The sequence below is a fragment of the Monodon monoceros genome, unplaced genomic scaffold (genome assembly GCF_005190385.1).
Source record: "Monodon monoceros isolate NGI ecotype Baffin Bay Population unplaced genomic scaffold, NGI_Narwhal_1 Super_Scaffold_6, whole genome shotgun sequence".
Taxonomy (NCBI): domain Eukaryota; kingdom Metazoa; phylum Chordata; class Mammalia; order Artiodactyla; family Monodontidae; genus Monodon; species Monodon monoceros.
In genome coordinates, this window is record NW_021703783.1 from 25,185,587 (window position 1) to 25,312,049 (window position 126,463).

General features: G+C 40.0%; 1 protein-coding gene and 2 pseudogenes across 1 annotated transcript; 1 reads left to right on the top strand and 2 right to left on the bottom strand.

The window, feature by feature from the left end:
- Positions 1-14,427: 14,427 nt before the first annotated feature.
- LOC114885723 lies at positions 14,428-14,788 on the top strand (annotated as a pseudogene).
- A 6,714-nt stretch (positions 14,789-21,502) lies between these two features.
- DENND5B (DENN domain containing 5B) lies at positions 21,503-120,752 on the bottom strand. The gene is made up of 19 exons (XM_029206557.1): positions 120,005-120,752; positions 93,306-93,493; positions 86,790-87,326; positions 83,883-84,114; positions 79,337-79,487; positions 69,272-69,365; positions 64,687-64,818; positions 63,253-63,405; positions 62,299-62,377; positions 55,427-55,508; positions 39,902-40,030; positions 37,987-38,108; positions 35,152-35,297; positions 33,175-33,293; positions 32,147-32,334; positions 28,326-28,408; positions 27,986-28,112; positions 25,579-25,753; positions 21,503-24,020 (listed from the first exon to the last, which is right to left on the bottom strand). The coding sequence occupies exons 1-19, from the start codon at positions 120,663-120,665 to the stop codon at positions 23,837-23,839; spliced, it is 3,582 nt and encodes a 1,193-aa protein (XP_029062390.1). The 5' UTR covers positions 120,666-120,752; the 3' UTR covers positions 21,503-23,836.
- Positions 41,406-42,945, bottom strand: LOC114885393 (annotated as a pseudogene).
- Positions 120,753-126,463: the final 5,711 nt, after the last annotated feature.

Consider the following 126,463-nt stretch of genomic DNA (forward strand, 5'->3'; position numbering starts at 1 on the left):
AACTGGGTGATACAAAGAATGACACAGAACTCCAAAAGTCGAGGTCTCGTTGAGAAGGGAGTTCAGAGGAGCCTGACTAGAGTTTGGTCAAGGAGAGAATCTTTATCAAGGAGAACCCCTTGCGGAGATGGAGGCAGAGATTGGAGTGATGTGTCCACAAGCCAAGGAACGCCAAGGATTGCCAGCTGTCACCAGATGCTAGGAAAGAGGCAGGGAACAGATTCTCCCACAGTGCCTCAGAAGGAACCAACGCTGCTGATGCCTTGATTTCAAAATTCTAGCCTCCAGAGTTGTGAGAGAATACACTCCTGTTGTTTTAAGTTTGTGGTACTTTGTTACAGAAGCCCTAGAAAACTGATATACAGCCCCTTTCCCGACTCTGTATGGCTTTTTGTCTACTGGGCTCAGAATCACATACAGAGAAACTGATGCCATTCCCACTGTATCTGCTCCACTCTGCCCGTTTCTCTCCATCCACCTTGCAACCATGGTCCCCCTATGCACTCACCCAGTGTGCCCTTTTCGGTTAACACAGGAACACACTGCTACAGGCCTCTCTTACCGACCAGGAGAGAGGCCTTTGATTAGGCTGACTTAGTAACTGTTAAGTTGTGCCATTGTATTTCTCATTGGAAATGAATAATTTGGCATTCTATTTTTATACATTCCTGTCTTTGAGCTTTGTTAGTGAATTAGTTATCTGCATCCTTTTAACTTGGGGCTGCTAATTAAAGATTCCTAATTAGCAAAAGTGAAAGACAAACCTCTTGGGCCTGTCTGGAGGGGCTGTCAGAAGGCCAGGTGATACCTGTCTCCATGACACTACCTTGTTCCTTTCCATTGAAATGTCTTCGTGGATAAAATGGACTCTGCTCCTAGCACTCTTTCCTGCCCATGGACACCACCCTCAATCCTAATTGAGGATTAGAACTAAATGTGGTTGTTTTTCCACTTTATCTCCAAAAGCTGCTCTGATTTTATCTCTAATTTATTCTTGTCCTATAAAAAGTAAAACGCTCCCAACAGATTAACTCTACTGTCATTTAGTGGTTGCATCAAATTCCCAAGAGTATTTGTCCTTGGGCATAATTTTTATACGACTAAGTAGTTATGAGTGTCTGTGTGCGTGCATCGTTGCTTGTCTTCCAATGAGATGCTTTTACAGTGTGATAACCTTGTGCCATATGTTGGGCAAATATCTTGGCTGTAATTCACAGGCAACTGACACATTAATAGATCCTCTGCCATTCTCATTGTGGAGACTCTGTGCTAGTGGCCTTTGTCTACCGTGGATATGACAGAGGGGCAGGATTTGCTCACTGATGCTCAGAACACAGTTGACAAGCGATTTCATGAAAACAAAGCCAAACAAACAAGGCAGCTTCCACAGGCACCTGGCTGAAAAAATTACAGTTGATTGAATCCTCTATTACAGTGATAGAAAAGGAGGTAAAATATGCCTTTCCTAATGAGTTTCTTTACAATCATTAACTGTTTAAGACTTGCTCTTCCAGGAAAGCAGCAACTTTGCAAGACACCTTCTACTGGATCTGGGCCCCAGAGGTATTGTTCACACTTCTGGCAAGCAGAGTCACTGGACAACATTGCTTCCAAGCCAGTGCTGGCAAAGAACCCAACACTCTCTTCCCCTTGGCCTGCCCTGGTTACTGAGTGGCCACAGGGGGATGGACTCAGTGCGGGAGAAATTAAATGTGCCCAGAAGGAAAAAAACTGAATTAAAGTAACAGTCTAAAAAGGACCATGAAAATAGACGAAATAAGTACAGATTCTATGTGAAAGAAGAAAAAAAAATAGCACCAAGGTTTACTAATAAACTTGGCATAAATAAATACTGTACCATTGGATTTAACATTATTTATGGATCTTTCATTTGCTATGAGTTGGCATTACCAGCAAGCATGAGGTGCTCAAATGCAAATGTACACAGGAAAAGCCATTTTCACTTTGTAAAAGTGAGCACATACAAGATTACACAAGTGCCCGGTGAAATGGTGAAAAGTCTACATAGTGTGATTTCAGAAATCCCCATCAACCTGCCATTGTGCTCACCTCCACTGAGAATGTCCACCAACAGTGTCCCTCAACAAAGACAGCAATGTCAGTTCCAGACGAATAGGGTTAAAATACACTGGGATTTAAATATTACCTGGGCTGAAAGGAGTAACTAAGGTTAGCTTTTACCCATTAGTACACTGTGGTTGGCCAGAGAATTAGCTACTCCTCTTGGTAGTTATGGGATTGATGTTTGATTTCTCTGTGGTATCAGGGTGCCCACCCCAAACAGGAAGTGACCAAGGGTCAGAGAGAATAGAATAAACAAAGCATGTGAAATAGCAAAAGAGGTTCAGAGAGGCAGCGTGCATGGTAAGAATACTCACTTAACAAAGCTCCAGAAAACTGTTATTACTGCCACTTCCTAAACTGTACAAATTTTCAGCAAACTACCTACATTTTTTGGGCCTCAGTTTCCTCATCTGTAAAACTGGGGTCATAATACCACTGTCATAGGATCATTGTCAAAATTAAACTAGATATATGTGTAAACACAAACATATGAGACACAGTATGCCCTTGAAAATACAAACTTCCCAACTACTTCGCTACAGGATAAGCTGAAATTGTGAAGGGGAGCAGGGTAGGGCGACCAATGGAGCATGGAAGGAGCTTCTGAAGTGCGGCCAAAGTCGGAGGCCACTGCTTTAACTGATTAATACTAGACTTCTTTCATGTAACTATTATAATCAGTGCTAGACCTCAACAGGGGCTTTTGGCAAACTTTTTCTGTAAAGGGTCAGATAGTAAACATTTTAAGCTTTGCAGCTCATGCTCTGTCTCAACTACTCATCCCAGCAGAGCAGAAAGGCATCCACAGACAATACAAAAAAGAATGAGTTTAACAGTGTTCCAATGAAATTTTATTTTTGGACACTTATATTTGAATTTCATGTAATTTTCACGTGTCATGAAATACTATTTTCCTTTTTTAAAAATAAATTTGTTTATTTTATTTATTTTTGGCTGCGTTGGGTTTTCATTGCTGCACGTGGGCTTTCTCTAGTTGCAGCGAGCGGGGGGGCTACTCTCCATTGCGGTGCATGGGCTTCTCATTGTGGTGACTTGTCTTGTTGCAGAGCACGGGCTCTAGGCGTGCAGGCTTCAGTAGTTGTGGCACACGGGCTCAGTAGTTGTGGCGCACAGACTTAGTTGCTCCGCGGCATGTGGGATCCTCCCAGACCAGGGTTCGAACCTGGTCCCTTGCATTGGCAGGTGGATTCTTAACCACTGCGCCACCCGGGAAGTCCCACTATTCTCCTTTCGATTTGATTTTTTCCAACTATTTAAAACTATGAAAACAATTCTTAGCTCATGGGTCATACAAATCCAGGTGACAGGGCTGGATTTGGCCTGTGGGCTGAAGTTTGCTAACCCCCATTCTGGACACTGGATTATTTTCTTTATATTCGTTATCTCCTTTAATTCACATATCAATCTGATGAGCTAATGTTAGGAAGGGAACTTATTTTATGGAAAAGAAAATTGACCTTGGGATCAGCTGGGTGACCTTGGCAATTTTCTTAACGTTTCTCTACCTCAGCTTCCTCATCTACCTTGTAAGCTTGGTACAGAATTAAATGAGTTCTGACACATAAAGCACTCAGAACGGTGCCTAACACATGGTAAGCGCCTCATAAATATTAACTGTTACTTCCTCAAGCACTAAAAACTCTTCTCCAACATGGTATTTAATGACGGCATAACATCCCATGTAGATTTTCATGATTTACTTACCAAAGTCTCTAATGTTGGACTTTTAATTTGTCCTTTATTTTGTTTCCTCAAAAGGAACTCATAATTACTTTGTAGAAAAAATTTGAAGTGGAGATAAGGGGACTTCCCTGGCGGTCAAGTGGCTAAGACTCTGTGCTCCCAATGCAGGGGGCCCGGGCTCGATCCCTAGTTGGGGAACTAAGATCCCACAAACTGCAACTAAGCCTGCGCGCTGAAACTACTGAGCCCACATGTTCTAGAGTCCTCGCGCTGCAACTAGAGAAGCCGGTGTGCCGCAACAAAGACCCAGCGCAGCCAAAATACATACATAAATAAAGTGGAGATAAGAAAAATAAAAATTGCTCGTAATTCCATTATGCAGAGATTATAACTGCTATTATAATGTTATGATGTATGTTTTTCCAGGTTTATTTTTTATCTTCAAACAAAGCTGGAGGAATTCCCTGGTGGTCCAGTGGTTAGGACTCCGTGCTTTCACTGCCAAGGGCCCGGGTTAGATCCCTGGTTGGGGAACTAAGATCTCACAAGCCTCGCAGCCAATAAATAAATAAACAAACAAACAAAGCTGGGGTTACACTGTACATACTGTTTTATAACATGAATTTTCACTTATCATGATAGTGAAGGGCTTCATGACCTCCAAGATCCTGATCTTGAACTCCTGGACTCTGGTTTCTATTATCCTAGTTTAACATGTGCCTTCCCACTTCTCACACCTATTCCCATAAGGGAGACTGGGCTGACCATCTGGTCTTCTTGGCGTTATACTTCTTACTGTGAAACTACAAATTGGCAGCTGGTTTTACACACCAGTCTCTTAGGAGTTTAGTTACTGTTAGCTCCCACTGTGAGCCTGAGTGATTACCTCCAAAATAGCAAAATAGGGAGTTTGGGGATCTTCAAAGCCGAGAACCTTGGGCATTATGACCTAAATAAAGTCACGCAGTCCTGTCTGAGCAGACAGTCAAACCCTGTCAGCCTCCTTCCCTGACATCTTTATTTTGCTTTCTTTAAGTGCCTTACCAATGATTATACATGATGACTAGTATTTATCATTTTAAATGGCAAACAACTCTAAGTGGCTCTGGTGGAGAGCAAGTTCAGACATAGTTGCTAGAGACTAGCTGAAAGTAGATGCCCCTTTGGAGTATTATTTGAAATGCTCATTTTATACAAAAATGCCAAATTACCTCTCCCACTGTTAAAATATCTTGTTATACTTCTCCTTCCTGTTTATGTTATCAAGGAAGTAAGTATGTAGACTTCAGAACTCAAATTTTGATCTGTTTTTGACTAAACCTAGGTTTACCACACTATGGTAATTTTTCACGTTGTTGAGAGAAAGTTGAATTGTTACAGTGAATTTTCTGTGGATATAGAAGCTTCTACAGTTGATTTAAATATCTAAAACTCTCAACACAGTGTGTCTTCTGATCACGCATGAAGTCAGGCACTGGCACACACTAGACCATGAAGTGGACTGACTTGAAAAGACTACTGACTTGCTATCTTACCCCCTGTGTCTACTCTGGGCAATAAAAAGAAAGTTGGATGCATTTAATTTTTGAAGTCATGTGTTTATTGATCTGGCAAGTGAGTCTATATACCTGCTGCTGATGGCAGAGTGTAGGCAGCGTGCGAGCCACTGTGTTTTGTGTGCTCTGAGTGATGTGGGCACTTCCCTTTCACCTGTGATGGGGCCAAAGCAGAGGCACAGAGGCCTGAATACAAACACGAAAAACACCTTACCACCTGGGAGTCTGCGGCAAGTTCAGGCACATCCTTTCCTCAGGCATTTGAGCAGCTGTTTCTACAGCATTGCCCCGAACGGCAGATGGAAGAGTCAGATTAAAAACCAGTGAAACAGTGGTCCCCTAAGCTCTTAACCTTCTCCGACTCCATCTCCTGACAAAAAACCAAACAAAAAACCTAAAGAGACACTTTGTCGGCTAGACATCAACCATCTTCTTTAGCTTTATATATTTCCAAGGAAAAATTACAAGGATTGTTAAAGTCATTTTAAAACACACAAGAAGCAACTGTTGAACACTTACTACTACAATGCCATGCATTGTCATATTCGTGGTTTTTTAAAATTAATCTCAGAACGGGGGAAACAGCTTATTAGTCGGCCACCCCCGCCAGAGGATGAGGCCTATAGGTGGCCGGTAACACGAGCAGGGTAAATATCATGAATGGCAGAACTCAGATTTGAAAGCAGATCTGCGCCTTCAAACCCATGTCCTTCCCATGATCACACTACCACACACCTAGAGCAGAATCTTCTTAGCCACAGACAGCAGCTAGCAGAAAGCCACTGCAGGAGGAAGGGCCCAGGGGAGAACTGCTGGGAGTGTCCAGTGGGGCAGGGGACAGAAGCACACGCCACGCGTGCAGTGTTATTTAGAAGCTTTCGTTCTTAAGTAGACAGAGGTGTGTTCATACCCAGGCATGTCTCTCAAACATTCATTCATCCACCTTGGGCTCAGTAGGGATGCTGGCAGATTGGCAGCGGGGGTTCGTGGTACAGCCAGCACAGGGTAACAGGGGGGCCCCCCCGGGAAGACAATCTAGCCAAGGGCGGGAGCCCAAAGGACAGTGTGATACCTGCGCCGAGGCGGGTGCTGGGCTCCAGGAACCGTATTGAGAGCTCAGGGTTAGGTCTGAGATAGTGAGTGACCCGTGGGTTGGATCACCAGAAAATGAAAGCAGCAGGAGTACCTTGGGCTAGTGGGTTTTTTGTTTCGTTTTGTTTTGTTTCGCTTTTTGCAGGGACTCCCCACGACGTGCTGGAACAAACAGTGTGACAGTTGGGTTGGCTGGAGGAACTGGGCGGCTCTCCCCGCCCCCACCTGCCATTCAGAAACCCCAAGTGTAGCCTGAGGGTGTGTGTGAAGAAGCAAGGAATGACTACACTCTCCCCGCAAGGAGAGGGCAGTGCACCCACAGCGGCCGGGTGTGTGCGCCCGGGTCAGCGCGGGGGGTGGCGGGGGCGGCAGGCTTGGCTCTGGCTGCCTGAGCTTCTTGGAGCTGCAGCTCTGCTTGGGGGCGACTGCTGCCATACTGTAGGTATTCAAAGGTGTGGCCAGAGCAGGGCGGGATTCAGTCTTGAGAAGGTGAAAGGGACTTTTTCTTTCTTTTTTTTTTTTAAATAAATTTATTTATTTTGGGCTGCGTTGGGTCTTCATTACTGTGCGCGGACTTTCTCTAGTTGCGGTGAGCAGGGGCTACTCTTCGTTGTGGTGCGCTGGCTTCTCATTGCAGTGGCTTCTCTTGTTGCGGAGCACGGGCTCCAGACCCGCAGGCTCAGTAGTTGTGGCGCACGGGCTTAGTTGCTCTGCGGCATGTGGGATCTTCCTGCGCTGGCAGGTGGATTCTTAACCACTGCGCCACCAGGGAAGTCCCTGGGTTTTTTCTTTCTTTTCCCCAAAGAGCCTGCAGTCTGGAGGCAGAGATCTGGACAAATCCCTAATTCTACTACTAAGGGCTAAGCACTGAGCATGACTGGTGGAAATCGGAAGTCAGGAGGACCCTGAAGTTGGTGTGGAGGAGGGGCAGGGCTCCAGAGGTGGTGCTGGTTATCTATTTCTGCGTAACAAATTAACAAAAAGGTGGAGCTGCTTAAACCAACAGACGGTGATTATCTCAGTTTCTTTGCGTCAGAAATCAAGGTGTGGCTTAGCTGGGCGCCTCCAGGCTGAAGGGCTTTTATGGGATGGCAGATTTGCCACTAGCCGAGGCTGCGCTCCCATCTGAACGCTCAACTCTGGTGGAGGACCTGGTTCCGAGCTCGCTCCTGCGGTTGCTGACAGGAGTCAGTTCCTCACAGGCTGCTGGCTGGAGGCCTCCCCTCTGTTCCTGGTCACGTGGCACCATCCCCGGGCGTTCACAACAGGGGAGCTGGCTTCCTGCAGGGCAGGTGAGTGGGGGGAGGGCCCCCAGAAAGGAGCCACAGTCTTTGCGGAGCTGATGTCACTCCTGCCGTACTCTTTCTGTTCTCCAGAATCACATCAGGAAACACACTCAAGGGCATGATCCCCAGGAGGCGGGGATCAGCGGGGCCATCTTAAAGGGGAGGGGGGGGAGGGAGTGTCTGGCGGGTTGGGCTGCGGCTGTAACTCTGTGGCTGTGCAGAGAGCGGCTCCCGTGGGTGGAGACGCGTGCTAGAGAGACCAGTAGGGCCCAGAGGGCGTAAGACCTTTTTAACCCAGATTTGTGAAGGTGGACTTTACCCTGGAGGGATGGAGAGCTTCAAGCTGGAGGCTAAAAGTTAAGATCTGACCTTAGAAAGATGACTGTGCTGTGGGGAGAACGGATTGGAGGGAGTAAGAGAGAAAGAGGAAGGCCATTGGGGGATTTTGAACTAAGGTAATGATGGAAGGAGTCTAGAGATACGAAGGAGTTGGACTGACGGTCGCCACCTTCTAGAACACAAGTTCAGCAGAGTCTCTGGTATCCCCAAACTTCTGGCTTGAATAACTTGGGAGAGCCTTTCTCTGAGATATGAAACACAGAGGACAAACATGGCTAGGAACTCAATATTTGAGAAATAGTGGGTCTGAGGTGCTTCGTGGGACATCCGAGAGTAGATGCTCTGCAGGCAGTTGAAATGAGGGCATCTGCAGAGATTCCCACAGAAATAGTGAGAGATGCAGATTAGAGAACAGTAAGCACCCAGGCGCCGATCATGAGAGTGGATAGTAGGGCCACCAGAGCTTCCAGGACACCCTGAGCAGCAACAGTGCTTTGAAAGACAGTACAAGAAGAGAGGCCAATTGTCATGCACGAAAGAAAGCCCAAAATATGCTGCCAGGGAGGAAAACCAGGAGTCACGGGAACCAGAGAGAACACGGGGTAGTAAGAGTGTCAAGTAAGGACTGCAGAGCCCAGTGAGCTGAAGCCTGGAGCAGGTGGGGAGAGAGGTGAAAAGGAATGTTTTCCAGAAATGCAAAGTATTATTAATATTTTAGAAGTTAAAGCTGCCATTTCCAAATTCCATTAAAAGACAAACAAAATAGATAAGCATTTAGACATCAGTTCCCCAAAGTTGCTCTTTGTAGCGACAACTTGAAAAAAATCACCCAGGAGGCTTTTCAAAAATACCAGTTCCAGGGTATGTCCCAACCCTATAAAATTAGTCTCCCAAAAGGGAGGCAGGGGCAACTGAAATTTTTTAAAAAGCAGCTAAGTGATTTTTGAAGTGTGACAGGCTTTGAAATCACTTACTTAAACCTCTAAGAACTACTGGTTCATATTTGGCTTAAGCCCTTTCAGAAGAATTAAAGTGACAGAAAAACTTGGTTTGCTGAGCTGTGAGAGGCTGATTGTTAAATTTAAGGCTTTAATAGGAAACGTAAAGCAATCAAGAAAATAAACTCCCCCACAAAGTTAAAAAACAACAACTAAAAAACACATCTTGTATGTTTATTATCAAGAAAATGCTAATGACGGCAATTAGGACTATAAATTTAGTTGAGAGTAAATGAGAGCTAGGTTAGTAAATAAAGCTGTCTGTAAACATTTCTAAAATAGTTATCCTCCTTGGTGTGCTTTGTAAAAGAACCCAGGGGATACCTGAAGAGTTGGGGACCAGTTCCTGGCTCTGACTGAGTGGGAAGTCCTCATTGTTTCATAAACCAAGAAAAGCCCCCGAGCTCACCGTTGCCTCTTCTCTGGGAAAAGCCCGAAGCTCTCTTCTCAGCACTCCTGGAGCAGCCTGGGCTGCACCGCGGCCTCCACTTCCTTACTGCCTTCCTTTGCCCCTTGGCAGTTTACCTGGGAGCCCCAAAAGTCCTTTAAAAGTCCTTTCCGGGTCCTCGGGGACCCCTGGCCTTGTAAGCTCCACAACCAAACAGCAGTCTGTCACATACAAAGTCTCCAGAGTCCCCCTCGGGCCCCTCCAGGCTGGCAGCGGACCCCCAGGGACTTACCTCCCTTCCTCTGGAAATATGTTTCAAAGTTCACCGCTCGCCCCTCCCCTTTCTCCAGGACTTTAAGTTGAGATAGTTTTCCCATTTCTACTTTCTCTTGCTGTCCTTAATGAAAAACCTTATACTGGTTTTTCATTTGTTTTATACCATTAACTCCTCATCAGGAAATGAAAGTAACAAACAGAGGGAGGCTAGTAAATCACAGCTCTCCCTCCCTGGTTCACGGGAAGCCTCTCTATAAAGGCTCAGATGTTTACATCTTCAGGACAAATTGCTCCAAACAATAGGTGCCCTTAGGTTTCCCCTCACTGGGCAGAATGTGCCTAATTTCACTGGTCTCCTACCCCACACAGGATTTCTCTGGGCTCCTTAGAATGTTTCTTTAAAATTAGTTGAATCTCAAACTTATCAGTCCACAAAGAAATGCAAATAAAATATTATTTTTGTTCTATCAAGATGGCAAAAAAATGAAGTTTGATAATACCCAGTTTGAGCCAGCGTGCTGGGAAGCTGACTCATTCTTGCACCGCTGGAGGGGTTCAGAATCGAGAGCCTTAAATGTGGGCGTACCCTTCACAGTAATCCCACTTTTAGGAAAATATCCTAAGGAAATAATCAAGAGATGCAGTCAAGGATTTAGGAACAAAGAATATGCATGGCAAAGCCATAATTGAGAAAAACCGGAAAGGACTTACGTGCCTCCCGGGTGGGGCTATTTCCACAAATCCTCCTGCATCTCTATGGTGGATGGGGCGCATCCAGCCATGCGGTCGTCCAGGTGGCAAACGTTTATTCGGTACCTACTTTGCATTAGGCACTTGCCTGGGTACACAAAACAGGAAAGTTCCTAGCCGCTCCCGCCGGAAGATGCACTCACTAAAATTCATAATCTCGTAAAACAAGTCTAAGATCGTTCACATTATGCTTTTTGAGGGGAAGCAGGTTACACACTCTATCACCCCCCACTCTCTCATCCCCTGCCATAAGCGGTTACCAAATCCGAATATTTTTTCCTTCAGTGGCTCTCCCTAGACGACCTCTTCATTCCTTTTCAAAAGCAGATCCTAAGGCTCGGAGGTAACCTGATAATAGCGGAAAGAACACCCACATGGAAGTCTTCCGATTGGTTTCTAATTCCAGGAAGTTGCCGACTTTGGGCAAATCACATCACCTCTGGACTGTTTCTAATCAGAATAAAGAAAGAAAGGGCTGGACCCATCTTTCAGGTTCTCTGAGTCCAATAATTTCTGACTCTGTGACAGAAACATCCATAGATGAGGGAGTCTTACACCGCGGCTAGAGGGAGGGGAAGGTGGTGAACCCCTTGAGGATCTGCGCATCTCTGTCTGGGGAGTTCCAGGACAGAGAAAAGGCAAGGGGCCATGTAGCTAGAAGGAGGGCAACAGTACAGAAGCTGATGGGCCTGTGGCTGGTGGGGAGGCCGGGCAGTGGCACAGGCTCAGCCCCAGGCCAGCTCCCTACACGCTGCCCTCCTTCCCCTGGGCCGACTCCAGGCCCACCGCGTTGGTAAGCAGGCAACGCCCTTCTTTCGAGTTGCTATTTCATAGTAATAAATAACAGCTAATAATTATTGGGTGCTTCCAGGTGCAAAACAGTGTGTAGTCGATTTAGTTACCTCACAACAAAAGTATGAGGTTCATGCTGCTGTTCCTGTTCTTAGCGCAAAACACAGGCTTAGGAAGGTTACAGAACTTAACAGGAAGTCGCTCGGCTAGTCGCCAGGTCCAGGGCTCTTCACCTGCATACAGGCCAGTCTTCCTCTTTTCCTGAAAAGGCAGTGGGACAGTTTCCCATTTTACCCCCTCTATCCTGCTGCAGAAGACAGGAGCTCGGGTCATTATGGTGGTAAGGGTTTATTAATTACCAACTGGGAGACTGAAATAAATAAACGGGGTTGCCGAAGTTTACGGATGGTCTTAGAATCTACTGGGGCCTCCTGTTTCCATTTAGAGCCCCCTTCCTCCAGCCCTCGTCCTCCACAGTGCCCTTCCCTGTCAGATCAGGGTGAAGGGTCAGCTCTGAAGGGGCAGTCAGGAAGGAACAATCGTCGTCCTTTCCTCCATGGGAGAGAGAAATTTGCTACTCGGAGCTCAGATCTTGACACCCAGTTTGGACTTTGATCCTTGCAGCTAAGATCTGCTCTGAGAAATTTCCTGGGGCCTGTTGAGGTTTACTGCTACAAAGCAATAAGGAGTTTCGACATTAAGGTCTACTTAATTCAGGAATCTAAAAAGGCGGTTTAGTGTCAGGGTCCAATGAGCTCCTTGAAATTGTACAGGTGTGTATGTGCACAGGTGCGTTTTTCTGGGGAGAGTGTTCACAGCTCTCCTTGGATTCTCAGAAGGGCTTACAGCTGCCCATAGGTTAAGAATTCCAAGTGACAAGCGGGTGTTGCTAAGGTGGGGGGACAGTGGGCAAATCTGGTGGGAGTGGAAAAGGGAGAAGGCAAGGTGGGGGAGGGGTGTTCAGGTAAGACTTCACAAAGAGGCAGGATTCTGGGATTGGGGGCTGGGGGAGCTAACATTTCTTGTGCTCTTACTGTGTGCCAGGCATTGTTCTAGACTAAAATTTACAAGGATTAGTTCATTCTTATAACAACCTTATGAGGTAAATAAGATTATTGTTCTGGCTTTGTAGATTCATTCATTTAATAAATATTTACTGAGCAGTATGTATCAGGCACTGTTCCCAGAGCTGGGGCTACAGCAGTTAACAAAACAGTCAAAAATGCCTCCTTTGTGGAGCTTACATTCCTGTGGGGAGACAGATGAGGAAACCAGGTTCCCAGAGACTTAAGTGACAAAACAAGGGTCTTCAGATAGTTAAGCAGTAGAGATTTGAACCCAGGCAGTATGGCAACAGAAGCTGTTTTTTGTTTTTTTTTAAAGGAATGTATAATAACCTTAAACAATTGAAAACTTAAGTTTTCTGTGCAACAAAAAATACCAAAAATTAAAAGGAAAGAGAAAATATTGATATCGTATAGAGCAAAGAATAGCTCAAAATGATTTTTTTTTTTTTGGTTTCTGCTTTATAACAAAGTGAATCAGTTATACATATACGTATGTTCCCATATCCCCTCCCTCTTGCGTCTCCCTCCCTCCCACCCTCCCTATCCCACCCATCCAGGTGGTCACAAAGCACCGAGCTGATCTCCCTGTGCTATGCGGCTGGTTCCCACTATCAAAAATGTTTTTAAACTATAAATCAAAGCCAAAACAGACATTAAAAATGAATGGGCAAAGATTACTAAACTAACTCAGAAGAGGAAATATACACGATCAGTAATGTTAAATACTGGCTTCCTGAATTAACATGGAAACATTCTGTTTATTGCTTGCACAGTAAGGAAGAGCTTTCCCTTGACAGTCTTAGTAACCTGTCAGAGGGCAAAGGGCGGAGCCTGGATATTTACTAAGGTTTTGGAGACTGGTCTAAGGCAGACCTTTGCATGGGGAAAGGGGGCTTGGTTAGGTTTGGGTAGGACCATGATATAATAGTTTGGGATTAACTGACACAGCCATGCAAGGGTTTTAAGGAAAGGAGTTTAAAGAATCACAACAGCATGCCAGGTAGAAACCTAGAAGCAAAAATGCAAGTTGGCTTTCTTTGAAGGAGTGTATAACTGTGACTGCAGTCGTGTGCCTGCAGTTCTTCATGCTAGGCACTTGTTGGGTTTATCTAGATTTACCTGACCTGCTTCCGATCTTTAGCATAGATGTCTTTAATGCTTGTGGATAAACAGGTGATGGTACACCTGTTTAGAAGCCCATAGAATGAGGTAGAAGGGAATGATTGGTAAATCAAGTTATTGGGTTTTCCCTTTTTTTAAACCCCATTTTAATTACAGTGTGTGTATTCTCAACTTTTCAGTTAGATTTTTAAAAATCCTTGAGGTGTTATTGACATTCAACACATTTCACTTGCTTAAACTATGCAATTTTAAGTTTTGACATGAGTATGTACTCGTGAAATTATCACCACAATTAAAATTATGAATATACCTGTTACTTCCGAAGCTTCCTTGGGCCTCTGTCAAACTCCCCTCAGCCCCCATTTCCAAGCAGCAACTGATCTGTCATCTGTCACTATAGATTATTTGCATTTTTGGTTTGATTTTATACAAATGGAACCCTATAGTATGCATTCATTTTTTGCCTGGCTTTCTTTACTCAGAATAATTGTTTTTAGATGCATTTATGTTGCTTCATATATTAATAGCTTACTCTTTTTTATTGCTGAATAGTATTCCATTGTATGGATATATTACAAATTATTATCCACTCATCTGTCTGTCAATGCCAATTGGGTTGATTCCAGTTTTTGGCTATTACAAATAAAACTGTGATTAACATTCATGTGTAAGTATTTGTGTAGACATATACATATGCTTTTATTTCCCTTCAGTATTTAATTACCTAAAGAATGGCTGGATCATGTGGTAGGTATATGTCAAAGTTATTATTATTTTTTGGCCACAGCTTGCAGGATCTTACTTCCCCAACCAGGGATCGAACCTGTACCCCCTGCAGTGGAAGTGCGGACTCAACCACTGGACCGCCAGAGAAGTCCCACAAAGAGTGTACATTTGGGCAGAGACTACTTAGTCTGGGGCCTGGCAGATTTGTTCTCGTCTCCTTTCAGGCCAAAGGCCTTTGCCACAAATATGTTCCACTAGATCCTTGGTTAGGCCAAGAAGCATACAAGCTTGATTTCTTTCTTTGTATTTATTGGAGCCGGAGGTACTGGAGCAGCACTGTATGTCTTGTATCTGGCATTGCTCAGTCATTTGGAACAGAAGGAATATCCCAGAACCCAGAAGAAATTGAATCCCAGTGATCAATATATGTTCTACTCAGTGAATGTGGATTACAGCAAACTGAAGAAAGAAGGTCCAGACTTCTAAATGAAATGTTTGACTATAAAGCTGCTTAGAATGAAGGTGTTCCAGAAGTTATCTGTAAAATTTTCTAATTAACCAGGAAATATTTCCCCTCTACATACATGAAATCACGTTGGTGTATTGTGTTGGCATTTACACTGATTAATAAATGTCTGAAACTTGAAAAAACAAAAGCATACATACATTCTTTTTTTTTTTTTTTTTTTTTTTTGCGGTACGCGGGCCTCTCACTGTTGTGGCCTCTCCCGTTGCGGAGCGCAGGCTCCGGACGCGCAGGCTCAGCGGCCATGGCTCACGGGCCCAGCCGCTCCGCAGCATGTGGGATATTCCTGGACCGGGACACGAACCCGTGTCCCCTGCATCGGCAGGCGGACTCTCAACCACTGCGCCACCAGAGAAGCCCCTTAATTTTTGTTAAGTCTAATTTATCAATTTTTTAAATATTTATTTATTATTATTTTTTAATTTTTGGCTGCATTGGGTCTTATTTGCAGCACACGGGATCTTCATTGTGGCATGCTGGATCTTTCCTTGTGGCGCTTGGGCTTCTCTGTATTTGTGGTGCACAGACTTTTCTCTAGTTGTGGCCTATAGGTTTTCTCTCTCTAGTTGTGATGCGCGGGCTCCAGAGCGTGTGGGCTCTGTAGTTTGTGGCACGTGGGCTCTCTAGCTGAGGCACACGGGCTCAGTAGTTGTGGCGGGTGGGCTTAGTTGCCCTGCAGCATGTGGGAATCTTAGTTCCCCGACCAGGGATTGAACCGGCGTCCCCTGCATTGAAAGGCAGATTCTTTACCACTGGACCGCCAGGGAAGTCTCGATCAATGTTTTTTAAGGACTGTATCTTTTTTCATATCTAAGAAATCTTTGCCTAACCCAAGGTCATTCACCATGTGTTTTCTTTCGAAGTTTTTAAATTTTAGGATTTTCATTTATATCTATGATCCATTTTGAGTTGATTTTTGTATATGGTGGGAGGTGTGGATCAAACTTCATTTCTTTTACATGTAGCTATTCAATTGTTCCAGGACCATTCACTGAAAAGACTATCCTCTTTGTCACTTAATAACCCTTTAACTTTGTTGAGCAATTGACCATATATGTTTGGGTCTATTACCATACTCTTTGTTCTGTTCAATTGACCTATTTGTCTGACTTTACCTCAATTTCCCCACACTGTATTTATTAATCACTGTAGCTTTAGTGTAAGTATTGAAATCAGGTAATATAAGTCCTCCAAGTTTGTTTATCTTTTTCCAAGTTATTTAGGCTCTTCTAGGGCTTTTGCATTTCTACATTAATTTTAGGATCAATTTGTTAAGTTCTACGAAAAAGGCTGCTGGGAGTTTGAATGGGATTGCATTGACTCTATAGATCAATTTGGGGAGAACTGACATCTTAATAATATTGAATCTTCTGACCTAGGACCACACTATATTTCTCCATGTATTTAGGACTTCTTTAGTTTCCCTCAGTAGTTTTCAGTGAGCAAGTCTTACACATTTTTTGTCAAACTTATCCCCAAGTATTTCAGATTTGCACTGCAATGCTATTGCATATAGAAATACACCTGATTTTTGTAGATTGACTCTATATCCTGCAACCTTGATAAGCTCACTTATTAGCATCAGTAACTTTTTAGTAAATTCCATAGGATTTTCTACATGGACCATCATGTCATCTGTGAATACAGTTTTACTTTCTTTTCAAACTTTACGCCTTTTTTTTCTTGTCTTATTGCACTGACTAGAAACTATAGTACAATGTTGAACAGAAGTATTAAGAGTGGATATCCATGCCTTGTTCTTGATCTTATGGGGGAAGCACTCAGCATTTCCCCATAAAGGATGATGTTAGCTGTAGGTGTTTTGCAGATGACTTTCAGTATTTTCTGATCCATGAACACAGTATATCTGAGGTGAGGAAGTCCACTGAGTTTTTGGGTTTTTTTTTCTAAACCATGAATGAACATTAGAATTTGTCAAAAATTTTTTGTGTTTATTGGGATGAGCATATAAATTTTTATTTTTTAATCTGTAACTGTGGTGAATTATATTCCTTGACTGAATGCTAAACCAACCTTGCTCTCCTTGATAGACCCCAATTAGTCATGACATATCATTTTTATCACTGGATTTGAATTACTAACACTTTGTTAAGAATTTTTACATCTACATTCATGAGAGTTCTTGGTCTGTATTTTTCTTTTCTTGTAATTTCTTTGTCTGATATAGGTATCAGGGTAATGCTGGCTCATGGGATGAGTTGGGAAGTATTACCTTGTTGTGGGCTGAATTGTGTCCTCTCAGAATTCATATGTTGAAGTCCTAACCCCCAGTACCTCAGAATGTGACTGTATTTGGAGGTAGGGTATTTAAAGAGCTAAGTTAAAAAGAAGTCATTAGGGTTGGCCCTCATCCAATATGACTGGTGTCCTTGTAAGAAGAAGAAATTAGGACCCAGACATGCACTGAGAGAAGACCATATAAAGACAGAGGTAAGACGACCATCTATAAGCCAAGGGAAAGGCCTCAGAAGAAACAAATCCAGCTGACACCTTCATCTCAGACTTCTAGCCTTCAGAATAGTGAGAAAATAGCTTTCTGTGGTTTAAGCCAACCAGTCTTTGTTACAGCAGCTCTAGCAAACTAACACATACCTCATCCATTTTCTGGAAGACTTTGGTTAGAATTTTCATTATTTCTTCCTTAAATTTTTGATAGAATTCACCAGTGGATGGCTTCCCTGGCACCCTCTCCAGTGGTTTCCCAGCAAGTTCTGGGCTATGCCACCTCTCCATGGATGTCTCCCTGGTGCCTGACAGCAGATTCCAAACAAGTGGCACTGGTGCAGCATCTCAGTAAACTTCTTTACCATCCAGTGGGCTATGGCTGTGCCCTCTTAATATTAAAAGTCTGACTCTCAGCCTAAGGGGGAGGGGGCTTTCTTAGGTTTGCCTTGCCTCAGCCCTACGGTTAGCGGCTGCTTCCTATATATGCTATTCTTGTATTCTTTAGAGTTCTTTTCATTGCTTAATAGCAAATAGTCCATAATTCCAATTTCTTATTACAGTAGTCTGTGATGGTTAATTTTATGTGTCAGCTTGGCTGGGCCATGGAGCCCAGATATTTATCAAACATTATTCTGGATGTTTCTGTGAAGGTGTTTTTTGGATAAGACTAACATTTACATTGGTGGACTTTGAGTAAACCAGATTACCCTCCATAATGTATCCTATCAGTTGAAGGCCTTAATAGAGCAAGAAGGCATTCTGCCAGTCAAACCTCTTTGAACTCGAAATACAACTCTTTCCCTGGGTCTCCAGCCCACCAGCCTACCCTGCAGATTTTGGATTCACCAAGGCTCTACAATTGTGTGAGCCAATTCCTTAAAATAAATCTCTCTATATATACATATACATATACATACACACACACATCCTGTTGGTTCTGTTTCTCTGGAGAATTCTAACATAGTTCTATACATTAAACTACCCCTCTTCAAATTGCTGTGTGATTTCTGTTTCTTGATTTGGACCCTGACAAACACACCATTACTTTCCCCTGAACTCCGAATCCGTATGTGCAACTGTCTATCAGCATCTTTACTTGGATGTCTATCAGGCATGCCAAACTTACTGCCAAAAGTAAGCTCTTGATGTTCCTCCTGTAAACTTGTTTCTCTTATGCTTTTTCCAATTTCTGCTAAAGACAACTCCATTTTCAGTGAGGCTTTCCCTGGCTAACCCATTTACAATTGCAGTCCATCTCTAAGCAGTCCCAACTATACTTTCGATTCTTCTTCTTTGCTTGTTGTTATTATCTAACTACTATATGTATTACCTATTTGTCATGTTTATTGTGTAACTCCTCCATTAGAATATAAATTCCATGATAGCAGGAATTTGATGTATGTGTATGTTTAAACTGCTCTATGTCCTTAACCTAAAGTAATGCTTAACATATAGTGGGTAATCAATGAATCTCTGCCTTTCATTTTTGCTATGGACTAAAAATCTAGTTATTTTTGAGTGTTTTGTTTAAATACTACCCTTTCCCAAGTTCATAAATACATTCTACATTTTCTTCAAAAATTTTTGTTTTGCCTTTTACATTTAGGTTGTTAAGCCAAGAATTAATTGATCTTTCTGTATGGTGTGAGGTAGAGTTCTTTTTTTTTTTTAACCCCTTTTAGATAACCAGTTGCCCAGCAGGCTATATTTCTACTACATAATGGTTTTATGTAGTTTTTTCTCTCATAATGGTTTTATCCCTCTACTTTCTGGAGTCACTTGCCCTGTGAACTGCTCAGTATTAAGGTTCTATAAAAATGAAGCAAAACAAAGTATCAACCCCACAGTTTTATTTGTAAAGAATGAAGCATGAAAAGTCATATTTAAATGTACTCCAAAACCTGAAAAACCCACATCAGTTTCTCTGATACATATGTTAAAGTGCTTGATATCACAATACTCTTTAAATTTTAAGTACGCTCAGATGAGAAAAAAAATCCAGTTCTGATGCATTTTGTTAACAATACAAAGAAAACAATATAATTTAAATGCAGAAATGCTCATTTAAAAAAAAGATACACAGGGTACATTTATACATGGTTCAAGTGTAACATAGAGAATTCTTTTTATAAGTTTAACACCCTCATTTGATTGACAACAGGAACTCTTACCATACCTCTCTACTTTTAATAAGATCTGTCTGGTGTTTGGAATAAAGGCTGGGCCACATGTAAATACATTTAGGTAACTGGGTCAAGCGTGATTCCCTCCCACATAACCCAAGGATACCCTGGATTCCTTCAAATGAGGAGACTGTTTTTGACGATTTTTTTTCACTCTGGTATTAACTGCTCAATGTGATAACTTTCTGGAGCCAATCTTTATTTTGTCCTTGAGAGGACAATCATGTCTAGTAAGATCTGATAGGATGAGGTTATCCTTGGATTACTCTGATCTCACTCCATCGGTACCCTCTTCAAAAAGCTTGGAAATCAGTTTGATTCAAGAGATTTATAAATGTATTTTAACAGGAATAAGAGACCTAGTAGCTTATTATTTGTTTCTGCCTCCTTTTACACTAAAAGGTAATGTAACAAATACTTATATAAGAAACATGGACTTCAAATGACACGGATGACTTGGAAATAGGATTGATTCACTTTACAAAAGTAGAGATGATCTCAAGACTCCATTCTCAATCAGTGAAGGTGTGTTAATACTGAAATGTAAATAGCTACGGTTCAGATTGTCCTTTCGAATGGTGAAAAAGATAGACTAGTTTCTGTAAACCTCACAGAGAAAATACTCACAGTTCTCAAAATGAAAAACTACTGAAAAAATAATAATTCTTAGAAGAAAGAAGCTATTTCATCATTAAGAGTTACACTTCCAATGCTGTCAAATAAATATTTCCCTGGGGAATCTGAGGTCCTTGTCTGTTGCCTCACGTTTCAAAATATCTCAGAGGTGTCAACATTTACTACACATGAACTGTTATGTATAGCCTCTATCCCTCTTTTACTTACATTTACATACTACAGTGCTTTATTGCCAAAAAAAGGAAATATGAGCAATTCAGTATTTCCCCTGTATCATTCATATAGTGACAGAAGTTCATTAAAATGATTTCTTAAAAAACCATGTTAAAGTAAATACCATAGTGTTATAAAAGGTACAAAATGTGTGAAATATTTAAAATAAATTTTAGAGGGAAATCATAAACTTTTGCAAGCTTTAGGTTCTTCTATCAAATTCTTGCCCCCAGTGGGAAAGAGGATGGATAAGGTTGGGAGGCCTTCCTTTTGTTCTCAGCAGCCCATTTTTCTCCACTGAGAACCCTACTTTATACTACTCCACACTGAGCCTCAGTCATTTTTAAGGCGCTGGTAAGCCCCCAGACAGGGCACAGCTTCAGGGTCTCACACGTAATACCAATGTCGGTGTAATGCTACTATGTCACCAAGGTTGATATTAGGAGTTTCAGGACATTTGAAAAACACTTGGAAGATAAATGTTTCAAGAGATAATATTTTTGGCAAGTTAATTTTAAAACAATTTCTTCTTAACCTATTATTATGTGAAAATACTAATTATGATTCCAGGCATTACTTTTAATTTATTTTGAGAAAAAAAAAAGTCAATTACAAAATTGATTTTTATGTACTTTAACTTTGAAGTGTGATGACAAAGCAATATACTAATTTAAAGTATTAACAGGAAAAAAAAATAAAGTGTTAACAGAGCAGAAAGTATACCTCTGAATGACCTTCAGAAGTTATCTTAGAAGGCTATGTACATTTATTCTAAGGATTCTGCTACTGTCCCGCTCAAAATATTTTGATATTGGCTCAAAGATAGTTATAAGCCATGTAAGAACTAAGTCTTATTTCTTTAGAATTGTGTTTCTTATGTGACCCCAAACTTTGCTTAAGTATCCTTTTCATTCATCAACTTGTAACCTAAGGACTTTTTGTTGTTTCAAATTTTAAATTTCTTTTGAAAGGCCACCATTTCCCATCACTGGCAGTATTCAAAAGAATGGGCTGTAGGTCATTCAGGCAGCTCATAAGGAGGTCCCCCAGGTGTCTGGAGCACTGGCTTTATCACTGGCATACATATATGGACTCCCAAGGTGACCACTCTAAAGGGCCTAGCATTCTAGAGGATGTGTCAGTTCTGGTGTGACTCCTTCTTTTGAAATTGGTCATCTCACTACTATAGTCAGACAATAGAAAGTGGGATGAAATTTTAGGTATAACTCTTTTGGGAGGTATTAATTTTTAAAGTATTGGTATTATTCACAGGCCCAAAATCCAATTTTGCTCCTAGTTTTTTTTTTTTTTTGGCTGCGCTGTGAGGCTTGTGAGATCTTAGTTCCCTGACCAGGGATCAAACCCGGGCCCTTGGCAGTGAGAGTCCTAACCACTGGACCGCCAGAGAATTCCTGCTCCTACTTTTTAAAATAGGTGTAATTCTCTATAACTTAAGGACAATTTGTTAAAATGAATATTAATCCCTGTGCTACCTGTATAGGTGGATGAATAAACAACCAAGGGTAGAAAGACTATTAATATGAATGCCTTGGAGGCCAGTCTCATGCAGCCTGGTGTAATAAAAAACATGAATTCTAGACCCTGTGTTGTCACAGGTGTGCGGGTAAGTATTTAATCTCTCTGACCCTTAAGTGTTCCCATCTGTAAAATGAGAAGGCTAGACTAGATGACTCAATTCTAGCCTGCTAACCTAAGCCATCTCTCTGTTTGCCCAGAATGTGTCAGAAGCACGGCCTTTGGAAAAGGTAACAATGACAAAATCCGGAATTGGATCACGCTATGGTTTCTCATCACTGAAACAGTAAGTGCCTAGTGTGAAACAGGTTCTGGATGTCTCCCATAACAGACTTTCCATGTCCCTGCAACAGCCACACCACTGTGGACAAACTTCAGCTGTAGGCAAACAAATTTCTGGTCTACCCAGGTCACCCAGAACCATCTTCTTAAACCCTTTCCATGGGTTTCTAAATGCTGCCTTCCACTCTCCCTACCCTCCTCAAGTACTCAGTCACGTATTAAAAGGGCGTGTGCCTTGGCTGAATACAGTGTTTGATAAAGGGAGTGAGGCACTTGTTTCATTAGTTTCTTCTTCCAGGAAAAAAAAGGTAAACAACGCTATTGGCTAAAGCCTGGACCCTCAGATTACACAAGGGTCCTGAGAGGCCATGGCTTTGCTTCTCAGCCACAACTGGGAACAAAATCTGGAGCTCTGCTGAGGCAATTTCCCTGCTAACAACATGCAAATGCCTAATTAGACTTAAAGGACTGACCGTAAGATGAAGACTTAAGGTAACGAGCTAATACCAAATTTATTTAACTTCCTTAAAAAATACCAAACTGGAAAGTTACAATGTTTGGTCTCCTAAAATTGTTGCCTCTTGTTTCGCTTCCATTTTGTCAGTACTGGCCTGTACCTTCTCTGGGCCAGTTGTTTTACATTTTCACCCCTGCTTACAAAAGAACATAAAGCTTGCCCGGAAACACCCAGAAAGGGTTCATTCTTTCTCTCTTCTTCTGTTATTTGCATTATCATGGTCAACAAATACTTTCACAAAAACAGTCCAAGCCACACAGGGCCCTCCTCCTTCTTAAACATTCTTTCCATTTCCTGAGGGGGGATGTGCACCGGGAGAGGGGAGGGGGGTGATTGGAACCAAACAAAGACCGTGTTTGTGTTTATCTTTAAGAGGTAAGGACCACTGCAGGGTTGAGATGGCCAAATTAAAAGTACAGAATCAAACTGCTGTTTGCAGTTCTTAAGACCATGAGGCCAACACTGAAATTCACATCTCCCCAAAGTACCTCAAATAACAAGAATAAAAATGCCAAGAATGAAGTTAGTCTAGGCTAATCTTTCCAAAGTGTAAAGAAGTTATAATCCCACAAGTTAACACACTTCTCAGGGCTTTGTGTGTTCTCTTTCCAGTTTAGCCAAGCTCCTGGGGTACAGTATTTAAAATATTTGAATCATATCTTGTGCTGACGGAAAAAATTTTTCCAAAAGACTGGAAAAGTGGCTCAATTCAAACGTATGAAACATGTGAAACTTAAAAGCTGTAAGTGAGGGCTACTATCCCCTACAGTAGGTAAAGCTGTTTACATTCACAATACAAAGGATCAGACACCAGGATGACTGGTTACGACATAACAATGCATTCTGAGTTCCTTTGTGATACCGGGAGGAAAAAAAAAGTCCCACTGGGTTGCACTGTATTTACATGTTTACTGGCTTCTTCCTGACTAGCACCACTCTTTCTCCTCCCCCCACCCCCCACCTCCCAATACTTTTAAACTACTTATTTTAAGTCACAGGAATATTCAATCTAAGAAAAGTTATCTTATTAGAGTAATATAATTTCTCAAAGAAGAGAGCATATTTACACACATCTAACACATGAAAATACTCTATTTTATACTAAATTCCAGGTTCAAATGAACTACAATACAGCACTTTACCTTGTCTGTAGTGTCAGCATTGTTCAAATTGGGGGATACGGTGTGTTGCCCCCTGCAGTGACTCACTACCTCATCAGACAAGTCCAAATCAGTCCCGTCATTGGGGAAGGTTCAGGAACAAGGGGTCTGGACTGAGAGTTTCTAGCTAATTGGGTTACACATCCACTCCTTTGATGAGTGAGCCTTCTAAGACTATAGTGAAGTCCTGGATGGTCTGCAGAATGCGGATGAGGGAGTTGACGGTCATGCGATCTCGCAGGAGGGCACTCTCCTCATACATTCGGGTGATGGCAGGACACTCAGCTAACAGCGGAATCCACTGTGGGAGCAGGCGATCCCTACAGACCCAAACAGAAACAAGTCCTGAGCACTGCTGCCCTCGCTGGAGAACAAGGCACACACTGGAGCTTTTGACGACGGGAAGGTATGGGTGTGGGACTGGATGGGGAAAAATCTAGCCAAGCTCTGAGGTCACCAAAGACAAAACCAAAGTCAACTAGCTGGATAATGACTGGTTAAAAAGATAAGGTAATGAGACAGTGTAAGCTAACGAGGAAACCCATCAGGTTCTAAAAGTGGGTCTGCACAAGTTGGCCATAAGGACTTAGATGTATTAAAGAAATTCTCTATTCTGATTCTACCACTTTAAAAAAAGGCAGAATGCCATTTTGTATTCTTTTTTTACAGGGATGTTAATCAGACATCTGTGGCAAGGCATGCCAAAGTATATTGACCTTTTGTGAAGAAAGTTTCCATTTAATTGTAGGGACTAGCGCTTTTTTTTTTAATTTACACAACATTACAAGGTAAGGAACAAAATCAAAGCAGAAAAACATGAAGTAGATTTTATAAACCAAAAGAGGGGTTGCGCTGGTCTAATAAATCAGAACAGTAAAGAGATAAAAGGAGATAAGGATCATACTCAAAAGGAACTTTAAAAAACACAGCTGAAATTGGGCAGCTTTTATCAAGAAGAAATACAGAACTTAGCTCAGTAAACCAGTTGTTTCAGGAGGACAGAATCTCAATCTTCAGTGTCTCCTGATTAAACTGACATGAGCTATCTGTCACTAAGTAGCTAAGACATCCTCACTGAGCACCTCTCGCTAAGCCTTCATGACAAGGCAGCTAGGCCATCCTGCACCTCTTGCTGGGGCTTCTAGGGGTTTAGAAGAAAACAAACATTGCACAGATAAAAAATCTTCTAAAGAGCTATGTGGTTCATTTCTTACAATTCTGAGAGCCGTTTTAAAATTAATGGAGTGTACAGCTCCTATGCGTCATTTAAAAAAAAGAAAGGGGTAGGAAATTGTCTTAAGGAGAAGACTTTCCATAGTAAGAATTACTTAGATAGTAAGAATTCCACAATGTATTAAAATTAAAGCAACATGGTAGCATATACACACTATACAAGCTCTATACAGGAAATATATATGTGTGAATGTGCTGGTGTGTCTAATTATCTACCAATCTACCTATTATCCACCCACCTCTGGTGCAGTACTGTGTAACGGTTCAGAGCTTTGGGCTCTGGAGTGCGACTAGGTGTAAATCTTGGCTCTGCCTCTTTCTAGCTGTGTGATCTTGGGAAAGTTTGTTAACTTACCCGTGCCTCTTCTACTTTCTATTTTCTCATCTGTACCGTGGGGATATCGCTTGCTACTTCATGCAGTGGTGGTGGTAAAGTGACAGGAGGGTTAAATAAGATAATGTACGTGAAGTACTGAACATACTGCCCAACACATAGCAAGCACCCAATAAACAGGAGTCTCATAAAATTTGGTACGAAAGAAACCCACGGGAGAGCTTTGGAAGGGGCATGATCTGGTATAATCTTTTCTAAATTCTTGCTCAGCATGTGACAAAGACAGGGAAAGTCAAGAACTGGCTTAATACCGTGTTCCAAGGCAAACTAAAATCTGGAATTTGCCGTCCTTCCCAATGTTCCTGGGTGCAGTATTAATAGCATTTACATAGTGGCAGAAGGTTTTGCAGGATGATTTCTGAATGAGGACATCATCTTCATTGTCTAGAATCTGGTCAGTTGTTTCAAAATAGGCAACTGCTCTCTCTGGAGAAGGAAGTCAGAGTCATATCACAATACACATAATACTTCAAATAAAAAAAGATGAATCACTTGGTTTATTCTGGAAATACTAATGACACTTTGCATTATAGCCAGTCTTAAAACCCAAACCATTACTTTATCCTGGTTTCACAATAAATTCTAGAGGCCCATGTTTCATGGTAGAACAATATGCTCCCAGGAGTTTATTTTCTAATCTAGACTGCATTCCAGACGGTTGGAAAGTTTACTCTCTTTAGAATACCTTCAAGAAATGGCAGTTGACAGCAAAGAAAAAAAACCCCATGAACTTGTCTGTTAAGACTGGAGCCTTCTAAGAGTAAGTAGCAAAGACATGGTAGCCATTGAGGTGGCGCCCTTTGTTCTAGTTATAGAATGGCTGGCTAACACTGTGCAACAAAATCCTTGAAATGGAACTGCTTCAGTAAATCTGAGGAAGAGGGACTTCCCTGGTGGTGCAGTGGTTAAGAATCCGCCTGCCAATGCAGGGGACACGGGTTCAAGCCCTGGTCCGGGAAGATCCCACATGCCATGGAGCAACTAAGCCCGGGCACCGCAACTACTGGGCCTGCGCTCTAGAACCCGTGAGCCACAACTACTGAGCCCGCGTGCTACAACTACTGAAGCCCGTGCGCCTAGAGCCCGTGCTCCACAACAAAGAGAAGCCACGGCAATGAGAAGCCCGCGAACCGCAACCAAGAGTAGCCCCCGTGTGCCACAACTAGAGAAAGTCTGTGTGCAGCAACAAAGACCCAACACAGCCAAAAATAAATAAATTTATTAAAAAAAAAAATCTGAGGAAGAGTTATGTATATACATATCAGAAGCAGGAGCAGTAAGAGTCTATGCATTCCAAAAGAAAAAAAAACAGGGCTTCCCTGGTGGCCCAGTGGCTGAGAGTCTGCCTGCCGATGCAGGGGACGCGGGTTCATGCCTCGGTCTGGGAGGATCCCGCATGCCGCGGAGCGGCTGGGCTGTGAGCCGTGGCCGTTGAGCCTGCTCGTCCGGAGCCTGTACTCCACAACAGGAGAGGCCACAACAGTAAGAGGCCCACATACCGCAAAAAAAAAAAAAAAAAAAAAGAAAAGAAAAAAAACTAACCCACTCTAGGGGGCCTAGCTCTGTCAACTTTCCTTTCTTTGTCTAAAAGTTATTGGATAAAATCAACTACTTCATCCAGGCCTTATTTACAAACATGAAATGATTAATTTCCCTGTGAAAGAAACTGGGAATTGTAGAAGAAGCTGCATAGCAAAATAAAGAATACAAAGTTTAGCGAGCTAGAGCAGTACATTCCAGTAGAACTTTCCATGATGATGAAAATATTCTACATCTGCAAGGTCCAATTCTACAGCCACTAGTAGGGCTGGTGTGACTGAGGGAGTGAATTTTAAACTTAATTTAAATTAAGCCAATTTAAATAGCCACATGTGACTACTGGTTACCATACTGGACAGCACAGAACTAGAGTGATCCTTTTAAAACATAGATTATATCATGTCACTCCTTAGCTCCAGGCCTTCCAAGGACTTCCCATACCATTCAGTATAAAGAACAAAGTGCTTCCAGAGGCCTAGAAGGCCCTTCACAACCGGCTCTGGCAGTAAACACCCTCTCCTCCAAATCCCAGCCCCTCTCCCTCACTCCGCTCCGGTCCCACCGACATGCCTGCTGCTCCATGCAAGGCCAAGCACAGCCCCACCCTGCTCTGCTGGGGTGCTTCTTTCAGCCTCCAGTGCCCTCTTCCCCGTATTCACAAGGCTCACTTCCTTGAAGTCTTTGCTTAATGTTACCTTGTCAACAAAGTCTATAAGCACCCCGATTAAAAGAGTGCCCCCACTCCATTTCCTTTCACCTTGCTCTATTTTTTTCCGGATCAACGATGACCTTCCAATATATCAGATGAATTGCATATCTGTTATGTTTTTGTGTATTGTTTGCCCCTACCAGATTATAAATTTGTCAACCATAGGAATTTCTGTGTTTTGTTTACTTTTATCTTTATGTATATCTTGAGCATCTAGAATACTGTTTAGAATATTGTGGACATTTATATATATTTGTTGACTGAATGAAAAGCACAGATACTGCTTATTTGATATTTACTTTTAAAAACATACACCCTTATCACTAACTTATTCACTCCAATCCCTGAGTTTGAGTTTTCTAAGAAACATTTTGATGACCTTATAACAACACACACCAGCTTTAATTTACCTATGAAGTCCCAGATGAAGACGTTCTTGTGAAAGATGCGAGCAGATTTGAAGCCATGGTGGAAAACTTGCTCAAGTGCTGCAACTAAGCCACTCTCTCCACACAGCAACACAGTGAGGCTTCCTCTCTGTGGAGCACAACACACAGTGCCGGACAATAAGCTCTTGCTCGATGTTTAGGAAAAACACTAGAGGAACAAGTGCTGAGAGTAGCAATGAAGCATTTTTTGCAGCTATTAGAAAGCTTACAAATTAAAATTAAAGCACCTTTTATTGCCTTATGTATCATGTATAAAGCAGCTTTAAAATCCTACCATATTAAGTTTTATAGCCCATCATACCTCTTTTTCAGGTTTGTGAAAATGTTTCACAATATTGTTCACAGCTTCTCCAATTCCTTCTTGGATCTGTCCAGCATTGGGTTCTAAAAAATAATCAATAATGGCTGAATTCTCATGCAAGGGAAATAAACCAAAGTACTACAGGACATCAACTGTGCCTGCCTGTGGTGGAAACACTTCACCAGAGCAGGCTGGCTTGTCAGGGTTCCGTGAAACTTGCCTTGGCCAGTTTGGCCAAGGGAGAGGCATATTGGCACAATGGAGTAGAAACCAAGAGACCCCCAAGATTCAAATCCCAGCCTTACCACTTGCAATCCATAACCTTGGTCAAATTATCTAACTTCCTCTGAGTTTGAGTTTCTTCAATCTATAACAGGGAAAACACACACCTCTAGGGTCACAGGGAAAAGTGAATGAGATATTATGTGTAAGTCATCTGGCATGGTGCCTGTCACAAAGTGCTACTAGTCCTCAGATCTAAGGAGAGAGGTGGGAAAGACCCACAGCGTCATTCCTCAGGTACCTCTTATCCCACCTACCTCCGAGTCCTTAGTAGGCACAGACTAAGGCTTCTGGAGCTCTGAATGTCTAATTTGGATCATGTGCTTTGCTGTTGTCTTAAAAGTAAAGGGTATATGTTTAAAGATGCCAGGTACATGGGGACACCCTGCCTCGAAGCCCAGAACTGTTTCTTTCTGGCCACTTAGTCCATCTGGGCACTGCTTCATTCTCTCAGCCAGTACTTGCTTACCTAGGCCCCCTTCCTGAGGGAGAGCTTGGTGGGTTTCTTGAATGGAATCTAAAGCACCTTTGCCTCCCAAACCCCAAGAATGATTAAAAAAAAAAAAAAGGAGAAAAAGACGGAAAAGAAAGAAAGGTGGTAAACAGGTTTCATCCATGGATAGAAGTAAGTAACAAGAGAAAAATTAAATAATTGGTCTTTTCTTGTAGTGATTAACTCTTAAATCAAACTCACATATCACACTATAAATGACATGCTATACAGTCTAGAATTTAAGAATCTTTAAATTCATATTGCTGGAGGATTTCTTGCATAAGACATTTTCCAGGTAAGACTCAAGTAAGTTTTCTCTACACCAATGCAAAAAAGTTGTTAAAATGGAAACCTCTTATAATTGAAGGACTGATACTGTGTCATCTCCAGCTCCTAGTAATCTTTTTACTTGTACCTTTCTCTTTTAAACATGAAGATCTATGTTGAAAGCTTTTATTCATTTCGAATGAACCCTGTGCTGATCAGCATTACTTTGAAACCAATTTAAAATGTTTAGTTCTCTAAATATCACCTTGCACACACTGTGAAAAAAACACCACGGTACCCACCTCTGAGTTTCACATTATTTAAAATTTTCTGCTTAATGAGAAAGAAAATATGACTGGAAGCGGGGGATAAGGCCTCTCAAGACATTAATACCCCATAAAATTGGACTGATTCACAAGTTGTAATAATTTGGAAGGACTGAACTGAAATCCACTTTTTAATTTTAAATCAGCATAGCTGAGGTATTACATACAATAAATTCACCAATTTTAAGTGTGTAATTTGATGAGTTTTGACAGATGTATAGACATATAACCATCACCACAAACATAATATAGAAAATTTCCATCAACCCAAAAAGTTCCCCCATTCCCCTTTTCAGTCAATCCCCTTCCCCAGCTCATAACCCCTGTCAACTGCTGATCTGTTTTTCATCGTTATTATATTGGCTTTTCCAGAATTTAATACAAATGGAATCATATAGTGTCTGGTCCTTTGTGTCTGGTTTCTCTCACCTGGCATAATAGTTTTGATTCATCCGTGATGCTAGATATATCCACAGTATTGCTGAATAGTATCCCATTGACTAGATCTACCACTATTTGCTTCTCCACTCACCAGCTGGTGGACACTGGGGTTGCTTCCATTTTGGCTATTATGAATAAAGCTGCTAGCAGCATTTGAGTACAAGTCTTGGTGTAGATATATGTATTTATTTCTTTGGGGTATATATCTAGAGTGGGACTGCTGGGTCAAGTGTATGGTTAGTATGTGTATATCTTTAAAAGAAATTGCCAAATGGTTTTTCCTTTTGCATTCCCACTGGCAATATATGAGTATTCCACTGTTCTCTACCCTTATTTTAGCTATTCTAGTGTGTGTGTGTGTTAAGTTTACTTCTGAAGGCAGAGAAGAATTATGAATACAGGGAATCATTTGAGAAAGAATAATTTTACATTTTAGACTGTATCATTCTAATAGCTAATACATTACTACGTACTAAGAAATGGATATGGAATAATAATAGCTAAGGAAACTGCTCTGTTAGTTAACTAAGGACCTCTTAGGTACCTCTTATTCTACTCATGGTTACTGTCTATAAACTGAAATAAAACCACTTCACTGATAAACTTCTGTGATTTTTCACTAAATCATACTGCCTCTTTATTAGTTTTCTGTGGTTCTGGTACTAGGTTACCACAAATTTGGTAACGTAAAAAAGCAGAAATTTATTCTCCCACAATTCCAAAGGCAAAAGTCAGAAATCAGTATCACCAGGCAGAAGCCAAGGTGTGGACAGGGCTGCACTTCCTCTGGAGGCTCAGTGGAAGAAGCTGCTCCTTGCCTCTTCAAGCTCTGGTGGCTCTGGCATTCCTTGGCTTGTGGCCGCATCACTTCAATTTCTGCCTCCATCTTTCTATTGTCTTCTCCTCTGTGTGTGTCTAATTTCCTTTTGCCTCCCTCTTATAAGAACACATGTGATTGCATTTAGGGCCTACCTGGATAATCCAGGATAATCTCCCCATCTCAAGTTCCTTAACTTAATTATATTTGCCAAGACCCTTTTTCTAAATAAAGTAACATTTACAGATCCCAGGGATTAAAATCTGATACCCCTGGGAGACATTATTCAGCCTATTAAAGACCACATTAGTATATATTAGAAGTTTATTGTACTATTCAAAATGGCATATGAACATAGTATCCTATCCACAGAATTCACTTTTTTATAGTATTTTGTTTTATCACTTCTACAGGAAGTTGGGGGTGGGGTAGGGAGAGGAATTTTTAGAATTCCTCTTAGAAAAAGGGGCTTTGGATAACTAGATGTAGGAGTACTGTAACATGTAACTGTCCTTATTCCTCCTTTAAGTTTCAGGCAAGATATTATTTCTTCATACTTCCAAAGCTTAATTAAAACATAAGCAGGCAGTTTTTGTTGGATTTTAGCATCTAAATTCTTCAGGGGCTTTTAACTATTTGTTAATGTCCTGCTTTATTTTTCCTTTTTTCTCTCCCCATTCTTTTTTTTTTTTTAAATTATTTTATTTTATTGGCCACGTTGGGTCTTTGTTGCTGTGCGTGGGCTTTCTCTACTTGTGGTGAGTGGGGGCTACTCTTCGTTGCAGTGCGCAGGTTTCTCATTGTGGTGGCTTCTCTTGTTGCAGAGCACGGGCTTCAGCAGTTGTGGTGCATGGGCTTCAGTAGTTGTGGCACGCGGGCTCAGTAGTTGTGGTTGCAGGCTCTAGAGCGTAGGCTAGGTAGCTGTGGCGCACGGTCTTAGTTGCTCTGCGGCATGTGGGATCTTCCCTAGCCAGGGCTCAAACCCGTGTCCCCTGCATTGGCAGGTGGATTCTTAACCACTGCGCCCCCAGGGAAGCCCTCTCTCCCCACTCTGAAAGCCTTTCTCTCAAATTAATTTTCCTCAGCTTTTTTCTTTTCAATCTCCTTACCGTAATTCATTAATACAACAGTTTTCTATGAAATGGCTACATGATGCCTGCAACATGACACACTGGAAAATAAAAAAACTATTTACTGGTAGTTTTTCCTGTCAGTGAAGTGATGCTTAGTCTCCTGGCCATGGTGGGTGATTTCTGCTGGGGTGGAGTCCGACACTGCTTCACTAGATCCTCATCTGCTGCTGATGTCATCAATTCTCCAATGAGAATTCTCTCCAGGCTTCCATCATCAATGCCTTTCCCCAGCCACCGCCCGCATGGGAACCTGGTAGGACAGAAACAAACTTCAGGATCACCAATATCTTACTAGCTTTAATTAGAATTTTTAAATGGCACCATGGGTGAAGCCCATCATTTTAGTGCCTGTGGGTTGCTTTTTTCATTATGAAAAATTTCAAACACATAAAAAAGTAGAAAAGATAAGAGACACCCATATTCTTATGACTTAAACATAACATTTTGCCATATGCTTCATTTTTATTTTTTGTTAAAAGTATTTTAAAGTAAATTACAAACAAAAGGACATTTTACTCCCAAGCACTTTAGTATGAGTCTCTGAAAACTAAAGATATTCTTTCTTATATAAAGAGAATAAATTGTTATCATCAAATTAAAATAATTCTTTAATATTTTCTCATACCTCGTCTGTATTAAAATTCTGGGGTTAGTTTCAACAACAATATCTTCAAACTAGATGCTAATGTGGGAGTTAAGTCACAGGAGAAAAGAGGAGAATGTTCTCAAAGAAGAGCGCTGGCTTTGCCCAGGAGCATCCGAAAGAGCCCTTTCCTCTTACTGACATTATTTTAAGCTTCTTTTTTGTTTCCTTTTTTTTTATCAGACTTCCACCAATCATTTTCAACATTTGTGGACTAAGCATTAGCAGCAAACACAATCAGTTTCTTAAAAGTATTTTGGGGACAATTTTGTATTTGGAACAAAATAACACAATTTTGTTATGACATAAACAGAAACAAAACAACCCAAAAAACTAAACTAAAATTCAGAAGGCAGCGGGAAAGCTTTGGAATGAAAATAATTCTCAAACCTTTTCTTGTCTAAAGAGTCTTAAAAGAAGTGTGAGCTCCCAAGGACATTTACTTACCTGTATGTATGTCCTGTGATTTCGTTTCTGACCATGACACAATCCACTAGCCATTTGGCTAACAGTCCTGAGTTATCGTGACCAATCTGAACAGTAGTCAGCTTCCCCAGGTTCTGGCACTGCAGGGACAGGACCACAGGTTACTCAGTACCTGATCCCTTCCTGCTACCTCTCAGCTTTAGCAGTGGTGCCATGGTTCCATCCAATTTAACGACTGCGGAGGACCCACTCTGCACAATGTGTTCTGCTGTGCACTAGAGAAAAATATTCACACCTAGTAGATCCCTTCTAATGAGACAGGAGACATAGGAACATTAACTATCGAATGAGAGGGACTGCGCAATGCCCTAGAGTAGAGATGTAAACAGGTACTTGAAGAACACTGGGGAAAGAACGATGATTTCTAATTGGAGAACCCAGAAACATTGCAGAGTCAGTGATTTGTGCCTATGAAGGATGAGAAGAATCTCAAGAAGTGGGAAAAGGATGCTGTTTAGATTTAGTTGCAGACAGGTCAGAGAAACAATTATAGATACAAAAAATCACCAACATGACTAGTTTTCTGCTTCTAATAAAATACTAAGGCAGAACTGACTTCAAACCTCACCTAGAAGTCTTTGAAGCTGTTGTTAAAAAAAGAAAAAAAAAACCCAAAAAAAAACATAGTTATCAGTGTCCTTCCTGACCCATCGTGGACAAGTACAAAAGAAAGCGATGATAATAGGAGTGGTGAAAATAAATGTCAACTAAATTCTGACTTTTAAATTCTGATAAAAGATCATAGACCCCAGACATAGACCCGAGATCTGGGGTCTACCCCAGACATAGACCCCAGATCATAGACATCAGAACTATGAGTTCTCAAAGCCCTTGACGTCTTTGAATCACAGCGATCTAGGTGAGGGAGGATGGCATCTTGAATTAGTTGTGGCAGCAGAGATGGAAAGAAGTAGGCAGATGTGAGAGTCTAGAAACAGCAATGATGGGACTTACAATGCAGTTTATGTTCCGTACTTGGTAGTCGAAGAAGAGCCAAGGATTTTAATCTTTTATATACAGATGGCTGTGACCCCACTAGATAGATAGTGTCAAAATTAGCTCTTGGGCAGTGTTATGACTCTGAGTGGAAGCTGCTATACCTAGACTCCAAGGAACATGAGAACAGGACATTTCAGTTAGCACCATTTCCCTCCTGAAGCAAGAACAGCTGTTTGTCTTCTTCCTGCATGTCAGGATCAACCAGCATGTGGGCTCAAAAGTATGGGAATACGTCACCAGGTAAGACCTGAAAACTGACTACCATAGTGAAAGGTATATTTTTGCAAAATCACTTTATAAATATCACCACGTGGTCTAAAAACCAAAAGCATGGATAGCAGTTCCCCTGTCCCTTTGACTAGGTTCAGGCAGGGTGAATTTACAGTTTGGAAGAGAACCACTGTGAGGAAAGCATTACTTGAATGTTCTCTACTTGCCAGGGTTCCGTGCTAGGCACTGGGAATTATGGAATAGGACCTGGCAAAGCCCCAAAGTGCACCATTATGAGTGGAAAAATAGAGCTTAACAATTAAAATAACAATAAAAATACAAAAATTCACGTGTTCAAGACAACTTTAGGTATATAGTCCCCAAAATGATCCTGCATACTTAATTACTCCTTTATATTATTTGACTCAAGGAAAAATGAAAAAGTGAAACTGGCATCGTTGTGTAGAACTATGTATGACACTTTGTGCTAAGAAAGGTATTAGCTGGGCTTCCCTGGTGGCGCAGTGGTTGAGAGTCCGCCTGCCAATGCAGGGGACACGGGTTCGTGCCCCAGTCCGGGAAGATCCCACATGCCGCGGAGCGGCTGGGCCCGTGAGCCATGGCTGCTGAGCCTGCGCGTCCGGAGCCTGTGCTCCGTAACGGGAGAGGCCACAACAGTGAGAGGCCTGCATACCACAAAAAAAAAAGAAAGGTATTAGCTGAACTTACTTCAAAGGTCATTTCGAGGAGATTTTTGGGAATCTGCATTACTCCCGTGTCTCCTAGTTCTCCTGATACACAGATCCAAGGGTTCGATGTGATGATCGCATTGCTCAGCTTTTTGATGGGAATGATCACTGACCTATACGGAATCACTGAAAGAAAAATGCTGAAATTAATACAGAATTACAATAAAATTCTCCTGATAACAAAACAAATATACATTAAGAACTCGGCTGGCTTTCACAGATACTTTGCTTTTTAATGATCTATCAAGATGTACTTAAACAAAAAGATAGATCATAACCTCCCCCAGTCTAGAAAGATGAGGTCTGGTTTATAAGCCAAAAGTCCCAATATTTGTGGTTTCCACACATATACATCACCATGTGTACATGACATGCTTATCATCACCACTACATTTATAAACAATGTCAGGCATTATTAGCACCAGAATCTCTGAGGACATAAACAGTGACTGTGCTATATAGTGTTTTCATTGTTTTAATGTTTTTTATTAATTTTGTCCCAGAATCGAGTATAAATGAGCACGGTTACTGGTATGGTTTCATATAAAAAAAGGTGGTAGATGACTTCTTGGATAGCATCCTCTTGTTGCTGATTTTCTTGGCCAACCCTTAAAAGCAGTGCACTTCAGAACTTTCCCATCCCAGTTTTACAGTCCAATATGCAAAGCCAAGAATAATAAACAACAGCACCTCCATTCTGGACATAATATGAAGTCTATAAACTACAACTTGGAAAGGTGACTCATGTACAAGAGGTGCCCCAGGGAAAGAATCAGGATATGGAAAGGGATCTGTAAGAAATCTTTCGCCTCTGAAGGCTCTTCAAAAGGCACACCACTAGATGTCACTGTCCTATCACCATCCTTTGCTCAAATGTGGAAACCACCCAGGCATTACACATACCTCCATTTCCTTTAAAAAATGGGGATGGCTCAAACACATTAGCATATTTTTATCCCTCAGAGCCATACTTTTTTTTTTGTTTTTAAAGCAGCGTAGAATCAATATTTTGGTTGGTATTCTCAGGATTTCTGTTCATTCAGCCACAAGAGAGCTAATAGAAAGCCCTCCTTGAAAGAACTACACGTAGAATTAAAAACATTTACTGGACAAGAGGCTCAGATACAGCCTCACAACAGGAGCTCATGCTTCAATGTGCTCTTAGATGAGCAAAATGAATGGGATAAATGGTTCATTTCCCTAACTTTACATAGACGACTTTCTGTTGGGTGAATAACCTCCCTTTCTGTCCTTTTATTTTGGCTGAAGGAAAGGAAAATGTCAGAGGGAAGGCCATACTTTCATGGTTTAGTAATCATGAGACTCAAATGATTTTTGAAACCGAAAGCAGAAGAGGTTAGTGCAAGATGTTATTTTAGGCCCCAGAGGCTACTTTCATTTCTTTCACTGACAGGATTAGAAAAGCTACCGAAAAAGGCCTGTTTAAGGTCAGCAGTTCTGTGGCTGCAAAGGGCTCACAGATGCACAACAATGATTTCATAAAGTAGAAAAAGAGCAATATTATTAAACTCAGAATATTTATTTCATGAAGTATTTCGATTCCTCTAACTGAAAGAGTTCCTCAGATGAAGAGAAATCTGCATATATGGGGAGGAACCTAGGATCCTAACTCTTCTCTTTCAAAACTGTACATAACACCTTAGTTTCTAGTAAACTAATAGTAGCTTAAAAGATAATACAGGTTGTCCCAATAACCATTCCAACTCCATTTTCCCCTTGTCTGCCTCTACCAGAGACTTCGAAGGCCAAAACCTACACAACTGTGCCCAGTGAAATATTGGTGATATTTATTGAGATTTCTTAGAAAACTATGTTTTTCTAGCACAGATTCTAACCCCTCTTCCTTGGCACTCCTTCCCTCTTTGGGCTGGAGGGTAGACTGAGAACAGCCATCGCTGGAGGCGATTAGCACGCACTGATAACTGTCAAAGAGCCTGGGTCCGTGATAGCACTGTGGACTGCCTACCCCAAGACTTATCACTGTGTAAGAAAATTAAAACAACCGATTTCTTTAAACCACTATTTTCCAAGTTTCTGATACTTGCAGCTGAATAAAACTGCTGATACAAGTAAAAATTCTCCAAAGTAGGGAAGGGGACGCACTGCAACAGAATAAATGCTGTAATTCAATTTATCAAAAACACATCTCCAATCATCATTTCCTCCCTCTATAGACCTACAACACCCAGCAAGATCCTGAAGTCTTTCTGAATCTTCAAAGTTTAATGATGTTCAGTTATATAAGTTTATTATCATATACTGATTCTTTGAATTTATGTGTTTCAGGTAAGATATTGGAATATTTGTTTAATAAAACATTTTTCTTTACATCCATCCCAGTTCCTACTGCAGACTGGGTTTCCTGGGAAGCAGACTCTGAGTCAGAAATTAGCATGCAGAATGTGAGGAAGAAAGCAGGATGGACTGAGGCAGAAACTGAGCTCTGATGCTGTGAGTGCTCAGCTGGTCCCACAGTGAGTTCTGGGACAGCCCATGGATCAGGCAGGGATGCTGGCCAGCTCTGGTAGGAGGGGTAGCTTCAGGTAAGGTAGTTTTCTTTGGTGAGACACTCCCCACAGGAGCTGACAGCTGAGGGTGGTCTTCCAGCAGCATCTCCGGCTGCTGGGGCACAACCTTCATTCATAAATGGAGATGGGGTAGGGCGGGGGTGGTGGTGGATGTCACAGTGTGTGACTCACTGTACTGTGATATGTCTCGTTTTAAAAACTATAAACCCTTATTCCATTAGTCATCTGAGCAACTCTTCACTTAACAGTCAATTCTCCAGACTTACTGATAGTGGTGAACACACTGGTGAAGCAGAAATAGTCCACAGCATTGAGGGAAAGAAGATGGTAAAGAAACTGCTCTCTTTCTTCTTCACAACGTAGAAAAGCATAACGTTTATAAAGCTTCCTAGGAAAGGGTAAGACAAGCACAAAATAATAGTATAGTATATTTTTCATTCTGTCTTCCACTAAAAATAAACATTTCCACTTAGACAAACTATGGGTAGAAACTTTAATCTAGAAAGAACAGACAATTCACAAAAATGAACACATATACAGTTAATAACAAATTTAAATCTATTTAGTAATTAAAGAAATAAGCTGCCATGAATCCATTTTGTGTCTCAAAGTAATAAAGATTTAAAAGTGATGACCTCTGCTGATGGGGGGTGGGGGGTGGCAGTGAATAATAAAAAGTGGAACTGAAAATTTCAGAAAAGCAATTTGTTGGTAATAATTATTTTGAACCAGTCATATTCTTTGACTCATTAATTTTACTTTAAGGGCTCAGTCCTAGGGATATAATATGAAATGTGGGCAAAGATTTACTCACAAATGTCCACTTGAATATTATTTGTAAAAGTAAAAATATATCATTGTATACCCATTAAAAATAAAGTTTAGGAAGAATTTTAACAAAAACAAAACTACTACTCCCAAAAATAATAAATAACTTTTTATTAAGCACTTACATTTAAGCATTTTCCAAGTATTTTAAAATTATTAATATATTTAATTCTCGTGACCACGAGAGGTAAGTCTATTAGCATTCTCCTTTTATAGATGAGGAAAACAGAGATACAGTGAAGTTAAGTATCTTGTCTAAGGCTATTCAAATAGTGCATAGTAAAGGTAGTATTTGAACACAGGCATTCAGATTTCAGAGGCTAAATCCTTACGATATAGAAAATGTTATGGTATAATATTAAGCCAAAAAAAGATGATGCTGAATTGCAAATAGAGTATAATCTTAACTAAGAGAACATGTACAGAAGTACAGAAGAAAACATGTGAAATACTTAGTAGTCACCTTTATGTAGTAAGATTTTAAATGATTATCATTTTCTTCTTTGTACTTTGGCCACAAAGGGCAAGTGACTTATGGGTGGGGATAAGGTGTGGGGAGAGTAATCAGTTTTAAGAGAACAAGGTCAGGTTCACAGACTGTACTTCACATCACGCACTCTTTATCAAACCTATTCTTTGGACATTAAGACTCATCCTAAAATGCTCCAGAGAGTAACTTAACCCAACAGTGATATGTACAAATGCAAAATCACAAAAAGAATTGGGTTTTGGTGGCATTCCAACACTGTCACGTTTGAGGTCTCTGTTGAATTCTTTGCATACCTTTGGTCTAGAGAGCTCAAAGTCCTCAACCTTCAAACTAGTTCTACTATACATATTAGCTGGATGACGCATTTCATCCAAGGTTTCTTGATGGGGTAAAGGGAAACTATCAAAACAGTTAACAATTAACTAATATGCACTTGACTGGTTTCCTGGCTCTAAACTACTAAATGTAAGTATTAGCAAGACTCTCAGAGAAGCCCTTTCCTGTGGACCTTTTTATTTTTTTACCACTCCTGGTTTTGTTGTGACCTTTACAATATGATATATGGTTTACATAAATTCCACCCATCTTTTGGATGTTACTCTCAGCTGTGGGACTATTAGCTTTTGTTCTGAACAGAGTAGCACAATCTGCCCCTTGGCTCTGAAATCTGTACCCTCCCAGATATAATCAAATAGGAGGTCATGACACAGAGTTTCTGAAGCATGTGCCTGTTAGAAAGGAAGAGTTCATGTGCAGAGGAGTCAGCAACTCAGGCTGAAGAAACCAGCGTGTCAGCCTATGCAATGTATGTTGTAAGCACACAGGTCACAGAAACAGAAATGCCTCAAGAGGCCATCTCTTACTTTGTGAGCAGTTGGTTAGAGAGCAACTGCTTGAGATGCTGGGACAAGAGCTTCTTTTCTAGAGACAATCTTATCCATGCTCGAGCTCGTCCGACATCAGTCTTGATCTCACTCATGTTTTGAATATGCCTAAAGAATAGTAAAACAGCAAAGATGTAAATCCTAAGGCTAACCTTGAACTGGAAAAGAAATGAAGAGTTACAGCACCTTGCACAGAAAAGTTATTTTGTACTTAGAGGAAGCAACAGGCAACACACAATTTATGTTGATTAAACTTCAAGTGTTCCACCTGAATCACGAAATTAGTCCAACATCAGAATTACCATTACAACACGAGCACACAGGCAATATCCTAAGATAAAGCATTTAACACTCATTCACACTTTCAGGTTTTATTTATTCTTGTTTCAGGCTCATAGATACCTATAAACGGGCACTTGCTTATTCCTGACACTCAGAAAAATAAAAGCAATAAAACAGGCTGAATATTCAAGTTCTTATTCAGAATAATTGTTCTACAGTTGAAGTATCTGCTACAACTTTAATCCACTGAATCGTTTTTCAAATTGCCCTGACAACATATGGAAAATATGAAATCGCATTTTCTATGGCATTAGAATACAAGCTGTACTATACTAATAAATTCAAAATTCTTAAAAATTTGAGAGACTTAGGAAATTGTGTGGCCACAAACAAACTGTGTGGTCAACCCCCAAATGAATGTTACATATATGTATATATTAGTATTCTGTGTAGAAGTTGATGCCATACCCAGCAGGACTGAATTTATCTAATGATTCTCCTCCTAAGGAGAAAGAAGGATTGAGCAGGAAGGACAAGCCTAAGGGACAGGATAATTATAGAACCACTACAATGACTCACTGAAAAGTCTTTGTGATTGTGACCCACCAACCCTTCCTTTGATTTTTTTTTTTTTAATGTACAGAATGACTCATCTCAGCTGTAATAAATATTGCAACAAACCCTTTTCTCTGATGATTCCAAGCATTCAGAGTAAGGAATATCCTCCCAGTAAAACACGCACATTCTCTTTTCCCCCCCCGTTTTATTGAGGTATAATTGATACACGGCACTGTATAAGTTTAAGGTGTACAACATAATGATTTGACTTATACAGATCATGAGGCCTATCACTTCCCCTCCCTGTGGCTCCTAACTCCAGGCCTCTGGAAGAAGCCAGGATAGATGAAGAGCCACTCTCCTTCCTTCCACTGGGGCTCAGTCTTGTGGACAGAAGCTGGCTCAGTGGTGGCTGGGGATGGTCACAGCACGACTCTCCAAGGCTTGGTGGTTGAGGAATGTAGCTGGGCCCAAGGCAGCAGTGGCACAGGGTGGCCTAGGCCCGGGGCTGGTAATGTGAGGCTGACGTTTATGGTCCCGAAGTCCTCCTGAAGTGGGGTCAGACAGTGGGAAGGACAGAGAGACAGGGCCAAGGTGGGTGGGAGTGGGGACCAGGTGCTCAGGGCTCAGAGCTTGTGGGAGTTCACCCCTTGCAGGTCCCCTTGTATGGGAAGCCCACTCTCTTCATCAGCTCATTTGCCTCTGTGGGGCCTCAGCTGCTGTAGATGTAGGGGATGGGCTGGGGCTACTCCCATTCGATCTGGCGCAGCAGTGGTGTGAAGATGCACCAGGCCTGCTGGAGCTCATCACTGCACATAAAGTGCGTCTGGCTCCCAAAGAAGATGTCCAGGATGAGGCGCTCATATGCATCTGGGAGCTTCACGTTCTTGTATCTGCTGCCATAGGTCAGGTTCAGCATCGACTCCTCATGGTTGAAGAACATGCTGGGCTTCTTGGTCATCATCTTGGTGTACATGGCCTCGTTGGGCTGCACGCGGATCGCCAGCTTGCTGTGCTTGCACTGCTGCTGGAAGATGTCACCGGCCACGTCTCGGAACTGCAGAGGCACCTCAGCTTTGTGCTCATTCAGGGCTTTGCTGTAGCGCAAGATGAAGGGCACCTGTCCCACCTCTCGTTCCCCACGTAGAGGATGACAGCTGCAAAGGTGGCAGTGGTGGAGCCGCAGGGCACCATGGGGTCGTCCAGGTACGCTTTGGTGGCCTCACCTTCTCCGTTGGGGTTCCCCACGTACTGGCCCAGGACCACATTGCTCGCCTGCACCTCTGAGATACATTTCAACATCCTGACCTCTCATCACGGACGTCATCTGAGTCGGTGGAGACGGGCTTCTCCATGGTCACCAGACACACCATCTGCAGGATCTGACTTTCCATCACATCTCAGAGGATCCCAAAGTCATTGAAGTAGCCCCAGCAGCCCTCAGTGCCAAAGGACTCCTTGAAGGTGAGAATGACGTAGGACATGTTGTCACAGTTCCAGATGGGGCCGAAGATCCTGTTGGCAAACCTCAGAACCATGAGGTTCTGGGCCATCTCCTTGCCCATGTAGTGGTCGATGCGGCAGATTTGGTCCTCGTGAAACAGGGAGGAAATGTGGTTGGAACTCTGCAGGTTCCTCCCAAAGGGCTTCTCCATAATGATACAGTTCCAGCCTATCTGGCTCATGCAGGTCTTGTGGATGTTCTTGGTGACAGCCTCATAGGCTTTGCGGGGAAAGGCCAGGCAGAAGAGGCGGTTGGCTTACGTACCCTGGTGGAGGGTGTTCATGTGGCTGTTGAGGCGCTCATAGGAGGCTGCATCATCATAATGGCCAGTCACATAAGAGTTGCGGGCAAAGAACTCCTCCAGCTTGGGCTTCTCCTCTGGGGTAGCTTTGATGAATAGCTCGCTCCACTTGCGTGTATTGGCCACTGTGAGGTGGGAGAGGGCGTAGCCCGTGATGAAGGTATCTTCTGGCAGAAGGCCACCCCAGAACAGCCACCAGATGGTGGCGTAGATCTTCCTCTTGGCCAGGTTGCTGGATGCGCCCATGATGATGAAAATATGTGTATCAAACTGGTGGAAGGAATCACTGTGGTACAGCTCTTCCCGTAGTATCCCACACACCTGGGTCTGGTTCAGAGCCACCTGCTCTGCCATGATGCTCTCTGTGCTGGTTGCCGGGCTGCGGGTCACCTGTGGTCCCCAGCACTGCTGTTCCATGTCCTGGATGCCTCGTGAGTGCCCGTACATCTCCATAATGTTCACGCAGGTCCACATCCCCGACCCACCCTGCCCCCGCAATTTGGCTTTCTCGCCAGCCCTGGGCAGAAGGGCTCCACTTCTGCAGTGTGGTCATGCCCCTCGACCCCATTTGTAGGCAGGCCTTCTGCAGCCCCACCCCCACACCTCCTCACCCCCTGGCCATTGGTCACCTGCTCAGGTCAAACCAGCCCCATTAGGCAGCCTCGTTGTGGCTCCTCCCCCAGCAGGGGCAGGGTGGCTCGTCTGGCTGCTCGGGCTTCCCGTCTGGGGCAGCCTCCCTTGCGTCTGATCAAACACTCTCAATAAAATGTAAAGCATTATCACATCACACAAGTGAGGCTTAAAGAGATGGCTTAAAAACAAGTCAGAATGAGGAAATAAAAGAAAATTCTGTTGCCGTTTTGTTAACCAACCTCACCTCTAAGAATTTTTTTCAGAAATTATGACAGACAATTTATCTTTAAAGGGCTAATACCATTACACACGGTCGTGAACGGAGAAAGCTGGTGTCAGGCAAGTTCCGCTTAGACCCTGGTTCTGGTGGTGGCGGCAGTGGTGGGATGACCCACACGGGCACCTCCAAAATGAGCCTAGGAAACAGCACTGGCTGTTCCTCAACTACTGACATTGCCCAAATGATGACACAGTTGACTAAAAGCAACAAGGGGGAAATGCTCAGGTATTTACCACTTAAAGTTCCACAGTATGTACAAGGTCCCCCCATGAGTGCAGTGCCAGGTTAGAGCTCACATGATCCAGGAATACCAAGTTGATCAAAGTGTATCCACCAGAAATGAATCTATATGAGGTTTGGTAAGTACGTATGTTGTATAATCTTTCCCTAAGTGTTCTTCCTACTCTAAAACAGTAAAGTCTACTGAAATTAGTTTCATGCTGGTCGTAAGTATCTGGAGACATGACAGGTGAAGAATGTCAAAATGGGAAATAAGTATTTGAAAAACAATGTTATGTTAAAGGAAAATGGGAAGGATTGGAATACATAAAGTGAAACCTCTTTTATTTAGGTGGCTATCAGCACTCCCATCATAAAAATGTTTGCACTAATTTTTGTTTGTTTGTTTTTTTGTGTTCTTTTTGGCAGGAAGCATGGGAATCAGAAGATGAGGCCACCAGATTCTTCTCCTCAAGCCCCTTGTTCACTGGCACCAGGGAAATTACTCTGCCTAAAATATTGCCTCCTAATGTAATTCCTTTGTCCCAGAATATTCAAAAGCTCACGGGATATAGCCTGAACTGCTCAGGCCTGCATTCAAGGCCCATTACCCCTTGGCCTCAACATATTTTCCTATTAAAAAATTCTATTCCAAGCAGTTAACTTATAAGACTCTGTATTTTATTACCTGAAGTACTTATTCTCTTCTAGCTTCCTTATTTGATTCTATTCATGTTTGAAATCCCAGCTCCTAGAAAGTTTTCCTTGACCATGACAGCCTTCAATGACCTCTCTAATTTACGGAATTCTATAGTCTGATTTGCATTTATTGTGCATTACTACTTTTATCATTTTTTCTTCGTATACATTTTTCTCAGCTTGACAAAAGCTCCCTGAGAATGAGGAGCCCAATACTTCTTACTAGCCTTGAATCCTTCTTTGCTCCCTCTAGGGCCTAGTGTATATAAAATGCTAAAAAAATTCTGTTGCTTTGTAAATCTATATCTAATTTTATCCTTTAAAACAATTTTATGTGTTGTGTTATTCAACTTTAAATCTATTAAAATTTTTTCTGTGTAGTTATACGATTTGAATCTTTTTTTTTTTTTTTTTTGCAGTACGCGGGCCTCTCACTGTTGTGGCCTCTCCCATTGCGGAGCACAGGCTCCGGACGCACAGGCTCAGCGGCCATGGCTCACGGGCCCAGCTGCTCCGCGGCATGTGGGATCCTCCTGGACCAGGGCACGAACCCACGTCCCCTGTATCGGCAGGTGGACTCTCAACCACTGCACCACCAGGGAAGCCCCCATTTGAATCTTTTTAATTGGAATAATTTATTATAGGTAATTACAATGATACTCAGCATAGTATTATACAAGTATTACTTCTAAAATAGATCCTGGGGACTTCCCTGGTGGCACAGTGGTTGGGAGTCCACCTGCCGATGCAGGGGACACGGGTTTGATCCCTGGTCCGGGAGGATCCCACATGCCGCGGAGCAGCTGGGCCCGTGTGCCACAACTACTGAGCCTGTACTCTACAGCCCACAAGCCACAACTACTGAGGCCACGTGCCACAACTACTGAGCCCATGCGCCTCAACTATTGAGGCGCACGTACTCTAGGGCCCGCATGCTGCAACTACTGAGCCCGCATGCTGCAACTACTGAAGCCCGTGTGCTTAGAGCCCATGCTCCGCAATAAGAGAAGCCACTGCAATGAGAAGTCCACGCACTGCAATGAAGAGTACACCCTACTCGGTGCAACTAGAGGAAGCCCGTGCACAGCAACGAAGACCCAATGCAGCCAAAAATAAAAATTAAAATAAAATAGATCCTGTTAATTCACAGAAAAGCAAACATGGTGTGGTTTAAATAGCTTATTTATTTGATTTGTTTCCAACTCTGGTACAAAGCTTTCTAGTTTTTATGTATTCTGCCTTATCTGATTGTCACAATAACTAGTGAGAGGGAGACCATCATTATTTCACTTCAAAAATGAGTAAACTGAGATTCATCAAGACTAAGTGACCCACCCAAGGTCACAGAAATAGTACATATTCTAGAGATGCCACCCATTTTTTACCAATCATTTCTTCCTGGTACTCACATTCTTGGAGTAGCTCTCCTTCTACAGACCCAGAAGAACCAGAAGCAACAACTTCAGGTACCACCATGACGATGCTCCTTATCCTTCAGCTAGAACTGAATGGATAAGCAGCATCTGCCTGATCTAAGCTGAGCCAATCAGATTTTCTCTCAGAAACTGGAAATTAGTACACTGAAAAACCAAGTTCGTTTTTGTTGAATGCTTAAATAAGGGATGTTAAGGCCAGGGCTTGGGAGAGCATGTTCACAGTAAAGCAGAAAAGGAGGGAAAGGGACAGAGGGGAGAAGAAGCAGCAGAAGTGGAGGGAAAAGCAGGGACAATTTGCTTCTTCTGAGATGGAGAGTAACCTTGGACAAAACTGTTTCCAATCCAGCCACAGTTCTTGTGCTTGGATTCTGGAAAATACCCTCATGTATCTCCCATAAATCCTCCTTTCTGCTGAAGCTAGTTTGAACGGGCTTCTGTTCCCTAAAACTGAATGATTCCTGAGAGTGGCAGCAACTAAATTTGAATCCACATTTCCTGAGTCCAAAACTGGTGCTTATTTCACTGTATCACCAATGAAACACAATAATATTTATTAGAGAGATTAAGGAATTAGCCAATTTTAGTGTGAGCCCACATTCTGTATAGTCATAAAAATTCCTCAAACATTCCTTCTGAGGGTAACAAAATCAATCGTGACTATTTAACTTTAGTGTAGAATAAAGCCAGATGCTCACAGCTCATATGCAGACATTAGTTATAAAAAGATAAAGTGAGTAGCCAATTTACCCTCAAGTAATTTATTCCCATCGTAAACCAGATATTTCTAGGGTTTACTCAGATATCCTGTTCATTTGTTTACATATTCAGAATATCTATACTTGGATTATAGTACTCACAATCTCCTCAATCATGTAATGTTCTACTATGCCCCTCATTATTAATTGCATTTTGTCATTAAGAATAAAAGTTGGGGAACTTCTCTGGTGGCGCAGTGGTTAGCAATCCGCCTGCCAATTCTGGGGACACGGGTTCGAACCCTGGTCTGGGAAGATCCCACATGCCGCGGAGCAACTAAGCCTGTGTGCCACAACTACTGAGCCTGCACTCTAGAGCCCGAGAGCCACAACTACTGAGCCCGTGTGCCTAGAACCTGTGCTCCGCAACAAGAGAAGCCACTGCAATGAGAAGCCCGCATACCGCAATGAAGAGTAGCCCCTGCTCACAGCAACTAGAGAAAGCCCGTGCTAGTTTGAATGGCTAGATGATATATGCACAGCTACTCTGGAAAGAAATTGGTAATAATGGTAACGGCATGGTAATACTCCTCTTTTATAAGTAGACAACGACTTGTACAATTATTAATATTTACTGTCCCAAGCCTTTCTCTTTGGAAGAAAAGAATCATTCTATAACTGACAGTATGGTGATACTTGGCATCTATGAAGGTCCTGGGGAGTTGTCAGAGATAACAGGGGATAGCCTGTAGACATGTCTGGACTCATGCCAGCTGCTAAGCAATCTGGTACCAAGACACTTGACAACTATGAGGACTCAAAGTCTCTACACTGCCAGTGGCTTTGCTTCAAGAGAGAAATGTGGGAAACAGGAGGTACTGTCAGGGAATGTGCCCCACAGAATGTGTGAACTCAGATATCTTTGCTACCTAATCTTTAAAAAACAAGTTTTTAAGTGCCCATAGTGAAAGAAACAGAAGTTTAGAAATATTACTTGGGTGTTTCTCTTTAAGGAAAAGCATCTACATCAACTATCACGCTAGCAACTAGGGATTACAATGAAGTACTTGCCAAGAACTTGGAAACAGAAATAAGCCCGTGCACTGAGAGTTAAAGTAAACGTATCAAGAATAAGAACAACAATACATATAAAGTTATCTTAAAGAGGCAGAATGAAGCAGAGAAAAGGGAGAGAGAACCACAGGCAGTGTTTCTGCAGGGCCTTTCTGAGATGACATCAGTCCCCTTAGTATGAGGATCAATGGCATGGAGCTGGGTGATCAGGCATCCATATCTCTGCTCCTGAGGACAGCAAGTAGACTTCTGATTTTGATCTAGCTTCCAGGCAGAGCCTATCTTTATCAATGAAAGAATATCCAGTCCTGGGGCTTCCCTGGTGGTGCAGTGGTTGAGAGTCCGCCTGCTGATGCAGGGGACACGGGTTCATGCCCCGGTCCGGGAAGATCCCACATGCTGCGGAGCGGCTGGGCCCGTGAGCCATGGCCGCTGAGCCTGCACGTCCGGAGCCTATGCTCCACAATGGGAGAGGCCACAACAGTGAGAGGCCCGCGTACCGCAAAAAAAAAAAAAAAAAAAAAAGAATATCAAGTCCTCTGGTTAAGGAAATAATAAATTGGTTTAACTGGCTTCCTGTGACCATGCCCTTACCTGGTCATAGATGACTAGACAAGAGTGGACAGATGACCCAAGTTCAGCCTATTATTATTATTTTTTGTATGATCAAGCAATTCCATTTTTGGGTACACACCCAAAAGAACTAAAAGCAGGAACTCAAACACGTATTTGTACACTCACATTCATAGCAGCACTATTCAAAACAGCCAAAAGGTGGAAACAACCCAAATGCCCATCGATGAATGAGTGGAATAACAAAATGTGGTATATACATACACTGGAATACTATTCAGCCTAAAAAAGTAAGGAAGTTCTGATACATGCTGTAACACGGATGAACCACAAAAATACTATGCTAAGTGAAACGAACTAGACACAAAAAGCATGATTCCACTTATATGAGGTACCTAGAATAGTCAAATTCACAGTGACAGGAAATAGAACAGTGGTTACCAGGGGCTTGAGGAGCTATTGTTTAATGGGTACAGAGTTTCAGTTTACAATGACAATAAGTTCTGGAGATGGACAGAGGTAACGGTTGTACTACTGCAAATGTACTTAATGCCACTGACTATACACATAAAAATGGTTAAAATGGTAAATTTTATGAGATATATATTTTACCCCATTTTTTTAAAAAGCCATAGAAAAATGTTAGTGGTAGAATCTAGGTTGTGGGTATATGGATGCATTCATTATAAAATCTTTTGACTTGGCTGTATATTTAAAATTTTTAATAATAAAATCTTAGGGAAAAACCCTAGGAAGTCAGCTTGTCTTTTCTCGGCAATGCCTTTCTACCATACTAGACACCTTTTGAAAGCAATCAACCAGTTAAGTTTTATTAAAAGTATCTATCATTTGGCTAAAACATCACTTTAGGGTACCCAGGGGTCTTTTTCAGGCAAAGTCTGAAAATTAAAAGCCAAAGTAACCCTTAAGCGAGAAGTCATAGGAAATCAACTTTTTGTTGAGTATCCTGAACAAATATAGACTATTCAAGGTTATACTAAATTATATTTAGGGTGATGTGCACCCATACACTACTGCCAACTTGTTTGTGCCTAGTCACACCTGGCATTTTTTCTGATGACAAGGCAAAGGCTGAGAACTTGAATCTAGTTAGAAAGAGACATGAACTGTGTCAGGAAACCTTAATTCTAGTTCCATTTCTGCTGTTAGTTGGCTATATATATGGTCTTAGACTTTATCTGCCTGCGCCTGAGTTTCCACATATATAAAAGGAAGAAGCTAAGCAATATGACTTCTCAAGTTTCTTCTATATTCTAAATTTTAAATTGATTAGTAAAAAGTACCTCAGCAATCACCACCTTTCTAAATCTTCAAAACTGTAACCAATGTAATTCAGTAACAGTTTGGCTATAAGGAGATATATATATATATATATATATATATATGTGTGTGTGTATATATATACACATGTATATATGTTAAACACACACACACACACATACACATGGACACACACACACATTCTCTTACCCACACTCAAAGAGATTAAAATATGGCAAATCCTTCATCTAACAAATATTAATTGAGCACCAATTATGTGCCACTCTGTTAACACTAACTTGCAATTCAACAGTTTCACATGTCAGATAGATTCTCTTCTCTCATGAAGTTCATAAGTAGCATTAGAAAAACAAACAAGCAAATAAGTGCTATTATGCAAAGAATTAAAATAAGGGAATTTGAGAGCCTGCATGCGGCAACTAAGGAGACTATGAGCTACAACTAAGGAGCCTGACTGCCACAACTAAGGAGCCCGGCTGCTGCAACTAAGACCCAGCGCAACCAAATAAATAAATAAATATTTTTTAAAAAAATAGGGGAATTTGAAAGAGAGTGACTGGATTGCTGCTGTAGACCAGGTGGTCAGGGATGGCTAGTGGGAGGAAGTGACATTTGAACCAAGAGGCAAATGACAAGAAGGGCCTTAGCTGTGGAGATTCTATGGGGGTAGGACTCAGGGAAAAGCTATCAGGTGAAGGGAACGGGTAAAGAAGGCCCCAGGGCAGGAAACAAGTTTGGCATGCTGGAGGAAATAAAGAAGAGAGAGTGATAGGAAATAATACTGCAGTCAGACAGGCGTCAGATCAAGTAGGGCCCTGCCAGTCAGGGTAAGTGATTTGCACTTTATTCTAGGATCACCATATTAGCAGTGAGGAGGATGAATTACAGTAGGGCAAGCACTGAAATATGCGGACCATGATGTAATCCAGGAGAGAAATTTTAGGGGCTTAGACTAGAGAGGTGACAGCTCACTGATCTAACATTCAAAGGAAGAGGTGAGCAGCAGTTGTACCAAGAATTATACCCCTGGATAATAAGCTATCTACTCCTGGGACTTCCCTGGTGGTCCAGTGGCTAAGACTCTGTGCTCCCAATGCAGGGGGCCCGGGTTCAATCCTTGGTCAGGGAACTAGATCCCACATGCCAGAACTAAGCCTTTGCATGCCACAACTAAAAATCCCATGTGCTGCAACTAAAGATCCCACATGACACAACGAAGATCACTGGTGCCTCAACTAAGACCTGACACAGCCAAAAAAATTTTAAAAACAACAGGGACTTCCCTGGTGGCGCAGTGGTTAAGAATCTGCCTGCCAACGCAGGGGACATGGGTTTGAGCCCTGGTCCAGGAAGATCCCACATGCTGCGGAGCAACTAAGCCCGTGTGCCACAACTACTGAGCCTGCGCTCTAGACCCTGCAAGCCACAACTACTGAGCTGAGCCCGCATGCCACAACTACTGAAGCCCACATGCCTAGAGCCTGTGCTCCACAACAAGAGAAGCCACCGCAACGAGAAGCTCGCGCATTGCAACGAAGAGGAGCCCCCGCTCGCCGCAACTAGAGAAAGCCCGTGCGCAGCAACGAAGACCCAACGCAGCCCAAAACAAATAAATTAATTAAAATAAATAAATTAAAAAAAAAAAAAAAAACAACCGCCAGAAAACAGTATTAAAAAAAAATAAGCTATCTACTCCATAGCTATAATAATAACAGCCCTTAGACATTTACTTTGTACCAGGCCTGGTTTAAAAAAAAAAATACGCAGGCTTCCCTGGTGGCGCAGTGGTTGAGAATCTGCCTGCCAATGCAGGGGACACGGGTTCGAGTCCTGGTTTGGGAAGATCCCACATGCCGCGGAGCAACTAGGCCCATGAGCCACAACTACTGAGCCTGCGCGTCTGGAGCCTGTGCTCTGCAACAAGAGAGGCCACGACGGTAAGAGGCCCGCGCACCATGATGAAGAGCGGCCCCCGCTCGCTGCAACTAGTGAAAGCCCTCGCACAGAAACGAAGACCCAACACACCCAAAAGTAAATAAATAAATAAATAAATTTACTAACAAACAAACCAAAAAAAAACGCAAACACACACACATTTTTTGGAAATAATTTGATTTACAAAAATGTTCTAAAAGTAGTACACCGTATGCTAACACATATATATGGAATCTAAGAAAAAAAACCAAAAGGTCATAAAGAACCTAGGGGTAAGACAGGAATAAAGACACAGACCTGCTGAGAGAACGGACTTGAGGATATGGGGAGGGGGAAGGGTAAGCTGTGACAAAGTGAGAGAGTGGCATGGACATATATACACTACCAAACGTAAAATAGATAGCTAGTGGGAAGCAGCTGCATAGCACAGGGAGATCAGCTCGGTGCTTTGTGACCACCTAGAGGGGTGGGATAGGGAGGGTGGGAGGGAGGGAGACGCAAGAGGGAAGAGATATGGGAACATATGTATATGTGTAACTGATTCACTTTGTTATAAAGCAGAAACTAACACACCACTGTAAAGCAATTATACTCCAATAAAGATGTTAAAAATAATAATAAAAAAAATTAAAATAAAAGTAGTACAGAGTTCCTGTATACACAGCTTCCCTTAATGTTGACATCTTACATAACCAAACTAAGACATTCACATTGGTACAACACTATTAATTGAACTACAGACTGATTTCACCAGTTTTTCCACTTATGTTCTTTTTCTGTTCTAGGATCTAATCCAGCAACCCTATTGCACTTGGTTGTCACCTCCTTAGTCTCCTCCAATCCATGATATTTCCTCAGCCTTTTCATGTCTTTATGACTTTGATACTTTTGAAAAGTACTAGTCAACTATTTGTAGAATGACCCCCAATTTGGATTTTTCTCATGTTTTCTCATAGTTATATTGAGTTTATGCATTTATGGTAGGAACACTGCAGAAGTGATGTTCTCTTCTTGGTGTATCATATCGGGGGTACATTACTAGTTTTGTCTTATTACTAGTGATGTTAACCTTGATCACTTGCTTAAAGAGATGTCTGCTGGGTTTCTCCACTGTGAACTTACTATTTTTTCCTCTGCAATTAATAAATTCCTGGGGGAGGATACTTTGAGACTATGCAGATATTCTGGTTTCACCTTAGACCCTTCAACCAGTAATTTTTTTACTTCATTCTTCTACGTTTATTAATTGGAATGCTTCTGTAAAAAAGAGCTGTCCCATTGCTTTCATCTATTTATTCAATTAGAATAGGCTCTTGGATATTTATTTTATGGGTTATGCTCTATTACTACTGTTATCTATTTTGTTGCTCAAATTGTTTCAGCTTTGGCCATTTGGAGCTCTTTCAGCCTGGCTCCTATGTCTTTTTTTTTTTTTTCTATTTTTTGGCCATGCCATGTGGCATGCGGGACCTTAGTTTCCAGACCAGGCATCGAACCCACTCCCCCTGCAATGGAAGCTCAGTGTCTTAACCACTAGACTGCCAGGGATGTCCCTCCTATGTCTTTATTACCTGATCCTATACTTTCTGAGCACTTCCTTACTTTCTGGCCTTACCAAAGATGCACTAAGTTCATCCTATATTTTCCCTTCTTTAGTCCTGGAATCAACCACTTCTCTAGAAAGCCATGGTTCCTTTCATTGGAGAATGGTATCTGGAAACCAATATGTGGGCACTAGTTGTGCTCATTGTTACTAGGGTATTACTACTTTGAGGCCCTCTCAGTGGAAAGAGCTTGGAATTATACCAGCTGATTGCCAACGGTAGGAAACTGGGAGAGGTGTTGATGTGAAAGGAGTGATGGAACTGTTCTGTATCATGATTGTGTGTTTATGAAAACATATAGAACTATACACCAAAAGAGGATGAATTTTACTGTATATAAATTTAACCAAAACCCAAAACAAAAACCACTAGGATGTGGAGGGAACCTCAAACGGAATACAGGCTAACAAATAACCCTAACACTATTACAAATGAATACTACAACCACACTGAAGGGACTGGAGAAAAAAAGAACTAAACTAAGTTTTGGAAAACAGTATTTTGACTGGATACTGAAAGGCTAATGACAAAGAAAACTGGAGCTGTGCACAGCACTGAGCTTAGCTAGTAACCTTGCTCCTTACAGGGGCTGGGGTAGCAATTCCGAAAATACAGGTTGCACAAATAAGTGAATATGTTGCAGATAACGAGAGCCAGGTGTCTCATAGTTGGAGAAAAAAATTACGAATAAGGGAGAAGGCTAGAATGGTCCCTGTGGTACTGAACTGGAATCAGAGATATCATTATGAATTTATGGTCTTAAAAAAATTAACTGTGTGTATACACACTTATAAATAAATATAGAAACAGAAATAAATATAGATGTATGTGTATGCGTGAGTTCATAAACATAGATTTATTTCCAGGCCTATTTTGAGTGCTTTACACTTATTAACTCACTGAATATTTACACCAAAATTTTAAGAGAAACACTATTATTTTACAGGTGAGATAACTGGGAATATAAGGAACTACCCTTGGCTACGGAGCCTAGTGAGTGGCAGAGCTAAAATAGCAACCTTTATAGGCTGGTTCCATAGCCTGAGGTCTTAACCAGCACGCTAGACTGCCTCTTATAAAGTGAAGGGAGTTTACTGAAGCCGGACATCCCTCCCCACAAAAAACCAACAACATGAAGCAGATAAAAGTAAATAAGCAGGAAACTGGAAGGAGCGGGGCAGCCTTATGTGACGTCACCATCTCCTAATTAGGTTTCAGAAGTTTGGCCCTGAGGTCACCACTGCAAAGCTTTTGACAATCATCCCCTTAAAGTGATGGCTACTGTGAAATCACTGCAGAACAGATGTGGTTTTATGCTTCCATTAAGAGAGCTGGAGTGCATTTTCCCCTCAAAGTTACAACTATTCATCTCATGCTGACCATCAAAAGGAATCATAAGCTACATGAGGACAACTACATTTCATCTATCAAGGAGTAAGGGCATTTAAGACACAAACATAGGAATTGATTCAGATAACAAAATCCAACATTTACTGAACTCTCAGGATGACCCGAGTACTTCTTGAAACTTTTTAGTGTAATGGACTAACTAGTTTAATTCTTATGAGCTAGATAACTGTTCTTATCTCTATTTGAGAGAAGGAAAAACTGAGGCAAAGAGAAGTTGCAAAAAGTGCCTAGGATCACACAGCTAGTGTGAAGCCAGGATGTGTCACCACTGTACTATGATGCCACTCATAAAAGTTATGCTTTTCACTTGTAAGCCTCTGACAAGTCAAATAAACATCGACAGTTAACATTAAAGCACACCACAAAAGAACAATTTCAAGCGTTATAAATGTTATAACGTTCACTTTAGACCCACATATTTTAAAAGCTGACTAAAATGTACCCAAAATGTTTAAAAGAAAAAAGCCTCTGCCTTCCTCATTCAATAAATCTATTTTAGGTATGTTGATGCCTTCTAATGATTTCTAAAGCCAGTAACTGCATGTGATAATTCTCAGATTTGCATTTGCTTCAAAGAAAATCTACCTGTCAGCGATTTTTCTGCTAAGTAACCTGTCATTATTTGCAGATTTTTTGGTTTATATTTGGGGGCAGAAGGAATTCAAGGAGATTAAAAAAAAAAAAAGAAGCAGAGAAATTGTAAAATAATTTACAATTTAAAATAGGGCGATTTTAAAATTTTTAATTTAAATTTACAATTTAAATTTACAATTTAAAATAGGGCTATTTAAAAACTCAAAAAAGTTGCATTTTGCCTTTGGATTTAATGTCAGGAAAACACATAATAGTATAAAAGTAAATATAAAATAAGATTATAAAAAAGGTTTTCTTCGGAATACATAAGCAAAAAATACCATAGCCACAGTTATTTGAGCAATTTAAATGAAAGCCATAAATATTTCAAAGTTATCACCATATGCTAGCACATATATCAAATACCTCATGTCTTGGATAAGAGAGACCCTGAGTGTTGGCAACATAACTCCTGAGTCAGATTTTCTTCTTTCTGGTCCAAGGGCAACTATGTAGAAAAATATCAGCAAAGTATTAGAAAAATAACAGTAAAGACTTAAAAAAACTACATGGTTCACATTCCGTAAATAAATACTTTGAAATTATTTTGATGTGAACAAATTTTAAAGACAACAGAAAAGCTCAAATTTGTTTACCTGAATGTTCCTACTTTATTAATACAGTAAACTAGTTATTTTCTTTCTAGTTAATATGGGGCTGTATTTGAAAATTTTAAATGAATAATAAAAGCCCACTTAGCAAATAAGACAATGTGTGCACATTTTGGCCAGAAGGGCCAGTCACTTTCTAAAGTTATCATTCTAATAGGTCCAAATAATTACAGGAAAGTAATGTCTGTAAATTAACCTACTAAGTACGTGAACTATCTCTGGGCTTGTGAACTACAATCATACAAGTCCCCTTTTGAAAGAGGGTTTAAAAAGAAAAACCTAAGAGTTTGGATTCTTTAGTCTGATATAAGTTTCTACTTCAAAGTTCAGAATCCAAACTACAGTATGTTTATCATGCAAAGTGAGTAATCTTAATGGACAGTTAGAAGCATAATGTCTATGAGCCATTCTCCTATGAAGTCTGAAGAGCTAACATTTATAAAAGGAAAGATTATTCTCTTATATAGCAATGGCTAAACAATCAATTATTGGTTAATATGTTGTAGTTGGAGTGCTCAATCTCACTTTAAATGAGATGCTGTGGAGTTTTGTCCCCTTTCTTTATTTCCATTTTCCCACCTGTAAATGAAAAGTAAATTGCAACATCACACTTGGCAAATGCATTGATAAAATCAGAATTTAGAATATGGGTTTTCGTTGTATATTAAACTTGCATTTTCTCTGTTTTTAGATCCATTCTACTTCGGGGGGCTAGAATACAATATCAGAACACATAAATATACATGAAGCTGGCACTGAAGGAAGATAGGGAACATTTTGGTGGATTAGGATCTGCAAGTTTTTGGCACTTGGTGAAAGAAGCTGGGCTGATACTTGGCAGGTATAAATGAGCACTGATGGGGTTGCCAAGACAAAGAGAATGCGGCCAGACCAACCCAAAGGCAGTCCTTTTGAGGGCCTTCCCTACCAAGCAGGTAACAAATAGGGCATTTGTCTTGGCAGTTTGGGGAGGGAGTTTTCAATGGGTCACTGAAAACACTGGTTCATCTCACCGAAGACACTGTTCCAGAGACTTGCAGGGAATGTGCTGGTTGTCTTCCTGTCTGAGACTATCATCACTTAAGTGTGCTAATTAATGAAAGCACATTCCTCTTTTGGGGGAGAAAGTGAAATACCTCAGAGAATGCCTCTACACTCCAGATGATTAGACAGCATGAAAGATGGCCACACACGTAATAAGAAATGGGTTGAGGGACTTTCCTGGTGGGGCAGTGGTTAAGAATCCGCCTGCCAATGCAGGGGACACGGGTACGATCCCTGGTCCGGAAAGATCTCACATGCTGCAGAGCAATTAAGCCTGTGCGCCACAACTAGTGAGCTTGCGCTCTAGGGCCCGTGAGCCACAATTGCTGAGCCCATGTGCCCACAACAACTGAAGCCCGCACACCTAGAGCCTGTGCTCCACAACAAGAGAAGCCACAGCAATGAGAAGCGCACACACAGCAATGAAGAGTAGAGAAAGCCCGCGCATAGCAACGATGACCCAACAGACCAAAAACAGATAAATAAATGAATTAATTTTAAAAAAATGAAATGGGTTGAGAAGAGAAAAAGAAAAGATCATGAGGCAGGAGAAAGGAGCTGAGACCATAATCTGACAACTTGGCCAGAAGAAGACGTGACAATACAAGGAATCATGCCTCAGGGAGCAGAGAACAGGTGAGAGACTTAATAAAAGAGGAGTCTGACATTTAAAGAAGCAGTAGCAACCACAATGAGAGCATTCACAGGCCTAACCATGTTCTGGGAATCCTGTTTTGGAATCCTGTATTCTAGCCACCCTTCACTGATCAATATTCCTTAAACATGTGATATACTTTTTCATGTCTCCATGCAATTCGTTAAAGTCTCTGGTTCATCCTTTAGTGATTCTGTATCTTTCTCCTTGTTTATAGCCTATGTATCACTTCAGATTGAGAGCAGTATAGCTTAATGGTTAAGAACATGGCTTTCTCAAGCCCTACAGAGAACTTAATAGCTCGCTGACCTTGGGTTGGTCGTTTAACCCCTCTATGGTCTGTTTCTTCATCTGCAAATTGGGGACAGTCACAACACCTACCATATTCAAATAGATGTAAAGCACTTATAATAGTGCCTGGCATAAAGTAAGTTCTCAAAAAAAAAAAAAAAAAGGAAAGAAATTTAGCTTTAATTTTGCCTCTGTGTGAAATCTTTCCTGAATATTCTCTTTCCCCTAGGAACACTGTTGGATAAGTCATTCCCTCTCTCTCATGGGACTTGTAAAACTGAACCTCTATCACAAACTTACCACAATTTAACACTTCTGTTACTCCTATTAAATTATACGCCTCTTGAGGCTTGGTCATATCCTATTCTGAGAATATCCAGAGGGCCCCTCAAAATGCACAGCAAATACTCACTGAGGAAGATGAGATTATTTAGGGCCAGATGGCAGAACCTTAAATGACAAGTTAGAAATTTACAGAAATCCTAGGGAGGGGAAAGAAATTTTGAAAAGAAATGATATGCTTCTCAGTGCTTTTTAGTTAGTTAACTAGAGTGATAGTGTGATGGTATAAGGGCTATAAGGGAGATGAGCTAGAAGTTGTTCCAAAGGCCAGCCTGTGGATGAACTAAGACAGTGTCAGCCAATGAGAACGAACAGGAGAAATATGCAGTGGACTTAAATGACTGGATTAAGGGTAAGCAGGACTCAAGAGTCACAAACAATATTAAGTACGAATATAAACTGTATTAATATATACTATCCCATAGTTAAAACTTTCCTTAAAATTTTTTAACCTTAATTTCGCAAATGAAGAAACTGAGGCTCAAAGAGGTTAAGAAACCTGCCCAATCATATCCATTAATTAAAAGGGGCAGAGTGTTCTGATGTCATGTCCAGTGGGCTGTTACATTAAGGATAACTTTCTGGCTTATAGTTTTACTGACAAGAGGGTGCTGATGTCATTAAGTGAAATGGAGAAAAGAAGGGAGAAAGCCTGACTGGGACAGGAGGGAGAGGTGCTAAGATAATGAGTTTGTTTCAGGATGTGTTGAGTTTGAGGTCCCAGTGGGCTACGGACGTCTAGGAACTAGGGATGGAGATAGAGATTTATGAAAAATCTGCTAATGGCATAGTTGGATGATAACATCGGATTAACTGTCAACAAAAAAATGCTGAAGTCCTAATGCCCAGTACCTCTACCATAAATGCCTGTTGTTTAAGCCACCCAGTTTATGGTCCTGTATAATGGTAGCCCCAGGAAATTAATACAGTATTTTATTAGTAACTTTGGAGGAAAGTTTAGAAGCCTGTGAACAAAAATGCAGATTAGGAATAAAGGAGTAAGGCCATACTTTTTATCTAGAGATCTAAAATCTAAGAAGTTTCCAAGAAGTCTACTCTAGCCAGAAGAGAAATTTATGAACTATTTAAAAATGTGTATTCTATTAGTGTGTGTGTGTATATATATATATATATATATATATATTTTTTTTTTTTTTGCCACACTGCATGACTTGCAGGATCTCAGTTCCCCAACCAGGGATTGAACCTGGGCCACAGCAGGGAAAGCCCTGAATCCTAACCATTAGGCCACCAGGGAACTCTCTCTATTAGTATTTCTTAATTCACTATACTCAAATGCAATAGGCTACTTTCTCCTTCAATATAAACACTCATGGATTTAATACTTAGCCATAGGAATTCCTTTGTATTCTGCCTGAATCAATGTTACTGCATAGACAGCAAGTTTGTAGAGTGCAGATTGCATATATTATTTTTACAGAGCCATTTATAGTCTACAGGCAGGTAAGTAACTAAAGAAAACTTTGATGAAGATAAAGATATTTAAAGAGTGACTCCAAATTCTTGGCTAGATCCAGAATAACTGTTTAAAATGGTATTTCCACTCCCTTCTGCACCCTACCCCACCCCCTATGTCTAAGCTGGTCAACATTCTTAAGGGTAGAAACTTTGGGGTGATATGTCAACAACAGTCCTCTTTCTAGAATCAATTGCATTCTGAGATCTTTTCTCTAAAATAGGACTTTTAACTACTAGGTACAGTGACTTGGTCAAAATTTGACTAGGTCAAAATTAAGACAGTTTTAAAAGACATGGAGGAAACTTAAACGTATATTACTAAGTGAAAGAAGCCAATCTGAAAAGGCCTCATACTATATGACTTCAACTATATGACATTCTGGATAAGGCAAGACTATGGAGACAGTTAAAAAGATCAGTGGTTGACAGGGGTTAGAGGAGAGGGAGGGATAAATAGGAGGAACACACCATTATTAGGACAGTGAAGGTACTCTATATGATACCACAATGGTAGGTCCATGTCATTAACATGTATTTGTCTAAACCCACAGTCTGCACAACACACCAAGAGTGAATCCTAATGTAAATAAACTATGGGCTTAGGGTGACTACATGTCAATGTATGTTCATCAGCTGTAAGCAACGTACTAGTCTGGTGGAGGATGATGATAATGAGGGAGGCTATGCATGTGTAGGGGCAGAGGCTACAGGGGAAATCTCTGAACCATCTCTTGAATATTGCCATGAATCTAAAACTGCTATAAAAATAAAATCTATTAAAAAAATTTCAAGACAGTCTACCCTGCTATGGTCCTCTTACCAAGACAGATCTTTTCCATTCTTCTGCAACCCTTAAAATGTCTGATTCCTGTTTAGTGCTGCTTCTGAAAGAATAGTAATGATCTATCACCTAATCTCATCCTGGCTCGATGCTAATAAGAGCTGTCTTCAAACCCACTGTGAATCTCTAAGGACTTGGAGGATCTTTCCTTAATATGAAGATGCAGACTGTTTACTGCCATTAATTAGGAAGCTAAGTAGTTGGCAAACAAAAAGTATTTTTGGGGGAAAAAACCAAATACCCAGATTTAAAATCATTAAAGTCAGTAACTGCTAATTTCTAAATAATTAGAACACACTGTTTCTCAACAATGAATGATTTTTCTTTTAAACTGACTTTTTCAAATACATTTCACACTGTCATCTTTTTAAGTCCTAACTTTGTGAGCTGAATTATCAGAAGTGTTAGAGCAATATTTATCAAACCCACCCCTTCAAACAGACAATAAATTTGATTTCAAAAGCTACACAGCTTACATTAATCCTACTTAGGATCAGTACAATATTTAGCTTATGTTCGTTCTTAGATCTCCAGCCCTTCATTGACACCTGGCAGTGCAGCACAGGGACTGCATGAGGCTTTGACACATTCCATATTTCTGAGCCTTGACTTCAGAGTTTTACTGGTGCCATTACTGACTGACTGAAAGGCCCTGCAAACAGCTGAGTCTCTGGTCTCTAGCTCAACCACCCACAATTTGACCATTCAAAGCCATGAACTTGCTGGTGTTGCCTGGTAGCTGCTCACTTTAACAGCTGGACATTCTCACATGCTTGTTCAGCACAAGAGTCAAATGCTTCCATCTCCCTGCTTAACTGAGCTTGGCTTTGCAACATTTCATCCTACAAATGGTTATTTCTTCCTAGGAATTTATTTATTCTAATTAGGGTAAACTACCTTGGTTATGGCCTTACATCTGAACAGCTAAATCTTCTATGAACGTGGGTAAACATCAGAGATCGTTTCAGGGAATATGCCAATGCACTTTTACTTTGTCAATAGAAAAATGGACAACGGAGATAGATGGACACTAAAGAACGCTTTTAAACTCAATCTAAATCTTTATAACTACAGTTACATCCCGGGACATCAGAACCTTGACATTCTGTTTAGAGGGGCTCCAGGGCAATGTAGTATCAAAGTCATATTCCTAGCTGTTTTATTGGATACATTGAAAAACTAGGTTTCCAACAATAAACACCACATTTAGGTAGTATTGCCCTCTAGGGGCAGTGAGGGGAATGGAAATAGGGTGGTTCAATCATATTTGCAATGCTTTATTTCTTACGCTGGTGGTTGGCTTATGAGTTTTTAAAAAAATAAAACTTTTTTTTTCACATTTTTCTATGTCTAAAGTAATCAATAATTTTAGAAAATGTTCCCAAATAGCTGACTCAGTATAAAACATTTTACTTCTACTGGCTTTCCACTGTTACTTCTACTTTTTGTGAAATAGATGGTTATTTTACCATTATTAGCTAATGACTCATGATACTGTAACATGAGATGTCTTGTTAAAAACTGAAGAAGAAATCTGATTTCTGAATAGTTTTGAAACATATATACATGTTTTCTCCTCTGAAAGATTATTAACGATGTGAATAAACTTTTATTTAAGGAAAAAACCAGTACACACCGCACCCTAATACTGCTGAGAGTAAGGTATACTACTTGTATGATCTATGATTACAACTCATTAGACGTTTTCAAATGTTTCCTGATTGGATCAACACTACAGCCTTGGCATGGCTAATATTATTTTCCCTATCTTGTGGATGAGGAAGCTGAAGATCAGAAAGGTCAAGGGACTTTTCCCAGGTCTCATAGCTAGTACGTAATATTGCTCCTTCTACTTTACCCCAAGATGGGATGAGCGTCAGCTTGAGAGAGGTGGAGACAAAGCCATAGGTGCTGATTTTTCACATGGTTCACTGCTGCCAGTGCTGTAGAAACAATCAAGCCAATGAATTCTCACCTGGTGATTCTGCAAGGTGCTCTTGTTTCTCTTCTCTGTCCTGAAACTGAATTAAATGTGACCACAAAGCTGACTTCCCCTGAAAGTACAAGGCATATAAAGTTTTTCATTTTATAAGAAACGATTCATCAAAAAATAACTTATCAAAACTATTCACACTGAAATGCCTATTTTTTGAAGCTGGGAGGCCCAAGCTCATCCATTCCTAGCTGTGTGACATTCTGAGCACCCCACTCTATGTGTAGTGAGGGTCGTCCTTTGCCTCACTGACAAGACTGGCAACAGCCTGGGGAAGGGCAGCTAAGCAAAGGGCAGAAGTGCAAGCAAGGAAATTCCCAACTTCAGCTCAGTTGTTACTTAGTTGTATGTAACTAGGGCTGTCTACACTGGCCACACAAGCAAGCACAGAATTAAAGGCTCCAGCAGCACAGAATGTACTTCTGTATGCAAAATATGTTTGGATGTATGCAGTAGCAATGAGGGAAGAAAACTGGGGCAAGGAGAGAAAGAGAAGAGGGGACAAAGAGAGGAAGATGAACAGAAAAAAAAAAAAAACAGAAAGGGAAATGAGGGACAAAAGCAAAGAAATCATCTATGTTTCTGCCTTGAATAACCAGATAACTTAAAATGGCAAAGAACTGTTAATTCTGGTGAATAGATTTTTTTCTTGGACAGCGATGAAAGCAGATACTTAATGGAATCTACAGGGGATACAGCCTCCACAGTGAATGTGTTGTTTTATCTTTTCCTGTTTACCAGAAAAGAGCCCCAAACTGCCTGCTAATCATGGGTTATATTTTCTTTTTCTGGAATTAAAATGCCTGTGGCGTATTTCTAGTCATCCTGTGACAAAGGGACATAACCTTGAATTTTTATAATATCTTTTTCTTTTTGTTACTTTTCTTAACAGAGCTCCTAACTCGCCCTGTCACCAGGGCCTCCTGAGACTGTTACCTGCTTGACCTGCAAGCCATGGCTCCATATCCTTTCCAGCAGGTCACAGAGGCTGGCGATCAGGGTGTTCTCCTCCAAGCCGGTTATGTTTGCTTCCCCATGGCCCAGTTCCACTGCTTCGTGTCCCATCTTTTCCACCAACATGCGTTTTGTCTGAAAACATCAAATGTGGTCACAAGTGTTAACCCCAGCAGTGAGCCCAAAAGCCATCAAGTCAATTCCTGGATCAGGAGATCTGGGTTCCCCTTCATTATACTTCTAACTGCAGATTTTGAATCACCTTGGGAAAAGTGTCTTAATCTCTGTGGTCAACTAACAAGTAATATTATGTATACTTTTACTATTTTGTCAGAGAAATAGTCACTAAAGAGAGACTCTGATGCTATTTTAAAGTATCCTCACGTAAATGCTTATGTACAACAATTTTCAGATTACTTACTTGAATAACATTGGGGGATTACACCAGGCCTAGAAAATATACTATAGAATCTGAAACCCCAACCTGCCACAACTCACACTTCATCTTAGCATACTAAAGATATTCACACTTAGTTTTGATTGCATTTAGGCGAAAACCACAATACAAACAGGCAGCTCTAAATTTTTTCAGAGCTGTCTAATTTGTGAGTGAAGCAGACCTCTTTTTTTCCTTCCTCTTTTTCTCTTTCATCTCTTCTCTGCTATGAGTATGTACCAGAAAATGGAAAGGAAATGGAAGTCAGTTTCAAGTAAGTTAAGTTACAGCAGACTTAGCTGCCCTCATAAAATGTAAAGTGAGAGAGAATCTAGTTCCTCTAGGCAAGGACCTTGTCTGTGTGATTCAGCATTGTAAGCTGATGCTAAAATACTGCATTTACTGAATACAGAGAAGGTACTCAAGAAATGACTGTCAAATAAATGAATGAAGTTATTGGCTAAAATGATGTTCTGAGTTTTGTCAATTTGTATTGCTACCTCTGATAAACACAGATGTCTGAGAGGAGACTCATGTGTAATATACACAAACCTACAACACAGCTAAGGTCTTCTTCTTTGTGGATATACGCACACACATATGAGCACAGATAAGGTTCTACACAGGTGCACACAGAGACACGTATAAACACATACAAAAAAATGTGTTGCCTTTCACATAAGATGACGACATCCCTGACACAACTTCTGACTGGCTTAATGTCTGTCATGTTGGAGAGGAAGACAGCAATGGCTGAAAGGTGAGAAAAACCATGCAGGGCTCCCATGTCACTGATTCTGTGGGTAACAGAACCCATGGAGGTTCATGCCCTCAGTAAAGAGCACATGAGGTTTATGCCCCAGTAAAAGTGTCCTTCTAGGGAAGCTACAGGCTCAAGTGGGGGTTGGCTCAGCTCATCTTAGCTTCATACATGGATTGAACATGAATGTACACTGTCCTGCACAGTGAGTAATACATACCTTCATTCTACATTCTTTTAATAAGCCTTCTACAAATTTCCAGTTGGTTTGTGCAATCACTGCAGGAGAGAGGTCTGACAATTTGGGTTGCCTCAGGTTTTTTCCTAAACTTCGTGCCTCTTGCATGTATTTCTAAAAATTAAAGAGTATTTTTAATGCATAAACATCAGATATTCTTCTGACCTACTTAACCTTACAAACAAGTGCGGGAACAACAAGATGCAAAAAAAGGCCATAAGTGTATACGTGCAACAGCAGTTCAAGGTATAGCACACTGAAAGGCAGAAGGTATTCCTACCCCCTCTACTGTTAGTCCCGTGAAAAGGAGAGTGACAGAAGCCACACCAAGTAAAAACTCATTCAAAATGAGATGGAGTTTCACCTAGTTCAGTCTTTTTATTGGGAATACCCAGGGGTGTGATTAGTCAGGATCATGGCTGGGATGGAAAAATTTGCATGTCTGAATAACAAATCCAAGGCTCTCCAGGAACCCAGTGATTCTCAGATCACTGGTTTCCTCCACCCATCTCCCCACAAAACAAGCCTTGACATGCTTCTAACCTCTTGGGCAGTGCTGTCCAACCCAACCCTTTGCTCTAATCAAGTCACAACAGTAAAATCAGGAGCTCTGGAAAATGGTTGCAACCAATTTTATGACCTCAGGCATATCTGCTTATTCATAAAATGGGCATAAAACAAGCCCACCTGCCTCACAGAAAGCTATGAGATCACTCTGAAAAGTATGTGCTCCAAATGCAGGAGGAGGCCTCTTGTTTCCAAGACATTTTGCTACATCCCTCCTTTGCCTTGTTCCACAGTCAAAAGAAAGCAGAAATATCATTTTAGGAGACATCGATGGCTCAGAGAGGACCACAGAAACTCAGACCACTGCTCTTGAGCTTTGATTAGTGAACTTCCAGGAAAAAAAAAAAAAAAATCACTACACGTAATTAGCGCAGGACAGCTGTTGTCTCTCTTCTTTCTGTGGTACCTGCAAAAGCTCATCAGATACCTTATGTTTGTCAGGACCACAGGGCAGAATCTCCAAAAAGTCTAAGTGTCTTCTTAGGTCCATATTTAGAGAATAATTGCTCTAAATTATACAGTAAAACCAGCAGTTTATTGGAGAGAGATTGCAAGCCAGCACATCCTCCCACAGATACATATGTGAAGTCTATCTTTTCTATCTTAAGGGGAAATTTGATATTATAAGAAAAAGATGTGTAAAATCCTTTGCATTCTTTAAATAAAAGAGAGTTTGCACATTTAATACATTCCCCCTTGGAAGAAAAATAACCTGCTAAATCTAGTACAATTCGTTAAAAATCTCATCAACTAGGGATTCAACGAATCCATTTACCTTCTACTTCTACCAGCCCTCCTGAAGAAAGGCAGCATTAACAAAATAATCTCTTTTCCAGTGTAATTATTTTAAGAACAGATTAAAAACTGAAATGAACTCTGCAAGAATTTAGTTTCTATAGCAGCTGTGTATACTTCTTTCCACTTCAAATCTTTTTTAGAGGGTCAAAGAAAGAGGAAAAATTGACAATGAGAGTCAATTATCACCACTAGGGAAATCAACTGTAACAAGGTCTAGCAAAACATCCTGAAGGTTAATGTTCACATAAATAAAATCAGGAAATGAAAAGTTTCAGAAAAACAAACCTGAGATATAAGACAGGGATCATATATGAGATTATAATACCTGCATTTCCTATTATTTCAGGTTGTACTAATGTTAACTGGAATATTACAAATTAGAGATAAATAGTTGGTAAAAACAAATGTTAACTGTTAAATGTTAAAAGAGTTCTGTTTTTCCCCCAGCCTCAATTCCTCCGTCTTTAGGACTTGTGCAAATGCAGAGAGACCCACTACAACACTCAATTCTCAAGAAGGGTTAAGTATTAAACTTGGCTTAGGAAGAAATACACTGGCTACAAGGAAAGAAGTGAGGTACATGGTCGGGCAAGAGGCTAGGAAGAAGCCACAGGCATTTTTCTTTTCTCTGAAAAATATGCATAATTAGATTTTTTAAAGTCAGTAATTGGATTAAAAATTAAGCACTGTTTAAAGTTTATGTTCTATTTTATAAATGACAGCAAGCTAGAATGGGGCTGTCCTTTAGTGGCCATATTCACCAATCACCCTGCACATACAGGGCAGATGTAGTATTAGCCAACAGTGAATTCCACAGGGCCACGTGCAAACTCTCCTTCTGAGCACCTTTGCTGAAGCCACAAAATAAGCAACATTCCACAGACATGCACAGAATGGATACAGGGGTGGCTCAAGGCCCTTCCTCACAGCAAGCAGTGAGGTTGCCCCTGTATACTACAAAAATAGAGCAGTGCCTTTACAGTAAACAAGTGATGATAAGAATGTAATTTTCTTTGGGGTCGCTGGAAGAAAAGGTGTATTTTAAGATAAAAAACTGAGAAGAAAGAAATCTTTCACAAGGACTGGTTTTATAATAAAGTCGATTTCCCTACAGAGGGAAGTCACCCCAGGTTTCTTCTGAGATTTTTACTATGCTCTTCGTCGTTTTTGCCTAAGCCAAAAGCAAATCAGTAGGAGCTACCTATGAAAATATATCCTATTATTCAGTAAACACTGAAATAACTGCTCTTTAGTACAGGCTTTCCCTGAATTTTCTAATAAACACACTGTGCCTCTAACCAGCATGGAGCTTGTGAAGAGCAGACCACTGTAAAGTTAAGTAAATTTATATTAATATGTCGTTACGGGAAAAAATACAACCAGGAGTCCTAAGTAACTCTGGCCCTCAGGTGAGTAGCTGTTCAGTGCAACTCAGTGTGCAGGGTTACTGGGAAGAGCACTGGCTTGGAGTAAGGAGGCCTGGCCTGTGGGCCTAGGCCTGACTTTGTGTGTCCATTTGACTTTAGGCAAGCCTCTCAGGCTTCAGTTAAATCATGTCAAGTTGGACAAAGTTACCTCAAATGTTCCTCTTAGCACTAAGATTCTATATTGATGATCTGATTTTCTGACCATATAAAATACAGACGAGGAATAAGGAAGGTAAATTAAAACACTGTGGAGGGGCTTCCCTGGTGGCTCAGTGGTTCAGAGTCCACCTGCCGATGCAGGGGACATGGGTTTGAGCCCCGGTCCGGGAAGATTCCACATGCCGCGGAGCGGCTGGGCCCGTGAGCCATGGCCGCTGAACCTGTGCTCCGCAATGGGAGAGGCCACAACAGTGAGAGGCCCGTGTACCGCAAAAAAAAAAAAAAAAAAAAAACGCTGTGGAGATAAAACTCGGCAAAAGAAAAGCTGTTTGAAAATGAATCACTTCTGCACTTTTGCAAAATGCTTAAATAAAATTTGAATATTTAATGTACTTCCCCTTTGGAAGAAAAACAATTGTGTTAAATCTAGTCCCCCCTTTCCCCCTCAAAAACACCACTGACAGGGAATTCAAATATCAGTTTTATCTGCCAATGGTATAGAATTACTCTTGTTAGCGCACACCACCATGAAAAGGTACCAATCACAAAAGGAAGTGGAGAGCTAACAGTTCACGTCACAAGGTGATGTGAGGCATTCTAGAGCTATGTGCACTCATACACGTGGATGATTCGAGGAACACCAAAGACAAGGTTCAGGAACATCTGCAAAGCACTTTCAGGCATAGAACATACCAGGCAGCACTCAGAGAAGGATTTTTTAGGAAGCCGTGCAGGAGGAGGTGGACCCTGATCCCACTCCCAGAATGCCATGGAGTTCTGACAGACCACAAGTTCCCCGGAAGGCTAAGAGGATGGAGAAGTGCCAATGACAGAAAAGCAAAAAAAGAAAAGGACAGGGAGAAAGAGACAGCAAAACAAGCATGCATATGATAAAGTCACAGCAGAAGGGAAGGGAGAGAAGAAATACAGCAGCACAAAAGAAAAGCAGTAGACAGGCTATGCGTCAGTTCTTAAGAAAATGTTTAAAATCATATATATATACATGAACACATACTTGGAATGCTGTTTTCTGCTTTATTTCTACCCATCTGAGTTTAGAAAATAGTTAACGGATCTTCTGACTGCATTTTCTTTTGATCACAAGAAAAAATAAAAACTTACTTATCATTATTCAAATGTGTAATTACCGTTTTGTTTTCAAGTAGTACAAATAAAGCATAAGGATCTCAATTTAAAATAATTTTAAAACACTCCTAAAAATGGTGTCAGCAAGCCAAGGACAAAGCACAGGCAAATGTATCTTTACTTACTAAGTTTAAATTATGCTTGAAACTTAGAAAGTCTATGCTTCTTATAGCTTTTTTTTCCTGTGGGAGACACACTGACCAAAAATGTATCCTAAGCTTAGCCTTTACTTGATGTGGTACACAGGGCGACTTGTTTTACAGTCTTATTTTAGATGTATTAAAATTACAAAAAATGGAAAAAAAGGTGCTTTCAGCTATGTCAGTATAAAAGGATTACTATTTTAAAACATAATTGAACCGATTCTTTTAGAAGAACACAAAAGAACCTACACAATGACACCTGCTGGGCTAAGTAAGCCTAGTTCACAGCTCTTGCATCAAGGCATCCCGGGAGGGCAGCCCACATACCTCCCTCAAGTCGTTGTCCAGCCCAACGTGCTCGGAATGTTGGCGAAGGCGGTCTTTCCGGCGCTGTGCAGTGGCACTCCGACTTACCCAGCGACTGAAAGAACAGAAGGGGTAGGTTAAAAGAAACAACCCAACAAAAAAAAATGTGATCACTTGTCTTTAAAATAGAAAGAATGTACTGTTCAAAACCAAAGACCAACAATACTTATTTTTCAATCAATTCTTTTTAAAAATATATAGCAGCTTTATTGAGATGTAATTTAGATACATACAATTCACCCATTTAAAGTATCCAATTCAATGGTTTTTAGTATATTCATAGAGATATGCAATCATCACCACAATCAATGCTTTGTTGAAACCAAGGTTAAAAAATGCACAGTAGCTGTAATGATCTTCTCTTTTCCACCTTATCTGCCCAACAGAACCCCAAACCTGGATAGGGACTACCCTCTCACTTCCTTTTAAAATATCCATGCAAATTAGCTATTGATCTCCCTCATGACTACCATGAATCGCTTTACCTGCCCTTTATCAACTTTCCCCCGCTCCCCATTCCCAAACCTCTTACTTTATCCTCAAGTGCCTCCACTCAACTGATGACCCAGCCTTGCCTCCCTCTTCCTACTCTCTACTTCAATGATGCACACACGCAAACCCCTCATCTTTCTTCTAATCCCAAAGTATAATGTATATTGGCCACAACTATTGCTTCCACCAGGATCCCTGACCAGTTCTCTCTTGCCTTCTCCACTCTGCTCCATTAGAAACCTCCTGTGCCATATCTCCAATTTTTCTCTCTCAACTGAGTATTGCCCTTCAGATTACAAGTATGCTGGTCTCTTTCGACATTCGATAGTTACATTTAAATCTGTTTCTTCACTCTTCTCATGTAAACATTCTTAAGAAAAGTTTAGATGTAAGGCCTCTACTTATTTATCTTTGGATATTTTGTTCATCTCAAATCAGCTTCTTCCCCTGAAAATGCTCTTGAAGCCATTTATAGCCCTCACTGCCAATCCAATGGCTATTCTTCAATTCTTAGCTTACTTAAACTCTCTGCTGATCACCCTTGCTACCTTAAAACTCCAGTTGTCTTCAACTACTTCAGTGCTTCCAATGGGATAAGCTCTCTCACCTTTGAGCCTTTGAAGATGAAGTTTTCTCCCAACTTCTATTCATCTCTCAGACAGCTTTAGATGCTACACAGGAAGTCTTCTATGGTTCTTCCAAATCTAAATTAGCTACCCCTCTTATACTCTCCAATTGTAGCATTTATCACAGTGTGTTATAATTACTTATCTCTATTTTCTATACAATCCTCTCTACTATAAACGCTTGAAGGGTTGGTATCATGTCTTTCAGCCATTTTATTTGCAGAGTCAACTACATCACCTGCCCCTTCTATAAATATACCCTAAATAAATGTAATCAGAGACACAGTCTAATATTTAGGTTTATAGACGTTCATCACAGCATATATGCAATAACCAATTCTGTGTTTCCATTATTCTAAGACTCACATTTTGGCTTTTAAATGTTCCTGAAACTAGGATGAATCTTCTATTTCATATACATGTTTAAAGTATAATTTTTCCAAAAAGCTTTTGAATTAATAGAAGATCTTACAACCAACAGTTACTTAGAATCAAGTAAATGTGCTCAAAGCAACCCAAATGTTCAACAGTAGGAGGTGCTATATAATGAAACATCATATAGTCATTTAAAAAAATTAAGTTACTAGGAATATCAATAATATGGGAGAGTACTCATGATACAATAATGAATGAAAAAGCAGGATACAACACTGTGTAAGCATTTTCTACTTTTGTAAAAAACAAAACAAAGTAAGTATGGACATGCACACATATCAGGATCCATGCAATGGAAGGGCATAAAACCAAATGTTAACATCTCATGGTGATGGCATTATAGGTGGTTTTATTTTTATTTACAATTAATTTTTTATTGAGGTATAGTTGATATACAATATTATACAAGTTTCAGGTATACAACAAAGTGATTCACAATTTTTATTTTTTTTTTAGTTAAAAAATTTTATTTAGTTTTATTTGCATCAGGTCTTAGTTGTGGCATGTGGTATCTTTCATTGTGGCATGTGTGCTTCTCTCTAGTTGTGGCGCACGGGCTTAGTTGCCCTGCGGCACATGGGATCTTAGTTCCCTGACCAGGGATCGAACCAGTGTCCCCTGAATTGGAAGGCAGATTCTTAGCCACTGGACCACCAGGGAAGTCCCAAAGTGAGTCACAATTTTTAAAGGTCATATTCCATTTACAGTTATTATAAAATATTGGTTACATTTCCTGTGTTGTACAGTATTATCCTTGTAGCACATTTATTTTGTGCATAGTAGTTTGTACTTCTTAATTCCCTCCTCCTATCTTGTCCCTCCCTGCTTTGCTCTCCCCACTGGTAACCACTAGTTTGTTCTCTGTATCTGTGAATCTGTTTTGTTATGTTCACTAATTTGTTTTATTTTTTAGATTCCACATATAAGTGATATCATTATTTGTCTTTCTCTGACTTATTTCACTTAGCATAATACCCTCCATGTCCATCCATGCTGTTGCAAATTGCAAATTTTCATTCTTTTTTTTTGCGGTATGCGGGCCTCTCACTGTTGTGGTATCTCCCGCCACGGAGCACAGGCTCCAGACGCGCAGGCTCAGCGGCCATGGCTCACGGGCCCAGCCGCTCTGCGGCATGTGGGATCTTCCCAGACCGGGGCACGACCCCGTGTCCCCTGCATCGGCAGGCGGACTCTCAACCACTGCGCCACCAGGGAAGCCCTTTCATTCTTTTTTATGGCTGAGTAATATTCCATTGTGTGTATATGTGTGTGTGTGTACACACACACACACACACACACACATCACATCTTCTGTATCCATTCATCTGTTGATGGACACTTAGGTTGCTTTCATATCTTGGCAATTATAAATAATGCTGCTATGAACATTTATTTATTTTTATAGTTGCGTGCCACAACTAGAGAGAAGCATGCACGCCACAACAAAAGATTCCGCGTGCCACAACTAAGACCCGATGCAAACAAAAATAAATAAATTGGGGTGCATGTATCTTTTCGAATTAGTGTTTTGTTTTTTCAGGTAAATACCCAGAAGTGGAAATGCTATAAAATATAGCAATAGAACTATAAAATAGTTCTATTTTTAGTTTTTTAAGAAACCTCCATACTGTTTTCCTTAGTGACCTCACTGATTACGTTCCCACCAATAGTGCACGAGGGTTCCATTTTCTCCACATCCTCACCAACATTTGTTATTTGTGGTCCTCTTGATAACAGCCATTTTGACAGGTGTGAACTGATACCTCTCTGGTTTTAATTTGCACTTCTTTGATGATTAATGATGTTGAGCATCTTTCCTGTGCCTGTTGGCCATCTGTGTATGTCTTCTTTGGAAAAATGTCTATTGAGGTCTTCTGCCCATTTTTTAATTGGGTTGTTTGTTTTTTTGATGTTGAGTTGCATGAGCTGTTTATTTATGTTGGATATTCATTCCTTATTGGTCATATCATTTGCAAATATTTTCTCCCATTCAGTAGGTTGTATTTTGGTTTTGTTGATGGTTTCCTTTGCTATGCAAAAGTTTTTAAGTTTAATTAGGTCTTATTTATTTTTGCTTTTATTTCCTTTGCTTTAGGAGACAGATCTAAAAAATATTGCTACTATTTATGTCAAAGAGTGCTCTGCCTATGTTTTCTTCATATATCAAACTATTTAAAAAGATTTCTCAGGTCTTGACTTATCATCCCCATGACTGTATTCATTGTACTGCTCTAGAAATATTTACTCTTGAGTATATCCCTGACAGCACAGAGCTATACATGAGTTAAGAAATGAATTTATACTTTCGCCATTCAGCGAAAGTCATATTGCATTACTGACAATTCACAATTTAAAATTTTCTTATTAATGAAGTATCCAATTTACAAAAAGCTTAAAATGAGAATGCTGCTTCTTTTGTTGCTTTTTAAATAATTTATGCATGGCTTTGGTTTCAAACTGACGAATCATCTCGTTTCAGTCTGCTATTTAGAGGAACACTGAATAATTATTATAAAAATGGTAGCAAAGGAAGGTAACCCCTCTTAAAATAGTGTTTGTTTGTTTTTAAAGAATAGGTTTATAGCAGGAAAAAAAAGGTACAAATATCTAGTGACAGATCTTTGAAGTAGAATCCTTGGAAATGTCCCTAAAGCAAAAGATCAATAAAAGATTGTAAACAGGATACAAAGAGAATTGGGTGACTGAAAAGGAAGATCCAGAAAAAAAGCATATCAAGACACTGACAAAGATTCTCTGCTTGACCAAACTTTAGTCAGACTCCTAACCTTTCCTAAGCCCATCTGTGCACTTCTTTGTAAAATTCAGTTTTAGCAAGAACCTAGCTAAGTCAGTTTAGCAGAAACCATCACCCCTCTCATTATATGATCATTCTGGATATCTGATCAGGTTCTGAATTCTCCACCATCCCCCAGGTGATGTTTAGTCACCTAGGCCTGCCTTCCACAAGAATCCTGTTAGGTCAGTTTAGTCAGAATCCCCCATACCCATGATGTTTCCTCTTAGTAATTTTCTATCCGCTGACCTCCACTCTGCTCCTTGGTGATAAATTCCCACTTGTCCATGCAGTATTCAGAGAAGCCTCTAATCTCCCTCTCCACTGCAAGACCCCATCGCGGTGGTCCCTACACCTTGAATAAAGGTGCCCCTCCGCCTTGAATAAAGTCTGTCTTACCATCTTCAACAAGTGTCATGAATATTTTTTTAACAGCTCTGAAGCAAAATATAAATACCAGCAGATGAACTTATATAATAAATAAAGAGGAAGAGTAAAATATAAGTAATACAATGTACAAAGACCTGGAGGCCTTGGAAACAGCCTTGTAGCAAAAAACAGTCCATGTAAGATAGTAAAATTTGTTCAGGGATTTAAAAAATTAGGGTTACTGGGCAAGGTGGTTCAAATAAATAGTAAAAATATGAAATAGATTATAAACACCAGCTAATAAACTTATATAATGAATAAAGGAAGGAGCAGAATACACATGGATGAACATTTCTCCTGGCAGGCAAAGTGGAAAAGCACAGAAGATAAGGATAAATATTAATTTACAGGATATATCTAGCATCTCACTCTGTGAGACAAAACGCCCAGTTTAATTTTATTTTCAAAACAGGGAAATGAGCATCTACTTAAGAAAATTACTATGAAGTCCACATATTCCTGGTCTTGTTAAGTAATTAATTTATTCTTTGCATTATTAAACCTCATTTCTAAGCATAATTTTACCAAAGATGACCACATTTGCTGAAATGCTAAAGACTGCTCATTTGCTTTTGCTTTGTAAGTAGTGTATGAAATTCTTACAGTTGATCAACCATTTGTACAGGCACGGTTATAAATCCCTTTACCCTGTAATTAGTTCTGACATGTATTCTCTTTCAGACTACAATCTAGCTGAAAATGTAATGCTTGGGGCTCTGTGTGGAAATAGGGAGATTATATATAAGATTAAAAGCAATAAAATATGGCATTTGAAAATTGAAATCTTCCCTTCTAAGCACTCCTTACTTCCTTTCCCTTCCTTTATTTTTCGTCACAAACCTTATCGCTTTCTGACAGGTTACTTATTTTACATATTAAGTTTTTTTGTTTGCGTCCTCATGTTGAAAGCAGGGATTTTTGTTATTTTGTTCACTGCTAAACTCCCAATGAACAGGACAGTGTCTCACATATAGTAGGGGATCCCATAAATATTTGCCAAATGAATGAATGAGCACTCTAATGCTATCAAAAGGAAATAAAAACCATTTAAATTAATAGTCTACTCATATCAAATTGATTCAAAAAATTAGGATAATTTATAAACATTAAGAAAAAAATGAATAAACTGATGACTAGTCATTCACTTCTGAAAAATAGAACACTGTATCCAGTACAATCATCTGTAAAGTCTGAATCCCCATAATGGTCAACATCTCTTAGCACATTTTAAGTTCAGTGTTTATAAAAGCAGGGATAGCTCTTCAGAAGGTGAAACCCTGTAAATTAACTAAGGTAAGTAAGGTAAAATTTTCAGTCATTAGCTATTTATTTCCATCTTGTAAGCAGCATATTAAATTCTCTCTACAGCCTTCCTACCCAAGACTTTAGCATAAACGCTTGCGTTTCTACAGGAGGGGCCACCTTTCTAGTGAATCATCCTCCTTTACTGTCTTCATTAAAGTTCAAACAACCTATTTAAATAAGAGTTCAATCAAATAAAGCTTTTTAAAAATCCATAATTCTTTCACTTTACTGCATAGTGATCCTTTTCCAAATATGTAAAAGAATGCTGGTTGTGAAGATTTTCCAGATCTTTCCACAGTTTTTATGAATGAGACACCATAAACATGGTGCCAGGAATAAGGAGACCTGGGTTCTAATCCTAACCCTGCCATTAACCCAAAAGTGTGCTCTTACCAACATATAACGATGACACTACTTCGGGGTTAGGCTATTTGATCTCAATCTTTTCTTCATGAAGCAAGATGGCGCCTGAGAATGTATCTTGCTTCCCAAATTATTACCCTATCTTCTTTTGGGTTCACCCCTTTTTCTTTTTCTTTTTTTTTTTTTTTCCGGTATGCGGGCCTCTCACTGTTGTGGCCTCTCCCGTTGCGGAGCACAGGCTCCGGACGCGCAGGCTCAGCGGCCGTGGCTCACGGGCCTTGCTGCTCCGCGGAATGTGGGATCCTGCCGGACCGGGGCACAAACCCGTGTCCCCTGCATCGGCAGGCGGACTCTCAACCACTGAGCCACCAGGGAAGCCCCGGGTCCACCCCTCTTAACAGAGCCCAGTGTGAGGTAGAAGTGAGGCATCTGAGGGCTCTTTCATTCTGAAAGACCATTAGGCTGGTATGACAGGCTGTTGCTAAACTCCCTTATGTTCAATATTTTAGGCTATTCAAAATTTCTTGGGGGCTACCAAAGCAAAAAATCCAACTCCAGAAGTAACAAAAGGCACACGTCACCTTTATATTAGAGTAACAGAGCCAGGCAGTATACGTAGTACAATGGTTAAGTGCTTGGGCCCCCGAATCAGCAGACCTAGGTTTGAATCCTAGTTTCACCACTTCCTACTATGTGATCTTGAAGCAAGTTGTTGACTGTCTCTGAGCCTCAATCATAAAATGGGTAAAGCAATATAGGCTTTATATGTAGGGATATGCTTATAATAAGGATCAATGAGCTAATGTACTTAATGCAGTCAGAAGAGACGCTAGTGCAGACTGGCTTAATAATATTAGCTATTATCAGCAGCATCTCCACAACCAACACTCTCTTGGAATAGAGAAGGCTCCACTGGCAGGGAAGATAATGCTTTCTGAAAGCAGAAAAAATGGGTTACAAGGAAGGATAATTACTTTAAGTGAAGCAGTGATGAAAATTTCCAAATTTTTTGACTGAGATCTCAAAAGGGGCGGATACTTATAATGACACATACAAGCATACCTCATTTTATTGCACTTCAAAGATACTGCATTTTTTACAGATTGAAAGTTTGTGGCAACCCTGTGTTGTCAGATGATGGCTAGCGTTTTTTAGCAATAAAGTATTTTAAGATATGTATATGTAAAAAAAATAGACATAATGTTATTCTGCACTTAATAGACAACAGCATAGCGTAAACATAACTTTTATATGCACCGGGAAACCAAAAACTTCCTGCTTGATTGCGATATTCACTTTACTGTGGTGGTCTGGAATCAAAACCATAATATCTCTGAGGTATGCCAGTACTACACTCTGAAAGCAAAGGAAACAGCAATGTATATAGTACTGTAACTGTTTTCCTTAATTCATACATACACACCATCTTTTTTCCTTTGATGTGTTTGCTATCACTGTAGTTTTCTCACATGTAGACCTAAATGAATCAGTAATTTTGACACATTTCAGAAACACATTTAAAGGAACACCTTTAGCTGGGAAAATGGTAAGGGTTTCATTCCTTCAGGTTATTAAAAATAGAACAGTAACTATACAAACACAAGATATACAAATATTACCACATATATATGCAGCCCAAGAAACTCCAAGTAGCACAATACTTAGTATAGTGTTTAATAAATTAAACCAAGCATTACCATCACATATGATAAAGATAATTTACTAAGTTTTCTTTTTTCCTGACAAATAAAATCATGACAATCATCACGGGAAATAAAGAGGTTAAGTACCAAAACTTCTCCAACATGTAGCTCAGCAGATCATATGTTAGACAGAAACATCATACTTTAAAGCCATCTTTCAAGAACTTGCATATTATTATTTAGATTGGGCCATTTAGGTTAAAAGGCATAATTCCACCTGTCTTATTCCCCTCACTGATTCTCTACTTGCTTTCTGACAATTCTGGTGGCTCAACGCCACTTCCATTTTATACACCCAATCTCTACCATAGTCTTCTATCTCATTTGTTGGCCACTGCCTGGCTCCTCCCTTTCCTTCTCTAAGCCTCTTTAATAAAATCACAGATGTTATAGAATGCTATTAAATGAGAAAAGGGGCAAGTGATTCCAAGTTGTCCAAGGATCCTAAGCTGGTTAGTGGTCAGGAATGAACTAAATTCCAGAACTGCTGATTTCCAATTCAAACACTTCTTTCCAACTTACCATATTCCCCATTAATACTCTCCTTTGAGTTCTTTTCTTGTAAAATCCTTCTTTATTACATTCTTGTGTTCAGCTAAAATCAAGAATTCCCCTAAATCCAAATAACTTCTCAATTCTAACCATATTCAGATATTTTCTGAGTGGAATCATCTACCATAAAAAATGATATGGCTTACCTTTATTTTTGGTTGTTTTGTAATTTCTGCACTTGATACTTAAAAGTACAAAATGGTGTCATGGGTTGAATTGTGTCTCCCTAAAAGATAAGCTGAAGTCTTTTTTTAAGAATTAATTAATTTATTTATTTATTTATTTTGGCTGCGTTGGGTCTTCATTCCTGCGCACGGGCTTTCTCTAGTTGCGGCGAGAGGGAGCTACTCTTCATTGCGGTGTGTGGGCTTCTCATTGTGGTGGTTTCTCTTGTTGCAGAGCACGGGCTCTAGGCACACGGGCTTCAGCAGCTGTGGCACGTGGGCTCAGTAGTTGTGGCTCATGAGCTCTAGAGCACAGGCTCCGTAGTTCTGGCGCATGGGCTTAGTTGCTCCGCGGCATGTGGGATCTTCCCGGACCAGGGCTTGAACCAGTGTCCACTGCATTGGCAGGCGGATTCTTAACCACTGAGCCACCAGGGAAGCCCCAAGATATGCTGAAGTCTTAATCCCAACACCTGTGGATATCACCTTATTTGGAAAGAGGATCTTTGCACATGTAATCAAGTTAAGATGAGGGCATTTAGGGTGGGCCCTAATCCAACATAACTGTTGTCCTTACAAGAGGAGAACAGACACAGAGGGATGGCAGCCTTGTGAAGAGGAGGCAGAGACTGAGTTATGCTCCTGTAAGCCAAACAATGCCTGGGACTACCAGAAGTGGGAAGGGGCAAGGAAGGGTCCTTTCCTACAGGCCTTGGAGGCAGCATGGCGCTGCCAATACCTTGATTTTGGACTTCTAGCTTCCAGAACTATGAAAGAATAAATTTCTCTCGTTTTAAGCAACCAAGTTTATAGTACTTTGTTACAGCAGTCCTAGGAAACTAATACAGACAGTGAAGGCATAACTTTTCTAATTCCATTAGACAGTATTAGCATTATATTTAAAACACAGTCATTTAAAATGAAACTATTCCTAAGTGCACATCACTTCAACAAGAGAAAAAGATCTAGTCTTTGGATTTTCTTACATGGTGGAATTAAAAGTCAAATACTCACTGAGTGTCAATTCATATTTCAAGCAGATTAATTTGGTCTTTGAAAAAGTAATGACTGATAAAATGTTTAACAGTTAAGCATTCCCCATTAGAGCACTGCGCCCTTCATTCACTCCTTCAACCAACTACTCAAGTGAAGAACATGCTTACTTGTTATTAGCTGGTCCTGTTGCCAAGACATCAGACTGTAACTTTGGAAAGAAGCCTTGCTCATATTTGCCTTGACCAATTTTCATATCAAGTAGATGTGGGTGGATTGCAGTGTGATCCATTTTCATCAGTCGCTGCTCAATTGACTGCGCTATAAATTAAATTCATAACATATTAGAGACATCTCATTGGCTAAACCTTAAAAATAATGCTTCCTCCATTCATGCAGTGACAAGAAACTCAACCTTTCTGATAGTCTGAAATAGATTTTTACAAAAGCTCTTCAGAAATCAGTATAATGTTAAGTATAAAAAGGTTAGTTTTAAGTAAATACTAGATAATTCATTTTCATACTATTTTCTGCATTTGTCAAAAGCAGGGCAGCGGGGTTAAAAAATAAAATCTATAATTTAGTATTGAAACAGTTTCCCTTAAGTGGGAAATTCAATATTCTTAATGAAAATATGGTTCTAAGTACAACATTAAAGAAAATGATGGCAAATAAAATATTTTCCTTGAGCTGAAAGACAAAGGGAAGAAAAAAGCAAGCACTGTAGCCTTATGTTACTTTATTTCTTTGTGCAAAGATCCATTAAATATTCATGCTTCTCCATTTGTAAAAACAAGAAACTGTGTAAAGTTTATCACCTCACTTTTAGCAACACATTCTCATTAGTAGGAGTCATTTAGGAGTGTTTATTAGATCAAAAGGCATAATGCAGAGAAAAATAAAATAAGCAGGCATTTAGAAAATGTCCAGGGATAAGAAGTGCCTTTTGAAGAATAAAATAGGCCAGAGTTAAAAAATAGGAATTACTCAACATTTCTATTTTAAAACCACATAAAGTTGAGAGATGTTTCAAAGGCCCAGGAAACAGTGAACTATTTCTCTGGTAAAAAATCTGATCTTAAATGCCTTTATCAACTGAATTTTCAAGAAAAAATATAATACTTGTGAAGCAAGATTAGGTCTCCCATCCCTTGACTAGAGATTACTGCAAGGAGAACAAGCAGTAAGTGTGGTTGTGTGATAAACAGAATACACCATGGGAACCGCCAATCTTGGGATTTGAGAGAAGTAAACAGGTATTTTTACAAATATTTCATAGAATCAGTTTATTTTGCCCCACTCAATACCAGCAGATTGAGTATTGCTGGTTCTTCCCCATATATATTCTAGAAAAATTTCTGTTTTGGATGGGGAGGGGTCTGTCCATGACACATTTCACTCTTGTCAAATGGAGCTGCTTAAGACCATCTTATGTGAGATCAATGCCTCCCAGCCAGCTGTTTGCATTTGCAACATCAAGGAATGTGTGCAGAAGGCATTATTACCCTAAACTTCAAAATGTTAGATATCTGTTTTAAGCTTCCCTAATTTTTCTTTATAACTCATATGAATTTATCCACAACTTTTTGAATTTCATTTTATTTTTAATGTGTAACTTGTAACTTCTTGTGAAACATAGTCCATATGTTCTAGGCTGGGCAAAAGGATGTCATGTTTTAATGTGAAATGATATTTAATTTTCAATGATGCCCCCTGACTCTCCACAACCGTATCTATACTCTTAATGCTTCCTAATATTTATAAAACACAATTAACAGATGGTTAGAGAAATAATGCTTAGATTCATGGCATGGAATTCTCTGAAGTCCCTGACAATTTTATGTTCCATGAAATACTACAGAATTCCATCTCTGCCAAAAAGTGCTTCTGTTCTCACAAAAGGAAAAAAGGAAAAGTAGCTTTAGTTTTTCCACTGGATTTAAAATGACAGAAAAAAATCCATCTGATATTGAGTTATTCTCCTTTAGTTCGGAAGCTCTGTAAAAACAAAAATCATGATTCACAATGAATTACTCTAGGGTTTATAAGATTGCCATAGGGAGCAAAACACAATGCTACTTTTCAGTGATTGTATCATCAGTGAATACTGAACATTCAGAAATTATTAAATGCCTGCTTTGAGAGATCATGGGGCTGTTGTTAGACTTTCAAGGGTTTGTGCCAAAACTCATTTTCTGTGATCAGTAAGGAATAAGAAAACTCTGCGTTACTAGCAACTTGGTGTCTTTCTGCACAGAAATCATGAGGTTCTGGTGCCACAATATCAGCAGCAGATAGCCTCTGCCTAAAGAGTTCACCTGCAAATGAAAATTCTTTTTAGTTAGAGGCAAAACAGAAACAAAAGCAACACAACAAAGGATAGAAAAAAAAACAAGATACACAATAAAATCCAATGTCAACCAAAAAATCCTAGTTTCTGTTGTGGGTGAGGGTGGGGAGGAGACAATTTTACCTGATAAAAGAAATAACTGCACCATCTGTGAGACATAGTTACAGCTGACTGCCTCCTTTTACTTTTTTAAAAAATAAATTTATTTATTCATTTTTATTTTTATCTTTGGCTGCGTTGGGTCTTCGTTGCTGCGCCCGGGCTTTCTCTAGTTGCAGCGAGTGGGGGCTACTCTTCATTATGGTGCACGGGCTTCTCATTGCAGTGGCTTCTCTTGTTGTGGAGCATGGGCTCTAGGCATGTGGGCTTCAGTAGTTGTGGCACGTGGGCTTCAGTAGTTGTGGCACACGGGCTCAGTAGTTGTGGCTCACGGCCTCTAGAGCGCAGGCTCAGTAGTTGTGGTGCACAGGCTTAGTTGCTCCGCGGCATGTGGGATCTTCCTGGACCAGGGTTCAAACCCGTGTCCCCTGCATTGGCAGGTGGATTCTTAACTACTGCGCCACAAGGGAAGCCATCCTTTTACTTTTTAAGAAAGTCTTTGATAAATTAAGTTCCTGGGAGACTATTCCTAATTTAGCCTAATCTCTTTTTCATATATATTAAACCTGTAATGGTACATTTTTGTTGTTGTTGTTCTTAAAGCTCTTTTAATATAAAAGCAGTAAAGAAGTATTTTGGGTACATATTGTCTGTTTGTCAATGCTTTTTTAATAGCATCATAAAATAAAAGGACTTCATATATAAGCTACAATGGTACATTTTCAACAGTTTATATAATTTCTGCAATGACAGTAGGAGTATAAAACTCTGAGAGGCTGATAGAAAATCTATTTTAATTGAAAAGATTTTCTAGAAGCACACAAATATAGCAATCAGCACTTAACTTCATTTAAAAAATTCTGTCAGGAAGGGAAGAATAAAATTTGCTCAACAAGGCATTACACTATTTACATGGCTATTAAAGCACTGAAAGTCATACTATTCTCTGAATAGGCATAGACAATTTCATTCACTCTACTCCCTCAACTTCTAGAAACACAGAAACAATTGTCACTTCCTAAAGGGGCTCCAAGGATCTATCCTCATAAGTGGGATACAACAGAATGATGTTTCAGCGAGTCATCAGAAACCTCTAAGGCTACACAAGAGACATCATTTATATACTTCTTTCCTTAAAATATGCTACAACTACAGCATCACCACTCCTGTAACTTTGATCTATTTAAAATAAAGTGAGAAAGGCAAGCAACAGAGGCAGAGCAGAGAAAATTCACATTTGCTGCCCCTTTTTGCTCCAGAAAAAAAAAAATTGCTCTCAAATAACTTCTACACGAAGGGGAAGAAATAAAAGGAAGGGGCACTCAAGTGATAGATATCACTTTATTTGGCAAAGAAAGAGTTAGGAACCAGGTATAAATGTATAAAGTTGTGTGGAGTGGTACATTTTACATGTTCATTTATTGAATGAACAGCTAATGTGGTAGTGAGACTCCAGGGGCTAGAATCAGTCAAACTCTGGTCCAAATCAGGGCTCTACCAACCACAAGCTATGCAATCACAGCAAGTTACTTAACCTCTCAGTTTTCTCAACTGTAAGATGACGACAGCAATAAAACAGACAATAAAATGTGTCTATACCCCCTCATTATTAAGATCAAATGTCAAAATGCATGTAAAACAGCTGGTATTATGTCCCTCACACAGTATGTACTCAGTAAACACTATTAATATGATTATTTATTTAACGGACTATATCACACTGTCAGACAAGATTGGCCAAGACTCATAATTCTCTGAGAGGAAAAACTAATGTCAGGGTTGGGAACCTCTAATTTGAATACAAGAATCTAGAGATTTAATTTCAGTAAATGAAGCTATCTTAATTAATGGCACCACTAAAGTAAATATACTGTTTTAGTTATGTAAATTAGGCAGCAACTCAAATTTACTATTTCAAATTAATACTTATCTTTCCTTGGATGAAGACAGAATAGGTAAAAAGCAAAAAGGCAAAATAAGCAGCAAGACAAATTAACAGTTTCACAGCAACCTTATAGTTGTATTCCATTCAATTTGTTATTGTTTTTCATCTTCTGAGGGAAGAGGAATGTCAAGCAGGAACAGGACAGACATTAGCTCACAAAACAGAAGGAAACAAAACGATAGAAAGCATCTCTTGATACAGTACAAGGGTTAACCAAGAAGTCTAAAATTGAAAATTAATTCTGTAGTTTATAAGGCCAACGATGTGTAAAAAGATATGATCGTGGATTTTAAGTTAATTTTAAAAGGCATAACAAATGTACCTGCTTCTTTTAAAGTGCTGCATTTCTGATATATAGATGTCCTCAAGGTGGGTGCCCTTACATTATACAGTCTTATCTTCTCAATCCGAGAGTCAAAGACTCGAAGCAAAGGATCTTTCTCTTCCCACTGAGACATAATTTTATTATCAATAAAGGTGGCAAACATCTGTGTTTCAATGAAGCGTGAAAGAAATGGCAGGTAAGGTTCAGGCTGGTCAGACAGAAAGGAAGCCTGTAATGAGATAATTAGGCAATTATTAGTGCAAAGAGACCATCTCAATACTACATGATAAATCCAAAAATTATCTGTTGCTAAGATCATTCCTTTTCACAATCTTATAACACACAAAACTGATGCTTGAAATTTAAAAATCCTTAAAACTCCACTTTCTCTTCCTATCTTCTAAAGTCATAGAATTTAGGTCACTTAGTTCTTCAGCACTGATCCCACCTTTCAAAATTGATTTACGTTCTGGTCCTCATGACCATTATGCAGAAAAAAGGACATCATTAATGAAAGATGGTGGATCAGTTGCTACATGATCATCAATCATTCTCTTCACTTACCATTAAATTTGACCCCTTTCCCCAGTGAGCTGTAATTTCTTCTGCTCTCTATTCCTAGCCTGTGCCAAATACCTCCAAGTCATAAGGCATCGAGGTGATTAACTGATACAATAATAAGATATACATAAGCAATAACCTTAAAAAATCCAACAACGTGGAATTTGTGCTTATGGGTAAAATCTTTGGTTCAGGGGGATGTTTTCCTAGGCCCCCCCCAGTTAAAAACTGATGGATGAGTATTAGTTAAAGATCAAACTCCATCCAGACCTGTGCTGAAAGAATAGTTTGGGCCTTAACAACTAAAAAAAGCACTGCCTGAAAAACCATCCAAAGCAAGCCAAGCCTTTGGAAAACATGTACAACCAGCCACATGTTCCTGTTACCAGCCTTTCTGCTTGCATGGAATGGTTCAGTAACTTGTAATCAGTTTCTAATTCAAAGGGTTCATTTTTTTCCTTTGGCTCTTCAGGTCCATGTGTGTAGAGGAATTCCAGCCACAATTTGACACTAGCTAAAATTTGGAAGTGGATTACTATTTCAGCTGCGGGGTTACTTTTGCTTTTCATTCTTTTGATTAGGTGCAATGTGGCAAAAGCCAGAAGGGGAAAGGTGGAAGGATAAGTTCTGACCTAAGGTTACTCTCCTTAATACTCACTAGCTTCCTCCTAGCACATTTATTTAGGAAATAAATTCTGAAATTTAGGATAGCTTTGAAAAACTTCCTTACAGAAATCCACTTATTCAATTTAAGTGCCTCCATAGTTCAGATGTAGTTACACAAATCCAAATAACCAAAGAAAGGTTCACAGTCATCTCCAGAAATAGTTCACCTCTTCAAAAGATATTTTACAAATAAATATCAATTTTACTTTTCACAGAGCAAACAGCCTTTTTTCCTAAATGGACCAAATGTCTGGCTTTTGATATTCAGATCCTTGTGGGCTACATCACTTAAGGCAGCAAAGACTTGGCTTGCAGGACTACTATGTGATAGTCCTGTAAATTTTCCTAGTGAAAATGAGATGATTACAAGCCTTCTGGAATCCAACATGAAACTTTCATTTCTCTAGGGGTTACATAAAAAGAATTCCATTTATAGTTTGAAGCTACATAAAGATTAAGAAGGAAGAAAGTACCAGTGCTCGATTTAGATAAGAATTTGAATTGCTCCAAGGATAAATCATGAGTATACACAGATTAGTTCCAAGCTGGCTAGGAAAAAATGTGGAAAAATGGTTAAGCTTAATGAGAATGGAAACTAAGAGCAAGAATACATTTGGAGAGGTGAAAGCTTCTTAATTTATTAAAGAAGTTTTCTCAAACATAAAGTGCATCAGAAATTAACTGTTAAATGTGGTTTATATAACTCATTTAAAAAAATCTGATGAAATCAGAAAATAATCTTTTATACCACCCACCTTTACAAAATTTTTTATTAATTCTTATTTGTCAGATGCTCCAAGATTGTAGATTAGCCTCTTAGAACATATTAGCCCCTTTGAGAGGTCTTTCATGATACAAAGGTACTATTTAGCAAAAAGCCATAATTCATTCTAATGGCAATATCATGCCTTGGCAATCACAGAGGCAAGGGACTGAACTATACCCTAGTGACCTGAAAGAGTTAATGCACACCCCTAAGTGCTTTTGTCTGGAAGAAAAAAAAAAATTGGTGGATATGTCCAGAAAAACCGGCAGAAGAATACTCTATAGTAAACCTTAGAAAGAAGCTTCAATTTCAGCAGGACAATCAAAAGTTAGTGTCGTTTTCTGTCCTCCCTTTCCAAAATCTTAGGAACAGAGGGTTAAAGTCATAAAAACTCATTTTTCTCATAAAACCTCCCTTTTTCTCTCTTTTGATCCTAAGATGAGATAAAAATTTACCTTCTGAAAGTAAACTGTTACCTTTACATGGGCAAGTCGTGACTTCATTGCAGGATGAAGACAAAATATAAGAATAAGGATTTATTAGAAAAGGAATAGGCCTCATTTAACTAGACTTGATCCTAAAATATGAGTAAATAAAATGCGTACAAGGTGAGACAGTATTAACAGATTTGAAAAACATGGAATTTAAGTTTCATTTCAAACATCTTTAAAGTATAGAAAAGTTAAAAATAAGGTTAAAGGCAATTAAATACATAATTCAATGAGCAGCTTAATGAGCTAGTTGATTTGTACTTTCCAGTGAAATTATTTTATATAGTATAAAATACTGGTAAAAAAGAGTTCTTAAAGGGAAAGGAGAGGCAGAAAAATCTGTATTTTAAAAAAGTTAACAAAATCAGTAATGTATAGCCCACTAAAAACCATGAAAAGGGAAACTCTGCTTCTTTTTACTTTGTCAAAGTTCTGCATCTGTTCCCGGTTGGTCAGCCAAGATTCCATGTCCTGGGCAGTCTGAATCACAAACGCTTCATAATCTGCAAACATCTGTGTAAAGCGGTTAGCAAAGACCTCTCGGAGCTGTACGTTGAGCTGGTAGTCCCTTAGTTCTGCCTCTTCACACTGCAGTTTTAAATCTTTTTCTTTTTCACTCAAAGAGGCAGAGAGGTCCATTTTTTCCATGGTCACACCAGTCCGCTTGGCTAGAGCCTGGAGGCGGGCTATGGTTTCGTTACCCTTCAGTAACTCATACATGCTAATGTTATTAGCAGAGACGTTGCCATTCTTCTTGTCATTGACCAAGTCTTTCAGAACCAGATTCTTTAGCTTAGTGGCACTCTCACTACAACGTAGGCTGCCCTCAGGAGGGATTCCAAATTGAAGAAGAATTTCAGAGAGTTCCTGGATAAAATCTACTTTATTGGGGAACTGTGGAAATTCTTCAGGCAACTCAATAAAATGGTTGTCAATATCCACAAAACACAAATTAGCCTGAAAGAGGAAAAAGAAATACAAAGGTTTTTAAATTGGAGATAGGGATTGACATATACACACTCTTATACATAAAAGATAACTAATAACAACCTGCTGTATAGCACAGGGAACTCTATTTGGTGCTCTGTAATGACCTATATGGAAATGGAGTCTAGAGGAGACTGGATATATGTATATGTATGGCTGATTCACTCTGCTGTACAGCAGAAACTAACACAACATTGTAAGTCGACTATACTTCAATTAAAAAATTAATTTAAAAAACTTTTACTTAATAAAATGATAAAGTATCAATTAAAAAATACAAAGGTTTTATAGTAATTTTATGTTCTAAAATATTCTTGCCAACTATTATAAACAAAATCAACTATTATAAAGAAAAGGTTGCACTGCCTTTTATGTTAACCTTCTCAGAGTTAAGAATATTTTATTCTTTAAAAATAAATCTCTGTTGCCAGCATTTTTCCCTATGTGAGGGAATATATAAGTATATATTTAATACATATGAATCATTTCCCCTGGGTCTCATCAGTTTATTATAATCTGGATATAACTCTGTAATGCATGGCATCGAACAGACTTTCCTTAGACAGGTAAAAGCACACGGACTCATAGTACCTTACAAATTAGGCACTGGGGAAAATAAAATGCTTACTGAGCTTGAACTTTCTATGCCATTCCACTGCTCTAACACCGTTTATAATGTAGAATTAGCAATAACTGCTAAAATTTAGCAGCTGTAGTACCCCAAAATGGAATGAAACTGGCAAAGAGCAATCCAGTCCACAGAAAACCCACAAATTTTCACTTTATCTAAAATTAGCTTCAACCTCTTACATGGCAAAACCATTTCAGAAGCCACTGGACGAAGAGCAGGAGGCAGAGAGCAGTGGAGGCAAGTGCCTAGAGAAAGGTAAGTGACCAACCCTTGGGTAACTCAGACTTGACTTGAACATTTTTGAGTTGAGGAAAAGAGGAGACAGAAATAAGAGGAAATGTTTTTTGAGTTTGTTTACACTTTGGATTTTGAATTAAAAGACTTTTAAATATCTTTCAGATATAGAAAATTCAAGGGGCTAAGTACCTGCCTAAAATTTGCATTGTCCCTCAGGTACTTGATGACAGTATATACAAAAACAGTATTTTACCTTTACTGTCCATACCCTCTTGATCAGAACAAGGTTGTCAGAGTAAAGGAAAACTAAGCTCCTAAACTGGGGAGGAGGAGGGGGGCAAGGTAGTCCATCACATAAAACTGATCCTGACTGGATTAGTACCTGGACACAAGGCATGGGGTGAAGTCAATAAACAGAATAGGAAGCCTCACCTCATGCTTCCCCATCTCCCCGCCCCTCAACAATGCCCCCAGGTCAGCAAGGAGAGAATTCATACTGTCTTCTGATCCTGAATGCCAAGGTAAGATGAAAAGAGGAGAGCAAACAATTAGGCTTCTGTTATTCTCTCCTTTTTTTTGAATGTCAAATTTTAAAAAAATAATTAATTAGTTTTTGGCCGCATTGGGTCTTCATTGCGGCGCCCAGGCTTTCTCTAGTTGCGGTGAGTGGGGGGGCTACTCTTCATTGCAGTGTGTGGGGGCTTCTCACTGTGGTGGCTTCTCTTGTTGTGGAGCACGGGCTCTAGGCGTGCGGGCTTCAGTAGTTGTGGCTTACGGGCTCTAGAGCACAGGCTCAGTAGTTGTGGTGCATGGGCTCTGTAGTTGTGGCATACGGGGGCTTAGTTGCCCTGCGGCATGTGGGATCTTCCTGGACTAGGGCTTGAACCTGTGTCCCCTGCAATGGCAGGCAGATTCCTAACCACTGCGCCACCAGGGAAGTCCCTGTTATTTCTGTTTGATCCTTGTTCTTCATATTAGATACTGATGAGCAAGAAGTATAGCAAAATTCCAAATTAAGATTGATAAAAACTCAAGATTTTCCACCATCCAAAAACGAATCAACAGTGATTCTTCAAGCCTAAAATAACCTTTGAATCCAACCCTTTAATTCTGCAGATGAAGAAACTGAGGCCCAAGAAGGCAGGTGACTTCCTGACACCTGTTCCAGGTACGCACCCTCAAACAGCCTGGTAGCTTAAGGGATTTTTTTCTTCTCCATTATGCCTCATCTCCAATGTCAACAGTTTTCTCTAAATAAAGTAAAAGCTGAAGTCACATCTTACTGAAGACAGTAGTGCTGTTACAGCTTTATTTAAATCCACATCTTTATATATGTTTCTACAGTCTCTAGAAAGTAGGATATACTGTAAGGCTTAAAGGGAGAAACTAGGTCACCATAATTCAAATGGATGATTCAATGTCTTTAAAAACAGAAGAAAAAATTCACTAACTTGCTAATCTAAATGTTAACCAGCAACCTCTCACCACTTACATTTTGTACTGTATCCTTCATTAATGCCTTCCTGCTATCCTTTTCTATACCTCTCCTTCCCCTGTGAAAAGAGAAAAATGATACATTTGGGGAAATTTTAAAGCTTGTTATGCTCATGTAATCACTGCTGAGCCAAAAATGTGCGGCAAGGTGGATGTTCCAGCACCACAGCTACGGGCCTGTCTTCATGTTCCCACGAGTCTCTCTCACCCTCCTATGCTGACTTACAGGAGCCTGAATTGGGGCTTTGATTATTGCAAAGTAAAAATAGGGAATGTAAACTTGTGTTATAAAAATTTATTGAAGAAAAACCAAAAAGCCCTTTTTCTAAAACAGATAAGAACTCCATACAATAGAGTATTCTAAGTCAGTTTCTCACTTTTAATACCATTAAATTAAAAAATAATTTAAGAACTCAAGAATAACAAATATACTCAACATCTCAATCTTATGATGTTTTAGAACTATTTCTTTTTAAAAAATATTTAATTATTTATTTGGCTGCACCGGGTCTTAGTTGCGGCCCGCGGAATCCTCGCTGCCTCGTGCGGGAACTTCGTTGTGACATGCAGGCGCTTTTAGTTGTGGCATGCATGTGGGATCTAGTTCCCCCACCAGGGATTGAACCCAGGCTCCCTGCATTGGGAGCACGGAGTCTTAACCACTGGACCAACAGGGAAGTCCCTAGAACTAAGTATTTCTCTATTTTTACTGATTAACACTGCCCAGAAGCCTTCATATGTAATTACTTCCAATTAAAAACAACAAACATTCCCTCAAAAGTAGGCAACAAAGACTTGAAGCTTAATGATCTCTTCTGCCATGAAGGCTTCCCATGTTCCTATCCTAAAGGCATCTTGATTTCCTCTGTATATATTCTTAGTTCTTTCATTCCTCTTATTCGTTTGTTTTTAGCCTGTGTTATTGATATTTGTAAATGTCTTACTTTGGAAATCAGAAATCACCTCTTAAAGGTGACATTTTTCTCTAGATGTCTCCCAGTATATTGTACACTAGTAGTGTATGATACAACTGTTTGATGAATAAATGAATAAGGCTTAAGGACATTGTCATTTTGTGGAACCTTAAAAATATAGGCAAGAGGAAGAAGTATCCAGGGATGTGAGTCCAGGACAGCCCTCTTCATGTTTGGTAAGAGTCCTGGTTTCTCAATAGCTGAAGTTAAGCTGGTATAAGGGTAAGCCAGAGGGGCACATTTAACATTTTCATAAAATTTTAGGGCAAGATATAACAAAAAGAAAGTAGCAAAGTAATGCTGCTTCAGTTTTTCCCTAGATTTTTTTGTCTACCGTTCACTGTAAAGATGAGCAAGAATGGTAGAAAATGAGGTACAGTCTATGCAACTAATCCCCAGTGCCACATCCTTCCACCATCACTCTCCCCCGCTCCCCCGACCAAAACAATATAACAAATCGCTACCTGTGCCTGTCATTTTGGAATCATGGGGCAAGTGAGTGGGTAGTTAATTATAAGTCTATGTAGTTACATTAGTTAGTTAACAACTAAAATCATGTCTTCTTAAAATAATCATTTTGTAAACTTATTTTCACAACTATTCTAAGAAGCCCTCTCCCTATTTTTAGCTATTAGTATATTTTACAGTTTTCAAGGCAAGGGAGGGTATTACCAGTCACTTTTTTAAAAAGACTATTTTTATACCCACTTCCTCCTCCAAATTCTGTGGAGTACATTCTTTCATCTCATTGTAAAATGAAACCAGAGCAAAGTGATATGCTATTAGCCTTATAAAACAGTAATGCACTAATGAATACTTTCTATACAGAAGCAGTGTTATTTTCACAGCTGATTCAGGTTATTTCTTATTATTCTACTCTATGAATACATGAGTATGTATATTTATTAAATAGTGTTGGTTTAGTGAATGAAAAATTAGAAAATCACAGACATTACTGTAACAGCTTTCAGAATTTTTAAGTTTGTTCATTTTTAGAGTCAGAGTATACACACAGGCATAGAGACAGAAAGATTTCCTGACAAATACATCAAGGTGGCATTTAAAATTTCTCAACAATTATTACTCATGCGAAAATGGAAAGATAATATTTATGTGTCTAAAAATATACCATTTAATTAACATGCAAAGAGACCAAATACTCAACAAGCAGCTAAAACATGTCACTGTTTAAGTCTTTAAAACAAAATGCATGGGCTTCCCTGGTGGCGCAGTGGCTGAGTCTGCCTGCCGATGCAGGGGACGCGGGTTCGTGCCCCGGTCCGGGAGGATCCCACGTGCCGCGGAGCGGCTGGGCCCATGGGCCATGGCCGCTGAGCCTGCGCTCCGAGCGGGAGAGGCCACAGCAGTGAGAGGCCCGCGTACCGCAAAAAAAAAAAAAAAGAAAACAAAATGCATTTGGCTAGTCTATTTCTTTTTCCTTAAAAATTTAAAGGACTTACTTCTTTGAACCAACAAGATACTTGGATTAATTTAATAAAAGAGAAAATGAGAGTTCAGGTATTAGAAAAAAGAGGTATAAGAGAGAGGGAGAAGCAGAGAACGTGCACAAGCTCAAAGAAGAGCAGAACAGTTTGCATGTGTATTTTATACGATCTGAATCAAGCTATTTTGCCCGGAACAAAAATGTTAATGTCGGTGGAGACACTCATTAGAATAAAGTAAGCAGTGGATGATTACAGGAATCATTACTGGGTATAACGTCCGTGGCTTAGTGTGTTATTTTAAATTCATTTATTAAAATGGGTAATAACAAAAAAGAGTGAAGCACAGCATGAAAGATTTTATTAAGAAAGGTGCTAATTAAATAGCGAATAATATAATGTAATTAACCATTTTATGTTTTCTAATAGGCCATGGCACTCTCATCAATATTTCAATTCAAAGTCTTTACATTTCAATTCTGAGTACCATGAACAACAGCTAAAAATTAGATTCAAAATGCTTTCAAGAATTCCTGTTTATTTTCTTCTGAAACAACATTTGAAAATATAGCACACAGAAAGCACAGTAATCTCAAGGTAGACTAAAAGCTAAGGGTTAGAATTTTTATCTCAACCAGAGAGCTAAGCTAACATTTAGAAAAAGCTGATAACTGGCCTTTCGTCTGAAAACAGACTACTAAAGTATTTAATATTTCCATGATCCCTAGCTTGCTGAAAGATGTTACTTTTCGTTTGGTAGGGGTCAAGAATCAAATTCACCTCAATTAATACAATAATTTAAAGGATGTTAAAATTGGGCTGTACCACTTAAAAACAAAATTTATAACAGGAATAGGGAAAAAGAAATAAAATGTTATTAAAATAATAAAGCTCCTAGATAATACTACTACTGCTCCATCTTCACAAATTTGCAGCTGTGAAAATTTGCCACTGTCCTGTTTTGATCCATGTTTAATTAATGACTATGTCATATAATAACCATCAGGAATCACGATCTGCATTCTATGGCTCAGCCTCTGCCCTAGACCTACTTGGAAGATGCAGAATAGCCAGAGACTCAGTTCAGACAAAGACAGTGCTATCTAACAAAAGTGGGCTTGACCTAAATCAACAAACAGCAAGTGCTTCATCGTTCACTGTAAGTTTTTACCTCTTGAGGAAGTTCTAGCTTAGAACGGTCAGTTCCTTCTTTTGACTGAAGGCCCATCAGATAAGGGACAGGAGCATCAAGAAAATGTAGCAGAGAAGCAGGGAGGATGGGCACATAAACATGCTGCCACTGAAATGGGAACAGAAGTGTGGTGATGCCTTCCGCCACAGTCATCAGGCGTTGATAATCTGTACAGAACAGCAACAACAAAAATGGAGGGGAAGATTACAAGTCAAAACATAATCACTGCATTAAGCTTGAAAATATGAATTTCCAGAAAAAATTCGTGTGCTAATAAATAAGTAAAATGTTTCTTCATGACCATGCAGAAAAGAGGTCAGCTCTATTCCACCATAATTAAAGAGTTTCACTGAATGGTTTTAAGGGGGTATGAGTAGGTGGGAAACATCATTAAGCTTTTTGCTTCTGAAAACACTGGTATGTGTATTGACATTCCCTCAAAATGCACAGCAAATAAGAACTAATAAAATTGCTCTTGGCACTTCTCCCATTGAAAATGTGTAAGAACATTGCTACTGATCACTTTTTATATGCATGTATATCTGTGCAATCCTCAATTCAGAGGCTCTGTTTTTCTTGTATAAATGATCATGGCTATAGCCTATAGTTATCCTTATTATATTTATTTTAGCCTTCATTTTGTGGGTACAAGAAGTCAACAGATATATGCATTCATAGTCACACTTCCTACATTAACCTCCAACTCAAATCTAGGGACAAAGTGAAAGCTACCAGAAAATTAGAGGTTGGTTTTTTGGTTGTGTTTTGTTTACATGAACTAATTTATCAAAACTAAAAACTGTCCACAGTATTAAAGTGCCTTCTCACCCCACCCCCAGTTTTATTGAAATATAATTGACATATAACATTTGGTGTACAACATGATGATTTGATATAAACAGCAAAATAAATTACCACAATAAGTTTAGTTAACATTCATCAACTCACATAGCTACAAATAAAGTGCCCTCTAAAACCACTCTGCCATGGATGCTATACATACATATGTCTATATCCCTATTTAAACCTTCAGAGGTAGACGTGTTTCAGAATTCAGATGTTCTCTTTTTTAATTTAGAAAGGTAATATTGTGCATACCACACATACTTGAAATATCCAGGGCAGCACCCTATAATCAAATACATTAATGTTTCTGAAGCAAACTATATGAGTCCCAGTATGCTCAAAGAACTTAAATAGGGTCACTTTGGTTCAGATCTGATTTTGCCGATAAATGAGTTTCTAAAAAAAGTTTGGTTTTCAGAATGGATACTGTGGAATTGTAATAATTCTCTCACAGAATTTATTGTGCACAAATACAGTAAAATCTGGGGGAGTAAGACTCTGGGGAAGTCTTTTTAAAAAGGTTAAGGGAAATGATCCAATGCTACTTGGTTCATGTCAAACTCAAAGAACACCCAACCACGCAAAAGCAGGATGTTTTCCATTAAAATTTTTTCTTGTGTTGTTGTATAATCTGTAACTGACTACCTTTAATAGTTTACAATGGGATTTTGGTCATGAATCATCAGCTATCCATAGCCTACATGTATTTAAAATTTTCCTTATTTGATTCATTATAAAATTTTAAGTGAAAACCTGTTTACAGGAATACTTCTAAAAAACAAATAGCAGGGCTTCCCTGGTGACGCAGTGGTTGGGAGTCCGCCTGCCGATGCAGGGGACACAGGTTCGTGCCCTGGTTCGGGAGGATCCCACATGCCGCGGAGCGGCTGGACCCGTGAGCCATGGCCGCTGAGCCTGCGCGTCCGGAGCCTGTGCTCCGCAGCGGCGGAGGCCACAACAGTGAGAGGCCCGCGTACCGCAAAAAAACCCCCCAAATACCAGGCAGCTTGAGGGAAGAGGGTGTTTGGTATTTTGTGGGTTGCACAGTGACCTTGCTTGGAGTGGATAGTCCCGTGAGACCGTTTATGCTCTACAGAGCAACATGGCTCAGCTATGAGCATCCAATCAGTCTACAGTGACAGGGAGGCTGAGCTGAGAGCTAGATCAGTTCCTGGGTGTCAGGGGCTTTTTAATTTCTTTCTCAATTAAAAGCCAGACACAGGTGAAAGGTTCAGGGTTTTAAACAGTCAGATCCTGTGCCAGTTATCTATTGATCTATTTACTGAGCTCCAAATCACTCCATAGGTGGTCTATGAAAATGGACTGGACCGTAAGCATGTTCTCTTTTATAGTGAACACACCGGAAAACTTTGCCAGAGAGGACAGCGGAGAGACACTGCAGGAGGAAGCGCTTCTCCTCCCTGGTTTTGGAGTGCAGTGGGCAAGGTGCAGTGTTTTGTGTGTTCTTGCTCCTTCTGCATGGCTGATCCTGGTGTGGATATGTGAGGACATCTGGTGTCCCACTTCCCCGGCCACACGCCCAGAGTGGGCAGCCTCAGTGACTGGGCCCTCCTAATGCGGATACGGCACACTCATATCTCACACAGCCACCTGGCACCCTGACAACTTCTGTGTGCCTGCTCACCAGCCACAGCTCACTTGGACCTGGGAGGTTTGTCTTGTCTTCTGCTTGCCTGGTGACTGAGGATCAGCTCTGGCCCAGGCAACCCACTGACCTCCACCATCCAATGAGCTGCCACCACACTTTCTTCAGTGAGATATGAACCTCAGCCTTGGGAAGTGGGTCCCCTTCCAAGTTTGTCCTTCCTAGGGTACCCTTTAGAGTTTTCTTCATGTCTTTATAGTTTCCTATTATAGTTTAACAATTCTTCTTATTACATTCCTCTATTTAAATTACTGTGTGGTTTAATCTGTCTCGTGATTGGACCTATCCTGAAAGGCAGAGGGTTTTAAGCCGTCATATCAAATCCCTAGCAGCTTGGCTACTTTATTTGCTGTTGATGGAAAATGTTCAATCTCAAAGGAAACACAGATTCTTTAAGGAATGGAAACCAGCATCTTGGGCTATTTTCTTGCTTTGATTATGGTAAACTTTCACTTGGGAAGTGAAAATAAATTATATGTTTTCCCCTCTTCTAGCAGACATGAAAGACTGATACACATGGTTTATTTTTCCTTCACCACAATTCCACCAACTTGTGGGTGTTCTATGTCTATTCTTTTTTCCAGTTCTGCTTTCTCAAGATTGGTTTAAATGCCATACACATTTTAATAATGCAGTTATTTATCAGCAACAAGACAATTCTTTTTAACTGAATCAAGAAATAAAAGGTAGTTTTCTTCTTTAAGCATGTTTTTAAAAATTTAAATAATTTGGAAAATTATTTTTTCTTTGATACTCAAAGTGAGGAATGTGTAATAAGTTTCCACATTTAAGACATGCCTCAGCATGGCGTATGAGGCTCTTCATAACTTGGCCCTTTCCTGCCTCATTTCTTACCACCACATATACAGTCAAATTATCTGCTTAAAATTCATTTACTGAACATGAAATATTTTCACAGGTCCCTGTGCCTCTGTATACCCCTTCCCTCTGCCCAGAATGTCTCTTCCCCTTGCAGTACCTGGCTAAGTTCCACTTTTTCCTTAGGTAATGGTTCCTTTGGAAAGCATTCCCTGAATACTTCTTATCGTCACGAGAGTCCCTTCCACATGCTTCCACAGTACCCCACCTCTATTTCCATCACACTAATTATTCCTCTCACTAAAACTATTAAAATTCAATTATAATTATCTGTTCATATATCTCTCCACTCTTCCCTGCTAACCTTCACCTGCTGGAGAGCAATGACTGTATTTTTAATCTCAGAATTTCTAGCACTTGGTACGGGACCTACTACATAGTGAGTGATCAATGAATGTGTACTAAGAAATTAATATGTTAACATCTAGGACACGTAAAATGAAATAAAACTATTGGACATTATGCTTGCCTATGTTATACAATAAAACATACTGCCAAAAATTTGCCTAGCAGTGGCACAGGCAAAGACTCTGAGATGGCCTGGCCTCCACTGTCTCATCCCCGGGTCTCGGCCCCTGTCCACCAGCATCACTGTGGAGAATAAGGTCAGCCCCGTGGGGACAGTCCAGCGGCCTGGGGCTGGAGCTGAGGTTGGGGGCACAGGACCCATGTTGCAGGCTGAGGAGATGGCTGAGTGACACAGAGCAGGTGCAGCGCTGGCTGGTGGTGCAATGCCCCATGAAAAGGCCATGGTTATCGGGGTTTACATACTGCGAAGCACTGCCAGTGGAGGTGTGAGGATGGTGGTGTACAGCACACCTCTGGTGAACATCCTGATGCAGCTGAAAGATTATACATTTACTAACCCAAGGCAGTGACTGGTTACTAACTGAGCCAGGCTGGCTTTGAGGGCTTGGACCCATGCATAATTCAGCTTATCTTCCTAGTTCACAAAGATATCACAAAAGGCAGAATACAAATTCAAATGAACATAAAAAAAATGTCACCCTCGATGATGGCTGAAAAGTGAGCTACATTTTGCTTTAATCAGATTGACAAAGATTAAAAAGAAAATCACAGCAAAGGTGTGGAGAAAAGGGTATTCTCATACATTGCCTTATAAAGGCAGCATAAATTGCTAGAGCTTTGTACTTGGAAATATCTATCAAAAGCTTAAAAAATATACAGATCATCTGACCCAGCAATTCTAGTAATTTATCACATAAATATACAAAAACATATGTACATGGACGCTATGTATAAAGTGTCATTTATAACAATAAACTATTTATAATACCCTAAGTGACTAACAAAAGGGTTAGATTTATGGCCAGTTATATAATGAAATATACTGAAGCTATTAAAAGTATATCTATATTATCAACACAGAAAACCAAAGTGTGTTTGGCAGCAGCAGGAAGCAGCTAAGTACTAAAAACCTGCTGAAACTCCACTGCTGGGTATATGCCCAGAAGAACTGAAAGCAGAGTGCTGAAGATATATTTGTACATCTGTGTTTATAGTACCATTATTCGCAGTAGCCAAAAGATGGAAACTATCCAGGCATCCATCAATGGATGAATGGATAAACAAAATGTGGTATATACATACAATGGAAAGTTATTCAGCCTTAAAAAGGGAGGAAATCCTGACATATGCTACAACATGGATGAACCTTAAGGACATTACGTTGAGTGAAATAAGCCAGTCAAAGAAAGACAAATATTGTATAATTCCACTTACATGAGGTATCTAAAGTAGTCAATTCATACAAACAAATGAAGAATGGTGGTTGTCAGGAAGGGGCTAAGAGGAGTGCAAAATGCAGAGTTATTGTTTAATGGGTATAGAGTTTCAGCTTTGCAAGATGAAAAAAGCTCTGGAGATTGGTTGCACAACAATGTGAATATACTTAATGCTACTGAACTTTTCACTAAGCAATAGTTAAGATGATAAATTTATGGGTTTTTTTTCTTATCACAATTTTTAAAACTTGCTGAATATCATCTATATGGAAATAATCTGTGGGAAGTAGAATACCCCCAAAATGGATCTATGAGAATAAACAATTTGAATCTGACTTGAAAAGGATTTATTTGATATGAGATGACTTTTTAAAAAAGTATACATATGTTTCAAAGTCAAATAGGCTTGCAAAATAGGCAATGAACTATATATTAATTGAGAATTGTTTTCTAAATTAAAAGGTCTTGTTTAATTCATAATTTTAAATAAAATATCGCTTCCTATAAATATATATATCTATACATTCATAAAAATATAATTTTCTAACACTCATGAGGATATGTGAAAAGTAGTATCTTATTGCTTCAATGAAGGTTTAAACAAAAATAAAGTATTTATGCACATACTATGTACTTAAATTATTTAACGTAGGTTAAATATAATTGGTAATTGTTGGTAAAAGACAAAAAAGATCTGGATTATTTTCCTATTTTACATTACTAATAGTTACATTAATATGCCTAGCAGTTGTTACATTCTGTAATAACTGTCACAATCAATCTGTTCATTTTAATTTTAGTTCAGTGATCTTTTTTAAACATTTCTATTTACGGCAATGTCGTAGACTAGGACTCCAAAACTAGTCTACAAATGGTAAATAAAATAGCTATATAACACCCAATACATGACTATGAATTTGCCAAAAAAAATAAGGGAAGTTGGGGCTTCCCTGGTGGCGCAGCGGTTAAGAATCTGCCTGATAATGCAGGGGACACGGGTTCGAGCCCTGGTCTGGGAAGATCCCACATGCCGTGTAGCAACTAAGCCTGTGCGCCACAACTACTGAGCCTGCATTCTAGAGCCTGCGAGCCACAACTACTGAATCCCGCATGCCTAGAGCCCGTGCTCCACAGTAAGAGAAGGCACCACAATGAGAAGCCCGTGCACCGCAACGAAGAGTAGCCCCCACTCGCCGCAACTACAGAAAGCCCGTGCGCAGCAATGAAGACCCAATGCAGTTAAAAATAAATAAATAAAATAAATAAATTTTAAAAAATAAAAATAAGGGAAGTCATTGGAGGCTGGGAACAAAATGTGAGCAAGAGTCCAGTGTGGTAAAACGCAAACGTCTGGCTATCTTTGGAGTGTTTGCTGATCTAAGGTGGTCTAGAGCTTCGGTTTTACTTCTGTGCATGTTGAGGGACAAAGTCCAAGAAGGGCTGGAATTAAGATGGTAGATCCTCTTGCAAAAAGCTAGACCTAAAAGGGCAAAAACCTGTAGAAAGGAAAAAACACAACCAAAATCTGTATTGCCAAGGAAAGTAGTCTGTCCTGGCCCTGGCCGAGGCCCAGGGAGGAAGGGGGAAAAAAGCCTCCCTGTGAATTCCTACCTACTGGCTAGTTTTCAAGGATGTTTGGGGGCTCTCATGTTATCTGTATGGCCCAAAGAAAGACTAAGAGTGAGAATTTTAACTTAAAGTAAACCTGTGTTGCCAGTGAATTCAGGTGCCTGGTGAAAGAAAATACAAACCCTTCCTGGAGGAATAAATCCTCAATCCTCAACTCATGAGATATTGAACTTATCTGAGAAGGAATATAAAATGTGTATGTTTAATATGTTTAAGGAAATTAAAGGAAGAATTAGGAGTAAGACTATTTATAGGACCACTGAAATTAAAATGTCAAAGGAAGGGTTAACTATGGATTAAACATGGATAAAAAGAGAATTTATAAGGTGGGAGATAAATCAACCAGAATACAGCACAGAGACGAAGAGACAGAAAAAGAGGTTGAGAGATATGGAAGACTGAGCAAGACAGAGTAACATGTTTAATTAAAGTTCAGGAGGAGAAAAAAGAAAAAAGACAGATGCAAGTAAAATTTAGAAAGATGGTTAAGAATTTTCCAACATGTGAAAAATATTAACCCTAGAATTCAGGAAACACAATGAATCACAAGCAGGACAAATAAAGAAACCCTCATTTAGATAAATCGCGGTCAAAATACAGGACACCAAAGACAAACAGAAAATCATATATATAGCCAGAATGAAAATAGATTTCTGGCCAAGGAATGACAATTAGAGTGACTGTGATAAATGACTTCTCAATGGCTACAATGGAAACCAAAAGACAGTAGAATATAATGTGCAAAGAGGGAGAGGAAAAACAAATTTTCAACACAGAATTTAATATCCAATGAAACCATTTTTCAAAAACAAGGACAAATTTAAAACACTGTCAGCTGAACGAAATCTAATAGAGAATGCCACCTCATTTAAGGAGCTTGTAAGGATACACTTTAGGAATAAGGAGACTAATCCCAGAAGAAATACCTAAGATACAAAATCGAATGTGAATCTTTTTAAAATGGCAATTATGAGTAATTTTAAGCAAAATCAAGTACATAAAATATACCTAATTTGAGGAATTATCAAAATTTTGAACAACTATAACAAGTAAGCCATGATGGGGGTGATAGGAGTCAAAGCATTTTTAGAGTATCTGTATTTTAAAGATTCCGATTAACATAACACTGAGTGTTCATGTTAAAATCTCAAAGTTTGTCATTAATAAAGAGAAACAGAGCATACAACACCTACAATAATTAAATTAAAAAAAAACTGCAGTGAGAAAAAACGTTTCAATTATTTCAAAAGAAGGCAAAAAAGAAAAAAAAAAGAGGGAGAAAGGCAAATGGTCAAAATAAATGAAAATTTAAAAATTCTTAGAACTGAATAATGAAAATACCAGATACTAAGGCTTGTGGGATGCAACTAACGTAACACTCAAATACTTAAGATGCTAATACTGGGGGTGGGATGGGTCCAAAGGAAGTAAAAAACAAAACCAGAAATTAATAAAACAGAAAACAAAGATAAAAAAGAGAGTACAAACAAAGGTAAAAGTTAGTTCTTTAAAAAGACTAACATAGTGGGGGACCTTCAAGATGGAGGAGGAGTAAGACGCGGAGATCACCTTCCTCTCCACAAATACATCAGAAATACACCTACATGTGGAACAACTCCTACAGAACACCTACTGAACGCTGGCGGAAGACCTCAGACCTCCCAAAAGGCAAGAAACTCCGCACATACCTGGGTAGGGCAAAAGAAAAAACAGAGACAAAAGAATAGGGACAGAACCTGCACCAGTGGGAGGGAGCTGTGAAGGAGGAAAGGTTTCCACACACTAGGAAGCCCCTTCGCGAGATGGGGGTGGGGTGGGCAGTTGGGGGGAAGCTTCGGAACCACAGAAGAGAGCGCAGCAACAGGGTGCAGAGGGCAAAGCAGAGAGACTGCCGCACAGAGGATCGGTGCCGACCAGCACTCACCAGCCTGAGACACTTGTCTGCTCACCCACCAGGACAGGTGGGCGTTGGGGGCTGAGGCTCGGGCTTTGGAGGTCAGATCGCAGGGAGAGAACTGGGGTTGGCTGCATGAACACAGCCTGAAGGGGGCTAGTGCACCACAGCTAGCCAGGAGGGAATCCGGGAAAAAGTCTGGACCTGCTGAAGAGGCAAGAGACCATTGTTTCGGGGTGCACTAGGAAAGGGGATTCCTTCCCTGTGTGCCCATAGAAGGCAGAGAACTGCCTAAGCAAGCTCCAGAGAAGGGCGCAAGCTGCAGCTATCAGTTCAGACCCAAAGACGGGCATGAAATGCTAATGCTGCTGCCGCTGCCACCAAGAATCCTGTGTGCAAGGACAGGTCACTACCCACAACCCCTCCCAACCCCCGCCCCGGAGCCTGTGCAGCACACCACTGTCAGGGTCCCGAGATTTAGGGACAACTTGCCCAGGAGAATACACAGAGTGCCTCAGGCTGTTGCAATGTCATGCCAGCCTCTGCCACCACAGGCCACCCCGCATTCCAATTATGACTACCGTACCTCTCCCTCTCCCCGGCCTGCGATGGCAAGAGAGCCCTAGTCAGCTGCTGCTTTAACCCCCTCCAGTCTGGGTGGGAACAGACGCCTGAGGGCGACCTACATGCAGAGGCGGGGCCAAAACCAAAGCTGAAACCCAGGAGCCATGCAAATAAAGAAGAGAAAGGGAAATTTCTCCGTGCAGCCTCAGAAGCAGCGGATGAAATCCCCACAATCAACTTGAAGAACCCTGCATCTGTGGAATACCTGAATAGACAACAAATGTTCCCAAAATTGAGGCGGTAGATTCTGGGAGCAACTGTAGACTTGGGGTTTGCTGTCTGCGACTGATTTGTTTCTGATTTTTATGTTTATCTTAGTTTAATTTTTAGTGCTTGTTATCATTGGTGGATTTCTTTATTGGTTTGGTTGCTCTCTTCTTCTTTTATTTAAATTTTTTTTATTTTATTATTTTTTCTTCTTTTAATTTTTCTTTTTATTTAAAAAAAAAATTTTTTTTTTTCTTTTCTTCCTTTTCTTCTGAGCCGTGTGCTGACAGGGTCTTGGTGCTCCGGCTGGGTGTCGGACATGAGCCTCCGAGGTGGGAGAGCCAAGTTCAGGACATTGGACCACCACAGACCTCGTGGCCCCACATATTATCAATTGGCGAGAGCTCTCCCAGAGATCTCTGGCTCAACACTAAGACCCAGCTCAACCCAATGACCAGTGCTGGACGCCCCATGCCAAACAACTAGCAAGACAGGAACACAACCCCACCCATTAGCAGAGAGGCTGCCTAAAATAATACTAAGTTCACAGACACCCCAAAACATACCACTGGATGCAGCCCTGCCCATCAGAAAGATAAGATCCAGTCCCACCCACCAGAGCACAGGCACCAGTCTCCTCCACCAGGAAGCCTACACAATCCACTGAACCAACCTCACCCACTGGGGGCAGACAAGAAAAACAATGGGAACTAAGAACACACAGCCTGCAAAAAGGAGACCCCAAACACAGTAAGTTAAACAAAATGAGAAGACAGAGAAATATGCAGAGATGAAGGAGAAAGGTAAAAACCCACCAGACCAAACAAATGAAGAGGAAATAGGCAGTCTACCTGAAAAAGAATTCAGAGTAATGATAGTAAAGATGATCCAAAATCTTGGAAATAGAATGGAGAAAATACAAGAAACATTTAACAAGGACCTAGAAGAACTAAAGAGCAAACAAACAATGATGACAACACAATAAATGAAATTAAAAGTTCTCTAGAAGGAATCAATAGCAGAATAACTGAGGCAGAAGAACAGATAAGTGACCTGGAAGATAAAATAGTGGAAATAACTGTCACAGAGCAGAATAAAGAAAAAGGAATGAAAAGGCTTGAGGACAGTCTCAGAGACTTCTGGGACAACATTAAACGCACCAACATTCGAATTATAGGGGTCCTAGAAGAAGAAGAGAAAAAAAAAGGGTGTGACAAAATATTTGAAGAGACTATAGTTGAAAACTTGCCTAACATGGGAAGGAAATTGTAAGTCAAATCCAGGAAGTGCAGAGAGTCCCATACAGGATAAATCCAAGGAGAAACACGTCAAGACACATATTAATGAAACTATCAAAAATTAAATACAAAGAAAAAATATTAAAAGCAGCAAGGGAAAAGCAACAAATAACATACAAGGGAACCCTCATAAGATTAACAGCTGATCTTTCAGCAGAAACTCTGCAAGCCAGAAGGCAGTGGTAGGATACATTTAAAGTGATGAAAGGGAAAAACCTACAACCAAGATTACTCTACCCAGCAAGGATCTCATTCAGATTCAACGGAAAATTAAAACCTTTACAGACAAGCAAGAGTTAAGAGAATTCAGCACCACCAAACCAGCTTTACAACAAATGCTAAAGGAACTTCTCTAGGCAGGAAACACAAGAGAAGGAAAAGACCTACAAAAACAAACCCAAAACAATTAAGAAAATGGTAATAGGAACATACATATCGACAATTACCTTAAATGTAAATGGATTAAATGTTCCAACCAAAAGACAAAGACTGGCTGAACGGATACAAAAACAAGACCCATATATATGCTGTCTACAAGAGACCCACTTCAGACCTAGGGACACATACAGACTAAAAGTGAGCGGATGGAAAAAGATATTCCATGCAAATGGAAATCAAAAGAAAGCTGGAGTAGCAATTCTCATATCAGACAAAATAGACTTTATTTTTTATTTTCTTATTTTTAAAATTTATTTATAATTTATTTACTTTTGGCTTCATTGGGTCTTTGTTGCTGCTGCACATGGGCTTTCTTTAGTTGCCGCAAGTGGGGGCTACACATTGTTGAGGCAGACGAGCTTCTCTTTGAGGTGGCCTCTACTGTTGTGGAGCATGGGCTCTAGGCATGTGGGCTTCAGTAGTTGTGGCACACAGGCTCAGTAGTTGTGGCTCACAGGCTCTAGATCACCGACTCAGTAGTTGTAGGCGCACTGGCTTAGTTGCTCTGCAGCATGTGGGATCTTCCCGGACCAGGGCTTGAACCCGTATTCCCTGCACTGGCAGGCGGATTCTTAACCACTGTGCTACCAGGGAAGTCCCAAACTAGACTTTAAAATAAAGACTATTACAAGACACAGAGAAGGACACCACTTAATGATCAAGGGATCAATCCAAGAAGAAGATATAACAATTGTAAATATTTATGCCCCCAACATAGGAGCACCTCAACACATAAGGCAAAGGCTAACAGCCATCAAAGGGGAAACCGACAGTAACACAATCATAGTAGGGGACTTTAACACCCACTTTCACCAATGGACAGATCATCCAAAATGAAAATAAATGAGGAAACACAAGCTTTAAATGACACATTAAACAAGATGGACATACATGATATTTATAGGACACTCCATCCAAAAACAAAAGAATACACTTTCTTCTCAAGTGCTCATGGAACATTCTCCAGGATAGATCATATCTTGGGTCACAAATCAAGCCTCGGTAAATTTAAGAAAATTGAAATCATATTACGTATCTTCTGACCAAAATGCTATGAGACTAGATATCAATTACAGGAAAAAGACTAAAAAATACAAACACATGGAGGCTAAACAATACGCTACTAAAAAACCAAGAGATCACTGAAGAAATCAAAGAGGAAATCAAAAAGTACCTAGAAACAAATGACAATGAAAACGTGACGACCCAAAACCTATGGTATGCAGCAAAAGCAGTTTTAAGAGGGATGTTTATAGCAATACAATCCTATCTCAAGAAACTAGAAACATCTCAAATAAACAACCTAACCTTATACCTAAAGTAATCAGAGAAAGAAGAACAAAAAAACCCCAACGTTAGAAGAAGGAAAGAAATCATAAAGAACAGGTCCGAAATAAATGAAAAAGAAATGAAGGAAACAATAGCAAAGGTCACTTAAACCAAAAGCTGGCTCTTTGAGAAGATAAACAAAATTGATAAACTATTAGCCAGACTCATCAAGAAAAAAAGGGAGAAGACTTAAATCAACAGAATTAGAAATGAAAAAGGAGAAGTAACAACTGACACTGCAGAAATACAAAGGATCATAAGAGATTACTACAAGCAGCTCTATGCCAATAAAATGGACAACCTGGAAGAAATGGACAAATTCTTAGAAAAGCACAACTTTCCTTCTTCCAGGAAGAAATAGAAAATATGAACAGACCCATCATAAGCAATGAAATTGAAACTGTGATTAAAAATTTTCCAACAAACAAAAACCCAGGACCAGATGGCTTCACAGGTGAATTCTATCAAACATTTAGAGAAGAGCTAACACCTATCCTTCTCAAACCCTTCCAAAATATAGCAGAGGGAGGAACACTCCCAAACTCATTCTATGAGGCCACCATCACCCTGATACCAAAACCAGACAAAGATGTCACAAAAAAACTACATGACAATATCACTGATGAACACAGACGCAAAAATCCTCAACAAAATACTAGCAAACAGAATCCAACAGCACATTAAAAGGATCATGCACCATGATCAAGTGGGGTTTATCCCAGGAATGCAAGGATACTTCACATACGCAAATCAATCAATGTGATACCCCATATTAACAAATTGAAGGAGAAAAACCATATGATCATCTCAATAGATGCAGAAAAAGCTTTTGACAAAATTCAACACCAATTTATGATAAAAACTCTCCAGAAAGTAGGCATAGAGGGAACTTACCTCAACATAATAAAGGCCATATATGACAAACCCACAGCCATCATTGTTCTCAGTGGTGAAAAACTGAAACCATTTCCTCTAAGATAAGGAACAAGACAAGGTTGCCCACTCTCATCACTATTATTCAACAGAGTTTTGAAAGTTTTAGCCATGGCAATCAGAGAAGAAAAAGAAATAAAAGGAATCCAAATCAGAAAAGAAGAAGTAAAACTCTCACTGTTTGCAGATGACATGATACTATACATAGAGAATCCTAAAGATGCCACCAGAAAACTACTAGAGCTAATCAATGAATTTGGTAAAGTAGCAGGATACAAAATTAATGCACAGAAATCTCTGGCATTCCTATACACTAATGATGAAAAATCTCTAAGAGAAATTAAGGAAACACTCGCATTTACCACTGCAACAAAAAGAATAAAATACCTAGGAATAAACCTACCTAAGGAGACAAAAGACCTGTATGCAGAAAACTATAAGACACTGATGAAGAAATTAAAGACAACACAAACAGATGGAGCGATATACCATGTTCTTGGACTGGAAGAATCAACATTGTGAAAATGACTACACTACCCAAAGCAATCTACAGATTCAATGCAATCCCTATCAAACTACCAAAGACATTTTTCACAGAACTATAACAAAAAATTTCACAGTGTGTTTGGGAACACAAATGACCCCGAATAGCCAAAAAAATCTTGAGAAATAAAAATGCCGCTGGAGGAATCTGGCTCCCTGACTTCAGACTATACTACAAAGCTACAGTAATAAAGACAGTATGGTACTGCAACAAAAACAGAAATATAGATCAATGGAACAGGATAGAAAGCCCAGAGTTAAACCCACGCACCTATGGTCACCTTATCTCTGATAAAGGAGGCAAGAATATACAATGGAGAAAAGACAGCCTCTTCAATAAGTGGTGCTGGGAAAACTGAACAGCTACATGTAAAAGAATGAAATTAGAACAGTTTCTAACACCATACACAAAAATAAACTCAAAATGGATTAAAGACCTAAATGTAAGGCCAGACACTTAGAGGAAACTCTAAGAGGAAAACTCTTAGAGGAAAACATAAGCAGAACACTCTATGACATAAATCACAGCAAGATCCTTTTTGACCTACCTCCTAGAGAAATGGAAATAAAAATAAACAAATGGAACCTAATGAAACTTAAAAGTTTTTGTACAGCAAAGAAAACCATAAACAACACGAAAAGACAACCCTCAGAAAGGAGAAAAAATTTGCAAACGAAGCAACTGACAAAGGACTAATCTCCAAAATATACAAGTAGCTCATGCAGCTCAATATCAAAAAAACAAACAATCCAATCCAAAATTGGGCAGAAGACCTAAATAGACATTTCTCCAAAGAAGATATATAGACTGCCAACAAACACATGAAAGGATGCTCAACATCACTAATCATTAGAGAAATGCAAATCAAAACCACAGTGTATCACCTCACACCAGTCAGAATGGCCATCATCAAAAACTCTACAAACAGTAAATGCTGGAGAGCATGTGGAGAAAAGGGAACCCTCCTGCACTGTTGGTGGGAATGTAAATTGATACAGCCACTATGGAGAACAGTATGGAGGTTCCTTAACAAACTAAAAATAGAACTACCATATGACCCGGCAATACCACTACTGGGCATATACCCTGAGAAAACCATGATTCAAAAAGAGTCATATACCACATTGTTCACTGCAGCACTATTTACAACAGCCAGGACATGGAAGCAACTTAAGTGTCCATTCACAGATGAACAGAGAAAGAAGATGTGGCACATATATACAATGGAATATTACTCAGTCATAAAAAGAAACAAAATTGAGTTATTTGTAGTGAGGTGGATGGACCTAGAGTCTGTCATACAGAGTGAAGTGAATCAGAAAGAGAAAAACAAATACCGTATGCTAACACATATATACGGATCCCATATATATGGACCACCTAGAGGGGTAGGATAGGTAGGGTGGGAAGGAGACGCAAGAGGGAGGGGATATGGGGATAGATGTATATGTATAGCTGATTCGCTTTGTTATACAGCAGAAACTAACACAACATTGTAAAGCAGTTATACTCCAATAAAGATGTTTAAAAAAAAAAAAAGAGTAACATAATTGACACACTTTATGGAAAAACAACCAAGGGAAAAAGAGAGAAGGCATAAATAAATAGTATTAGGGATGAAAAGGGGAACAAAACAGACACAGAAGATATTAAGAAGATAAATATTAAGACTTTATGTCAATAAACTGAAAGCTAAGAAAATTATTCCTAGAGAAAATAGAAATGAACAAAAATTGATTCAAGAAGAAACAGAGGCTCTTCTAGGTTGGTGAACACACTGAGGTGCCAGGCGGATGATGTGCCTGAGGGGCACGGAAGCTCTGTGTCCTTCCCCCCCATACCTTCTGCTATACATGTCTTCCATTTGGGTGTTCCTGAGTTGTATCCTTTATAGTAAACGGTGACAGTAAGTAAAGTGCTTTCCTGAGTTCTGTGAGTCGTTCTAGTGGGTTCGTGGGAAAATCCCCCCCCGAAAGTGGGGTCGTGGGAAATCCTGAATTCGTAGTTGGCTGGGCAGAAATGTGGGTAGCCTGGGCACCCTATTTGTGGCTGGTGCCTGAAGTGAGGGTAGTCTTGCAGGATCAAACCCTTAAACCTGTGGAATCTGATGTTAACTCCAGGTTGTTCGTGTCAGAAGTGAACTAAATTGCTGGTATCAGATCTGATGGGTGTCAGGGAGGAAAGTAGCTCTCATTTAGTGTCATAAAATGTGGAATTCAGTAGAATGACAGAGGCTCACAGAAGCATGTGGTTTAGGAAGAGAAAGGATGAGGAACAGGGCAGGGTATGAGGAACCTTTGATTCCTGGGTGGCCACATGATCAATCATGGTGTAGGGCAGCAGCTATGCTGAGATAAATGACTGAAGGTAAAAGTTATCGATGGAATTTATTGATGGACCTAACTCCTGGGGAATTGTTTCAATGGATGCATAAAGAAATACAAACCAATAAGAGAAAAGTGAAATAAACAATCCCTTGATTATTATTAGCTATAATAGCTAAAATGAAATTAAAAGAGAGTGCTGGGTCAGATTTTGATGCTGGGCCAACTAGCTTCAAAGCTGCCCCCCAAAATGAAAAGTTATTCAGGGACAACAAAGAGCACCTCAAGACTGCTGGTCACCAAAGTTCATGTGTGGGGTTGGGAAGGGCAAAACCAAGAAACTACTGAGACCATGGGGCTCAGTGTGAAGGAGCTGTCTCACTTTGTAGGTTGGCATCACCAGCTTCCTGAAGAAGCTTTACTAAAAAGGACAAAGAGAAATTTAGGAGCAGTATATTCATTTTTATTTTTTAAGATTTATTATTTTATTTATTTTAATTTTGGCTGCATTGGGTCTTAGTTGTGGCACGCAGCATCTTCCTTGAGGCATATGGGATCTTTTGTTGCAGCGCATGGGCTCTTCGTTGTGGCGTATGGGCTTCTCTCTAGTTGTGGCGTGCGGGTTTTCTCTTCTCTAGTTGTGGTGCGCAGGCTCCAGGGAGAGTGGGCTCTGTAGTTGTGGCACACGGGTTCCAGAGCACGTGGGCTCTGTAGTTTGCAGCACGCGGGCTCTCTAGTTGAGGCGCACAAGCTCAGTAGTTGTGGCATGCGGGCTTAGTTGCCTCACAGCATGTGGGATCTTAGTTCCCTGACCAGGGATCGAACCTGTGTCCCCTGGATTATAAGGCGGATTCTTTACCACTAGACCACCAGAGAAGTCCCTGGAGCAGTATATTCTTTTTTTTTTTTTTTTTTTTTTTTTGCGGTACGCGGCCCTCTCCCTGTTGTGGCCTCTCTAGTTGTGGAGCACAGGCTCATCGGCCATGGCTCACGGGCCCAGCCGCTCCGCGGCACACGGGATCTTCCTGGACCGGGGCACGAACCCTCGTCCCCTGCATCGGCAGGCGGACTCCCAACCACTGCGCCACCAGGGAAGCCAGTATATTCATTTTTAAATGCTGCAGAGTGGAAGGGTTGGTGCAGGACCCAGAGCTAACTACGGGACAATTACAGATGGCTATCCATGACACAGACACAGAGCAGGTTACTCCCGAGGGAGCAGCCAGCCTGGTGCACTGGATAAAAACTGCTGTAAAGTGTTTATTCAAAGAAGGGGGACTACCTGACTCCCTTAAAAATATCAAGTGGAACACCCCTGATGAATTCACCCCTTATTATTCATATGTAAACCGTGTGGGATTGGTGTTATGATAACTAGTATATTCACAACTGAAAATGTCCATTACTCAGGTCATGGTAAATACTGTGGGCGCCTTCTGCATTAGCAACCCATGTAACCTTAGAGTCAGAGAAGCCTGTCTCAGCTTCCCCTCATGAATCTTAGCAGATGCTAATAAAAACATTATATTAATTTAAAAGAAAATGTGGAGAGGCAGAGGAAAGAGTCAAGGGACTTGTCCCAGCATGGTGGAAATTTTTAAACAATTATTAAGAAACTGAGTGAATAAAGCAAATGTTGATAGAAGTGGGAAAGAGGAAAAAGAAAGAAGGGTGTCAAGAAACTCATCCCAGAAGGATGGAAATCTGTGGATGGTTATTAAGAAATGGGACAAATGCAGGGGACACGGAATCAAGCCCTGGTCCGGGAAGATCTCACATGCCGTGGAGCAACTAAGCCTGTGCACCACAACTAGTGAGCCTGAGCTCTAGAGCCCGTGAGCCACAACTACTGAGCCTGCGTGCCACAACTACTGAAGCCCATGTGCCTAGAGCCCGTGCTCCGCAACGAGAAGCCACTGCAATGAGAAGCCCACTCACTGCAACAAAGAGTAGCCCACACTCACCGCAACTAGAGAAAGCCCGTGCAGTAACGAAGACCCAACGCGGTCAAAAATGAAGGAAGGAAGGGAGGGAGGGAGGGAGGGATGGGAGGGAAGGAGGAAGGAAGAAATATATAAATAAAATTTTAAAAATATTAAAAATAAAAAGATTTAAAAAAAGGAAATGCGATGAATAAAATGGACATTGACATTGATGGGGTTGAAATAAAGGTCTTAATACAGTACTATCTGAGACTGGTGGATCAAAGGGACCCCTGCTGGACCCCCTACATTAAAGGGCTCTAAGCAAGTTGAGTTTGTTTACCCTAGTTTGGAGAAATGTAAGACACGGGGAAAGCAATGATTATAATGAGAAACCAGACCTGACATCACCTGGGGCAACAGTCAGGCAGATTAATCTTGGCTCAAACCCCCTGCTGGCTAAAACGGTCAGGAGTGGAGAAGTTTCTAGGAGTCCTTTACTGGGATGGGACCTCATGCACTGTGATACCAAAACCCTTTGGTGAAGTCTTAACGCAGGCTACAATTAGATTGAGAGAATATGAAAAAAGTTAAGGTTGACTGATTAAGGTGGAAGTTTGGGTGAAAACTGGAATGTTTAAACAGGCTTACCTGAATGGTTTATGGGAATGGATACTATGTCTAAATGGGGAACACCTCCCCCTAAAGTAAAACAGATGGCATGTCAATCGCTCTCCAATCCAAGCAATATTAATTAGACATCATGCTAAATGGGAATAAGACTGCCGGAGCCCACGCAGTGTTATAGACAAGAAGCTGGAGCCTGGCAGACAAACTCTGTACAGGAGCCCTACATAGAGCACAGGCTGCGGCTTACGGCAAAAGCCTGTGAGCACCTCCCAGTGACAACTACTGGGATGACGAACTGGAGCATTTCCATCTGAGAGGCAATTACTAGCCTGCTATTGAACGTTAGTCTAAACTGCCCCTATGACTGAAAGACAAAATAATCTTGAAACCCAAAATACCCATGATGTCTTGGGTAATGTCAGAAAAACACTCTAATGAGGAAGGCAGTGCACAGAAGAGTTCCGTAATTAAATGGAGATTGTTTACAGAGGATCTTGTTATGAGGAGAAGGTAAGGAGGAGATACAATGAGGAGCCTCTTTTCCCAGAGGACTGACTCTGGAACTGAGTGAGGAGGTGCCAGATTCTGTTGTCACTTGGACAGTATAAATACCTCTCAACTGACCAACAAAGAGCTGCTTGGTTTATGTATGACAGTTCCAAGGTGAATGGCCACCACTCTGATCAAAGAAGGTAAACACAGATGGGCTCAGTGGGCTGACTTACACGCTGTTTTCCTAGCAGTAATGGAAGAACTGAACAATGGTAAAGCCCATATGCTTGGGTTTTTACTGACTCATGGGCAACAGAAAACTGGACTATTAAAAGGATGCCTGTAAAAGGTGCAGCCACATGGAAATCCCTCTGGGAATTTATGAGCCACTTTAAAGTAGGACATGTTAACGCCCATCAGAAGAACCCACTTTCAGGTTTGGGAGGTGATGTAACCACCAAGTGGACCTTTTGGTACACTCCCTTCAAGTGGCCACCTGGGGGACTGCAGCAATGCAGAGATGGGCTGAATCTAGACATAATCCTCTTATACCCTCTGAGGCACAAATTGCCAACAAGAACTGTTTTGTCTGCCAACAGGAGAGACAGAGGATGCAGATGGCTGTGGGGAAGACTCCCCGGGGGGGAAGGCCCTACTACACATAGCCAGCAAGCAGACTACACTGGATTAATGCCAGCAGCCCTGGTTGGGGGGGCTATAAATGGGTCCTACCAGGAATAGACACTTCAGACTGGGCTTTGCATATGAGGCAGTAGATGCTTAAAATACTATTAGAGGATTGGAACAGAAGATACTCTACCAATGTGGGCCGCCAAGTCACACATCTTCAGGCTATGGGACACAACACGCTTCACAGCACACAGTGTCCAACAGTGGGTGAAAAGATACCACATCAAATGGATATATGATGTTGCTTATCACCCTCACAGTAATGGTTTACTTGAGAATTAGAACAGGCAGTTGAAACATCTGCTGTCTAAAATGTGTGAGATAAAAGCATAAAGGGCTAACTTTCATGTGTTCACAAGTGTGTGCTCACATTCAACATAAGGGGGCCTAAGGGAGAGTCCCCACTAGATAGATACCTCTGTTCTTCTGGTGGATCTGGGGAAAAGGGGATAGAGATGGATGCTGGTATGACTACAATTCTTCCTAAGGGGTAAGGATGCTGGTATGACAATATACTTTTTATTTTCTTCCCCACATCATCTCAGCTTTGTTTTTCCTACCTGAGGCAGGACCAGGACTACAGCTACAAGTGCCAGAAGCAGGGATGAAACTCTATTTTTAAACCTTCATGTCAGAATTCCTAAGAGCCTGCTGGGGTGGGCTGTGCCTTCACCCCATCTGGCAAAATGGGGGTTAACAGTGAATGCAGCTGTAATGTCTGGAGGTAAAAACAGCCCACTAGTTCTGTACCTATGTAACCTTACCCTAATATGAATGGTAGTGAACTGAGGCAGAGGTACTTGCTAGACTACTACTCTTGCCTGCAATCTAAACCAGCGCTGTGGCCGAACCTAATGTCCCTTCCAAAGGTGGAAAAGTTTGGGTACAAATGGAAAGAAGGAGGAATAGTAGTTAAGGGTAAAGGAGTAAATAAATGAGTTATGGTAGGTAATAAGAGAAATCCAATATTACATTAACACCCTGAAAGAGGTTTGGGGCAAGAGATGACATTGTCTCTTAGCTCAATTATACCGGATGCCTTGAAAGGGGGAAGCCATATATTGCTGCAGTTGGAACCTGAGAAGATGTATTGTACTGGAACCCTGCAAACCTCAGTGGCCTTGCTCTGGGAGACATTTTCATGCAGTAGGATGATATACTGAACTAAGCAGTAATGCCAAAGGGACAGGTACTATGCCAGCACCTTAACAGTGAAGCATTAAAAGCATTCTTTTTAACATCAGGAAAAAGACAAGGATGCCTATTATTATCAATTCCATTCTATACTGTACTGAAAAGTCTAGTTAGTACTACAAGGCAAGCAAAAGAAATAAAGGTGACAAAGATTGGAAAAGAAGAAATAAAACCATCATTATTTGCACATTATCACCTACTTTACTATTATAAAACTACCTAAAGACATTAAAGAAAGCCCTTATAAATGGAGAGATACATCATTTTCATGGAGGGGAGACTCAACATTCTAAATACGTTAATTGTCTCAAAACTACATTCAATGAAATTTCAGTAAAAAGAAGGTGGTGAAGAGAACTGTCCTATAAGATACCAAGACTTACTTTAAAGCTATAGTAATTACAACAGCGTGATTTACTACAGGGACAGAAAAATTGGCAGAATAAACTGAATGCCCAGAAATACATAGAGGAACTTCACATACAGGAACTTATACATGACTGAAGTGGCACTGCAGATCAGAGGGAGGAAGAATGGTCTATCTAATAACTAGTATAGAATAACTAATTACAGATATTTCTAAAATATTAAATTTGATCTCGTAACGTAAGTAAAAATCAATTTCTTAGAGATGCTAAATATAACTTAAAAACATTTAGGAAAAAAATGTAGACTATTTTTACAAACTCAGAATAGAGAAGGATTTCTTAAATAGAACAGAAAGTTAAGTCATAAGAAAGATTTGTAAATGAGAATTTATGATTAAGAGTATCTTAATTCATCAAAAGATCCCTAAAAGAAAATTAACAGCCACAAACTGGAAGGAGACATGTGCTTCTCATATAACTGACCAAGGATTAGCTTCTTGAATATATAATGAAAACTTATTAAGAAAAATGTCTTAATATTAAGTTTTTGTTTATCACAAAGTAAAACTAGTATTATAAAAATATTGGCCAAAGCTGTTAAAATTCTAATGCTTTTTGGATACAGGTCATGGGAACCCAGTTTCTGCCATCAAAATATCAAGTTTGATTTTATGATTTATCAACTCCATAACCAATAAGATATAATGTTTAGTTGAGCATGACTAGCAATTTGTGTTTACAAGGCTCCCAACTTCTTCAAGAAAACTTCAAGCAGCTTCTACTTTCTGACAAGGTTAATTCATGTACAACTTACAAAGGGAGGGGAAGGGAGAGGAGTACTGTGAAGGCTCCCAGGCAGGCAGTGCAGTGTGGGCTGTGGGTAACTGCTTATTTCCATTGTGAAGAGTCAAAGAAGGTAATAAGCAAGGATCCAAAAATGTTCCTGGGACCTTAATTATTGGTATCAAAAGTTAGACCCTGGTGTTTAAATTCCCCTTTTATTCCTCCACTATTCCTCTGAAAAGATGATCAGACTCAAATCTTCCCACTCTCTTGCTCCAAGTATTTCTAGGCTGCAGAAGAAAAGTACTCTTTTCTGATCTGGGGTTCTAGAAAAGAGCCTTTACCTCTTGGGTTCATTCCCTGCTTAAAATTTCTAGCCAGTTACCACTGCAAAGTGACTGTGATGTACACACTCTCTAAATAACAGACTGGATAGATTTTTTTTTAATTTATTTATTTTTATTTATTTATCTTTGGCTGCATTAGGTCTTCGTTGCTGTGTGTGGACTTTCTCTAGTTGTGGTGATCGAGGGCTACTCTTCATTGCGGTGTGCAGGCTTCTCACTGCGGTGGCCCTCTCTTGTTGCGGAGCACAGGATCTAGGCACGCGGGCTTCAGTAGTTGTGGCACACGGGCTTAGCTGCTCTGCGGCAAGTGGGATTTTCCCGGACCAGGGCTCGAACGCGTGTCCCCTGCATTGGCAGGTGGATTCTTAACCACTGCGTCACTGGAGAAGTCCCCAGACTGGATAGATTTAAATGGGCTGTGGGGGACTTCCCTGGTGGTCCAGTGGTAAAGAATCCGCCTTCCAATGCAGGGGGGACTCAGGTTCGATTCATGCTGCAGGGCAACTGAGCCCGCACACCACAACTACTGAGCCCGGGCGCCTCAACTAGAGAGCCGCGTGCTGCAAACTACAGAGCCCATGCACCACAACTACAGAGCCTACGCACCCTGAAGCCCACATGCCACAACTAGAGAGAGAAAAACCGCATGCCACAACTAGAAAGAAGCCCACGTGCCGCAACTAGAGAGGAGCCCATGTGCCACAACGAAGATCTCACATGCTGCAACTAAGACCAATGCAGCCAACAAACAAATAAACAAACAGGGCCCAGGAATGTGTGCAGCAGCATTTTTTTAAAAATAAAGAAAAAAAAGGGCTGTGGATAAGAATTTCAAATCAGTCTAGAAGGACATTTTCATCACTGAAATCCATCTACTTTTATTCTTTTTGGGTTTTCATGGTAATTGTTCAAGACTTGCAATGTTTTTAAATTTTATGGCATTAGTGAACAAGAAATGAAGTGTCAGATGTTATTAAAACCCCTTAACACAGTCAGGAGAAATGAAGAATGGCACCAGAGTACAAATCAACATAACAACTCTTAATTCATTCCCTTCTTTCTCTAATGGGAGAGACACTTGCCATTGTTAAAATTTGCATTTACACAGATAATCTACAATTATTTAACATGGTACCTTTACAAAAGACCCTCAGAGGTGAGTTTATAATTTTAAAATAAATACTGAGACAGATAAGGAAAGGTTAAGTGCAGTGTCCAATACAGCTAACATATGGGTAAGTGTTCTGGATAAAGACCGATCCAAGCCCATTCTCAGCTCCACCACCTAATAGCTGTGTGATCTTGGGTAAGTTACTAAGCTTCCCTGAGCGTCAATTTCCTCCTTCATAAAAGCATGTGCAGTACTAACTCATTGTTGAGAGGATTAAATGCAGGGGGCAAAAAGACCAAAATGTACAAGGCACTTTAATAGTACAATTCCTAATATAGAGTGATTTCTGTGAATGATTAGAAAATTACTTTATGAGCCTTCTTTTTGTATGACACTTTAAAAATATATGTATGATGAGAGTTCTACAATCTCAAGATTCACTCTTGTGTTCAGCATAAAAGACCAAGTTACCAAAAAATACTCATTTGAGTACAAAAACATGCTCATAAATATTCAGTCTTCTTAATTTGAAACTGAAATTAATACGTAGATATTAATTAACTATAACTTTTCAACAGACTCCATAAACTAAATGCGACAAGCTAATCAAGCTGAGCAGAAAGATGAGAGCTCAAGACAGACCACAAGCACAGAGACATAAAGTGCTATTTAAAACAGGAAGTGTGATAACTAAGGGCTTTTTTCTTTAAGAAGCATGACATTCAGTATAAGAGAACATTTATTAAGTTCTCAACCCTGAAACAAATGCCTTGACTATTTAATTTAACAAAGTTATACTTTGAATGCAATAATATGTCAGATCCTCACAACTTAAGATGTGCATAATTTTATAGAGGATTATGTAGGACTAATAAAACTGATATTACAACAACATTGGCTATCATTTAGTCAGCACAGGTTTCTTACTTTCTCACAATATATCAGTGAGAGAAGAAGGAAAAAACCTGTTATCCCCATAAAGATGAACTGATTGACACTCGGGAAGATTATGTAACTTGTCCAAGGTTACAGATAGTAAGTGACAGAACAGAGATTTGAACCCATGATTGTTATCACTTCAAAAACCAATATTCTTTCTGCCCCAAATTGCTTCTCTAGGCAGAACATTAGGAAACGGAACTAAATGACTGGGAAGAACTCTTGAAAATCTAGGATTTAAATTCTTTTTACTAATAAGCTAATATACCTGAGGGTATTAAGCTTCAAGCCCCTGCCCCAACAAGCAACTCTCCAACCCCTATCCCCTTCAGGGCAAAAAACAAGACAGGAAGACGCAGAAAAGAAGAAAGAATTACTTAACATTAAATCTTTCAGATACAAAAGGGTGATCTGCGGTAATGACCAGCACTAAGAAAGTGAGAGCATGAGGACAGGAAAGAATTTAGATTAGTCATTAGAGAAGAACTTCCTGACAACAAAAATTGAGTCACTGGAACACATTATCAGAGAACATTATGTAGGATAAACTGAAGAAAATACAACCTCATGAAGGGCTGTCAACACACAAACAGTGTCAACATACACACAAGATGGGGAAGTACAAATATAGCCTACTTGGCTCAGCCTCATTTATAATTTAAAATAGAAAAGAAAAAAAGGAAACTGGTAAAATAAGCTTGACAGCAACAGTCAGGAGACTGCACTACAATTCCGTCAGCCTAAGTACAAGTTAGCAAAATGCTAACCCAATATTTGTGCCACATTTTTCAAAAGACCCATCAAGGCACAGGTACCATTTTATATTTTCCTTCAATTCACTATCCATTAAAACACAGCATCTCGGGCTTCCCTGGTGGCACAGTGGTTGAGAGTCCGCCTGCCGATGCAGGGGACACAGGTTCGTGCCCCGGTCCGGGAAGATCCCACATGCCACAGAGCGGCTAGGCCCGTGAGCCATGGCCGCTGAGCCTGCGCGTCCGGAGCCTGTGCTCTGCAACGGGAGAGGCCACAACAGTGAGAGGCCCGCGTACCGCAAAAAAACAAAAACAAACAAACAAAAAACCCCCACAGCATCTCTATTTCCTCTGCAAATTCATGTTCAGACTAGAACTAGTGCTCTAGTCTAGGCTCAAAGTTAGTCATCACAGATGCACTGGTAAAATAAAACCCAAATTCTGCTAGTTTTGTAAGTATGTTTTGGGAGAATTTTGAATGAAAAATATCACAAAGATAACTTCCTTTGGGATTAAAAACAAAACAAAAAACCCCCAAATAATTTTGGTGGAATTATTAGACCTAGGAGAATCGTGTCTGTTCCACACGCCTGTACCCCTTTCTCTCACTACAGGAAATCAACCCATCCAAAGTTGATCACCTTAGGAAACCGCAGAGTCAACGATTTCATTTATCCCTTTCCAATGTCAGCTGAGTCTTGATGTGAACTTTTACTAACCTGTAAAAAAATGAGAAGTCTACATGTTCCCGGTAGTAAGATGATTCTCTCACTTTCATTATAAAAAGAAATATGTTTCTTTTATGATGATTATGTTATTATCAGGGAAAAAAAGGGCTACTTCCATTAAAAAACAAATACACTCAAGTCAGCCAAGTTAATGCTTTTATATTCCTTCCCTTTTTTTCTCTACAGCCACTGCCATCCAAAAGAGAAGTAACCTCTCAGCCTCTGGTCCTACCTAAAACCCTCTCCTTTCCACGAGACAGAAGAGACGTCGGACCATTAATTATTTGGTTCTAATAATATACCCCAGTAGTTGAGAGCATAAGTACTTGCTTTTGGGAGACCTAAAAGCTAGGGCAGACCTACCTTGTGAGTAGAGAAGGATCTGCATCTCTAAAAGAACACAGGTAAACACCTGTACCAAGTTCTCCAGGCCCAGGAGCTCGAAGACCTCTCGGAGCGGGTAATCGGAGAGAGGAAGTTCACTGGGGCCTGGCCTCTGACAGATGACGGGTTCATAAACACCATAAAATTTCAGTGATCTCCCTGGAGGAGGAAGGGGTACCTCATAGAGAATATTATGGATGTAGCTCTCAAGCGGCAAGGGTGGTGGCTGCTGTGAGGTAACTGCCTTGTAAAGCTGAATAAGGAATTTCTTGCAGGCCTGCATGAAAGGCAGTGGTGTGATCAAACATATACTTTTTGAAACATACAGGGTGTCTCTGCTGATGTCATAAGAGTTGTATCGCTGGAGTTTCAAAAGGGAAGTTGTATCTCCCTCGTCAATACTGCTTGCCAGTGAGTCCATGCTGCAGGAGGATGAAGCGTACAAGCTGCTGTAATGCTCTGCGTTGTGCATCTGGTAGAGCGTCTGCATTGCTGTGCAGATTTGCTTACTTGTAACTTCTTCATAAAAAGTGAGAACAAAACCGTAGGTACGAGAACCATCTTCCCGGGTAATTATAAATGAGTGGAACTGAGGGTCTTTATTGTCAGTTTGTGTTCTGAAAGATAGCCCTTTAGGCATGCACAACTGTGGAGGAAGGAGAAGAAAAGCATCAGAAGGCAGTACACAAACAACTTCAAATCAGAAAAAAATGTTTGTGAAGCTCCATCTGAGCTTGTGACCTTCATTAAGTCATGTAACTTCTCTGAGCCTCGGTTTCTTTATCTACAACATTTGCTGCATCAGTGACTTGAAGACAAAATATGCAAGGGCACTTCACAAATATTTAGTATTTAAGGACTATTTTTAGAGTAATGTTGATAATGTTTCAGAGGAATACACAGACAGGTGAAGGCTCATTTGATAAATGGAAAAAAAGTTAAACATAGAATAATAAAAACAACAGTATCATTTTTGTATCATTTTGAACAATATTATCCTTAGGAAAATAAACTTTGAAAATTAAATGATTTTTTATTTACTGAAGCAGAAGGGCAGAAACAAGACATTTTAGATTATTTCCAGCAGAGATCATGTCCCAGGTCTTGGGAACTACCCAGGATTGAGTCAAACTTGGGAATAAAATTACATGAGGAATTAAAGATGCTATATTTAAGATACTTACAAAGCACAAGAAAATAAAATCAAGTCTTTAAAACATTTTAAACAAATTACAGAAAATGTGAAATACACTAAGGAAAACAGGACTTGTAATTCAACTATCCGAAAATAATGATCATTATTAACTTAGATTCTATTATTCCTTTCTACTTTTGTATTACAATATACTTTCTGCATAGAAATAATTTTACCATACATTATGACATTTTTTTTTCAGATTTAACAGTCGCTCTGGTGTAAAATTTAGAAGTTCTCCCAAATCCCCACATTACCAAAAAGATGTAATTCACTTAAGAGTTACATGTCCTTCATCCAAACTGTGAACAAACACTTATTAAGTGCCTTTCTGAGCTAGGCCCTGTGATGGTGATACAATGGTGAGAAAGACACAGTTCCTGCTCCTCTGAAGCTTCCAGTCCAGTAAGGAGGACAGATGATTAAAGAATTATTAAAAAAAAATTATAAAGTATTGGAAGTGCTACGATAGGGTAAATATAGGCTGCTAGGAAAAAACACAGCAGGAGGACAAAAATGAGAAAAGCCACCAGGGGAAAAAATGAAGGAAGCCCAAGCGGAGACCTGAGGATAAGTATAGGTGTGTATAGGTGTTAGTGAGATGAAGAGAAGGCAGAGAGGGCACATGCAAAAGCCCAGAAGACAGAATGTGAGGTTCTGGGGAACTGAAACCTGCTCTTTAGCTCACCTACTCTGCTGGGGGCCTTCAGACAATCCCAGTCCTTGGCCTGGAACCACCCTAACTCACATCCAGTAGAGCAAAGGGGCTACCCTGCCAAACCCTACTCAAACTGCAGATCTGTAAGCAAAACAATGATTTTGTTGTTTTAAATCAAGAGACTACAGCCCTGAGGTCAAATCCAATCTGCCACTTGTTTTTGAAAATAAAATTTTATTGGAACACAATCACGCTCCTCCATTTAAGCACTGTCTACACAGCTGCTTTTGCACTACAACAGCAGAGCTGAATAACTGCAACAGAGACTGCATGGCCCACAACACTCAACTATTTACTATCTGGCCCTTTGTGGAAAAACAAACCCTGCCAGCCTATGTTTTAAGCCACTTAAGTAACATTGGGATGGTTTGTTATAGAGCTATATATACCCAAAACACTCCCTTACTTCCTGTAAGTCTCCATATAAATACTACCTTAAAGAGGACTTCCTTTATCTTTCCATAAAAAATAGTGTTTTCATCCTATAAATGCCGTTAAAATGTCACTTCTCCTCTAAAAAGTCTTTGTTGAATGAAGCAGTTAAAATCTTGCACCATAGTATACATATGTACATTGTATAATGACACACAGTAGTTTCTCAAATTTTGTTTCATCTCTAGATTGAAAACTACTCAAGGACTCGTAATAGCCTTAACGATTCAAGAGTACCACACATGGAACAATACACTATTTGGGGCCGTAATAAATGGTGACTGATAAAAAAGCAAAAATTGTGAAGCTCAGCCTAAGTATCCCAGTGAAAATGTCTTTATATTTCATATCACTGAATATAAGAAGTGGAAAGAGCTATGGCAGCTTTACTTAATTATTATTATATATGTATGTTGACAAAAATTAAATTACTGTGTACATTTGGGCAAAATAAGATATAGATTTAGGTAAAACACATGAATACCTCGATCTGTTAGGGGGAAATTTTGCTTATTCCTAATCTTGGGAATAAAAGGCCATGGCAGAATATTTTCATAAAGAGGCCTTCATAATTAAAGCTGCTTTCACCATAACAAGTCAATGAGATCTTCTACTGATTATGAATGAAAACTCATCTGACACATTTACTATAGTCAATAAAGATTGTAGGAAGGATGACCTGAATCAGTCTTGCTCCAGGCTAAGCTCAAAACTGCAATAGCATAGTGCATGGCACACAGAAGTATTTGTTGACTGACTGAATGAATAAATGAATGAACAAGAAAACAATCAAAAACAACAGCTCGGGGTACAGGATCAGATTTAGTTCATCTCTTCATTCAATCTGTAGTTCTCTTTTTACATCAAATAGGCACACAGAAACACAGTGATCTCCAAAGTCAACATAAAGACTTCATTTAATTGACAGGGTTTCCTGACATCATAAACCACAAAATTCCAGCTCAAACTGTTTTTGAACAGCTGCCAAATATTCTCTTAAGGATTTGTAGTTTTCGTCAGCATGCATTCAAACATCTACAGGAAAAGCCTGCCAAAAGTTGTGCTCAAAATGAAGAATGACTTTCTATGTTACAGATAACAGATGTAAGAATTATTAAATTCTCTTCCTACATATCAACAAAACTAAGAATTATATTTCTCATCTCAGAACCATAAATTGGAAAATGCTATTGCTTTTTCATTTTTAAAAGTGAGAATCATATGATTTGTCAAGTTTATTTTTCGTAATCCTAAACTGTAAGTCAAGATTTGCTCACCATGGCATTCAACAACATCTTTTAGCCCCTGATATTGCTGTCTACCAACAATATCCCTCCCCACCCTACTCTCCCACAACAACTAAAAATTTAGAGTTGTCACTGCTGACCAGATTGTCGCTGGCAATCAGATTACTCTAGCCAAATTGGGCTCACAATGCTGTGTACCTCTCCTGGTTTGAGTGACCAAATGTCCTTATCATCTCTCTGGACTCTTTTAGGCAGTGTGGCTAGAATTTTAACAATTCTTTTTTCCATTTTCTATAGTTCTATTAATCCCACTCCTTCTCTCTTACTATACAAATAAAACTCTCAATGAGTCAGCTTGTCCTTCCTTTCTTGCTTCCTTCTTTCCCTCTTTCCTTTCTTCATTTAATAAACATTTATTTTATGTCATGTATTGCATTAGATCTTGATAACTCAAAACACAAATATGAAAATCATCCCTTACTTCTGGGAGCTTCTAGCCTAATAGGAAAGAAAGACATATAAACCAGCAGTTACAAAATAACGTAACCAATACTGCTACAGAGTGTGTTCAAAGTATTATGGGAATAGAGAAGACAGAGCACCTAACCATTCCTACTTAAGAGATGGTTTTGCAGTGGAGGTGACACCTGAACAAAGACAGGGAATGGAAGTACTGTAAGCAAGCATATAGACCTTCATTTATTCAATGATTAGAACCTCTACTATGTGCAAAGCTAGGGATATAGTAATGAATAAAAGAGAGTGTTCCTGTCCTAATGGTACTTACTTTATAGCAGGAGACAGGGAGTAGACAACCAGCTACATAATTAATTAATTGCAACTGTAACAGTGCTACAAAAAGGTACAAGGTGCCAAGAGAACCTAAGGGGACCTGGCTGAATGCTGGAAGGGTGATGGAAGGTGGTGGTTAGAGATGGCTTCTCTGAGGAAATCATGTTTAAAATGAAATCTGAAGGGTCAATACGAAGAATTCACTAGGGGAAGGAGAAGTGGAAGAGCCTTCCAAAGAGAGGTGAAAGCAGAAGCAGAAGCTGTAGTGTGAAGAACAGAAAGGACAGGGGCAGGAGGCCAGTTAGACAGCTATTGTAGGAATCCAGGTAAGAGAGCTTGCTGGTTGGGACTAAGGCGGGTATGTAGAAGCACAGAGAAGTAGATGATAACTGATTGCATATGGGAGAGGGTGAGAAAGTGGGAACTTTCATGCATGATGCTAGATTTTTGGCTTAGGCACCTAGGTAGATGGTTGTACCATTCACTGACCAAGATTGGTGGGAAGACTGTGAATTCAGTTTTGGGCATGCTGAGTTTGAGATGCCGGTGAAATATTCTAGCTGCGATGTTAAGAAAACAAGTGGGCTCCCCCAGTAATGGCTGGGTTAAAGCCCCCATTCCTTTGATTTTATTGTGAGACATGAACTTAAAGCTGGGTCAAAATGAGGGCTTACTTTCATTCCAATGTCAGATCTATTAATGTAACTAAGGGTTATCCATTTCAAATTCAAGTGCTTCCTGAGTCTGTCAAAAGTATATAGTGCTCTTTTTCCTTGCATTTTGCAAGACGAATCTCTAAATAGGTATTTTCCAGCCAACCCTTTACCCTTTACTCTTCCCTCATCATTCCACTCCACCCTTCTTTGTGATCAAATAGTAAATTGTAAACTTAGAGCATTACAGATTATAAAGAGCTATATAATAGTCATTACTCTCTAGTTACCTGAAATATCATATATCAGATGTTTCATTTAGGCCATATATACAAAAAAGAATCTTTATATTTCGCAAAACTTGCTTAAAAAAGTATTAACCATATTTTCTTCCCAACAATTCCTAGGTTCTCTACATTCTTAAGGATAAGCTCCATCTAATTAGAACATTACATAGACAGTCATGGATGCCAATATGCAGATTTCCTTAAAGAGATCTGAAATGGGGGCGGTGGGGTGTGGGGGGAAGACAGGGGAACTTCAGCTCCATTTGCAATGTTTTGTTTCATTTAAGAGGAAAGGTATGACTCTGAAGCAAATCTGTCAAATGTTGACATGTTAGTTCTGGGTGATGGGTATATGACTTGTTTTGTTCTCTCTGTTTCATGATACTTCCATTTTTTTTCCCCACAAAAATCTGGGAATCCACAACCAAAAGAAAATAAAAGCAATTAATTCAGAAGCAATTTCAAATGTCACATAACTATTTTCTGTTATATATGCACTGCACTCTTATACATGGAATTTTTTTTTATTTAACAAGTTTCATTGCTTTGGAGTACTTAATTTGTATGAAATTAATGACCCTTATCCAAAGCTCCACTTTGTTAGCAGAATGAGTGATATTACAGAAGGCAATAATTTATTGGAGTGGGGTTTTGCTAAAGGCAAGAACAAAGCTTTATACCTTTAGGTAGGAATAAATTATAGCTTCATACAAATGTACTTACTAATAAATCAAAGAGGAAATTAAGGGAAGTAAATCTATGACCCAAATGCAGACTAGTTTAATGGGATGCTTTTCAGAGATTTTCAAGGAGTACCAGCAAATCCCTTTAGATTTGCAGCAATAAACAAAATGTTGTATGGTGCTTAAGCGTCAAAACACAAGCCTACGTGTCTATTCTTCAGAGGGAAATGTTTTCTGCTTACGTAAAATAACTCAGAGAGAAGAGGTAAAGAACATATCAAAGACAGATCAAGGAAGCTGATAATTGCTTTAGAGATGAATGTTATGCAGATAGAGGTAAAGGCTAACACAGATATCTCACTGTTAATCCATCCAAATGATTAAAAGTAATAAAACACATCAAGTGTGGCATTTTGTTCCAAATGACTGTG

Coding starts and splice junctions, on each gene's coding strand:
- DENND5B (XM_029206557.1), bottom strand. CDS start 120,665: ATGCCTAAAGGGCTATCTTTCAGAACACAAACTGACAATAAAGACCCT. Junction 55,509..62,298: donor GCACCTTGCAGAATCACCAG/GTGAGAATTCAT, acceptor TTTTCTACATAG/TTGCCCTTGGACCAGAAAGA. Junction 24,021..25,578: donor TTAGTTTGCCTTGGAACACG/GTATTAAGCCAG, acceptor TTGGGTCTGTAG/GGATCGCCTGCTCCCACAGT.